Genomic DNA, 144,179 nt, shown 5'->3' with positions numbered 1-144,179 from the left:
GAAACCGATACAACTTTGCTAAATAACAAAATTACGGCCACCTGCTACAGTGCTGCCTCGCATCCGCAATACACAGCAAAATCAAAACTCCGCCATAATCACAATTATAAACATAACACCTCCATAAAACAAGCACACAGACACACAAATCCACGTGCACACACAAATGAAAATGGGCCTATAATATGACTGGAGTAAAATGGCCTTGAGCCTCAAGCCCTTTGCTCAGAACCCAAAAAGGCCTTGAATAGACAAGCCTCAAATCACATTGTCGAACAAATCTGGTATTAAGAAGAGGAAGAGAAGACTTTGCCCCAATTTACCGTCTCTGAAGACTTTAGTTAAGCTAGTTACTCTGGAGCTTAGGTGCAGATGAGGGGGCTACGTTAGTGTGTGTGTGTGTATGTGTGTATAAATCCCTCTTCGTATTTCAGGGACTGGAAAAAGGGGCCACTGGTCGCCAGACGCCCAGAGTCTGACACTCCTTCAACTTGAACCCCCCTCTTGCCAAGTCGGTGTTTACCCACACCAAACAATAGGCCTGCTATTGGCAATTAAATGGCATTTGGAGATCCCTGGTGCAAGTTAATGGTATTACTGTTGTGATTCTTTCTCTGAATGGTGTGAGGGATTTCTTTCTGCACCAATAAAACACAGCTCACCGTCTTACCAGCATTACATAGCTTACCTAAGGCTTATGATTCACGGCTGCGTGATTACCGTTTGACTTTCTTTAAACGGCATAGTCACAGCTATGGCTGCCGGGCCAGTCTGCTGGATTGCCTCATATAGACTCATTACCCATTTAATTTGTCTCGACATGTTGCCTGTTGGTCGCGAGTTGCTGTTAATCTCCAAATTGAAATACATCAAATGCGGTCCTATGTGGCAGTGCGTTATTCGCCCTCATACTTGTTTAACTTTGACATTTTGTAACACCACTGTTCTTGCCCTTTTGCATGTTTCAGCTTTCAAAATCATAAATATGTAATATTTGTGGTACAAATACTTTTTAGTTTTTTTTGGATGTGCACACACCACCTTATTTTTTCTCTAGATTTCTCTAGTCCCAAAAGAATACTTACTGTACAGGGGAAGATAGCTCATATAATTCAATGAAACATATAGCAGCCCCCAAAAAGTATTTGAACACTTAAAAATAAACTTAAAAATGTATGAATGCCTTTTGCCTAATTATTAAAAAAAGTTTAAATGTATTATCTGCTGTGGTTTTTAAGAGCTTTATGTGAAATTCATTACAAAATTAATTAGTAAAAAATATAAAGTATACTTTTAGAGCAAAACATTTATTTCAGTTTTTTTCCCACAAATCTGTAATGTTAGTGGGTCATAGTTCATAGTTAATGTGATGAACTGCATGTAGCTACTAGAACACCTCTGTGAATTTGTAAAAATTAAAATTATTAATTAAAAAATGGCCAAAAGATGTATTGTCTCATAATTTGTTTACTAATATGTATATATATACATTCATATTATATTGCCAAAAGTATTGGGTCACCCCCTTCTAATGAACATGTTTGACTACTTTAGTCATTTCTATGAGTACAAATCTTAATGTTTAAGCATATAATTATATTCTAGGGAATTGTGTGCTTCTAATTTTATAGCAACAGTTTGGACAGGACCCTTTTCTATTCTAACATGACACTGCCTCTGTGTATAAGGCACGGTTCAAAAAGACATGATTGATTGAGTCAGTGTGGAAGAACTTGACTGGTCTGCAGAAAGCCAAGTCCTGATCCCAGCTGAACTCCTCTGGTGTGACTTTAAATGCAGACCTTGAGCCAAAAACTCATCACCAGACACCAATGACTTGTACATAAGGGTACTGTCATTTTAGACACGTCCAAAACTGTTGCAACAGAGATGGAAATATAATTTTTAAATACATGAATTATGTTTCCATCTTTGTTGCCACAGTTTTGTTAGTGCCTTTTTCTGTTCTAAAGAAGGGGGTGTCCCAACACTTTTGTCCTTATAGTGTCTATACAAGTCATTGGTGTTTGGTGATGAGTTTTTGGCTCGAGGTCTACATTTAAAGTCACACCAGAGGTGTTCAACTGGGATCAGGACTTGGCTTTCTGCAGACCAGTCAAGTTATATTATATATATATATATATATATATAATATAATTTATTTATTTTTTATTATTATTGAGGAGTCTCAGAATGGTTTTGAGACTCCAGCTTAATAATTTTTCACTGGTAAGTCGTTGCTCATCCCAAAAAAGAGCAGTTATTTCTTCACTTTTTTACTTCTTCGTCTAAGAATCCTTTCACAATGTCTACTATAGCTCCCACCCTCCACACTCGCCCTCTCTGTCCCGCGTCACTTGTTTGCCCGGAGATCCTGTTTAGTGTGTCTTTTTCTCCCAGACAAGGGGCTTTGAGAGGAATATGAAAAGACAGATTTAAAGGTGAGAGGTGCTGGGGGGGAGGGAGCGGGGGGCTGTACTATAATAGCTCTTCTGCTACATTCAGATACTTCGCTTTTTATCAACTGGAAGAGGAGGGGTTCACAATATTTAAAAAAAATCCAAAGGTCAAGTTTCTGAGGAGAGAAGAATTGAGCGGGGAAGAAAAATTCTGACTGTGTTTAACTGGCTAAATGATTGTTACCCAAAAGATGACACAGCGCTGACCCTCAAAGTAATAGATATCTTCTTTATTAACTGAGAGAGGGTTTAATATTCCGGTCACTATGCAAGAGCACTGTATGCATTCCTATTTCTAAATGCATAACGTCTAATATTCTGACTTCAGAAAGAGATTTTTAGGGTGTTGTATTATTATATTTACTCATTATAATTTATAAGAATTACTATAATTTTGCGTAATTGTTTTTGGCTAGCTATTTTATGGCCTTATTTGGTCTTTTTGGTTGAATTTTATTTTATTTTAGTAGTTGTTTTGATTTTGATTTTGTATGTTCATTTTTCCCACAATTCTACAGCGGATAAGCAGTTTGGAGGGTGGTTGGATGTTTTTGTGTAGTTGTTTTATTTTCAACCTTTTTGATATTCTCTATTAAGAATAATAAGATGGCAGTAAAGAAACTTGGATAAAATAAGACAACAGTAAACAATGGGGAGAAACAAGATCAAGGACTGTCGCGAGTCAGATTCAAACTCATTTCTCCAGACTAAGCACCATAACTCAATGTGTCAGTGCATGCTAGTTTCAACTTCTCCATTTGTGTTGTAAAATCACTTATTAACAGTTATTCTGCTTTTCCAGTTTTCTTTTCCTTTTTTATTTTTAAACCAGCAATTTCTTACATCTGTCAAAGGTGTTCCCTAAAACATGGCACTTAAATGTAACATCCAAGGCATAAAACTGTGGGGTTAGAAGCCTGTCTAAAATGCCAGAGGGGATATAACAATCAAAATTGTACACGTGTCTAGTTAAAGGAACCAATTAAGTAATGACATAGCGGGGGAGTCAGGATCAACACTGCCTGAGGAAAACCCATCTGAGAAACACACACACACACACACACTTACACACACACACACACACACACACACACTTACACAGGGCTGTCAGAGCCGCGGGCTCTTTCACCTCTCACACACTCAGTATGTCAATAGCAGCTTAGTTGCATAAATCGTATTCTGTGTGGCATTATAGGGAATATTATTAATAACATTATCACTTTTTACCTGGTGAATGTGTCATTGCAAATGCGTAATGTGCTTCTGGATGCCACAAAATGCTATAATGAAGTGTAAATGGGCAAAAATGTTTTTTTGCCTTGAATTATATAGAACCACTCATTTGTCTTACATACTACCATATAGTAAGATTATAAATAAGAATAATAATACTTTTTTTCTCATCAAGAATGCATTAAATTGATCAAAAGTGACAGTAATTTTACTAAATATTATATTTATATTAAGTTCTGTTGGTGTGAACTTTCTATTAAATAATTTTTCTGTCTGCACAAAAAATGTTAAGCAGCACAACTGTTTTTAACATTATTAATAATAGTAATAATAATTCTAAATGTTTCTTGAGCAACAAATCAGCATATTAGAATGATTTCTGAAGGATCATGTGACACTGAAGTCCGGAGTAATGATGCTGAAAATGCAGCTTTGCATCAAAAGAATAAATTGCATTGGAAAAAAAATTCTTCAAATAGAACATTTTTTTAATTATATGTCACAATGTTGCTGTTTTTACTGTGTTTTTATTAAAGAAATTTGAAAAACCAAGCCCAAATTTTGAAAGATAGTATAAATGTTGGACATTTGTGCGTTATATGAACAGTATTTAGGGAGAGAGCAGAGGCAGAACAGGGAATTTTTGTGGAATAATTAGGACACTTTTAGACTGGATTTAAAATTGAACTTAAAATTAAGTCGCGCTCATGAGCATCAATATGCAGTATGTTGGGCCTGAAACATGCTTTATGCAAGTTAATGAATGCAAGTACTTGATTTTTATGAACTGACAAGAAATTGTTGAATAAAGTTGTTATTTTTGTTTTCTTTGCGCACAAAAATTATTATGGTAGCTTCATAAAATTATGGATTTTTAACGATGTCCTTACTACCTTTCTGGGTCTTGAATGTGTTAGTTCTGTTGCTGTCTATGCAGGGTCAGAAAGTTCTCAGACTTCATCAAAAATATCTTAATTTGTGTTCTGAAGATAAGTAAGACTTCAAAAACGAACAATTCAGCAAGTGCATGTTCAATTCTCAGCATGGCCACAAGGGGCACTGTAGAAGACATTAGTGTTAAAGTTCTTCTTCAGTGGTCTTTTTTTCTGTCAGGTCAACAAATATTGTTATGGAAGAGCAACAATCTGCAAGATTTATAGAAAATCTTGCAGAGCAAGTAAAAGTTAGTTAAACTGTCAACATGTTTACAGACATTTGAAGGTAACTCTATTACCCTTTTAAGCACTAAGGTTCATTACGGCCACAGTAACACCAAAACACCTTGCATATGTTCAAACAATACTGTCTGTGTTAGTGTAATTGGTGTAACTCCTCGTCAGAGTAGTTTTGCAATTTGTCAGTTGTGAGGATTTTTATTGCTGTAATTACTATAGGGGGAATTTCATCAAATTAACTGAAACTGTCATTTCATAAGTCCATTTCTGTGCATCAAAGAGATGTTGACTCTCACCTTTCCCTCTGATTTGGTGTCGTTTTGTGGTTTTCCTATCTACACACACCGCCTGCAAGGCTTTAACCCTGTCCATCACTCAGCCTCGATAGCAAGTATTAACTATATCAATGAAAAACAGATGAAGAAACCTGACGTAATCCAACCAACGCCTCTTTATTGAGTGTATGACGGCAAGATAACGAAACGATGGAGTAATACATCCTCTCGACCCGCTGACTCCCAGTCAGAACCTAATCCCTGACCCAGGCCCGTATCTCGGACTATATGGGAAAAGAATATTCCCAGTCTCGCTTGATCCTCTCTCCCATCTCTTTCCCCAGGGACTCATCTCCTGCAGCGCTGCAATTTAGAGCATTTCAGCCCTAGCTATGATCTTAATTAGCTACACCTCCATCCGATTTCTCTCTCGCATGTACTCCTTGGGTTCCTCCCTCCCTCCCTTTCTCTGTCTCTTGCTCCCTCTCTCTCTAATTAAGCTCGGAGTGATCCTTGGCCGAGGGCCTCCGTGCGGGCGAACAGAGACAGAGAGAATCTGTTGGCCAGGGATTACAACCTTAAGCTAGGGCCACATCACAGGCAATCATCTCCCCCCACCATCACCCCCCTCCAACGTCCCCAAGTACCAGTGCAGCATCAGCCTATGTTGTCCATTAATTTGCCTATGTTGTCCTTGTATATTAAGCAGCCCCTTAACTTGAGTCAAAGAGGATTTCCCACTCTCAGGCAGACGCTGTAATGAGACATGTCAGAGAGAAGTGATTGGTTTTAGTGTCCGACACAAGCGAAGAGCCCTGCGTTTAGCGTGGCCTTCCACTTCCACTCGTGTCCTCGGGTTAACAGATGTTTTGGGATGCATTTCGACTCGAGAGGCAATTGAATTTATAGAGGCCCAAGTTATCGGTGCAAAATATTTTAAGATAAAACTAATAAAGCAGAATTCTGAAATCACTCAATCCAGTGTAAATGAGGAGTAACTAGCTGCTCGTTAATTCATGCAAATGACTAACTTAACTAATGATATTTCATATGTAATCAAATTAAAATATTATCAAGTTAACATGTACAGTTGTATTCTTTGAAGTAGCTTGGGGCATGTAAATATATGAATTTTGTAACTATCCAACAAAGTATAAGTACCAAGAATTATTTGGACACTGATGGACATTTAAAAATGAATTAGAAAAAAATAGCTTTTGCAAACAAATAATGCTAAAATATAAAATTTTCTGAGCAGTTACTTTTTAACCAGCAGGTATAAAGGAGATATTTATTCTCTGTATGAAATCACTTCTCAAGTTCATCACATTCACTATGAGGACAGTTCCCTAAGTGTCACCAGTCAGAAGGTGTACAAATACTTCTTTAATTTTGAACAGTGTCCTGTTTTTGTTTCATCTAAACTTTTTTTTTAATGTTTTGCTTGCAATATGTGCATTTTCGGTTTTTATTTATTTTGTTCAGTACATTCTTATATTACAAAGTCTTGCTATTTTAAGTGTTGCAAATACATTTTGGGGCAACCTTGTTTTGTAATGTGCAAGACTTATTAAAAAAAATTTTTAAACTGTTTTCTGTTTTAATATTTTCAAATGTAATTTATTCCTTTGCTAGCCATTACTCTATATTCAGGATCATATTATTCTTCAGAAATCATTCTAATATGCTGATTTGGCGCTTTTGTGTGTATGAATCACACACAAAAAGATATAGATATACATATAGGCTGCTGTTCAAAGGTTTGGAACCTGGAATGTTTTTTAAGAAGTTTCTTATGCTCATCAAGACTGCAAAAATACAGAAAATAAGTTATATTGTGAAATATTATTTTAATTTAAAATAATGGTTTACTATTTTGATATATTTTAAATTCAATTTATTCCTGTGATGCAATGCTGAATTGTCGGTATCATTACTCCAGTCTTCAGTGACACACGATCTTTCCAAAATCTTATTAATAATTAATAATATGCTGATGTTGTTGTTTTTTTTAATAAATGGTGTTCTTTTTAACTTTCTATTCATCAAAGAATACTGAAAAAGAGGTTCCTAAAAAAAATAAGCAGCACAATTGTTTCCAACATTAATAAATCAGAATGATTTCAGAAGGATCGTGTGACACTGAAAACTGGAATAATGGCCTATTGAAAATTCAGCTTGCATCACAGGAATAAATTATATTTTAAAGTATATTAAAATAAAAAACTTTAATTTGAAATTGTAATAATTTTACGATATTTCTGTTTCTTCTGTATTTTTGATCAAATAAATGCAGCCTTGATGAGCATAAGAAACTATATCTATAGATAGATATAGATATAGAATGTATGTATGCATAAATAAACATACACACACACACACATATGTCTGTAAGAATTTTTTTTCGATTCACCTGCTACTTGAATGTGTGGCCAAAAGTTAATTATGGACCCTGGTACACAGTAAATGTTTTTTGTAAAGACTGCTCTCTCTCCCTCTTGTTTCGATTCCCTTTCTTCCTTACTTACTCACTCTCTCGCTCTTACGATGAAAGTGCACTAGCCGCTGGTTCCACTCTTACCGAGAGGCAGGCCAGTGATTAGTGGGGCGGAAGGCCAGCGCAGCCCCTTTCATTTGGGCCCGGGTGGGGGGGACCGGCGAGGGGAGGGCCACGGTGGTGTATCTGTGGCTGACAATGGCGATTACCTTCCCCTTTATCTGGCCAAAAGAAGGGGCTTTGAGAGAGCAATCTGAGGAGTGGAGGAAATGGCACGACACGGGATTAGCCACACATCAGGATGGTAAATTAAATGTTGGAGATGAAAGAATAAGCTCTGACATGCATCAATAGAGAGCATTGGCTGCATTCTAATAATGCAGAGGAGAGAAATACCTGCAGAGATTAGTAAAGGGGGAAAGGGAGAGGGTGAGAGAAAGAGCGACACAGAGAGAGGATATGAAATCAAATGAATGGCCAACCATAGCCGTGAGGTTAACTGTGTGCACATGTGTGCGTGCGTTTACATTAGTGTCCCTGTGATCAGAAATCATGCACAAACATACTGTTATATCATGCAAAAGGTTTCTGAATGAAGTATACGGTGAGATTTTAAGGATTGTACATAAGCTTGTCTGAGTGAACTTCATTCAGCCATCATCTCTCTACAGCCAGTGCACAGCCAACACACACTTTCCTATGAAGAGGGTGTCACTGATGGTGCCTGAGACCAATCTGGAACCAACCCCAATGTCTCTACCTATAAGATGAGGAACAATTTACTCACTGATCGACCAGTACTGTTATGGAATATTGTCCTTTTCTCACCAAGTACATTTAAAAAATGACAATTACAAAATTTGAAGCAAATTTAAATGATACAAAACTAAAACAAATCAAAATTCAGATGGCAGATATACTATTCCTATATTTGATATATCATCTGAAATAAAATCATTAGTAGTAGTATTAGTGGTAGTAGAATTTTTATCATGAATTATTAATTCACAAATGTGACCCTGGACCACAAAACCAGCCATAAGGGTCCATTTTTCAAAACTGAGATTTATACATCATCTGGAAGCTGAATTAAATATGCTTTCCATTGATGTAACAATTTGAATATCTGGAATCTGAGGGTGCAAAAAAATCTAAATACTGAGAAAATTGCCTTTAAAGTTGTCCAAATGAAGTCCTTAGCAATGCATAGGACTAATCAAAAATTAAGTTTTAATATATTTACGGTAGGAAATTTACAAAATATCTTCATGGAACATGATCTTTACTTAATGTCCTAATGATTTTTTGGCATAAAAGAGAAATAGATAATTTTGACCCATACAATGTATTTTTGGCTATTGTTACAAATATACTCCAGCGACTCAAACTTTGTGCTCCAGGGTCACAAATATTAGGGTTTTCAGGGAGTTGCAAAACATGTCATTTTACAACTTCAACTGACGTTGCCTTGTCATAAAAAGGTCAATTTACAAGACTTACTGACCTTGACAGTAACAAATGATTTGAATGTTTTGCATGAATTTGGTGCTCCACACAAATGATTTGACTGACAAATGTTTTTCAAATATTAATAAGCAGTGACGTGGTTTTGCTTTTTTTTCCCCCTAAGAAAAAACAGTAAAAGATTATGGCAAGCTATCAAAAAGTGTACTTCACTTTTTTTTCCCCTTCATCTTTCATCAGGAAAGTTGTACCACCCTGACTTTTCATAGTAGATATATTCATGTCAGAAAAAGTCACTGACTGAAATATATGTCTGTATTGATTACCATGAATTTTATTCATCACAGGTCTCATTGGAAAAAACCATGCCTCGCATTATCTATCTACATTGTTAATACTACATGGCCTAAAGCACTTTTACCACAGTGCATAACTTCGACATAACTCACTGGACATTTCACTTTGAGAGTGTCACAAATCGTGCAAGAAGCAACGTAATATCATATCGCCACAAGAGCGTTTTTCCAATAAAGCCATGGGTTGATTTAATTTAACTTCTGACCATTGGACCAAAAGCAGCCCATGATCAAATAAAGATTCAGATTTAAATTATTAAAAAACTACATTATCAAAATGATGTTTGTTTGTCCGCAGGTTATGTAATAACTTCTCAAGTCAGTTGCAACAAGACAAGACAATGTAGGGCAGAGACTTGGTTCAGTGCATTGGTTGTTGATTGGATATTGAGATGTGAGCATTGCACTCAAAAATAGAGGCTGATGAATGCAAGCTTGCAGGGGTTGGATGTTCGTGGACTAAATTAGAGATGCCCTGCATATGTCACCAGAAGTTTCAGTTGTGACACTTTAATTAAAAAAAAGCAAAGAAACATATGCACAGATCATTTGTTCAAAATAAGATCTACAACATGCATTTAGAAAATAGATAGGATGCATTTCCATTTTATGCCGACTTAAAAATGTAAAAGATATTTTGACTTTAAAATCATTAAAACTGTTTTTGTAAGAACAACAAATCTGTTTTCCGTGATGCTCAACTGTCCCCTTTGCAAATGACACTGTCTTCTCCCAAGAGCATTATAAACCCTTATTTTCCTAGCACGTGTTTCACAAACAAGAACAAGCACACATGAAGCATCCCAATCCAGGGTTTGATGCAGCTGCCGTTGGAAAAAACATCTTGTAAAAAACCACCACATAAACACTCTCATTAGGTTCCTCTCTCTTGACTGACAGGTATTAGCTGTGGAGAAAGAACGTGAGGAAAACAGAGGAAGAGGCGAGAGGATGAATACGGTAAGAGATGACTGTATTCATGACAGATACACAGAGAGACCGAGATATGACAGACAGGCGAGTGAATGTGCAGGAAAAGAGAGATGATTCTATCAAAGTGATGCTTTATCAGTGTTATTAACCCAGCCAGTCAGGAAGATGAAGAGGGTTTGAGCTTAAGCCCTGCAACAATAGTGCGGAACAAAGGCACTCTTATGGGCCCTATCGGAGCCAAATATCAAATCAGCTCTCTCAGAATGATCCTGCCCAGCAGAAGCGGAGGTTTGCTGAACCTGTGGCCCCAGTCTCACACACCTCCATGCAGTACATACAGGCTGATAAGGAAGCACTTACACACACATCCAAATACATGCTGATAAGGGAACGTTTCTTTCTCTCCAAACAGTCTCTCTTTTCATTCCACTTCATATTGCAGTGCAGTGCGTCTCTGTCTTTTAGCACAATGCAGTGAATATGAAAGGAATTCTACAAAGCTGATATGGAATGCTAGAAAATGAGATGTCAGGAAACTCAATGAGACCGAACAGTCCCGTCTGAATAAGCGGGTGACTTTGAAATATTTCATATATGTATGTTATGGAGACGCTGTGTAATTATGCATAGAAATGGCATTATGAAACCGATAGTTTTGTCTATGATTGGATGGGCCCCATTTGAAATGGTAAAACTTTAAAAAGTGATTAAATAGGCAGTATATACACTAGTGAGGCACATCAACTGAATTATACATTAAAGTCTAAATTTCATCTACTGTCACTATATTGAAGGAAACGTTTTTTATAGTAACTATTAACCTTTAGAAATGTTGAACATGAACATTAACCAAAGGAACATTTATTTAGTTTTACTAGAATATTGCAAGGCAATAAGGCAATTTTTAAATGTATTTTTCTTTAATGTATCTTTCTTTTTCATTTTTTTTTTTTTGCTAAACATTTAACTGAATTTACTTTTACCCACAACATGAATATTTGTGTATTTTGTCATAATGCTACTGCCACCGTTTTATAAAAGGATTAAGTGTCTTAAATTTGTGTTACAGTGATTTAACAAATTTGTAATTTTACTCAGCAAAGATGCATTGAATTAATCAAAAACGACAGTAAAGGCTTACATTGTTACAAAACAAAAATGTATAAATTGTTACTTTGAACTTTTATCAAAGAATCCTGAAAAAAAGACTGAAAAATATATTTTTTTCAACACTAATAGTAGTAATAAGTTTTACATTTAAAAAAATGCTCATTATTTTGAAATTTTGCCAAAGATTGCCTTAATCTACAATCTGTTTTCAGAGCAATGGCTTGCAATCCTTGACTGCAGTATTCTGGCAAAACCAATCTGTCTAAATTGAATAAATGTTCTTGATGAATTTCCTTTTTTTCCACAAGCTAAAAAAAATATATATATCGTTCTGCTAATGTACAGTATTTGATACCGACAGTTTGTTTCCTAGTGCGCGTTACTGTTTTTGTCAGAGGACAATTCAGTCAACGCATACGCCAACACGCAGCCGCTCAAAACTATTTTATTCATCTGAGAAGACTCTCTCACTGCTCCTGAGAGCCACGCCACACATGGTCACCTTTGAACTCTCAGAGACAAAACCTCACGCTCCCTCTCCTCACCATATGGCTGAGGACTCCGAGTAAAACGTCCTTGTGCCGAATGGCACTTGGCAGAGGGAGAAAGACACCAGCAATTTCATTATCCCACAATGACAGGCTAATTATTGTGTTTGTTTGCCACAAATCACTGTACAACAGACAGCATGTCCGTGTCCTGTTTTCAGCATCTTAATTACTTCCTCTCGTCCATCCCTCCTTCGCTCTGTTGCCTTGCCGCTGCTGTTTGTTTGCATATAAAAGGCAGTAGCTAATTGTCTGGTCTATAAATATTCAGTGTGCAATTAGCAGGCTGGCCTGCCTCTGCTGAGTGTTATCACCCCAGCGTTTGGAGCACTGAGAGAGCCATGCGCTCAATTCCCCGTATCTAATGGCAGTTTGATAGCGGCAAAAGGCCCTTTTGTTTTCCGGAACAAACAACAGCCTGATGTTGCCCTTTCTGAAGTCTTCTAGTTCATGCTGTTTACTCTGCAAAACGCATGTAGACACATTTGCAGTGGGAAATTGCATTTGACTGAGAGCGGCTTGTTCAACACAGGTAGCTGAGCTTCAAGGTGAAAGGTCCACAAAGCTTGTACAGAGACTAGCAAAGTCGTTCTAAGGTATAGCTTGTGTTTTTCATTCATGTGTGCGCTTTGATTTGCCTTTGTACTGTCATTTCATAAGGCTTGTTTCTCAACATTTTTGAATCTAGAGAGATAGATTAAAAGATAAATGCGATTCCAGTTGGCATTTCCATTTAGGCAGCCTGGCATGGTTTATTTACAAACTGCTTCAGTGGATTTCTCAGCTTGATATTCTTGTGGAAACCAATATTTATTTTAATGAAAAGTTCAAACGAACAGCATTTATTGGTAACACTATACTAAAGGGACCAATTCTCACTATTAACTAGTTGCTTATTAGCATGCCTATTATTAACAAATTGGCTGTTGTACTTATAAAGCACATAGTCTGCATATTCTACATCCCTAATCCTACCCAATACGTAACTTAAAAACTACCTTACTAACTATTAATAAGCAGCAAATTAGGTGTTGATTAAGGCCAAAGTCATGGTTAATGGTTAGTAAGAACTGGACCTTAAAATAAAGTGTGACCCAATTATTTAGAACAGAAATCTTTTGTAACATTCTAAATCTCTTTACTGTCATTTTTGATCAATTCATCAATCCTTGCCGATTAAAAAAAACATACCGACCCCAAACTTTTGAACATCATTAAAACTCATATATGTCAATTCACATAATATTATGTCAATAATTGTCCTTTGTAGCTAGTTGGAACTTTTGTGATGTAATCATTCTCCATAACACGGTCACTCCAGTCCAGTGTTTACCCTACAAAATCATGCCGTCACCTACTATTGCATCACTGAGGTTAACGTATTCTAATCCTGATTTCGTAGCACCACAGTGGAAAAACAAACCGCAAACATAACTGGCCTGGAACAGCAACGGCCTGGTTTCCGTTCAACATGATGGTGGAAAAGAGTCAATTATGGTTGTGCTTTAATACAATAACACACAATCCAACAAACACACACTCTGTGAAAGGTGAATATGGGCCGTTGTGACCTAAAATAAATGTTTTGAGTACTATCAGCGTTTGTGGCATGAATGACCATTACCACAAAAAAATTATATTCATGGTAACCCTTATAAATAAAGCAGCGTAGCATTCAAGAGAGTTTAAAAAGCAGATGTGCAGGCATTTTTTATTTTAAGTATAATAATATTTTTAGTAAATATGAGTGTTATTTGAACTCTAACTTTATAGCTCAAACAAAAAAATTATATTTAATTAAGTCTTTTTTGTCTTTTCTATATGAATCATTTCTAGTTATGCATTAATGATAAACCCCACTCACTTTAATATATGGAGAGTAGCACTTTTTACATCTAACGCTTATCATCTGGGAGAGAAGGATTAAATAAAAAAGAGAAAAACAGTAAGAGATGGGCGAGTGAGAGTATAACTTAAAGGGCAGTTTAGTGCAAGAGAACGAGGGTCTCTTCACGGATGATTGCTGCTCAGCTTGACCTGCTAAACTGAAGACATGAAGTCTAACCTAAGCATGACTCTTCACAGAGCAAATGAACCTGTCCACGCACACATACTCTCCACATGAAGTGTGAAGAAATCACACAGCCTGGGAAAATCTGGTTCATCTTAGACAAACAGCAGCTCCAAATTTGTTTGATGATTTCTTTGACTTCAAGAGGAAGATAAAAGAGACTGGAGGTCGTTGAGAAACCTACATTGAAACTCTAGCTTGCCAGGCTTGAGGGTTTTTGACTGAATGAACAGCTCAAGCACATCTCACAGAATACATGTCAAAAACATTTAATTATAATTCAATTAAATATTAAATACTCAAATCAGTGACTCTCTATATATGTATATATACAGTGCCATTTAAAAGTTTGGGAGCAGTAAAATTAGTTTTTAAAGAAGTTTCTTATGCTCAGCAAGGCTGCATTTAGTTGATCAAAAATACAGAAATATTACTGCAATTTAAAATAACAGCTTTCTATTTTAATATACTTTAAAATATACTTTATTCCCGTGAAGCTGAATTTTCAGCATCATTACTCCAGTCTTTGGTGTCACATGATCCTTCAGAAATCATTCTAATATGCTGATTTTATAATCATTGTTGGAAACAGTTCTGCTGCTTAATATTTTTGGGAGCCGTGATAATATCTTCAGGATGCTTTAATAAAAAAAAGTTAAAAAGAACAGTTTTTATTCAAAATAGAAATTTTGTGTTACACTATACAAAAAAAATCTTTATTCAGTGTTAAATGGATAAAAAGTCAAAAGATTTCTATTTTGAATAAGTGCTATTCTTTTAATCATTTTAGTAATCCAAGAAAAAAGTATCACGGTTCCAAAAAAAAAAGATTTCTGAAGGATCATGTGACACTGAAGACTGGAGTAATGGCTGATGAAAATTCAGCACTGTGTCAAAGAAATAAATTATATTTCAATGTATAGTAAAATAGGAATCCAATATTAGAAATTGCAATAATATTTCACAATATGACAGTTTTTTCTGTATTTTTGATCAAATAAATTCAGCATCGATGAGCATAAGAGACTCCATTAAAAAAGCATTAAAAATCTTACTGATTCCACACTTTTGAACAGCAGTAATACATGAAATGTGCAAATAAACTGATTAAAAAGATTAAAAATATTAATCAGAGAGAACATTCAAAGAGAGCAGTTTGATTATTGCATGAGCTGTAAGGCTGCAGCATGGCATTAAAACAGTGCTGTATCATTCTGCTACACCCTATGTATTGGAAAAAGTAGCTCTTTACTGGAAAAACTACTCTATTTTGAAAACAGCTGAGCTACTGTCACACTACTGTGTTAGTAGCATCGCTACTTTTCGTCAGTTACTCCCCCAACACTTGTGATATTCACTGCTGAAACAAACATAAGAGAGAAGGACAGTGAGGGAAAAAAAAACACAGATAGCAATGTCAAACTTGAGGTAAAGATACGAAGGCTTCTGGTTCCAAAGACTTGTGGGAGAGGGGCGGCTGAAGAAGAGAACTATGGGTAAAGGGCAGCGGATGAGCGAGTTTGTTAATTAGGCTGGCTGTGATCCTCTGGTCTGGGGGAAAGACAGAGGAAGAGCTAGTTGTTCGGACTTCTAAAGTCACATGAAAGGTCCGGTAAAGGATGACTGTACTCTAATAAGATTATAAAGTAGCTTAATTTACGAGTGGTGGCACATATCAGTGGCCACTCGGGCTCCATATTACAGCCTGGTGGAGAGATTAGCCTCAGTCATCAGTAACCAAAACATGATTACCCAGCAGAACAGAAGTCTGCCTGCCTCACAGGGTCCTGACAGAGTCCTGCTGCACACAAGACACTTGGATTAAGAAAACGAGATGTGTATATACGCTAGTCATCAGTGACACTGCACAGATACCAAAAGTTGAGCATCGGATGCTGTTCGAATGCGGGTCACTTCTCCAAACAAAATCTAGAGGGACAGCTGCATAACAAAAAGAAAACACAAATTAATGTATAATTACTCAATAATAACTATGTAGTTATTATGTAATTACTGTGCTATTAATGTATGTTGTTTTAATGTATTTTTTTTTTCTGGTGTCAAACAAAAATTTAGGAAAGTAACATTTATATCAATATACTTCAGTGTTGCAAATGCATCTGAAAATTAAATGCAGAACACAGTGTGCTGTTTTGCAAAAAGCCATACCAAACCATAATTTTCGTTTACCGTTACACCTCTAATGATGACACTTCAAAAAAGCCAAATCATAAAATGTCATAACACTTTACACTTTGTTCCATTTTTCCATTTTGTTAACATTATTTTGCTAAAATTAGTTAATTTGAACTAATAATGAACAATATTTCTAAAGCATGTTCTAATGTTAGCTAAAGGTCATTTCAAAATTTCTTAATACATTATTATTATCAAAAGTTGCATCTTTTAATTTAATATATTACACCTAAAAACGAACAACAAACAGTTGCATTTTTTATTAAATAACATTTATAACTGTAACAATTACAGTGTAATTATACATTTACTGTAAGTACTGAGTAATATTAATTAACTACATGTACTTACTTTATGGTTAGGGTTTGGCTTAGGGTTACAAGGACACCTTAAAATAAAGCGTTACCAAAAATGCAATGCTAATTGTTAATGCTAGTGCATTAACTAAGGTTACCTAATGGGACCTTAATTGCAAAGTTTTACCAAGGTGTCTTCTATCAAGAGAAGTCAAAATATGTCTAGTCTATCCAAAGGTCGCTGGCCTCTCTTGTCCTAGTCTTGAACGATATCTTCAATAACATGGGCGTCTTGTTCTTTGACTGATGTTTATAAATCGCTCAGCTGTCTCAACCTAACCAGAAGGCAAAAGGCCTGTTTACCCTTGAAAGCCAGTAACTTTTACATTTCCTGTTGGCATGCCACCGCTGCAGGCCCATTATCCAACATGACTATGCAGACACATGGACCAGTAATGAGATGCGTTGAGTCAACATGTCCTACCGTCCAAACACCGCTGGCTGGTTCAACCCAACACTCAAATTCTTCTGTCCCCTGTAGGGACACCCCATATATGCATACCTCTCTCTCCGTAATAGAGACAGAACCAGATTTATAAAACATATATGTTTTTGTATACCGTATATATCCCTCTGTTATCCTGAGAAGCAGCTTTGGACACAGCAGTAGCTTTAATAATTGCAGAGGCAGGCTTAGATTTATAGTGCACTTTCTGCATTAACAACACTATTGTAAAAAAATATGTATAATTTGAACAGAAATGAATGTAATTCTTTCTAGGTTAACTGTGAAATAATTAGCCCTTTATAGTAACACATACATTCACCGGCCACTTTATAATGTATGCCTTGCTAGTACTTGGTTGGAAACCTTCATAACTGTTTTAATTTTTCATGGCATAGATTCAACAAGGTGCTGAAACAATTCTTAGTGATTTTGGTCCATATTTATATGATAGTATAGTGAACTCATTGTCATGTTCAAGAGTGGTTATTTGAGTTTCTGTTGCCTTTCTGTCAGCTCGAACCAGTCTGGCCATTCTCCTCTGACCTCTGGCATCGACAAGGCATTTTCGCCCTCAGAATTGCCACTTACTGGATATTTCTCTTTTTCAGACCATTCTCTGTAAACCCTAGAATGAAAATTCCAGTAGATCAGCAGCTTCTGAAATACTGTCTGGCATTAACAACCATGTCATGTTCACCTTTCTTCCCCATTCTGATGTTTAAACTTTACCAGATTGTCTTGATGATGTCTACATGCCAAGATACATTGAGGTGCTGCCATGTGATTGGCTGATTAGATATTTGCATTAATGAGTAGTTGAAAAGGTGTACCTTATTTATGGAACTAAATTAAATGTGTAACAAAAAAATATGTGAATTGGTCCCTATAATAAAGTGTTACCAAATTATGATAAAACGCATAAACAAAAATTAGATGACCAGGACACTGTTAATAACTTTCTCTTTTACATCAGAGATCTGCCTCAGTTTTTACAGTCTTACTGCATGTCATTAAAAAAAGAGAAAGATTTGGTGCTTTGACACTTACTATATGTATTCTCAGATCCTTGATTCTAAGTCAAATACTGTCAGCAAATAAATGAAAAACCTCTCTGAGAGTTTCCATTTATCAGAGACAAGCACATACTATCTAAATTCTCCAGCTTATTAGAGGACTTATGAAACTTCCTGCAAAAGTTAATACCATGCAGTGTTTTAATTTTATGACTATGACCATTTATTTCTGAATTAGGGTAACTGTGAAGATATTACAAAGTAATACAATAACTTGGGAATAACACTTTCTGGTTGTCAAATGTGAGTGGAATATATCCATAGTTCATGTGATTTATTATAAAACAACTTTTTGAAATGACTTCATACATCCACTTAAAATAACCTTTGGGAAGATAGTCAAAATAACAGTGCTACAGCTCAGTAAAGTCTGAGAGAAGGTTTGTTTGTCAGTGCTACTTAAAATTAAAATGCGCTAAAGTAAAATTACTGTCTCATCTATTTATTTATTTTTTAGAATTTATTATTATTTATTTAATGAGTTCGCCTGCCCATTCAGTCCTGCCAAATAATGGTAAAGAACTTGGCTTGCTGTCCGCAAAGGACGCTCGAACCCGAGGCTTGGCAGTAAGAATCCCCTATAATGGTACAGTGTGAAGGAAAAAGAGAAGGAATTAGAGGAGGAGGTGGAGGGATGCCGAAAGAATTGTCGCTGGAATGGACCAATGACTGCTACTTATGTACGGTCGTAGCGATGACTGACAGGACTGGAAGATTAGGATCCTCCCCAACCTGCGTTGTGAACTTCATTTATTTTTGACTCTTTACTAAAAACTAAAGCTTTAATTGACCTATCGGTAAGCCCCTCCCCTCGAACACAGATGAGCCAATGGCAGTCACAATGGCAGTCAAGAGTCAGTTGCACGGGTACTGAAACTCAGGCATCTTTAGGTTTCAGTGCCATAGAGAAACATTGGAAGATCCGAAGCTCTCGTCGGTTTGATGGTGTTTATACAAATGTAATAAAACAATGTTCCTGGGGTATTTGTAATACTGAGTCCAGGTATCCTGAGAGGATAGGCAATGTAATTTGGAATTCATTTTATTATTCAGCATTCATTTTCTGGTTGTCATACTCTCATTAAGTGACAATTTTCATCTGCTCAAGCAGAACGTTTTTTAAATTTGAATAAAATGAAAACATCTGGGCATCGACTTTATGAGTTTCTGGAGTTTTGGTGTTGGAATTTGGTCCAATTTTTGTTTGATATAGGTTTCTAGCTTCTGAAGAGTTTGTGGTCGTCTTTGATATATTTTTCATTTAATGATGCGCCAAATGTCCTCTATAGGTGAAAGATCTGGACTGCAAGCAGGCCAATTCAGCACCCGGACTCTTCTTCTACGAAGCCATGATGTTGTAATACGTGCAGTACTGTATATGGTTCTGCATTGTCCTGCTGAAATACACGTTGTCTGGAGGGGAGCATATGTTGCTCTAAAACCTTTATATACCTTTCAGCATTCATGGTGCCTTCCAAAACATGCAAGCTGCCCATACCATTTGCACTTATGCACCCCTATACCATCAGAGATGCTGGCTTTTGAACTGAATGCTGATGACACGCTGGAAAGTCTCCCTCCTCTTTAGCCCGGAGGACATGGCGTCCGTGATTTCCAACAAGAATGTCAAATTTGGACTTGTCTGACCATAGAACACTTTTCACATTTGAAACGGTCCATTTTAAATGAGCCTTGGCCCACATGACACGACGGCGCTTCTGGACCATGTTCACATATGGCTTCCTTTTTGCATGATAGAGCTTTAGTTAGCATCTGCAGATGGCACGGCGGATTGTGTTTACCGACAGTGGTTTCTGGAAATATTCCTGGGCCCATTTAGTAATGTCAATGACAGAATCATGCCGATGAGTGATGCAGTGTCGTCTGAGGTGCCCGAAGACCATGGGCATCCAACAAAGGTCTTCGCCTTGTCCCTTATGCACAGAGATTTCTTCAGTTTCTCTGAATCTTTTGACGATGCTATGCACTGTAAATTATTAGATTTGCAAATCCTTTGCAATTTGACGTTGAGGAACGTTGTTTTTAAAGTATTCCAAAATCTTTTTACGCACTCTTTCACAGATTGGAGAGCCTCTGCCCATCTTTACTTCTGAGAGACTCTGCCTTTCTAAAACATCCCTTTTATAGCTAATCATGTTACATGTCAATTAACTTAATTAGTTGCTAGATGTTCTCCCAGCTGAATCTTTTCAAAATGTCTTGCTTTTTCACCCCTTTGTTGCCCCCGTGCCAACTTTTTTAAGACCTGTAGCAGGCATCAAATTTGAAATGAGCTCATTTAGCGGATAAAATTTTAACATTTCTCAGTTTAAACTTTTATTATGTTCTCTATGTTCTATCGTGAATAAAATATTGGCTCATGTGATTTGAAAGTCTATTAGTTTTCATTTTATTTAAATTTAAAAAACATCCCAACATTTCTGGAATTCATATTGTAAACTGGTTAAATGTAAATTAATTAATCTAACACTGCGGTACACGAACAGTGTTGATCCTGGATGTTGTCATCTGCGATCGTGATGACCGTAACATGGCTTCACCCGTTTGCATTGTGATCTGTAAACCCTCGCTTCCAAACTAATCATGTGACCCACCATATTTATTTTAAAATCATTTACATATCCCTTCATGGCATATTTATACTACCTACATGGGAAGCTACCTTCTAAGGCAGAGATGGAACCTCACAAGTGACTGATTTTGAATGTTTTACATAAGCAGCATCTCTGCGTAAAAGCACTCAGCACGAGACACTTAACTCACAACTGATTCCAGTAGTGTGCTCTTAGCATGTTGCTAAGCTAACAATCAAAACTGAGCACCTTCCTAGAATTATAAAAAAAAATAAAAAAAACAACACTGATGAAGGATTCTAGTTCTTGATACTGTACATGTTTTGTAGCCTCTCTGTTACTGCCTCACTGTCTCTGCAGACAGTCTGCCCGTCTGCCCACCCGTGCCTGCCTGGTAATTAAACATCCATGCCATCAGGCACGCAGCTGGCAGCCCTCCCTCGAGAATGCCAATTAAGTTTGTAAAATATTTAGGCTACAAAACTGTATAAGGGGAGCAATCGTGGTGCGCAATCATTCACAGAATTCTGCAGAGGCCCATGGACTGACTTCCCCTGTGGCCCCCCATCTGTGTGATACATCGAGAAATATCACCTATACACACTGCACACTCCCCTGAGGCAGAGACTTACGATCAGAGTACATTAATATTAGATCAAAGTAATAATTATGTAATGGCAAGGCTTAATATACACAAATATTAGCAGTGTGTGCAGCATTACTCATTGCAGCAGGGTTGCATTTAGTCTAATTTGTTTCAGTTGTAAACTAATCATAGATAATACACAGAAGCATGCAGTGTAAATAGCCATGTTTATTTCAAAAATATTTTTTTTTGTATATGTATTAAATATTAAATATATTAAATATGCTAAAAAAAACACATTGTTTATAAAATATTTATTTACTTTTGTAAAAACATTACTCATTCTTCAACCTAGATATTCCTACCAAAAATGGAATTGATATTTTAGTTTCAATATAATATGGCAATAAAATATGCGATTATATTTTAATGCAAAATTGCATAGGGTATTGGGATCACATGCATCTTCAAAAATAAACCAATAGAAAATATCTATATAAACATAACATTGAGCATAAATCAACTAAACTACTAAAATATTGAACAAAAGCATGTTTCTCTATGTAATAGGGTCGTTATCTTTCATGAACACTTTTTTATTCTTGCACATTATGGCTATATCTGATGACCTTACCACCCTGGTGTCAGGACAAATGAGAGACAGACTGCTTTGAGAACAGCGTGAATATCTTTTCCATTTTACGCTCTTTAAAATGATCACTTCAGCCAGTGTAATTGGCCAATCCAAAGTACAGAGCCATGAAGAAAGGTCAGCTAATTTAATGGACCAAGAGTAGGCCGGCAGAAATGGAAGAAATCATACTGACCTAAAGATACAGAAAATGTTCTTCAACACAAGCTAATGGGAAACCTAAACTAGGATACTAATTGAAAATCAGTCTATACGAATTAAAACTGCATGTACATTAAAATATTTACCCTCTCTAGTTTGTTGGTTAACACTGTGAAAGAGCTTTCTGCAAATATCGAGATGTACACCATGTAAAAGAATGCAATGTTATGACATGGAATTATGCATTGTTATACAATTGCATGTGTAAATGTATAATTTAGCATAACCTTATCTTTGTTTTGCGAAACTATCTGCACTGACAGACTTTCATATCAACTAATGTCATTCACAAACAACAAAATGCAAATGTGCATCCGCACACATAAACACATATGTATATGTAATGATGAGTTTTATGAATATCCACCAACTGCATCTTGACTGAAAATCACACAGACTAATGAGATCCTCTATGTACAATGAAGAACTTTAATATATATGTAAATTAGCAGAGGAACAGGCTCTCATTGCTATAGCGCTTTCTCTTTCTCTCTCTCGCTCCATCTACTGTCTAACTCTCAGTCGTACTTCCACCTTCGGAATTGGTGTGTTTATACTGAAACTGTCTTGGGAGAAAAAGTTATAAAAAAAAGTTATAAAGACTCAAACAAAGCAAAATTGATACTAAATGTTTTTTTTTATTATTATTTTGCACATGGGCCCTGCGACATGATTATTGAGAGAATATGTTTGTTTATGCCAAGAATTTTCCCTCTGGACCACACCATAAAAGAAAGTGGTTTTCAGTAGAACTCTTACTGTTTAAACAGAATCGAGCCGTCTGTGTTTGACCTCAGAAGATGACCTGGATTCAGAATACACCCCTCTAATCCCTGTATGTGACACCAGTGCTGCTGTTCCCAGATCAGTTGCTGTGTGAAGGCTAGGTACCAGAGAGGAGGGACCAGCTGTGAGGCGGGGGTTTGCGTTTAAGGGCCGCATGTCGGTTGTTCAAAGCAAACTCTGTGCATTGTTGGGTGGTGGAGGATTAGATCTCTCCAACCCAGCAGAATTTGCCTTCTAATTAAAAGGGATAAAGAGGTAGGAAAATAGAGGGGCACTGATGGGTGGAAACTAAAAGAAGGGGGTGAAAGGTTGGTTGAAAATACACTGATTGTAAGAGTATTTACCAGCTCAGCAGTATATGGTATAGGCGGATTCTGTGTCTTGTAGCCAGTATTAGGCCATCATCATTGTACTAGCTCACCCTCTTCCACTAAAAAGAGCAGCGGGGGTCAATACAGTTTCAACCCGAGGCATATATTTAAAACACAACACTTCAGGACAAAACTGATGACGTGTGCAACTATTAGTTGTTGACATACTTTAGTCCTGGATGACAAAATTCTAAATTCTTTCACTGTAATAGACATATCTGATATATTGGAATAGAGAGAAAACCTTATGTTTTAATGCTTTAACTCTTTGATACACGTTGCTCACTGCAACAGACAGAACGTTAGACATTTTTAATCATTAAGCATGTGATGTTACATCCAGACCACCAAGGTACTCCTTTAACCATTCTTCTATATCACTGCCCTCTTTGTATTTCACTATTTATTTATATTGTTTAACTTTTAAATATCACATAACAAAAGGCTGACGAAATTAGAGTGCCTCTGGAATATTTGCTTCTAACTTTTCCTGCAGTGCACTACTTTTTCTGCAGTTTCATGCACTATACGATGTTTTGAAGCGAATAAAAAAAATGGTTTTCTTTCTACGTTATTGCATAAAAATATATTCTTTTGTTGGCGAAAGAGTTTTGGCAGATCTTGAGATGTTATGCCATGCAATGTTATACAATTTCATGCATAAAAGCACACTTCTGTTCAAAAGTTTGGGTCAGTACTATTTTTTTTTTTTTAGAAATTAATTATTTTTATTTTTTCAGCAAGGACACATTACAGTGACAAAAAGTGACAATACAATTTTTCAAAAAATTCTAGAATCCTGAAAAATAAATGTATCATACTTTCCACAAAATTTTTATGAATGTTTTCCACATTGATAATAATAATAAATGTTTCTTGAGCATCAAATTAACATATTAGAATATTTCTGAAAGAGCAAGTAACACTGAATCTGCTTAAAAATTAGACTTTGCCATGACAGAAATAAATTACAAATATTTTAAATGTATACTGAAATAGAAAATTTTATTAAAATATAATAAAATTTTAACTGTTAAAATAGTTATTTTAAATGGCATAATAATAGTTAATATTAAAATAATATTATTGTATTTTTTATCAAATAAGTGCAGCCTTTGTGAGTATAAAATAATTCTTTCAAAAAGAATTTTAAAAATGGTATAATATATAATTAGCAAAATAACTGTAAAATAACTTTTGCAGTACATTGGTATCTTGTTCTTATAATATTATAATATGATATTAATATATAATATCCTTGAAAGATTCTAATATTTTTTCTTGAGATTTAAAAATTCCTGGTTCAGAGGATTAATATGTTTGAATGGATTTAGTGTTGGTTAAGAGTTGCGTAATGCACCTCTTTCAGTAGAAAACAATAGTGCTCTATTAATTTTGTAGATGTTGGGTTATTGTTGTGCAAGTTATTTACTGTTATACAGACTTTATCTCCAAGTCTGAATTTAGATGACCAGTTTAGTCCAACTCTTGGTCAAGTCACATTAAATGTATTAGATTACCAAAGTAATTCAACTCTTTGTGCAAAGACTGGTCAATACATACATCTATGATAGCCCAGCCACTGAACATGAAGTACCAGTAATAAAAAACACTTGTTTTAGCACCTCCAGATCACTCTTTTGGGGACAAAGTTGTAGGCCTCGGCCCAAAGGGGACCCCCGACCCTCGGGGTGTTTTTGTTTAAGTCTCCCCCCTCCTCCTCCCTCTTCTCATACAGTCCCTCCCCTCTCGTCAACCCACTGCTGTTTTGGAAGCCCATTTTCAGGCATGGGGTCTGCCTCCCCCCGGGGGTCCCACAAACAAATGCTCTATGCTCTAAGCTCCCACAGCAGCTCCGATTCTCCCCACAGACCCGGGAGGTTAACGACGTGCCAGTGGAAAACATGACCACCTCCCCACCCCCTTATTCTCTCTCTACCTACCTCTCAATCTTTATTTATCCCAGTCAGTCCTCATGCTTGGCAACCAGTGAACCAAGTGTGTGACTTTTGACTAATTTTGAAGTCTTTAAGTGATCAGATTTTTTTAGATCAGCACTTCCATGTTGTGCCAAATTGTATTTTGCTTTCTTGGACATCCTTTAGTTATGAAACTGAAGCAGGGTTAGTGTTGTTTTTGTTGAACTAATTGTAAATAATGTACATTGTGAAGTATTAAGTGATACAACTATTTAAAAAACAAATATAAAATATGGAAATTCAGTTATTACTTACTCATCCTCATATTGTTCCAAGCCTGTATGACTTCATTGATTATGATTCAACAATTTCGACTGTTTTTGTTCTATATTGAAAGTCAGTGGAGCCCAAAACAACATTGTATGGATTAAAAAAAAACATTTTCAGTTAAACAGCATGAGGATGAGTAATTTATGACTGAATTTTCATTTTTACGTGTTTTTTTAAGTAATTGAATTACTCACTCAATATTTTACAATGTACATTATTAGCATTTTACAATTAGTTGAATGAAGAAAAAAAAACCCTGCTTCAGTTTATAATTAAAGGATGTCCAAAAAACCAAAATGCAGTCTGACACAATATGGAAGTGCTGATCTAAAAACAGGGTAAAGCCTGTTTATATCTAATTACTCAAGATAAATATTAAAGCATCCACACACTAAAGATTAAAGTGTGTCGCCATTTTGGAGCTTGCATTTACAATTAACCTTTCTCGTTTGGTGATTTGTAACACAAGCAAATCCTGTTATCAGCAAATATAGCATATGGCTCACACACACTCAACCCCAAACCCAAACATCGGCGTAAGTGGTGTTTATGGTCTGTAACGAGAACAGCAAAATAAACACTGGGTAGTTTGCACCGGTACACACAGCCAAGCTGAGTGAGAGAGAGAGAGATAGAGAGGGAAATTTCACAGCAACTGGATAAAGCTTGTTTTTTTTTTTCCAATCTTAATAGTACCACAGTATTTAATTAAAGACATTGACAGTGGTTGTTAACAGAGTATCATTGTGATCTAATGCACTGAAAGTCAGTCCTCATGTGACCCATGTGCTTCCACTGGGGCTGAACCTGTTATCCACAATGCCTACATCACACCCAAATTCCCAGTCTTTGGCAAGATTCCCACTCACATTGTGCCGAATCATGTGGGCCTGCTGCTGTTGCCATGGGGACATGGTAACCTTGCCTCAGACCTGGGGGTGGTGGAGAGATTGAGGTTGTCATCCCTGACAGTATGCAGAGCAGAAAATAATGGCGAGATGACGCATCAGATGATATCTCGGAAAGAAACAATAGAGGAATGCACTGAACAATTACTGGCAGACGAGTTTGGGAAAGACATTGTGGACTTGGCAAGGCAAAACCACAAACTGACAAACATACAATGGCGCTGACAAGCACAAACAGTCAATAATAGAAAGACAAAGATGCAGAAAACAGATGAAGCTTAAGTTTGAGAGTCAAACTTGAATTGCACTGAAGTTGTTGACTTGACACTTGACTTGATGCCTGTGAACAGCAAAAGTCTACAGGGAGATGTATTTTTGCGGAGACTGGTGGCACTTTTTGCATTAATGCATTAATGTCTGAAATTAGAATTTATTTTTATTTTGCACAGAAACTCTAAATTCTCTACTTTAATCTGCTACAAATTAAACATTTGTTTCAAAATCTACAGTGTAACCTTAAGCTGTGTAAATTGACATCAAGTACAAAGAGTGCATTTAGTACAACCTACCATGCTATCAAAGTGAACAGTAAATCTATTAGGGCCAGATTAACTAAACAGGGCATATCAGCACTAGAGCGCAATTCCATAAAAGCACTGATGGAGGGAAAACTTCTGCAGGTGATTTACTGACAAGGTGCACATTAAAGAACATCTCATTTCCATAATGACCAGCGCAATCTACCAAGACAAATTACAGCCTGCTTTAAGACATGCTTTTTTGGGTGTTAAATAATGGCGTAAATACCAGTGCATTGATGAGCGCAAATCTTAGTAAATCGCATTGTGTGATTCATTTAAATACTCTCCTCCCATAAATTTACAGATCGAAAGGGAAACTCCTACAAATGTTTATCTGTTTCCCACATAAAGAATGGAGTTCTATCTATAATGATGTTAGTTCAACCATGAATTAAAATTTTACCATCACTAACTCTTATGTAATTCCAAACCTGTGTGGCTTTCTATCTTTCTTGGAAGAAAAGATACTTTGGAAATGCAGGTTCAGTGTTGTTTCATTGTAGGACAAAAACAGTTCAAATATTTTTAAGAATATTTTCTTTTGTGTTCTACTGCAAAAAGGAAGGCCTGCAGTTTTAAAATAGCCTTAGAGCAAGTAAATAGTGACAGAATTCATTTCACAGTCAACTTTTCACTTAAATGTGAATTAGTTTTAGCATGAGAGTAAACAAAAATATTTTAGGGAACAGTTTATTGAACCTTTAAAAAAAATTTTAAAAGTCTCTAAAATCTCTAAAATTGCACATCAGGCTTTTATGGCTTACATGGTGTGATATACGAGAATATACATTTCAAACTCAAGGAGGAAAAACATTTTATTCGGAGGCCCAATATGAGCAGAAATATGTGATTTGGTGCAGTTTCTTAAAATTCTGGTAGCTTGTAATGTGAACGAGTGAGATTTACAGTGAAGTACAGTGCAGCAGGCTACTTGCATAAAATTCATATAAATATTAGTTGTCACTATATCTTCCAATAATATGTTTTAATAAGATGCTTTGATAAATGCTAAATCACCAAAAGCTCTGTAGTTTTTATTGTTGGGGGCAAAACATAAGTCAGTGCAATACAATGATGATTGAAAGACATACAAGTTAACGTTATGCAATAGCCTGTTGCATCGTATTTGTAACTCACATGACTTATCTAAATGATGTATGAAAAATCAAGTAAACCTTACTTGCTTCACTCCAATAAGTGTTCATATTGAAATATTATAACAATAGTACTTTTTGGTCATTTTGAAAACGTAGAGGCCTTCGCATATCAAATATCCCACATCAGGCTTAAGACTTCATTTGGACTTGTCAATTCGTGTGTCAAAAAGATCTAAAGGTTTAGTTAGTAGGTAGTAACAAGTTCCACTAAAACTGAACGGTGTAGTATTCTGACAGACATCCTGTCACATGCACCACGCTAAATGCGTCAGGCACAATGTGCTGAGCTTATGGAGTGATCAGTCAGTCCCTTACACTACAGAGGTTGCTCTGATGGGGCGAATCAGTTTGGGCTTGAGCCATACAGTCGGGTGGGGGTTTGGAAGTAGGGGGGTTTGTTGGCAGTTGAGGTTGCGAGGCTCCAGTTGGTCCACTGGAGGCTGGCTGACTGATGGGCAGAGGGGGGGGCATAGCCAGTCTGGCCTGGGCAAGGAGGAGAGGCTGGTGGGAATGGCGGAGGGGTGCTGGACCCTGGCCCAGAGTGGTGACTGCCTGTCTGTCCAGGCGCTGGGCCACTCCAGCCTGCTCCCCCAGGCTCCTACCCCTGAGTGGGCATTTCAAAGGGATATGCCTGCCCTCTCTCTTTCAATCACACTTTTGCCCTTACTCTCTCTCCCTCCTTTCCCTTGCTCCTTCTCCGTCTTTATCTGTGACTTGTTTGCTCTTCCTTCCACTCGAGTATCTGGCCTCTCTATCAGTCAATTAAAATGTCATTCATTTCCATGTAATTGATTTGCCAATCACAAATGGCACATGCGGTATTAATATGTCCTACTGCACTTTGTTGGTCTTTTCCTGTGCAGTAACCTTGCCGGTCTGTTTGATTTTGATCCATTCATCAGACTCTGACCAATCGCACTGTGGGGCAGAAAGCTAGAAAGAGAGAATTATAGACGGGAGAGGAGGAGGGATGGAGTTGTACCGCTACACTGGACCCATCTGCCCGATGTCTTCCCCTGCTGCGGAGCATGATGTTGCTCCATGACTCGATGGCTCCACCATGGTGCTGACCATTATGCTGCTGCTTTATTGAACTGTGCCCCAGAAGCTCCACAGCAGAGACCACATTGATTTCAGAGCAACTGAGCTGTTCTTCCCCTCGCCGCATTTGTAGATGTCATTTTATATGTTTATGACTCCATATGGATCGCATTAGGTTTTGAGAATCATGGTAAAATGATACCATATCATAGACACCCACAAGGTCTGTCCCAAATATGTTTTTTACACAAAATCCAGTATAGTTTAATGATAAAAAATAAATGTTTTTTTTTTTTTAAAGAAGATCAGACTATTTTATATTTTGATTGCATTATATTTAAAATAAGCACTTTTTCTTTTGCTCTTTAAAATAAATAAAATATAAATATACACTTACACAAAAAATTTTAAATGCAATTTACTGTCTTGGTTGCAATCATTTCAGCATAATAATATTATTTAATTAAATGTACTCATTAGGTTACTTTATTTTAAGGTCCAAATAAGTTTAGGTATTGTGTAGAATTAAGGAATCTAAAATATGGTCATTCAGAATATGTGCTTTATATGTACTAATAAACAAGCAATATTCAAGTAATATCCATGCTAGTTAATTGTGAGAATTGGTCCTTAAAATAAAGTGCTACTGTTCATTATTTCACTATAAAGATTTTTTACGACGATTTTTACATTTTAATGGAATTTTACATTATCATTTCGAGAAGTTTGATAGACTTGTAATGATGTTTCTTATTTGTCTGTAAGTCTAAACAAATACTAAAAGCATTGCAAATTCAAAGCATCACTTAGTCTAAGCCAAAAATGTGCAATTCCAAAGAAATAATTTACCTTAAAATGATTAGTTTGCATTCTAGCTTTCAAGAGAAATGCTCATTCTGACATTAAAGCGACAGTAAATACATCAGGCTGCAATTGATTTGACCGCTCTATTTTTCTATTGAGCTTCTGTCAGTTCCTGAGCTACCTATCCACCACCTCCCCTGCCAGCAATTAATGTGACTCCTCCACACCCTCTGTCCGCTCCTCGTTTCCCACCTGGCATTTTCCGGGCAGTAGGTCTAGTGAAATTCCTGCATCCCTATTGCCAGCCGCAAGGCAGTAACCACTGGGGTTTCTGAGAGTGTTCCCACCCCCAGCACACACACACACACACACACACATAGCCTGTCCTGTCCCAGTCTGCAACTCTGGCAGACTCTACATTCTTTTCAGCAGTATTGGTTCCCTATGGTAACCAGGAGAGCGGCGAATGGTGACCTGTCATGTTAATGTTGAAAATAAACACTTTTTTTCAAATGAAATGCATCCAGTTCCATGTTTCAAGATACACAACGCATCAAATACTTCCACAGAAAAATCTGTCAGTATAAATGTCTGCAATATAAATGACTCTACAGTATATCAGTGCAGTCAAATAAATTAAATATAAATACCTTTCTTTTCAAAATTACAGTTAAAGTCATAATGTGTTCTTTTCAGTATTTTACCATATATTTAAGTCAAAATAAACCAGTTAAGATGCAGTCTATATAATAAAAAAATTTAAAAGAAGGGTAAAATATGTAACTGCAAATATTTATCCTGCATCACTTGCAGTTTGGAGAACCTAAGCATTGTTTCATCCCTGGAAGGAGAGTTTTAGGGGACAGTTTGTGAACTTATAAGCACGTACACAAGCACACACACACATACACACAGACGGGTCTTGTGTTTACACTCCTAATTGGAGGGGAGGGTTCCAGTTGACAGACAAGCCCTTAGAGATACACAATTGCAAAAAAAAAAAAAAAACCAGCTGCCAGCCTGTGGCTGGAAGGGTAGCTGACTACAGGCTGGAGCCGGGACAAGAACATGGCAGGAACGTGATGAGAACGTAATGGAAACATCCAACTGACAGAATTATGAGAGTCCCAACAGACAGCCTCCACTTTTCCAAAAGAGATATAAACAGTTAAGAGACACAGGCACTATAAAAGAAAAGAATAGAGAAAAGAAAAGTGTAAGATTTCCAGAGGAAGATTAAAATATATATTTGCATAAAATGTAAGAAAGCATTAAAAATAGAAAAGGGGAGAGAGATGCGTGTGAACTGGCAGTGTATAAGACAGCAAGACGGTACAATTTGGAGTCTGAGTATTGGTGTATGAACAAGAGTGCCAGAATGTCACTCAAAACAAAGTGGGGTTTGGACGGGGCACAAGCAAGGAATGCTCACCCCGTATGGGGGCTCGTCCTCGACTCACATGCCTTTCAAACTGGGTGCAGGGTTAATTATATCACATAATTAAAGACTCAATAATGTTAACGTGCGTATTTGAGGATGGGTGCTCACAATTTGGCTTGGGGACAAAATAACACAAATAATTGTTATATCGCTTCTTAAAGGGATAGATCACCCAAGAGTGAAAATTCTGTCTTTTACTTACCCTTGTGTCATTCCAAACCTGAATGATTTTCTTTCTTTTGCAGATATTTTGAAAAATGTTTCCACTGTTTGTGCCATACAGAGAAAATCTGGGGGGTTGGAAACCATGTTAGAAATATTTTCCAAAATATCTTCCATCCAAGTCATATCATGAGGGTGAGTAAATGATGACAATTTTCCTTTTTGAGCGTTAACTATCCCTTTATTTTTAGACGTTACTTCTGTATCACAAACCCATAATAAGCCAACGTTTGTATTGAAAGGTTTCAATAAGAGATTATTTTAATGTATATTTTATAATCATTGATCCTTTCAAGTCCATGTTACTAGAGTCTAAAAGTGATGCATAAACAGACACACCTTTACCTGGAAGGCAAGATAGAAAGGAAAAAATGGCCACGATCATAAATAGCCATTGCTTGTGCCTGTTTGGTGAATTTATTATGGGGATTTCACAGCCGACCTCACAATAGAACATTTCCTAAATGTGATCTTAGGGCCTTGCAGACTACAAGAAAGACATCCAAGCATTTACCGCATAAAGCCTGAATAAATCCGACCCTCTCTGTTCCTGTGCCTTTGAACTCTGAGAGAGGCGAGAAGTGAAGCCCACACTGCAGGGCAGGTTCCACCGTACACCTCATGCCATTTTTGCTTTTCTCAACTGTAAAAAAGATATTGAGTTTTATCATTATTCGTTTGGAAAAGTGAATTTGACACAATTGCATCGCAAGTTCTTTGAAGATCTGAGTTCGTAGATCTTTCACCAAGTTCACCTTGAGGGCCTTTGTATTGTATGTGTGTGTGTGTGTGTGTGTGTGTGTGTGAGAGAGAAAGTGAGAGAGTAGTGTAGAGAGAAAAGCATGTTTATGCATGACTGAAAGAACGTTTAGTGTCCCCTTGTGTGTACTTGTTTGTCCTTGTCAGTATGGTGGAGGGCTTACTTTGCCTTATATTGATGACTTGAAGGGAAGAATCAGTTTTAATTGAATCCATTTGTTTGCTGCTTGGCCCCTGTGTAAACAGCAGACAACCAATTACAGTAGTGATTAATAACCGTTAAATATTTTCTGAAGATAATAAATGCATCATGCATGCACAGAATTCTGTCTTGGTTTTGTGCCTTTTTCTGCTCTAGGTGGAGGTTTTAAAGTGCGTTTATGTTCAACAAACTTGTTTAAAAACTTTTATTCAAAATTAATTAGTATGCAATTTCTTTTGTGTGTAAACACAATTATACATAGAGTTACTGAAAAATGTGGTGCTGTACAATATTGTTGCAGTGAGTAACTGTACTAAGGAATTTTAATGTTTTCTCTCTCTCTCCTCGTCTCTTTTATTTTATCCCCAGTCTGTTTCTATATGTAGATTGCCGAAACCTTAGTGATCTCTTGAAATGTACTGTGCAATCATCCTCTGTTTCTCCCCACCCTTCCAATTTGACATCCTTATTTTCTCGGACTGTGACGCATAACATTTAACCCCATTTAAGTTTGCTGTACCTTACAGGAAGATGTGGCACATGGGAAATTATGAATGTCAATAAAGATCAAACGAGCTCTTTTATTCATAGTAATTACTTTGTGCAAATATACCTTCACGTTCAAGTGTTCCTCTCATCATGACTGTTATCGCATTTAAACACTGTCACAATTATGTCAAATCAGAGAAACATTTGGGAGAATATTAAGGCAAGTTCATTTGTAATGTATCATGCTAAATTATGTCCATTCAGCCATATCTAGGGTTCTAATCTTATCTCTAAACTCAGAACCTTATACAAATCAATATACTTAACACTGGAAGATACAGTTAAATGAATCAACAAAGTCCTTTTTTTTATCAATCCAACAATTTCAGAGTAAGTGCAACATGGTGTCATAATTGAAAAGCCACTAAAGATGTTCAAATCTTCAGTTGTTAACAAAACAGTGAAGAAACTGATCCTTTCCTACTGTGCTCCTCCAAACATTCACATAAGATAACATCAGATGATGTCCACTTTGCATTTGCCCACCAGTGCTTCCAAAACATTTGGACCTGCAGGGGAGACAGAGAGAGAGAGATTAGTACTTCAATGATTTTTGAAATTATTTTTTTAGTAGCAGTAGTAGTAGGCCTAATGGATATTGTTATAAATAATAAAATAGCATAGCTATTATATATGTCATTTAAATATTATTATAGACTATATTTGTAGACTATTATTGTTTGACTATATATTAGATAGTAGGTAATTGTAAATGTCAGTTATCATGCCATAAGGAACAATATAAAAAGTCATTTTTACCAACAGCCATTAAGTTATATAATCAATGCCATATTAGATGACTGATGTATTTTAAAGTGTACTTGTGTGTAGAGTTTACTGTGATGCTTGAAACAAGGGGGGCTGTATGAAATACCGTATCTTTTTCTCTTTTATATATTTATTGAGGTGAGCTGCTGTGACATGTGAATTTCCCTTTGGGATTAATAAAGTTAATCAATCAATCAATAATATTCAGTCATTTAAAAAAAAAAAACAGAACGTCTTAATAATACACTAGATACCGTCACATGCTCAGCATTAGATCCCAAATAAACGTTTAATATTGCAACTCGCCATTCAACCAAAGTGGAGATTAAAGGGAAGGGTGTCATTTGCTGGGATTGCGCTGCGAACACGCATTGCTCTTTTTCACTTTGACAAGCCACGATTCCTTTAAAGATGAGAGGTCCCTCCGGACGCGGGGCGTTTAGAATTTGATCAATAATTTAGCAGTTTAAACAGCGAGAGGCAAAGCTGGGCGAGATCCCAGCGATAAAGGCACGCGGGATGATGATGGTGGATGAAACATCGTTTATTTATCATAGCTGTGACTTAATTACACAGCGCGTTAATATCATGCGAAACACACGCTCCCGTATTCTACCGTCTAAAAATCTGCAGATATGAGCTTTTCAAGTGTTTTAGTTCCCGATCAGTTTTAAATCTTGAACCGCAGAACTTATTATTTTTTATTTTTATGTCGTTTATTTAGATGTTTTCGCAGTCCTGTAAGCACAGTTATCATTTCTGTTCATCCGTTCCATGTAGCGACCCGCAGTTTATTTTTTATTTTTTCTTCAAAATTTCATACTTGAGCTCAGGTGAATGGGTTTCAGCAATTTGCGTTGAAAGATTCATTTTTCATTCACTTTCGAACACAAAGAACTCTTGACATGAAAGACATTGTTTATGGATTTTCAAAACAGTACGTGGCAGGTGGATGTGGGGAAATATTAACAGGTAAATCACCAGGATAATGGTGGCTGTCATCGTCTCCAGGGCATTCCACAATAGCAGGTGCACAACTGAAGCTTTCCTCCTGTCTTGAAGTGTAAAAGTTATTTGTGCATCTGGAACCCAAAGAAAGATCACACTCGATTAATGCGACGCCATTCCTAGATCTATATATATATATATATATATATATATATATATATATATATATATATATATATATATAAATAACCTATTATAGGCCTGTAGTCTACTTTTTTTAGATAGATCAGATTCTAACTGGAATTACACAATAGGAACTTTTTATTAATCATGTTTTTAAATTGTCTTTGCGTTTATGTTCTCAAAACGGCATCATCCAATGCAAGTAAAATAAAAGGATGAATAAACTCAAATCTCATTGATAAAATCCAGCCATCATGACATATCAAATTATTCTTATTATTATTAATATTATTATTAGCTGCTGTTGTTTGTGTAATTTATTAGTAGGGTAGTAAACAGGAAAATACCCTAATCTTAAAAAAATAATAATGTACCAACATTTGCTATAGTTTATGCTTCAATAATATCAAACAAAAAAAAAATGTTGTGTTTAAACAGAAAAAGAATTAGAACTTACTGATCCTTATGACTGATCCTATGAATTGGAAATTATAGTTTGCCATAATAAGAATTATATCTGATGGTAATGACAAGCAGCAACCATATTAGTAATAGTAGCAGTGATAATAATAATAGTACTTCTAATAAAAGGTAGAATATATTCATAAATTATTTTGTTTAGAAAAAGTTGCGTTTCATTTAAACACATCTGAGCTGGATTCAATTAAAGAAAAAGAAACATGCGTTAAATAGCAATGATCTTTGTTAATATGTTGCTCACCGTTGTTCATTTGTCCGTGCATCTCGAGTCACCCGGGCGCTTGTCAGGTTCTCCTCTTCTCAGGATATCTTCAAATGTATAGACTGTTATGATAGAGTCGGCTTTCTCCCACACAGAAGAATCCCGGTAGACATGTCTCGAAGTGGATATTGGCAACATGTTGTTTTTATCATTTTTAAAGCTACCTAATTCACCTCCTCGTTGCGCTACTCCACACTGGTTTCACGTGTATTCTGCATGTCTTATAAAAGGCCCTAATCTAGCCCCATGGCAATGCGATGCACTCATCTCTTGATGCATTTGGGTATATCAGCTTGAGCACTTGCAGTTTGAGCGTCATGTGGACGAGAGGACAGTTTTAAAGAATTAAGTCCCCGTAAATCCCTCCAGCTACGCAACAGAAATGCAAGAGCTCTGCGTGGATTCAACATTTGTTTTCTCCGCTTTAACTGTTATAATATAGTCTGCTGTTTTCACTCGTTATTACTAATCATGCTCGAGATTATATCAATTATACTATAGTTTCCTTTGCAACTTTTTAAGTGCTAAGAATACAAACTGGCGCACGCTCACTAAGGGCCACCGCAGAACAAAAAAAGTCATTTAAAACAGATCAATCATGCAAATATATAAGAGAATTGTTTTATTTTTTTAAGATAGGAGTGTGAAAACTAAAAAAAAAAAAGCATTTCTTTCCACTTTCTTCATAACACTATGAGTTAACGTTACAAGATAAAATGACATTCCTTTGATTCTCAGAGATGAGAATGTGCTCCGCTGGGGCCTCGCTCTCATTGGCTGGAGAGTTTGCATCAAAAAGTAGCTGCAGACATTTGTTTCCCTGCAAAGGGCCCTGCGAGAGAAACAGATCCAGTCCTGAGCTCTTCATTGGCCAGCGTGCTGTACAAATCAGACTCCAGCAACTTCAACCCAGAAGAGCAGCGAATCATAACCGTATGTGCTTTAATCTCTCTAAACCATTTTATCCATTCTTCGTGTTTAGCTGTAGAGGCTTCATCATAACTCATTTGCTTCACGGTTTGATGAAAAGGATTTTATCTTGATGTCTTCAATAGGCTATTTTTGTAACCATTTAGATGTATATTCGCTATTGGACATAAAACTTTACCGGACTTCGAATTGAATCCAGTTATTCAGTAAGTAGCCCGCCTTAGTAGTCTTGTACAATATATTTTTCTATATTAAGATTTTGCGAACATTGTTATTATTTTTATTAGTAGTAATTATAACCTATTATTATTGTGAAATGTAAGCTAAATTAATATTTTGTTTATCTTTTTATATCTCAAACGTTCTTTTCGTTGTATGCTTGCTTGTATTTTGAGAAAGCCAAACAATTAACCTATATGCTTCTTAAAAATAACAAATAATTATCGATATTTAATTGTACACATCTTGACTTGATGTAGTACACTGCTTCCCATTTTTTATTTTTTTTACATTTAATTTAAATCAGCGTTTACTAACCGATTGGTTTTCTAGCTCATTTAAACCGTTTCGGTGCAACCCGATAATAAATGAACGAACAACGAGCGACATAATTTGGCACACTGCTCTTATTTCTGATGAGAATATGAATACAAATAAACAAGGAGTAAATAACATGCATTTTATATTGCGTCGTTGCATACCGCTTGATATATTTTCCTCTTTCTTGAACAAGTGAACATCTGATGATTATAGTCTCAGTACTTATTTATTTTTTCAATAGTTTGTTCTGTATCATGTCAGAGACACCGTTGCATTGAAAAGCGCGCACGCGGGTGATTTTTATTGTAGTCATGCACAGAATCAATGAGGCCAAACGTTCATCTGAAGAGGTAGCGTCCAGTAATTAGGGGAGAGCGTGCCACACGGATTATCTCGTTAATTTATCAACAACAACATTTATCATAATTAATTATTGGATGAGGTAATTACTATCGAGCGGCTGCGCAACTGGTAGACTAGGACTGTTTTAAGTGACAGATTGAGGGGAGAACAAGTTGGATTAAAAAAACAACAACTCTTTTTGCATAATAAGGCTGAAGTTTTTGTTTAATAATTTCATCATGCATTCAAACAGGATTGTGATTTGGATGATGCTGAACCTCGGTTAATTTGGAGTTTTGCTTGTTGACACAATAGCCTATTATAAGAAACTTTTTTGTTTCATTTGGGCCCCAAAAATGATTGGCTGATAGCCTAATCTGTTCGTTTGAGTCAAATTATTTTTAAATTCTAATAAATTAATATCTAAACTAATAATATGAACTAATAACTGCGTCAACAATCTATAGCAACAAAAAAAAAATGTAATGGAACATCAAAAAGATTAAAGTTGATGTATTGTTATACTCCTTTTCAACGTAGAATTAACAGATGTAATTTCTGAAAAATACTAAAGCACGTAATTTTAAGTTTATAGCCTACTCTTTTGACTGATATAAATGGGGAAATAAGTTGGTTACTTTTGTCCCTCGCCAATGGAGCTTTTGTTATCAGCATTAGTTATCAGGCTAACAGTGGCCTTTGTTTCCACCAATAGCTCCCAATCAATGATCTGCCTGAGACAATTAGCCGGGTTGTTTTCGGGCTTGTGTGCACATTTGAACGACTTGAGTTTTGCCTTTGTGAAGACTTGTTGCAATTAATAGATGTTACTTTTTGGAGTTGGTGGGGAGAGGGGAGGAAGGGGAGGGACGGGGGGCGTTTGTCAAGATGAGCTTCGTTCATCTCATGAGGACAGCTGGAGGTCTGGAGCGGCTTTAAGAGCACGTTGCGGTGTGGACGTGGTTTATTCGCCAATAAGTCATCGCAGCTAGAGGAACCCTGTTTCCATCTAATGACAGACGTTGAAACATCAACCTCCGTCGTCGCAATTAAGTAAACGTCTCTGTTTATCTTTGTCCCCTTGTTTTTTGAAAACAGGGTTATTGGTTTCACCTCCACCGCTGAAGACGTTAACAAGCTAGCAGCAGAAATAAGTCTAAGAAAAGGAGACTAAAGGGTCCGGTGTTCAGCCTTCCAAATTTTCTCCAACTTCAACCCCCCCACAACCATCTTTAGCATGATGTCGTATCTCAAGCAACCACCTTACACGGTCAACGGGCTAAGTTTAACTACCTCCGGTATGGACCTTCTGCACCCTTCCGTTGGATACCCAGGTGAGAGACAGGCTTCCGAATTATTAAGATGCTTGTAAAAGATGCTTGGAATGTATGCACACAACGATATTGATATGTCATTTATGGATTGAAGATTATGTAGTTACACTTTTGCCCCTACGTGCTTAAATGTAAATAGTAGGCCTGGCTATTTGATTTATAAGCTTTCTATTCTCATAATTACACTTCCACTCGAGATTTCTTGAGATGCAGATTATTATTCAGCGGGTTAAGTGTAGCTGATGTCTAATTAAATTGTAGAGTTATGAATTTTGAAGAAGTTCACAACCTTTTTGAAATCCACAATCTCAAACAATACAATTTATATGCCTTGTAAATCGTAAGAATTAAAAAACATACGCCAGTTGGTGAATTATAATAAAAATGCATCTATTATTCTGACATATTTAGTAGGCCTGTGTTGTTTTTATTGCACCAATGATGACATATCAAACGAGGAAAAGTTTAAAATGTTTTACTAAATAATCAAACAAATTACGTCAAACGTTTTAGATATATTGATATTTTATAGGCCTAGTAATATTTTGGTATCATACATTAATGTTTATAACCCGCTTTTTAAATAAATCTATGGATGAAAGCTTTTCGGATGGACAACCTTGCATTTGTTTATTTAAAACAGCGACTCCTCGAAAGCAGAGGCGGGAAAGGACAACATTTACTAGAGCGCAACTAGATGTGCTGGAGGCTTTATTCGCGAAAACGCGCTACCCGGATATTTTCATGCGAGAGGAGGTAGCCTTGAAAATCAACTTACCGGAGTCCCGTGTACAGGTACGTATCATTCAAGTCATGCAAGAGTGTCTAATTTAAAAATTAAACCATCTAATATCCGTAGACATCTTTATGAACCGAGAGGCGCACTATAATAGTAAAATATCTATAATGATGTCTGTAGTTTCTCATTTTGCGCAAAGGCAGAGCAAAGATAATTGTACAGCGCTACTCCGCAACTTAAGTTGGTTCACACCGTAAATATGAATAAACCATGTTTTGTATTTTTTTATCATGTCAGGTTTGGTTCAAAAACCGAAGGGCAAAGTGTCGCCAGCAGCAGCAACAACAACAAAACGGAGGCCAGAACAAGGTGCGACCTGCCAAAAAGAAGAGCTCTCCAGCGCGGGAGGCCAGTTCAGAGAGCGGGGCGAGTGGCCAGTTCACCCCGCCCTCCAGCACTTCAGTGCCGGCCATCTCCACCACAACCGCGCCGGTGTCCATTTGGAGCCCGGCCTCCATCTCCCCGCTGTCAGACCCACTCTCTACCTCCTCCTCCTGCATGCAGCGATCCTACCCCATGACCTATACTCAAGCGTCTGGATACAGCCAGGGCTACGCTGGTTCCACATCCTACTTTGGGGGCATGGACTGCGGCTCTTACTTGACGCCCATGCACCATCAGCTGACCGGGCCAGGATCCACTTTGAGCCCCATGAGCACCAACGCTGTCACCAGTCACCTGAACCAGTCTCCCGCGTCCCTCCCCACGCAAGGTTACGGTGCCTCGGGGCTCGGCTTCAACTCCACCGCGGATTGCTTGGATTATAAAGACCAAGCGTCCTCGTGGAAACTGAACTTCAATGCTGACTGCTTGGATTACAAAGATCAGACTTCCTCCTGGAAATTCCAGGTGTTGTGAAACTAACGAAACGTCTGCCATTCTGTTCAATCAACACACTAAAAAAGACCATATAATAAACCTTGTAGACCTGCCATCCTTCCAAAAACAGAAGTGTTCCGTGACACGCGAACTCTCCGAGATGGATGGGTTGCACTGTGCCCGACAGCGCTTTTGAAGTTCGTCTTTGACATGAAATATCTATTTGAGCTACATGCACCCCTCGTGGCCTGCAAAGCAGTATTTGAAGGGTCGTGAATGCGTATTTGAAATTATAGGCCATTTGACCACAACCTGTTGTTTAAGGTACAGGGAATCAAAGTGAATTTGTAATAAGTTAGGTCAAAGCCACGGAACAAACCCTTACACAAGAAAAGAGGAGAAAAAACTACACGGCAAAAGGAGCCAATCTTTTGGTTAAGTGCTTGGAATGGGCAGGCTTTCTCTAAGCCTCTTACAGCACGCCGACCTATTTCAATGTTGGCAAGACGAGAGACACTTCCATCAGGAGGATGATAGAGAGGATGTGTGCGAGTGCGCGTGTGTGTGTGTGTGTGTGTGCGTGCGCTGAACGCCCCCATGGCGACCTGGATGCACTACTTTATTTAACAAAAGGTGTTTATAAGGAATCAATATGTAGTTTTTAAAAGACAATCAATGTGTGTCTTATATAAATGGTACATTTGTGTGTTTTTTTTATCTGTGCTAGCCTTCGAAACTGTGATCTGTTGTAACTGTATGCAATTTGTGAGCTCCGTCGCATCTGCGAAGACTCGGCTGTGATTTTAATAGATTTTTTTTTCTTTAAGGAAACACGACGGTAAATAATACCAGTCACATGATTACTATTGGATTAATTTCAAGAGACAAACAATCTCGAAAATACAGGGACTCGAGAGAATGTGTAAGAAAGGAACTGTCTGTCCCCGTTCATTGATCTCCATTGGTCATAACTCATATACCACCCACGTGGATCTTAAACTTGTCTGGAGTGGTAATGTGGTCCCGCCACAGAAACATTAATAAACAATTTCAAATCTGACACCATATTTAAAGTTATTACGTCTGGACGAGTTATTAAAATGTATGATGAATTGTATGTGTGTGCTTGTGTTTTAATAGGTTAGCTACAATAGCTTGAAATGCAAATGTTAATACAAAGGTCGGGGAGGCCCGATTTATGAGAAGAAAGAAAAAAGACGGCTAACCGAACCACCAAATTGTTATCGATTTTCTTGTGCGACAATGATGATGTATCAAGAAACAGATGGCAAATGGCGTGTACGTTAAACTAATTTATCTGTTTATTTATCAGGTGGACGTTTTATTTTATTTATTAACTTCATCCCAATTGTTTTTTTTTTTAAACGAAATGTTGTCCATTTCCTTTGGAGCAAATATTAATAGAGTGCTCTCTTAGTTGGCTGATTTACAAGAAATTGCCCACCTCAACTCAATATTGTATTCCAATCAATTTTCAATAAAATGTGCGTCAACAAGTGGTTTATAAAGGGGTAGGCTTTGATAAGGTACAGGCCCACTCAGAAACTTCAATTAAAGGTTAAATTTGAAAAGCACTGGCTTGTATGCGTCTTGTAATTTGGCAATTAAACATCGGGACACTTAAAGTAAATGTATCTTTGGAACTGCAAGGCGTGAGCAAATTTTAATTATTTCTCATTTTCCCCGCCGGGTTTCCGGCCCTTTCGTTTTAAGAGACATGGCACCAGGAATGTGCGGCTTGGGAAAGTCGCGCTAATCCGCGCCTCAAAGACCAGTTAATCCCAATATTTCACTGGCGGGGTTTCTTTAGGGCAGGGGGCAATTCAAACGTAACTCAAAGCTTTCTTTAAAAACCGCCTTTTCTGAATACAGAACAGCACCATTTTGGTCTGTATTGCAACAACGGATGGCATTTCACAATAGAAAAGTGTGTGTGTGTGTGTGTGTGTGTGTGTGTGTGTGTGTGTGTGTGTGTGTGTGTGTGTATATATATATATATATATATATATATATATATATATATAATTTGCATGCCATGTCAATTCTACAGACGTTAAAACAATACTGTTGTGCTAAATTTTCATGACGCGAATTCAGGGAAAAAACAGTTGCATTAAAAATCAACATGCATACAATAAATAAACAAAATCTATTAAATTAAAGAGGCAAACAATAAAGTATAAATTCAATACTTGAATTCCAAATTTGAATTATACAGTTGAGGACAAAGCTAGCACCCCGGAGTCCTCTGTGACTGAATGGAAAACTTTCACAAAGAGTCCCCTCAGTAGAGGAGGAGTAGAGGACTTTACCGTCGGGTCCTGGAATAATTCTATTGTAAGGGCCCGACTTGAGTGACATCTCATAATTACACTATTTCACTTGCAGGCAAGGAGTCAGAATCGAATCTTTGAATTCTTCCATCATAATTGCGAGCAGTGGAACATTCAATTATCGTCCTTGACATTGCCAAATAATCTTTTCATTCACATCCTCACTATTAAAACCATTTCAAGAATGGTGCGAAATGATCAGAACATTTGTAAGAAACCCAAACCGTTTCCAAATGAATTTGGAACGAAATTAAGCTTACTATAATTATACTGTATGTTAGAAATTTGCTCAATTGTTTATTTTAATTTTTCATTTATTTTTATTTTATTTTACTTTTTTTTACTCAGGCTGTCAAAAAGCGAGATGAACGGAAAAACCGAAAAAATGTATGCAGTTGAGGCGTTATACACAACACTGTATAAAGCTGTGACAAATAAAATACAGCGATGAAATGAAGAAAACAAGTACAACCAACTTCAAGTTCAGGAACACTATTTAAAACACTCCGCGTAAAAATGGCTACATGAAATAATGTCTCCTGAAATGAGTCTGAATGACTAGATCTGACCCACCTTAGACTCTTCATTAGGAAAAGTTTGTATTTTATTTTACAAATTTTGAAAGGATTTTAAAAGAATGTTATTTATTCAATCATTCATTATTCAAATATTAATTGAGGCTATAATCTATTTTTGTAGAAAATGTATTTTAAGCAGCTCCATTTTCATGAAACCTCAGTTAAGAGAAACTGACTGTTTATTTACATTAATGTTCCTCGTCTTTAATGATTAGAGAACGTTATTTTTCTCTCTGGACCACCAAGGACTACGCTGTCCAGGTGTTTTTCTTTCTTTTTTTTTATTAAACAACTGAAGATTTTGACTTCTAAAATTACATTGGCCGGACCTAGAATCCAGTATAGCCTATTTTGCTTGTCGCTTGTTAAGTGTTGTTTGAAATGTAGGCCTATAATGCACCGTCCAAGCCGGTCCAAGAACACAGGATGTTCTCAAAACACCTTAGAATATATCTGAAGCATCTTCTGTCTCTAGAGCTAGGCCTATTGCCTAAAATAAAACCTCCTTGAAGTTAGGAGATTAAGATGTTTATGGTCAAGTAAACTGACACCGACACACAGAGCACAAATAAAATTATATAAATAATATACGAAATAATATTTCAACGAGATATTTAAAAAATAAAGCACAATATCAATCACGTAAAACGTGCAATGTAAAAATGGCAAAAACAGCTTGGGAAAAAGACTGAAAACAGAGAAATATATTTTAGGCATATTGATAAAGTAATCACTTATGTTGCTTGATAATAATGTTTTGAATGACTTAATTTATTAACTATATAAAAAATGAGAAAAATGGGCGAAATCTAAATAAAAATAAATTAAATAAGTACATTTACATCGCTACAGATATATATATATATATTGTTCTAAAATGCTTGAACTCACATAAATCATTGTTTGTGGATCCCTATCATAATATCACATAAAACGATATGGACTTGGTTTATCGTAATAAAACGCATCCTAATTCTTTCATCCAACCGTCATGTCTGTAAGCCTGAAGTGAGAAAATACTTGAGCTAAGTAGGTCAATTATGACAGTTACTGCCATTGTGGCGGACAGACGTGCCAGTTGCAACGACAGTTAATTGAATTTTGAGCTACAGTTACGCGAAACTTAACGCCATTGCCACCCACCCACCCCAACACTCAGGGGGTCGGCACACTACAGAAATAACTTATATAACAGGTAAAAGATGCATTGCTCTTTATATCTGATATATCACTGTCAATAACTCGTCATCTTAGTTCTTGCTCTATAAATAGTCTTCATCATGTATGCTGTCATATTTCAGTGTGGCACACGGCTTTCAACTGTACAAAGCAGCCTTTAAGAATAGGAAGTCCTTTAGCCTCTAGAGATGTACATAAATTAAAATAATTATATTATAATAATATATTATAAGATTATATTATTTGGACTAAGTATTATCGACATTAATGTAATGTAACCTATAGAAAGTGAAATATGAACATAGGTTTCAGTATTAAATCGGTCATTTATATTTTGGGGTTTTCTTAGCGTTGCATTTCACCAGGTGATGATTTAAGGCAGAGACTCTTGCTATGTTTAAGAGTTTGTCTCCCAACAAGAAAACAGCGTGAAAATGCTGCCAAACATGGAAATGCACTTCAGTTTGTCGGGAAGCTGGAAGTTATTGAACATTTCTGAATTTAATTAAAGAAATGATTATGGCTTTGGTAAGCCAGGGGTTCGGAAATATTGATGCTCAACTTCACAGAGATTAATGAAAGTGATGAAAGATAAATACATTTAATGGGATTTCCTGTGATGCTGATCATTTTAAGGGGCTTTGCAGCTATTATTTAGCCTACAGTTGCGCTCCTTTCAAACTTAACAGATGCACGCAGAACAGCATTACAACCACGGACATCAGCGGTGTAAGTGAATATATATAGGCTATCATTTATATATAGGCTCGCTCTCGCTCTCTCTCTCTATATATCGATAGAGACATTCGCACTTTCATAGCTAGATCATTTAAATTTGCCAGTTGAGGATGAACGGAGCAATGAGAAGGAAGAGATTACCATAGTTAATTTCATTTATTGAGACATAAATAGGCTAAATAAGTAAATGAATAAATAAACATGGTCGCTTGTTTTCTTGCAAAATCGTTATTGAGAATGTTGAGAATATGTCTTCTATTCATTGCAATTAACTTATGCTTTAAAAAAAGGGCTAGGCAGGCTGTTTTCTGTTATGTCAAATTACGCGTATCACGTGCAGCGCAGAGTGTGGGTTGTTTTAAATGCGATTTTTACCTATTTTTTTTTTATTCTTCGACACTGTACAGTGGCTTTGCAACCATAACAACTACAGCCTATTATTTATTAAATTACACTTATTTTTCTATGATAAACGATAAACTGTAACAAAAAATATATAGCTAGCTATATGTAGGCTATATATATATATATATATATATATATATATATATAAGAAAGATTCGTCAGTGTACACGTAAAGGAGGCTTTGGTTAATTTACACACGTGTTTAGATAACGCGATATCTTTGGGAAACATGTCGTAGAACCAAGCGTGACAATTCTACTGAGCGCTTTGGAAACTTAGCCTATGTTTGAATGTGGACTAGGCCTATATAGCCTATTTAAAATGTCTGTGCTGAAATATTTATTCGGTCTCTGAAAGAAGTCCGAATAAATAGCCTATTAGGAGCTAAAGTTGTTTACAACCTGGCTACAGTATGGTTATAAACCAGTTTCGTCCGTGATGTTTGGAGCGACTCACTGTTTATTTACCGATAAACAGGGCGTGAAGGAAGCCCACAACTCTTTAACCATTCACGAGCCAGAGGCTTCTTATGCGCACAGGTTGCCTTGGCGCTTGGGATAGCACGAGACAGTCATGGTACTGGTCTCTCGACCCTTCCAAACTTCCAAACCTGTGAGTCATTGGACAAACAACGCACGACAGCTTACCAGGCCAAATAACTAGTTGCTTTACCACATCAAACAGCACTAATAATAACTACGGACATTATTAAATATTATTATTATGCATTGCATAAAATCTTGTTAATTAGCCAATACAGTTAATTATTTGCTGTATTAACCATAGATTTAAGAAACAAAGCTTTCCCCAGATTTACCTTTCAGTTAAAGGCTATTTTAGACCGTTAAGATCTACCCTTAAATCACTTACTTTGATAAATAATAATGATGACGATAATCAAGCCATCAAGGCTAATCAATGGCACAGCGGGTTATCTATTCTGTCCTGCTCATCCAGTCTAAGCTCACTCTGTGCTTTTTACATTATTTATTTAAGTTTGTGACATCATCAGTGAATCTTATAATCTTGTCAAAGATTAAATTAAAAGGGTTTTGTGCCAGTAATAACAGATTTAGATGTTTTAAAAATGAAGTCTAAAGGGATTGGGTTAAGAGCACCAAAAAGCATGTGATTTTAATTTCTCTGACTGCTAGCATAAATCTGTGGATTTGTGGAGATCTGAAACTGATAATAGTACTAACAGCCTGACAAGTCTGGATGTCTGGTAATATACAGACCACATGCGCGCTCACAGAACAGAACGGTTTTTTTGGATTCCTTCCTTTTCCCTCTAAATTCCTCATTGGAATCATTGATTCAAAATAATCATTTCTGATTTTCTGCTCAGAAGAAAAATGCAAAGGTTGAAAACGGCATACAGAAAGTGTGTTGAACTACACTCTGAGCTCAGTGGCTAGAACCTCAGACATTGTCATTCTAAGCCTCGGCCTCCTGTATGGTCTTTGATCCTGGTATTAACTAGCACCACAGCGCAAGTGAACAAGCGAGATTAAACAGAGCAATATTTGGTCATTTGGAATGGCGGAAGAGAAAGAACTAAAACTAAAACGTATAAGCTGATTATGAAGTCTCAACATATGCTGTGCTGAAACTCTGTGTCATAGCAGCGTCTACTGGTCAAGTTAATACCTATTTAGCTAATGCACACCCAATGTCTGCATTCAGAGTCCATTTAGGCCCCCATGAGACTAAAGTTGTGGATTATGGCACAGCTACCCAACATCTAGCCTATTTCCTCTGTTAGGCCTGTAGCCCATTAATGAAAAATCTCCTTAAAGGGACAAATGGAAATACTTCCACAGCGGATTATTCAGACTCTAATGGCAATGTTTTTAAATGTCCTACATGAACAGACAGCGTACGAGCAAACTGATAATCCCAAACACGAACAGTCATTCCCAGAACTTCGTCAACAGGAATTATGATTCATCTAAACTGGCGCAAGTGACATTCATAAATGTCTATATATTTTATTTTATGCAGTGCATGTGGTTTACTACTGCCAACCTGTTGTGCATTTGTCCTTTTTGTATAGTCTTTGTGCTTTACCTTGGCCAGAACTCGTCCTGGTGAGACAGATCTCTCCACCGCAAACCCTCTGGGGTCCATCATTAGTCCAATTAAGCAGGTGCACAGAGGAGGTCTTACCAATCAATGAGCTCTCGCTTGCTCTTAATCGCTCACAAATAAGGTGCACTTGTTAGAAAGAGTATTGGAGACCACTAATTAATTAGATGAAAACCATGAGATTATTGCTTTGAGACTCTCCTGGATGGACTGTGCTTGACGTTGATGCTGAGCCTGCATATTAGTGGAAAAAGACAGGAGAAGGTAGTTAGGATTTGTTAGGATCAGTCCCTACAGGTCCATTCAGACAGCCTAAATTGTTTTTTATTCATTCAGCATTAGCTAATAAACTATATTCCAGCAAAGCATACTTATTCTTAATAATCACTGGTAACCTAACCATGCTTAGGATCTGAAATAGGCCCTGTTCACACCGCAGCAGAACACAGCCCTGCATTTGAGTGCTTAAAGCGATAGTTCACCCTAAAATAAAATTGACCTCATGATTCACTCACCCTCAAGCCAGGTGTAGCCTATATGATGACTTTCTTTTTTGAGATGAATAAATCGGAGTTACATTAAAAAATGTCCTGGCTCTTCCAGGCTTTATAATGGCAGTGAATGGGGTTTAAGATTTTGAACTCCAATAAAAGTGCATAAATCCATCATAAAAATGCTCCACATGGCTCTAGTGGGCTAATATAGGCCTTCTGAAGCAAATTGATGCATTTTTGTGACAAAATATCCATTATTTAAAACTTTATAAACCATAATCTCTAGCTTCCGCTAACTGTCGTACACACGTTCACAAGAGAGTGGCGTTCCAGCAGATGACATAAAACATAGGAAAACATGGTGATGAATGCGGAAGCGCAGTGGACAGAGCAAAACAAAACACCAGTCACGAATTAAGCCACATCAAGGCGATACCAACAAACTAGTCGCGATGAAAGCAGGCTTTGCTCGGCTCACGTCAGCCAATCAGAATGATCAGATGGCCCGACTGACTGACGAGCTCCGATGCCGATTCGACAAACAAAGCAGACGAGGACCAACTTCAGCCGACGGTGCAGAACACACTGAGAAAACTTAGTCGGCCGACGAACAAAAACATCCCAATGGCCTACCGTGGGCTTGGTGTGTTCCGGGCTTTAGAAGTACAAAATGAGGATTTGTAAAGACAAATGTTAGTGGATTTCGATATAAGCCAAGAGGAGACTGGTTTTCCTTTGCTGTGAACAAAATTTACAAAATACATTGGCGATGACCTACAGCTAATGAGAGATCAAGATACAGGGCAGCGGGAAGTTCAGGGAGTTGTCAGACAGAGTTGTCGGTGATTCTTCCTTTTGTAAAATCATGCAGTGTGAAGCCTCTTGTCGGCAATCTATCATGCAATGTGAACACAGCAGCAGCTGAATACTACCCCAGATAGTCATTCAGTGTGAAATCAACAGTGTTCAGACGACTTTGAAAATCATGCAATGTGAGCTCAGCATAACTGCGTTCCTTAGCAAAAGCATCATTAAATGGGTTAATAACTGTGCGTTAACTTGGATGAATACATCCTATGATGTGTTAGTGGGTGGCAAGTAAGTGGTGTTTCACTGTTTCAGGATGCATTCAAAACTGATAGTATTTCCACTAGAAATGCAATGTAGTTACATGAGTTTATGCCTTCGTCTATAGGTGATTTCAGGGATCCAATCACAAAACTTTGAAAAAACTCTTTTCTGTATTTAGCACTGGCCACATGATCCATAGGGCCAATGACATACAAGGTGGAAAGAGTCCAGTAGTGACTTGAATATAGACTGTGAAGGCCATGATGCACCATGTCGTCAAAGAACTATAGGCAATAGAAGCGGACTGTGTTGTCGACTCAGATCGCCTGTGTTCACCAAAAACACAGTGCAGAAACTTCTAGTTCTAGAAGGTGGCAGTAGTCTGTATTCATCATTCAAAAACTGGAATTGCAGATATAAATCCAGTCATTCCAACAGGAATCCAGGCAACTGGGAATTTCGTGTGAGGGCGAAAAACATCCTTTTCTGCACATCCTAAATTCAATTTTACGATCATTTCTAAGATATGCGTACGCGTCTCTTTCAGATGAGAAATCTATGAATTGCAAATGATCCTGAGCTTGTGCGCAATTGACTGGTTTCAGCTCTCTCCCTTGTAAACGACTACTAATTAATATCATTAACATATAAAAGATCACCAGTCATCATAGTTTAGAACAGCGAGCTGCAAGAACAGCTTATATGTAAAAAAACCTGCAATACTCCGGCATTAAAAAGCGCACACTATACGATCAAATCTGAGCCTACTCACACTTCATAAATGAGGCCCAAGGACTACTTTTTAACTGTTGCCACGGGTTAAAGTTTCGACATATTGCGTAAATGGTATTTGACTGATATGCATGTATTTGCATGTAAATATTTTCCCATTTTACATTCTACCAATGATAAAACTGTGCTAGATGAGTTTTGTGAGGGAAGGGCACTGAGAGGGAGGATTTGAACTCCTGTGAACCCCTTTATAAAAAACAGTCTTTAGGATTACTACTCTATAGTGATTTTCAAGTTGAAAATTGTTGAGTATAACACACAACAGTGACTGTAAAATATGTATGTATCAATTATATTTTTAGCTTTGATATTTGGTATATTGGTGACATTGGGCTAAATTTGTTACACAGACCTGGCAAGCCTGCTGACTATTTCTATAGTTTCTTTTCTTCTTCTTCCATCATCTTCCAGGTCCCTTTCCTAAGCAGGGTAATTAGTCCTCCAAGGGCTCCTAATTGTTTGAGGATAAAGAGGTGATTTGCGCTTGGGAATACTTCATTATCCTAATCAAAGGCTAGAGAAATCGGAGCACTTGATCGTGCTTGTGAGAGCTCAGTCACTGCTCTTTGTGAGCGGCTGCACTATTGACCTTAGTGCCACTCAGCTTTGCTTCAGGTACTACTACCCATTGTTTCCATTAGTGAATCAATAATTCAGATTCATTAGTTTATATAACAAGAAAAATGATTCAGTTGAGTTAACTGTGTATATCATTCACCCAAATAAAGCAGTAGTACACCCAAAAATGATCAATTCTCTCATTATTTACTCTTCTTCTGTTGAACACAAAAGAAGATATTTAGAAGAGTTTTGGGAAGAAAAATAAAATAAATATAAAAATGGTTGCTGGTAGCCATTGACTTCCATTGTATTGATTTCTCTACTGAATGGCTACTGGCAACTCTTTGGTTACCAACAATCATCAAAATATCCTCTTTTGTGTTGAACAGAAGAAAGAAACTCGTACAGGTTTGGAACAAGTGGAAAAAGTAATGAGGGTGAGTAAATGATGGCAGCATTTTCATTTTTAGGTGAACTATCCCTTCTTCTCCTTTAATTTGTAATATTGCGTCTCTAAAAGCCAGAAATAAAATAAAATCTTTTGTAAATGATTTTGATCTAAAAATATCCTTTTTGGATCAAATATGTTGCCAACAATAAATGGAGAAACAAAGACATGTGGATTTATTTGTAACAGTTCATGAGCTGGTTTTCTTAATGAATGAAACTTGAAAAGAATGTAAATACTAACATTTCTAATAAATGGCTTCAGCTCCTCTTTATTGTGATCTTTGTGACACCACAGTGGTTATGTATTATGTACTTGCGGTATGTAGGTACAAATCCCAGTGAGACCATCAGGTGTTTTTTGAAAGTTCGAATGAGTCAATCATGAATAACCTGCTCTTGGTTACCTCAGCAGTTCCCATAGCAATAAGCTACCCGTGGGTTCTGGGTGAATCTGAAAGAAACAGCATGGTAAAGATACAGTACATCTGATGATCTGATTGGGCCTCTTAGGCTGATGCTGGAATTATGTCATCAAAGATTTGCTAACCAGGGTGATTGACAGCTTTAACTTCTCTCAGTTTTTTGTCCATTTTTACATTTTTCCTCTACTTTGCGGTGTCTGTGCCCACCTGTTCAGTGCGCAGAGCGGCACAAAGCAAAGCACGTGCCTCACCAGACACTCAGCCACTATTTTTTTTTGTCCCAGTCAGACAAAAGGGCTATTTAGGCTGGGACACAAAACCAAGGGCAGAATGTAGAACTTGAGGGGTGGGGGTAAGGGCATTATGGAGCAAATCTGCTGGGGTTTAGAGTCCCTGGCCAGGCCTCTTGGTGAGCTGTGTGTATTAGGAGCAGCTGTTTGTGCTTGTTTATATGTGGGTAATAAGTCTATGTTTTCTAAGGTTTCTAAGCTACATCGTACACCGAATGTTGGAATTAAACCTTTAAATACCCATTTTCCATATACATGTTCAGATTAGGACATTAGTTGTTTTTGTGAACACTTTTATTAGAGTCAAGATCTCAACCCATCTGCCCTCTAAGACATTATTGCATAAGCATTTGCTAAAATAGGCTGTAGTTTCTTTGTTACAAGCTTAGAAAATGCACTGATGAGAAAAAAACAGCAGGTAAAAAGCAAAGTCTAGTGTAAATATACACAGATTTGGTTGATTGTCCACTTGACTACACTACTGTACTCAGTAGCGTTTTTATTGACTTCTCACTCCCATGGGACGGGCAGCCAAGGATCATGGGGGTCAAACTGGAGTCCCGAAGGAGGGCAGTGCTTTTAACCTCTTACAACACTTTATGGCACCTCACGTCGTAGGCTGGGGTTATGTATGATGTCTATATAAAACCGATACTTGATCGATACTGATTTTTTTTTTCATCATCCTGAGAGAACTTTTAAAAATGTATCTTATAGAATTATAGATGGTTGCTGAATTAAATAAATAATCAGAAACAAATAAATCTGGTTTGCTTGAAAACATAAACAGTATTTATCATATTTAATTCTATTAATACAAATGTTACATTTTATCCAAATTCTGTGGTATAATTGATTTCTAATTTAATGACGAGAACAGAGATGTAAAAAAGACATTCTGAGCTCATATTATGACGCATTGTCTAGACTTTACTACATCACGACTTTCTGCATTAGTGAGAGTTGTTGTTGTTTATTGTTTCCTTTGTCGTGGCTTCCGCGTCGAGACTGTGACCCTTCTGTTTGCCAGCAGTCGTTTGGCCTAGATTCTAACAAACAACACATCTATTTATTCTCTTAGCTGTCATTTTCATGTTAATAAAGAAGCATATATAGAACAGTAATAAGACTATTGGTGGAAAACACAAACACTTCATTATTCAATGGAAAATATATACTAATTCCCAGCTTTAAAAAGTCAGTCACAAAAGTTGTTTGCTCTATTAATATGTGCTAAAAATATGTGTTAAAGGGATATCTCATCTAAAATCGTTTTTTGACAACATATATCAGAGTCAGCTTGCGTGAACTGTTGAGCTGTTAGGACAGTGAAGCCTCCATAGTTTCATTATGAGCCTCTAATTAGACGGTGGGGTGGGTGTTTGTTTTGGAGACAGCTATAGAGCTTTAAAGAAGCTTAGTTTCTCAAAGTCTCTAGTGAGAAAGGAAAGAAACTGTTATTCGCAAAAAGCTAATTATTTGGAATCCATATTATAATTAAATGGTGAAAGAATGGATTCATTTTATATGTTCCAAGTCCATTTTCTTCTTACATAAATGCTGAAGGAACCACTATATTAATTCTCATCGTGTCCACTACACTGGCATATCCGTATAAAATATTTTATTTTACATTCAGGGTGTGATGTTATAACCAAAGCACCACGAGAGACTATCTTATAATTCAGTCCACTTTTATTTATCTATTTATTTATGAATGACAACATACGATCTCTAATAATCTCAGGTCACTTTGGATAAAAGTGTTTTGTACATTAATACAATTTAAATGTAGGACTGCACAACTATACATAGCTCAACAGATGTGCTGCTTATATGTCCAAAAGTTGTATTATAAAATACAAAACTAATATGATAAAATATTATTACAATTTAAAATAACTGTAATACACACACACACACACATATATATATATATGTATTTTATTCCTGTGATGTCAAAGCTGAATTTTGATACTTTTTTATTCTTTTATATATAAAAAACATTTGTAACAATCTTGACTGACACTTTTGATTGCATCCTTGCTGAATAAAAGTATTCATTAAAAGTCTTACTGATCCAAAACTATTTCATGAATATTTAACTATATCACTCCCTATGTTGTCTGTTTTTTTTCCATCTGTGAAAATGTCATTGGGTTCCTCTGAATTTCCAAGTATAGGCTTTTTTTTTTTTTAAAGAGCATTTGCTCTTGTTTTATGGAACATGGGAGTATTAATTATTCCGTAATGCTCAGCAGGTGTTTATGTGTACAGGCACACTTCCCGCACATGACCAGCATTATAAGAGCGTGTGCATGTGTGTTTGGAGAGGTTATGCAGGGCGTTGGACCCCAGATGGGTTAATGGGAAGCTTAGCATCAAGATTACAATGCAACAGTGTCAGCTTCAGATCTGCCAATGATTGCCCCCAAGCCCACGCGCTGGACCACACGTTCAATACGACCTGCCGGGGGACTGAGGGAGGGGTCAGAGGACAAGAGCAAAAGCATAATATTAAAGACTACATGTTGTTCTTCAAATATACTACAACAGGTTGACTGCCCCAAACTGTCACTGGCATTTGCTGCATCTTTTTCCCATTCAGTTGGTTATTATATCATCCAGCTGGTAAATAAATAATACATACATATTATAAACTCATCTGCTGTCCTTTTTAGTTTACATTTACACACACATACGCATACGCGCACCCCCCACTCCCCCCCCCTCCTTCCCCCCCCAAACACAGGGTCTGTCCATCACAGGCCAAGCTGTTTCTGGAGGAGATTGGATGGTTAAGGGCAGAGACAACAGCCCCACTAATTAAATTCTGCCAGGTTAATCCCTCTGTGTCCCCGCTACTCACTCTCCATCCCAAACCAGGGGGAGGAGAGAGACGGATGACAAACAATCAACATTCATCATTAACAATGGCAACAAAAAAAACAGTAAAACATAAGAAAACAAAGAGAAAGACAGTGGGTGAAATTAAGTAAACAATGAGCCATTGGGTTGAGATACCATTGTTATGAAAACGGAACACAAAAAACAAACTCGAGACAGATGATAAAAAAACAACAACAACATACACCTGCTGCTCTAAACATGTCTACTATTGTTTTAAGCATTAACAGTGGAGACATACGCAGACGGCAGTTTTTCCTTTTTAGTATGAATGGCCTCATGATGACCTGAATTTGGTATTGAAGTTTATATCTATTCCTTTTTAAATTATTATTGTTCTTTTTAATGAAATGCTTTTATGAAATTTGATTAAATGCTGATAATTACATGTCATTTTTTAAACATCACAGTCCTGACACACCATGAAAGGCACTAAAGACCTCCAAATAATCAAAAACACTAACATTTCACCTCCAGCACAGCCGGTGGTCTGAGACCCTCCACCTGGCCCAGAGAGAGCGAGGCTGTCAGTCTGTCATTCTCTCAGCATGCACTGCTAATGAACTCAGAGGTTCATTGCCCTCCATGCCCTCAGGACTGCCCAGACAGTGAGGAATGGTGTTTTGATGACCTCTTTGACCTTCTACACAATATCTACATGACCTCCTGTCTTTATTACATGGCCTACAGCAAAACTTATCAGTCCACTGGAGTGGGACGTTTTAACAGCGCCTAAAATGGGTAAAATGATGGTAGTATTTGTGAAGCTTAACTGGCACTAACAGCACCAAAGCTCTGGGTTTGATGGAACATGTTGATAAAACGAATAGCTTGAAAGCACAGCGAGCCACTTAATAAAATGCCAAAAAGAAAAAAATTTAAAAAACTGGTTAGGGCTCCAAACTATTTTATGTGTAAATGTAATTTTTTATTATTTATATAAGATTGACCTATTTTCACACTTTCAAATTTTTTGATTCATCTGAATCAAGTGTAATAAAAATGCAAAACTGTAAAATAAATAAAAATAATTAATAGGAGAGCAATGCTACAGTGGACCAATTAACTAATAACTATGACTTTTGCCTCAGTAAACTCCTAATTTGCTGCTTATTAACAATTAGTAAGGTAGTTGTGGTATGGGGTATGATTAAGGGATCTAAAATATGGTCAGGCATAATAAGGCATTCATTTGTGCTTTATAAATATTAATAAACAGGCAATATGCTAGTAACATGCATGCTAATAAGCAACGTGAGAATTGGTCCCTAAACTAAAGTGTTCCCAAATCTTTTATTTATGTTTTATACAGGGCCTCAGAGTTTGATTGGTTAGCTTAAGCAGTTCGCCTCTGTGGGCAGATGCTATAAATGCACCATTATATGTCCAGAAAGCATCTGTCTCCATTAACGGACTTTCAAAAGCTGTCTAGTGTGATTGTCAAGACATTATTTTCCAGCAGCTTTAGTGTAAACAGTTGCATGGCATTGATGGCTCAGGTGATTGGCTTTAAAAATGTTTCTGGAACTGTCTATGTGCAAGGTCAGCAAGTAGGTCACACAGGTGTCAGCGGAGCAACTGCCACTGAGACGAATGGAATGATAATGTTTAACTTTCTCCACGGATATTATAGCCCTCATTGGCTTGATACTTAGGGTCTCTGAGAAGCTAAAAACAGCAGTAATATATTAGTCATGGAGGACCTTTGAAGCATGTTATTAAGTTGATAACAATGTTTCAGCTCTTATAAAATCCAAAAATTAAAATTGTCATTATTTACTTACCCTCATGTCATTACAAACCTGTATGATTTTCTTTCTTCTGTGGAATACAAAAGAACATGCCTCAGTAAAGACATGGAAAGATGTTAAAGTCAGTGGTGCCCGATGTTGTTTTGCATTATATGAACAAAAACACTATGTTTTAAAGGGATAGTTCACCCTAAAATGAAAATTATCCCATGATTTACTTACCTTCAAGCCATCCTGTGTATATGGCTTTCTTCTTTCAGACAAATATAATCAGAGTATAATCAAAATTGGTTTGGCTCTTCCAAGCTTTATATGGCATTGAATGGGGGTTGAGATTTTGAAGTCAAAAAAGTGTTTCCATCCATCATAAAAATCAATCCATACAGCTCTGAGTGTTTAATAAAGGTCTTCTGAAGTGAGGCAATGCATTTGTGTGAGAGAAATATACATTTTTACAACTTTATAAACCGGTGAGAAGGGGTAAATGCAGAAGCACAGAGGAGAGAGCAAAACAAAACAAGTCATGAATTAGAAGCATAAAACAGAGAATTTTAAAGAAAAATATAGGAGTATTTCGATATAAGCCAAGAGGAGACTGGTTTCCTTTGCTGTAAACAAAACTTGGATCTTATGAGACCAGCGTATTCTCATAGGAGCTTACGCCTACATCCTACATCATCCGCTGGAACACCACTCTCTCGTGAACACGCTTATGACAGTTAGCAGAAGCTATAGATTATGGTTTGTAAAGTTTTAAATATGGATTTATAAACCTTTATGAACCCCGGAGCCATGTGGAGTGCTTTTTATGATGGATCATGGATGCACTTATTTGGCCTTCAAAATCTTGACCCCCACTCTGACTGTATTCATCTGAAAGAAGAAATACACCTAGGATGGCTTGAGGGTGAGTAAATCTCTCTGTGAGAGAACTATCCATGTAAGCATGTTTCTTGAGCTATTAAAGCGATACATCACCTAAAAATGAAATTCTTCCATCATATAGACTGTTGTCCCAGATGTATATGACTTTTTCTCTTCTGTGGAACACAAAAGTATATGGACTCACACAAATTGTGAGCCCATATAATGCTTTTGAAGTTGTCATTTCAAAAACCACGTAAAACAAACAAGAAGGCAAACCGCAGTTGATAAATCAATGTCTTCTGAACAAAATGATAGGTGCATGTTAGAAAAACGCATTTAAAAGTATAAGATACTTTAAATAATTTAAATTTACAGACTTTTACGTCAAGTGGAAATTTATATGACCAGTTGGCCAGAAGTGATAGTTTTCAATTTAAAAAGTTTAAAATATTAGTATCTGGGGTCATAAGTCAAGTCACCTTTATTTATATAGCATTTTTAACAATACAGATTGTGTCAAAGCACTTAACAGTATCAAATTGGAGGATAGAGTGTCAGTAATGTATAATAATAAGATTAAACACTCAATTTTCAGTATATAAAATTGTTGAATTCAGAGATGTCATTGTCTTGCTCAGTTTAGTTTAAATAGTATCTGTGAAATCAAATTGACGATAATCGCTAGAAATTAAGTGTCCCCAACTGAGCAAGCCAGAGGCGACAGCGGCAAGGAACCAAAACTCCCTCTGTGACAGAATGGAGAAGAAAAAAAACCTTGGGAGAAACCAGGCTCAGTCGGGGGGCCAGTTCTCCTCTGGCCAGGATATTATTGTTTATTTATTGCATACTTATTGTTTTATTTAAAATTTTAAATGTATAAATGTATTATATTTCTATTTTTATACTGTTGCAATTTCGAACAATAATAGTATTATGTAGTTAGGTATTTTATTATATTTTTAGTTATTTTCTTTTATTTTTAGTTTTATTGTATTTTTAGTCGAGGTCTTCACTGGGGGTCATCCAGGTGTCCGGCCTCCGCCGAAGATCAGGGCCGCAGACATCATCTCCCGGCGCCGATCCATCATCTGATCCAGACACGGACTGAGAAACAGAATAAGAAAGAAACAGACAAATATTAGCGTAGATGCCATTCTTCTTACGATGTAATGAGTACATTGTGTGTTATGAGAAGTGTTCCCGGTTCCGGTTGATCTAATTAATGCAGCCTAGCAATCCTTTAATGGATTTGAATAATAGAAGTGTATTAGTGTGCTATGTGTAAGCCAGGTTAAAGAAATGTGTCTTTAATCTAGATTTAAACTGACAGAGTGTTTCTGCCTCCCAAACAGTGTTAGGTAGATTGTTCCAGAGTTTGGGTGCTCAATAGGAAAAGGATCTGCCGCCCGCAGTTGATTTTGATATTCTAGGTATTATCAAATGGCCAGAGTTTTGAGAACACAGCAGACGTGGAGGACTATAATGTGATAAGAGCTCGCTCAAGTACTGCGCAACTAAGCCATTCAGGGCTTTATAAGTGATTAACAAGATTTTAAAATCTATACGATGTTTGATGGGGAGCCAATGCAGTGTTGACAGAACCGGGCTAATATGGTCGTACTTCCTGGTTCTAGTAAGAGCTCTAGCTGCTGCATTTTGGACCAGCTGTAGTTTGTTGATCAAGCGTGCAGAACAACCACCCAGTAAAGCATTACAATAGTCTAACCTTGAGGTCATAAACGTATGAATTAGCATTTCTGCATTTGACGTTGAGAGCATAGGTCGCAATTTAGATATGTTTTTGAGATGGAAAAACGCAGTTTTACAGATGCTAGAAACATGGCTTTCAAATTAAAGATTGCTATCAAACAGCACACCTAGTTTCCTAACTGATGAAGAAGAATTGACAGAGCAGCCGTCAAGTGTTAGATAGTGTTAAGTATAACCTTCATTTTCTTTTCTTTTCTTCATTTATGTGTTTAAGTGCAAATTTTGAAGAAAGAAAGATAGTTCTATAAATCTGACATGGCATCAGAGTGAATAAAAGATAATAAATAAAGGATTGAACAAATGAGAGAATTTTCATGCAGCATTAGTTGAACAACTTGTTGACACTTGAATAAAACTGAGTATTATAATAAGTTTTCAAAGTTAGTCTTCTACAACACTGCATGTTCATCACAATCTTCAGGGGCTCTTTTTCTAGTGGACTATATACAGAACCCAAAATGCTTCTGGAAATACGATGACATTCGCCGAAATAACACAAAATCGAATTCTTGCCTTTGGTTGATTGTTGTTGCCTTCATCACGAGTTCATTCTGAGAGGCCTGTTACAGCATCACTGCTTTGTTCTGCGCATAAACTCTTGGCGTTCGCGCAGTCTGGTGGGCGTCACTAACACCACAGACGGGTGGGATGCTGGGAAAGCGAGTGAGCGGTTGGCATGCCTCTGTCGCGGGCATGCTCAGAGGTGTAATGTCTGATTAGGGGATTACAGGAGAAGTGCTTCTTCGCAGTTCTCTGAGAAACAATTATTAACATGTTGGTGTCTCTAATCCTGGATAAATACAGCTTTTCAAGAACAACAGAGAGACTCTCGCTCTTTCTTCACTCTCTCCTCTTCTCCTTTTAAATCCATCTCTAAACCCCCTTAGTCACTTGAACCCCAAAGCCTAACTAATACCGGTTGAGCAGATAGGGCATTGGTGTGAAACAGTGTCATTAGGAGAATACCTTTTCCAGCATGTGTCGTGGCAGAAATTATCCCTTTGCCACAACAGACCAACAGGCAGCGCAGCGGAGGGAGGGGGACGAGATTTGCTGTGGGGACGAGATGGAATAAGACTGCATTGTATTTCAGCAGCCTGGTTAAAGGGCATTGGGCTGAGGATGTCTACAGTCTGTAATCTTTTGTTGGTCTGTACACTTCTGCCATGTAATCTGCTTTCTGGTATTTGGGAGGAGATTGTGTGGAGGGTTGGGAATGCTTGTCCCAGGTGGGACAGAAGCCTGTTGCATTCACTTACTGTAGAACTGCACAATTAACAGTTCTGGTCGTGACAAACATCACAATAGTTCCTATACCCTAAGTAGGCTGCTGAACTTCATTGAGCAAGTCCTTCACATTTGTGGTAAAGACAAGAATGAGCAAGGAGATGTATGGCGTTGTATGTGCAAGTTTGTATATTTGCAATATGTACAAGTTTGCAATAAAACTTGTACATTTTGCCAGATGAATGATCCAAAAAATACTGAAGAAAAGATTTATGTTGAGATCAGAATATATAGAGACTGGGGGTGCATCTGAAATCAGATACCTGAATAGATACACTTAAACGTGAACTTACTTCACGACCATTAAAAAAGGATGTTTTTGTCACCTACTAGCCTCAGTTGTGTCGCTTCACTGCCATTAATAAATCCTCAACTGTGGCCTCATGGGATAGTAAAGTGACCACTGAATGTACACTTCAGAACCCATGCAGATATAGCAGGTGATACAGGTATTTTACAGTTTTTCAAATCCTATGAATGAACAACTTTATTCAACAATTATTCTCTTCCATGTCAATCTTCATATTCTCGTACCGTCATGAGCGTGCGTCGACGTCTGATATGAAAGACAAGAAATGATTGACTGTGGTAGTACCCTTGCTGTCTATGGAGGGTCAGAAAGCTCTTGGACTTCATCCAAATTATCTTAATTTGCGTTTCGAAGATGAACGAAGGCCTTATGGGTTTGGGACGACATGAGGGCGAGTAATTAATGACAGAATTTTCATTTTTGGGTGAACTATCCCTTTAATCAATATCTTCATTTAAACCTTGAACCACTGCCTCGAGTCAATGAAGAACTGATGTATAAAACAAGGAACTGCCCTACTTTTTTTTTTCTTCTAAATAAAAATCTTAAATTTTCAAACACCAGGTATCGTACATGTGCCGACTTGGTAAATAATTACAGAGGAAAAACTGGTCATCATAAATGTGACCCTGGAGCACAAAACCAGTCTTAAGTCGCAGGTCTATATTTGTAACAATAGCCAAAAATACATTGTTTTGGGTCAAAATAATCAATTTTTCTTTTATGCCAAAAATCATTAGGACATTAAGTAAAGATCATGTTCCATGAAGATATTTTGTAAATTTGCTACCGTAAATATATCAAAACTTAATTTTTGATTAGTAATATGCATTGCTAAGAACTTCATTTGGACAACTTTAAAGGCAATTTTCTAAATATTTAGATTTTTTTGCACCTTCACATTCCAGATTTTCAAATAGTTGTATATATATTTTCCTAACAAACCACACATCAATGGAAAGCTTATTTATTCAGCTTTCAGATAATGTATAAATCTCAATTTCGAAAAATTGAAACTTATGACTGGTTTTGTGGTCCAGGGTCACAAATGACTGAGGATCACATACTTCCAGACTTTCAAGTCATTTTGAACACAACAAGCACAGGCAGAAACATGTCATTTGTTGCTAGGAGACACGTGACAAATAAAAACAATGTGTTCTAAAATCTGCTCAAAATATCAAGCATGTTTGTTATCATCTGATTGAAGGAAATCATAATCTGAAGCAAAAAAAAGTCTTTGATCATACACTACGCAATTTCTATGAAATCTGTCAACTCAAATCTGAGGACTTGCTCTGACCTTCAGCAACTTGCATCATCTTCTTCTGACTGTAGTGTATTCTGTATTCTTTTAAGTCACTTTCTAACTTAACCAATGGCATTGTGCTTATTATAGCATTGCCCATTTATATATGAACAAATGAAAATGGAAAACTGTTTGAAACAGTAATTTTAGTGCCACTAGTGGTGGAGAAATTACACACTGTTAAATAGTTTAAGCTTTTAAAATTATATGCAGTTCTGTAAGTGTAGATATATAGTAATCAGGTGGTCACCCACACATCTGATTTAAAATGTGTCTGCCAGACCAATGTTCCACACGCTTGCTAACACACACACACACACACGCAACACACACACACACACACACACACACACACACACACACACACACACACACACACACACACACACACTCCATCTCCTATACCCTGCAGCTTTGAAATCAGACACAGACAGGTGATCAAAACAACCCATTAGTGGCCATTGACACACTCTCACCTTCAGACACACTTATACCTGCTGACTGGGCACACACACATCGAGCATGAGACACTTTGAAGACTTGCACCAAGGCTCTGCAGTGACTCTAGATGCCAGTGTCTCTTCTGTTGAATTCAATAATAGTGTTTTTACTGAACTATTTATTATTTCATAATTTGCCAATAAGTGGGAGGATGACATGAACGGTTTTAGAAATGGCACAACTAAAATTATTCAAAGTAAACATTTTAATATATTATGCATACAAATTAACCTCACATTAAGAGAATATATACTTTTAAAATTACTTTTAGTTTAAAATAAGCCATTGAGTATTATTAAAAATGATGAAAATAATGAATGTTGACAAACCTAAGTATTGATGTTAGCATTATTATATAACAATAACTAAATAGTCCATTAATATGTTATGCATCATCCACCATGATAAATGATAAAACAAAATTGTTAGTATACAATATATAAGCTAATATATGTTTAAATTTGTATAGACTATATATTTGTTGCAGTGAAATCATTGGGTTCAGGCTGATGTCACATAGAAATTAAAAAGAAACAATTACGAAAACAGAATGCATTATACAAACACTTTGCAGTACCCAAAGCAATCAACCCAGCATACACACCTAACCATTGTTAATCCTCTAGACACTAGAAAGCACACACATGCACAAACACACACGCACACAGACACACACACTCAGCATCACTGTGTTTATCACTCCAACCCAGGCCACCAACACCCGTCAGTCTAATTCCGTTTGTCTGTTTAGATTCGTTTTGCTTTAATCTCTTCTTGTTTGTGCACATCTGCGAGAGCGACTGCACGAGAGAAGGGGGAGGGGCCGTCGTTGGTGAAAACGAGAGACAACAAGGGGTAGAAAGGAAACAGGTATTAGAAGAGAGGGCACACTATTTGGGCATGGTACCATAGTAATATCATGTTTTGTGGACATGTACAACAGGTAATACCATTATTTGAGATACCAGTACCATGGTACAGTATTATAATAATCATTCAGTTAATAGCAGTTAACCCTCTGATGCAAGAGGTCTATTACAGTGTATAAGTCTTAAAAAGCTACATTCAAACCACCGTGAATGATTACCTTTGACCTTTTCCCATAATTCTATATGATTGTCCTGTTTACTTAATGTTTTTTGACAACACGAATAGCTGACGAAACTTGGATAAACCAAATAACTCTGGAATAATGTTATCATTTTTGAAATGTTTGAACATTCCATTTTTAATGGTTTAGCAAACATAATAGGAACGTTACTTCTCGGAACATTCTGAAACAAGTAGTTCAATTCTAAAAAAGAAATGTTAGATGAACATCCAATTAAAATGTTTCAGATGAAAAAAAATTAGTGTCAACATTTTGAGAACTTCATTAAGACCAGATAACTTTGAACGAACATTTTGTTTGAACGATAGAATATTTGTATAATTATAACTTTTTAGAGAACCTTGCCAGAATTTTCCAAACGTTCCCTGTTAGGTAGGATCATCTTTTGCAGTAAAAACTCTCAAAATCTGCTATTTTATTCAAAAACATATTTTTAAGTATCCTTCAAGTAGACACAAAAAGCATCAAAGGGATATAAAAGTACCATGCTATTACCATCTAATTCCATCAAGCAAATGCAAGCGGAGCAACAGCGAGAGCAAGACAGAAAATGTATAGAACAGACTCATTCAGCTCATTTTCTGTTCGAACCCACGTCTGAAACTGAAAAACAGATGGAGAACAGTAGGAACGGATGGGGCAAGAGATCAGAGGAGAGTCCATTCTGCACCACTTCAGCATGCCGAATTCCCTCCTCCTCCAGAAGGGCGAGAAAGACAGATCTTACCAGGAAGAGGTCTCTTGAGGCAGGCGCTGAGAGCCGCAGCCAGGCCTTCAGGCTCTGGAAGTCTCTCCAGTCAGTCACACAACTCATAGCACAGGCTTCACCACCAACACAACATTACAGGCCTCTTACACAGCATTACAGCACATCATATTATCCCGCTCAACTCTCTTCATTAGCCCAATTGGATCCTGGGATTTCCATTTGTAAATGGGGAGCTTTTTAGATTAGCTGGTGTCTGCCCATTATGAAACATTTTCCCAATGTTCCCCCAATACTGCGATTAGCTCCTGTCTGTCAGGGTGGAAATATAAACTTTTCAAAACGTGATTCATCCGTTTAAGCCCTTCACAAATATTTTCCATAAGAAATCACGAAAAAGTGTCAACCGAGCAATCCCTGATTAAATGTTTGTTGCCATATGAATTGTAAACCAATGAAACTACAGTACGCAGTAACCTTCCAAGTTAATCCATTGATTGACCATCAACGAGGCTGTAATGAACAAGCTGGTATTTTATTAAAAACATGCTCTTTGGATCCATACACAATTTGATATTCTGAGAGGTTATAGGAATAATTCATCCCAAAATTAAAATTCTTCTGAAACTGGCCATTTTCCCACTCCACTATAATATTCAAACAGCCACTTGTTATTCACAGAAATTGCAGTCTGGTCTTCACGAAAAGTTATCATATGGCTTGAGACTTATAGCGCTCATTTGCACTGTTTTTAGAAGTAAGCAAACACCAAATCCATAGTTTCTCTTTGAATATGTTGTCGTATTGCTCTTTTGGGAATTTTGTGTGAACTAACCCTTCAAGATCCAAAACATTTGGTAAGAGTTAGAAAGGTGCTGCTACATGACTTATGAATAGAAACAATTTAAATGCATTATAGACCAGTAAATTAAAGAAAACATACTTGATATTGCAGCTACATGTGAATATTTTTTCTTTCTCAGTGGATGGTGGCTGTGCCTCTTCCCCAGGCATGCATTCACAGCCACAGATGCAAGGGGACGCAAGCACATTGAGGCAGCAAATTATGGAAATGTGGCTCTGTGTCCTCAATGGCGTCACACTCCTTTAATGTGGCACAAAATTAGAACCGGAGGGAGAAGGAAGACAGGTCCGTTTAATTGGAAACACTGCTCTGGGCACATACACAAACACACATACATCCACTCACTTAGAGCAACTCATCACATGAAAGGTAAGATATCATCTCACCCTTTCTGAGGGTTTCTTCTGTACAATGAGACATCCTTTTTCAGAGCCTATGGGCATTCATAAAGGTGTTTAATTTGTGAGTTTACCTCACCATTATTTAAATAGATCTACACAAGTATCAGAAAATGAGGCTATTCTATGTTGGTAAGCTGCAAAGCTAAAGGATCTTTTATGAAACGGCTGTTGGTCATAGTGTCTTTAGTCTCTTTTGATATTCTGAAAGGATCACAATGGTCTAATCACAGTGAGGTCTGTTGCACAGTTGAACAAATGACTGAGTGTAGACAGATGTTACATATAGGCAGTACTTCAACAGTATTTGTGATATTTGATATAAGTTCCAAAATACAAGTTCCTAAATCGTTCTACGCATGTATGCAATACATCAATCCCAAGATGTCCATGGTAGCCATGTTTTGGCAGATCTAGTCTTGTTCCTAGGAGGTCCAAAGAAGGTCCTCTATGTTCAACCCTACTCCTTTGAGAGCCACTGTCCTGCAGACTTTAACTCCTAATCAAACACATCTGATCAATGTCTTCAGGATTATTATAAAACAAGGGTGTCCAAACCTGTTCCTGTGTTTAGATCCAGTGCCACTTACACACACCTGAACCAGCTAATCAAGGTTACTATAAACTTCCAGGTGAATCTGTGGCCGTTTCTCAATATGCGTACTTGTCTGTACTTGTGTTCTTGTGGACTTGTGAAACGTCATCAATCGCTGCCCAAGTACTGTTCCAATTCAAAGTTCACATCTAGCCAAGTCCAGTTCAAATCCCCGGATGTGTTCTTGATCCGCCCCTTTTACCGAGGATGCATCGAGAGGTGACTTGTGCGGACTTGATACGGGCCATAACCCAGAATTCAGTTCGTCCTCCCGTCCTCGAGAGTTCGTTCTTCTGAGTCGAACTTGGCAAGTCCAAACTCGAAAGGACGGAAGTCCAGACTCTGCGAACTTGGTATTGAGAACGGCCTATGTGTATGCATATTTTATAAACGAGCTCTCAGGTGTTTAAAAACTATTCTGGTCTATTCTTTGCGCAACAGGGAGAGGGACCGACCTTTAGTATAGTATACAATTATTGTCCTAGTACCTGTAAACTTAAGTTATAGGCCTTCTCTAAACCTTCAGTGCTGGTGAGAGCAACTAGTGGTGGAGAGACAAAGTATCAAAATTGATGAATGAGTCAACACAAGACATACCTTGGTTTGGATCTCCATACACTATGCAGAATTGATGAAAATTCAGGAGTCTTTTGGGAGTTAAATTGGCTGAATTGAAGTGATCAAACTCTACATGTTCAGAACTGAATTAAGTGTTCAGGTGGCCTCAAAGATTCAACCACACACATCACCCACATTCAAAGGGTTAGTTCACCCAAAAATAAAAACTAGTCCATGTCTTACTCACCCTCAAAGCATCCTAGGTGTATATGACTTTCTTCTTTCAGAGGAATCCAATCAGAGTTATATTAAAAATTTTCCTTGCTCTTCCAATCTTTATAATGGCATGGGTGGGTGTTTTTTTCCGACAGTCCAAAAGTAGCCAAATAATGTGAATCCATCCATATTAAAACGTGCCTAACATGGCTCCGGGGGGTGAATAAAGGCCTCCTGTAGCAAATCAATGTGTTTTTGTAAGAAATATATCCATATTTAAAATGTTATAAACACCTTTCTTTCACTTCTGTTAACTCTCATACGTGGGAGGCGTTCCGACGGATGATGTAGGACGTATGCGTAAGCGGTGGTGATTAGTGACGAACATGGAAGCGTGACAGAGAGAGAACAAAACGCCAGTCACAAATTAGAAGTAAAAAACAAGGATTTGTAAAGAAAAATGTCAGAGGATTTTGATATAAGCCAAGAGGAGACTGGTTTTCCTTTGGTAAAGTAACAAAACTTTGCTTCCTTTGCTCCTGTAAACAAACGTTTGTTTTTGCAAAACTTGCATGCGCATGCACTGTGCCTACGTCTGGGGGTATCTGCCAGAAAGGCAGTCTCTCGTACGACAGTTGGCGGAAGTTACACAAAACTGTATATCACTGTATAAACTGTATAATTTTAAATATGGATTTTTTTTTCTTTCAAAAACGCATTGATTTGCTCCAGGAGGCCTTTATTTACCTCATGAAGCATTGTGAGGTATGTTTTATTATGGATGGATGGATGCACTTTATTTGACTACTTTGGGACTGTCGAACAAAAACACCCGCCCATGGCCATTATAAAGCTTGGAAGAGCAAGGGCAATTTTTAATATAACTCCGATTGGATTCGTCAGAACAAAGAAAGTCATATACACCTAGGATGTCTTGAGGGTGAGTAAAACATGGGCTAATTTTCATTTTTGGATGAACTAACCCTTTAAATCATCAAAAGGACCCAACCTTCTGTCTAGAAGCACTCCACCCAGTGGATTCCATCCATCTATTCCCTCAATAGCTCCATGGCCTCCTTCTTATCAGGGCTTCCCAAAGACACTAGGACCACCACAGACATGAGCCGCTCAGTGTTACCCCCAGTACAGCAGCCAGAGTTTTCATCTCTTCACCCCTCAACCAGCTTCCAACAACCCACCTGAGACAGTCAACCACAGCTATGTGGGTCCATGGCCAGGAATTAAACAAAGGTTCAAGAATCAATCCAGTGAAATGGAGACAATCCCTGCCTGTGCCTAATCCCTCTCATATCTCCTTCCATTGTTCAGAGGTTTATTAAAAAGAGGGATGAGGAGATGGAGAAGGCAGACTTTAGGAAGAGGGATGACGGTGAGATGGCGTGGCAGATGACATGTCTTGGTGGTTTTAAGGGCTTGTTTGTGGATCAAAAACTGAAGGGTTACATGGAGAAGATTAGGGCCAGGCTGGATTTCTAACAGTGGTTTTCTTCTGACACAAATAGTTTCAGTACCGTTTCTAAGACCTTTTGTGAGTTACCTTAGGACAGGGATGCCCCATCCTGCTCCAGAAGGGCCACTTCCTCCAACCCTAATCAAACACATCTAAACTAGCCAGTTAAGGTATTTTTAAGGTTTTAATGATGTCCAGAAACTTCCAGTGTTAGAGCACGTTTGAGCTAAACCCTGCAGGAAGGTGGCCCTCCAGGAGCAAAATTGGACAGCCCTAATACTCCTCATAACGTTATAAAAACGGTGTCTGTCAAGTCACAGAAAAGCATGCTCTTCTGTCTAAAGAGAGCGATCTTCCACACTGGACAATTTCATTTTCTCCAGTCTGTAATGTGGCATGCACATTATAGCCAATTTCGCATATTGTGTATCCATCCCTTCCACCCTCCTCCGCGGTCCTGCATCCCTTCCTCCACTCCCTCAGCAGGAGGAAGTAGAGGAGATTGGCCCCGCAGCTAAAGCCCCCTTTTCAGGCCTGCCGCTGGCGAGGTCTATCGGCAAAGCACAGGGAGCGGAGGTGTCGCTTCTGCTATGGCATTTCGGACAGTATCTACTTCTCTCCGGGTGCGGAGGAGAAAGGAGAAACAGAGGGGGTATTATCAGAGAGGGATGAGAGCAGCGAAGGCATTTTTGTCTTTTTATTCCCCTCCTAAGCCTTGGGCTTTGCTCCCAATCCGATTGGTCGATACAGCCAGGGATGTAAATGAAATGCAAAGAGGAATAAGGCTGGCTTCCCATGTTATGAGTGTGTGTGTGCAACAGCACTGCTCTCTTTGGCTCTTTCTCAAAGTTTACCATTCATGGGCCTCTCTCTCTCACCTTCCCTCTTTTGTCTCCAAGTCCCTGTGCTGCGATTTCATTTCTGTCTTGTCAGTGTCCATTCGCCTCTTTTAAGCACTTCCTGTCTAACTCTGTCCTATCGTGCCATATACACCATCCTATGTACTTATTACTTCTCGCTTGCTTGTCTTTGCTCCCTCTGCCTGGCTGGGTTCTCAGCTCTTATCTGTTCAGGCACCCCACATTCCAGTGTTGCTGTGGCTCCCTGCCTGCATCCACGGTCACGGCGATTCCATGGGTTCACACAATCCCTCAGATGAGAGAGAGGCAAAAACAGGGACAGGGAGGGATGGAGAGAAAGCAGCTCAGTGGAAGAAGAGATGAATGTACAAGAGAATGCTGTGATAAGGTGTAGCTGACATCCTGAACTCAGGATGAAACCATTCTTCAACCATCTGATTGCCACTGCTCTTAGGACCCACATTTTACATTGATCATCCAGTGACCATAAAACACAAAATGTTTATATTAACAAAAATTCTATCAGAATATATCATTTTATAATTGTTTAAAATCAAACTGGCGGGCTCCCTAGGGGCCATGTCTCTTCTGTTGAAGACTCAAAGCTGTTTTGAGAGATAGACCAAGCAGAAAAAAAAGAGGCAGGGAAAAGGATGCAGTATTTTCAAATCTGTCCCAGATTAATGGGTCATTCTTAATCTCTCATGGTTTTGCCCAAATTTACCCCCCACCCCCCTCAATCTCAATCTGAGACCTTTGTGATCCAAAAGTGAGAGAGAGAGAGAGAGAGAGAGAGAGAGAGAGAGAGAGATGACAGTGGGGGGCAAATTATAATTATTCAAAAAAGAGAAATGGGGAGAGGTGGAATGAGTGATTCAGGACACCTTTGATCATCAACTCAACACATATTAACATATTGAAAGTGTGAAAATTTTATTACAAAAGAAACATACACAAGTTCAGAAAATTGGGTCCCTTTACCTTCACTGTGGAAATTCTCTTGAATCTTGGAGTCGTAGATGTTTGAATTTAGCATGTTGAGGAAATATAAATTAATCCCTGATTTTTATAACCGACCAATTTGTCAATAAAATAATGTCTGTCAACTAAATGAACACCTAACTCTGATGTTACAGTGATGTGGTTATGGATCAGTAGCTCATATCCTACAATATAAAAGATCTCTGTATAAAACCATTTTAGCATTTTGAGTCCAATTTACTTTGAGATTAATCTCTGTGTTGGTAAAATACACATTAAACATCAGTTACAGTCTTTAGTCACACCTGCACTGTCTTTAAATTTTGTCTTTACAGCTTTCTTAATATTTACGACCCTCTCTCTTACCTTATCGTGCTATCTGATCTCATAGGTGATTTCAGTGTTTTGAAGGCTCTCTGTGTTGTTTCAGACAATTTATGTCACTTCCTGTCTCAAGCCTTCTGTCTGTCTCTGAGTTTCTCGCGCTCTTTCTTGAGATGTGTGATGATGGAGCGGATGGCTTTGCTCTGGGGATCGGTGGGTTCTCTCTGAAGGTAGCGGCTGAAGTGGAGGATGCTGCGACTCAGGAGGGAATCTAGACCATGACCTCTGCCCCCTGATCGCAGCAGACGTTCTGCGGCAAGAGCCAGGTTCTTATCCCAGTTTGCTGGGTAGTCTACCTGGGCATCCGCTATCTGACAATACAGCTGTCAATAAAAAAAGACCACACAGCTTTAACTATTTGTGTAATAAAAGACAAAGGCATATACTTGAACAGACAATATTAATATTAAATTTTTTTTAAAGGTTATAAAAGGTTTTTAAAACACAACATAAATGATAGAAGACATCAGCTGTGATGTTTTAAGGAACTGTATTCAGTCTACAAATAATTTCACATGACACATCATGCTGACAAACTATATTTGCATTTCCTTAAGAAAATAGCAGAGCTCGCAAGGTGGGAAAAGAAAGCGTTAAAGGTTTTAGGTAAGCTTTGGTTTTAGGCTTTGATTCTGTGTATAATGTTGCATTAGAGCCGCTTTGCCGCTTTCAGGATGCTCACTGTGCGTCTTGTTTTTTTCTTGTTAAAAACATTAAATAATTCACCATGCAAATTGCTGTCAGAAGTGAACATTCTGTAATAGTATGTCAATAAGATATTTTAGATTTTGAAACTTAAATTTCTTAAATAAAATGGGAGAGCTTACAGTATCTAAACAAAGAGTATGTTTAAACAATGAATTATAAAAAAAAACTGTTAATAATAAAGTAAATGTATTTGTCTTTGAATCATTCATGCTGCATTTCAAGCACAGTAATTACAAAGAAGGCTAATATATGTAATTTCCTACTTACATTGTAAGAGAGCTCATAGAGACGGGCCTGCTGTTCCTTCTCCATGTTCTCAGCCAGGTCAAACAGGAAAAAAGCTGTCTTCATCCTAAAAAGTGATGAAATAAAAGCACCCAAGTATACATTTGTCACTATATACTGAGGTTTGGTGTAGATACAGTGATGAGATCCATAACCCGTGTATTATTACCTGGCCTGCCACATCTCCTCATTAGCAACTCTCTCCCAGGAGCCAGGGTGGAAGCTGACAGGGTGGAATAAACAAACGTTATAATGTCATTTAATTAGCTATGTGTAGTTAATCTTACTTTCATAACTGTGTACTTTCAAAAAATAACCAAGTTGATATGCAAAGAAAAAAATATTCTTTTATATGTACATTCAGATGGCATCAAAGCAGTCTTGTTGAGTACGGACTTGAAATACAAATTTAAAACCAGCCAGTAATCCAGCGAATCATATTCTGCATATCTTCAAACCATACAACAGATGATCTTCAACCTCGCCTGTCTTTGGAAGCTCTCTCTGTGGTGAACGACCCATATATTTCTGCATTTCTTCCTTTCCTCTACATCGCTCATAAACGTGCGGCCTCTCCTTCAAAGGAATATTTTAGCGTGTGACTTCCCCGCTAATATTTGGCTGGCAGGCAGGGATGGACACGCTTGTAGTGGGTGAGAGGAGAGTAATGTCACACCATTCAACCCCGATTAACTTGCTGAATACCAGCCGGCTGCAGAGAGCCTCAGTGCTGGAGACTAGAACTAATTTCACTTTATACACAGATATTGACACGCCACAGTTTAGAAAGTCATTAGGGTGGGGTCAGCGGACTAATAATGACTTTGAAGATGGAAACGGAGACTGTCTGCACAGCATGAAGTCAGAGCAGTGTTTAAGTGCACTTTAGTATCAGCGAGGACCAAAACACTTCAATGGGTTGCACAAGGTGTAAAATGGTGCTGGAGTGCACCTGGTAAGGATGCTCAGACCAGTAATGAACCTAAAGGTACATTGACTAACAGAATCTTAAACATATATTTACACATACATTTATTTCATTTGGCACACCAATGGAGTTTGAGTTCCTTGTCACTGACCCCTCTTGACTTGCTTAGTTGGGGACTTGGCAATATTGTCGACTTGATTGCACAGACACTACTGGAAGAGAACTGAACTGAGCTGGACATTGAAGTCACTGAATCAATGATGAACTGACTTTAAATGGAAAATTGACTGTTTACCATTGTCCTCTTTTTAGAGAACTGAATTTCGTTTGAAAAACAACACTTTGGCAGAGTCTGTGGATAAAGTGTGACTTGGCTTGACATTGGAGTTGAGAAAAACTGATTCAAAGTGTTGAAAATAGTTTCTGATCAATTTCCTTTTTTCACAAAATCTAAGCATAGCGGAACCAAACTTGCCAGTTAGACAAAATATGTTTAACGGACCATTTTGCATTTGTAGGGTCCTAATCATCTTTGATTGCAATCTTTAATGACAGTTTAATCATAATTTTATTCTTTCTTTAATAACATAACATTTCTACTCAGATTAAATGGGTGGAGCACATACTTTATTGACTAACATAAGCACTTACAAACACCATAGAATTACACAGGTTTTATTTATTTATTTTGGAAATGGCAACGTGGTACCAAGGATTTCAGACAGGTACCATGGAAAGTACCATGAAATTCTTTGAGAACCATGGACCATCATGTGAATGCTGTAGAAAATGAATATAGTACTCTGCTTAGATATCTACAAAACCTGGAATGCATTGATCCAGGTACATTTTGCTGCACTTTTAGGTGACACATCCACTATAAATGATATAATTTTGTTCTCAATGTCTTGTGGGTTTATTAAACTGCCTAGTGTCATGAAAAAAACATGCCTGTGGGTACATGTTTGCAAAATGTTACTGCACTGCTTGAAGCACGTTTCACTGCACTTTCAAAGTAAAATGTCCAGTGACTGGTGTAAAATAGCATGTTCAATTTTCACAGAAACTAAGCGTTCAGTCAGTGGTGCTAAAAGGTTAACACTCAATCGCATTTAAAAGAACATACCCCCAATACTAAACCCTATCTAATAGGGGTGGCACGGTACACAGATGTCACAGTTCGGTACGTACCTCGGTTCGGGGGTCACGGTTCGGTTTCTTTTCATTTATTTTGAACAGACAGTAGTAGTGCATATTACAATATTTTCCATCTAGATGTGAAAATACTAAATATTATTACATGTTACACTGCCCTCCAAAAGTTTGGAAACACCCCTGGCAAAGTGTGGTTTTGGACGATATCAGCATAAATCCTTATCATTTTTTGGTGCAAATACATTAAAGTAACTTGACATTATCATTGAAGACCAGCAATAAAACATGATAATTGCAATATATACATGTCAAAGTCAGACATGCCCCTTTACCAGCTGTGATGCCTGGTTACTGATTTAAACTTGACCCAGGTTTTTAAAAGATTTTTGGGTCAGCACACCTTAATACTGTAGCTTCAACAATTGATTGCCAATTCAAAGTCAACGTTTGAATAAACTGACAGCTCGGATGCCCAGATTATGCAGAGCCAGGGTCGGATTTACCTGTTATTGTGACATAGGCAAAATAATTTTTTGGGCCCCCCTTCCTTATTAATAGGCCTATATAATATTACCACCCCAGCAAACAAAAATATTTCGTAACTAGTGCCGTTACAGTGTTTTCTATCGCAATGGTCATTCTACAGAAATGCCCACTTTTGATATGGCAAACTGTCTTAAAATGTATTTCTTTTTTAAACATTTAAACTTAGACCACATTATTAGATAGATTAGCTTTCGACTTTATGAATAATTTTTTTTTTTTTTGTGCAATTATTTCAAGACCACATGAATCATTTTTTGTCACTGGTGTTACCTACTTTAGCAATATTAAACGTTTTTATAAAATATTATTTCTCGATTTTTTTCAGCACACGTAGTCAGTGTAACAGAAAAATAATGAAAATGCAAGAAATAAGTAGATTGTGTTTAATTGATTTAATGTGGCAGACAAAAACAGCACAGTAACACCAGTGACGCAATGAATCACCAGTGACACACATAAGACCTGGTGTACTGATCTTCACTGGTGTTATCCATAAGGAAGACAACACCAGTGACAATTTTCATGAAAAATGCATTTTACAAAATATCTGCTGCAAGGTATCAAACCACATGTTGTCAATCATGGTATCACTAAATTAAGTAGTTTAAACCATTTGTATTAGGCCTATAGTTTTTTTTACAATTCCCTAACAATAAATAGGTCATACCAGTGACGTCGATTAAAAGCTTCATATGAAATCATGAGGTAAAAGAGAAAAATTTTGATAACTGAAAAGAAACAGTGGACTAAACATGGGCCTTTTTTCACAGATCTTTAGAAAATAGTTAGTCAAGTGATGTCATCAGTGTAATTTTTTATTCCAAAATAAAAGACGTTTGTTAAGCAGTAACACCAGTGACACAACTCCAGGGGACCACTGTTTTCATTATATATTTTATAATATTTATTTGGCATTTTGTTTTTTTATGCCATTTAATCATATATTTGATAGTTATGAATAGACTTTTGTATTTTAAATGGTAGAAAATCCTGTTTTTGACCTCAAAATAAAACACATTCCCACTGTACATGGTGGAGGGGACAAGTAGTTTTGTGGTACTTGGAATTCTATATAATTAATAAAAAAAAAAATAATTCCACATTGATGGCTCAGGACGGTGTAATTGTTCAAATAACATATTGTTTCATTTTAAAATCTAAAAAAATTGTAACCCTAATGTGTATTTCAATTGTAATATTTCTGTAAAGTCTAGGGACAGAAAAGTGGACGTTTCTGTAGAATGACCCGCTTGTGTTCGGTCAATAAAAATCGAATGACCGTTCCATTGATAGGCAGCGTCGTGGCCATACCACTTCAGGAATGCATTATTTCTCTAATAATTTTAACGGCCTGGAGTCACATCCACACCTCAAGACATTGTTCAGATTAATTATTTTAAGCCATTTGTCATGTTTCTGTCCTGAAATCTCGTGTGTGAAAATTAAATTTTTTTCTATGTATAAACTGTTTATGTAATAAAATATGTTTTCGTAGTTGGTGTTGTCCCTTATCAGTGCAAAATTATCACAAATTAAAAAGGATTTGTGCCAATATTGTCCAAAACCCCACTTTTCTAGGGCGTTTCCAAACTTTTGGAGGGCAGTGTATATATATAAAATCTGTTTTGTTTTCATTGTGAGTGTACACAAATAAAAGCAGACCTTTATACAGTGATAATTAATAAGACAATAAGTGTTTAAAGTTGATTCTGCTGGTATAAGGAAACAGCTGAAGTGATCGTGCCAGAGCGTGCGCGCGCACACAAAAAACCATACATCAGTTCCAGCATTGCTAACTTGACAGCGCAGTTGGTACTTTATCAAAATAAAATACAGTGAGCCAAACATCAGCACGCTCTGTCACCGTTCGAACGGGACTGAAGTTCAAAGGCCATCATTTACATAAATAATAGTTTAGCATTCAGATACGTTACATCGCAAATATGGAAATATTATGGAATATTTGGATTTGTGCCGAATGCACGAGCACAAAACCCAACAGTTTTGCAAACAATTGAGTGCGCAAGCCTTTGAAGTATACTCCTTTGACAGTCTACGTGAGAGATGCATTCAGAATCAGCACACTGTCTAGTGGGCTTTGTTTTCAAGTGCGCAACTCGGCATTCGCTGTTCTTCTGCTGGCGGTTATCAAACAGCGTTGCATTACTGTGGGCGCCCCCTTCTGGATTTGGGGTGAATTGCCTGTATTTGTCGTAAGGCCTCATGCACCGAACCGAGATGTCTGTACCGTGACGGTTCGGTACAAATACATGTACCGTGCCACCCTTACTATCTAGTGCTCTTTTGTGGAGTGTCGTGACTCAGAACAATGCTGCACCAGGTGAGCTATCAAGCAAGTTTACTGCATCAGAAATGCTATACATATGGAGCTTTTTATGTGATGCAAACATCAAAATGTCTTTGTTTACAAATCAAGCACTATTGTAAAAGTGTTTTATGGTCATAACAGTATTGTGCAAGAAACAAGTCTTTATTTAACAATACTTTGCCCCTCTAATCATAATTTGTGTGAAAATAACAAATCTGTTCGCCTAATGTTCATTTCAGCTTGAAACATTGAAACATATTAACAAAAAGTTTTCAGGCAATATGTCACTCCCTAAGTAAACTACAAACATAAGTTATCGTGCTACCTGTCATGTGACTGGCTCCAGTTGTAAAGGTCAAGTGTTTTTTGGGCCCATTTTTCAGGGTCAAATGGGGTTTTGGCAGGTACCAACTGCTCACAGACACCCCAGGGCCAACGAGAGAAACTCCTCTCCCAGCTGGGGTCACCCTCAGTTAGGCCAATACATGAAAACACTGGCCTGCTGTAGACAAACCCAGAGCAAAAACTGAGCATCAATGTACAATGTATAAAAATTTATGTGTAAATATTCATCATAATGTCATTATGTTTTACATTCAAATAGAAAACTAAGTTATGATTCCTATATATTTATTATTAAAAGGCACATAAACCTTGTGTTATAAAATATAACATTGCTTGTTGTTATGTTATAATATTACTAATGAACATTATATATATTATAAAGTGCTGCTTTAGATAGTTTTGCTTCTCTTCGTTACTGAACAACATGTTTAGTAAAACTCCCCAAGGAAACCAAATAAAATTATTACATTTATACTTTCATTCTATGCATAATCCAGCAAGAAGAAGCAACAAAATCTTTAAAGTAGAGTATTTTAGAGTAGAACTGAGTAAAAGCTTTTAAGCCTGTCTGTTATGTTAGAGCCATTATAGATCTTGAATCACAGGATACACATGGCAGGAATTTAGAAACTGGCTCTCTTAACAAAACAAGCAGGTTGCTGATTGTTTTTTCTCAAGTATTTATTTCTTATTCTCTCTGTTCTGCTTCCCAGGGAGATGACTGTAGTGCTTATTGCCCCTCTCTCAGAGGCTGGGGGCTTTACCAAGGAAATACTGCCGTCTGGTGGAGGGAGGCAGTATAGATGGTTAATCTCCTTTGCTCTTACAGTGTGGTATAAGGGGTAACAGATGACATGTAATGGTTTGCTATATCTAGTGCATTCAGCAAATTGTTCTATGAAAAATATGCACAAATTATAATTTAAATGTCACTTGTAGCATATATACAGAGGCCATAGGAATATGAACACAGACCTCTCTGTGTGTGTGTGTGTGTGTATATCTTACTGCATATTGTGCTTGAGAAACTGCTCAATGTTGAATGTTTTCTTTTCCATGGTGTTGATTGGATCCCACAAGCGCCCAGGAAACTTGACTCCAGGTAAATGCTTCTGGAGTTTTGCCACATACCAGCTATACGTCATCATCTGCATCATAAAACACCAGTTTTTAAAAAACATTCAAAACAGTGACAGGGTAGCGTTTTTATGGCTGAAATAAATTAGACATGTGTCAGGCTGGATTACGGACCTCCTGGTCAACAAGGCTGAGGTCTGGCCGGAGACCCTGGCAGTAGTGCACGTAGCGCAGTGTGTTTCCTGGGAGATCACCCCGAGTCAGAACCAACGAGCTCGCCGGCAATGACAACACAACCTCACGGCCAAACCTGTCCAGCACGTCATTACCGCTCTGATCACACTCTCTGTCGACACACAGACAAAACACTGAAAACACCTACTATAAAGCACAGTATGAAAATAGTATGTGCAATGTTTCTTGAGTTGCAGAGTAGGGGTTAAATAGGGCCACAATGTTTTGTATATTTATATACAGCATGGGTTTTACATTTTTTTGATGCTATGCACCTCATTAAGTGTTATTATCATTAAACTAAAACTAAAATTATTAAAACATTTTTAGTAATTTAAATGAAGGTTAAATCAATTGAAATATATATATATATATATATTACATAAACTAAAAGTAAATAAAAATTTGAAATAAAATTAGGCTAAAATACTAAAATAACTGGAACCTAAATTATATATATATATATATATATATATATATATATATATATATATATATATATATATATATATATATATATATATATATAAAAATGAAAAACACATAAAATTATTAAACAAAATACTATGAAAACTTAAAATCTAAAAGCTAATTCAAATATTAATAAAAACTTTAATAGTATACAATTTTTTTAAAATAACTGCTGCAAATACGATGCTAATTTTTAGAGGAACAATATAAAGCTACAAATTTTCATGTGTAGAAACTATGCTAAAATGTATTCATACTGTGTGAGAAAAAAATAACTTATTTGTAATATTATATTCAAATATGAATTACTTCAAAATATTGCATATTTTATATTGTCATTGTACTAAAGCAAACTGTTTAAGTGTTAAAATATGATCTTGAACTATTATCTTAAACATTATGTCTTAGGTGAACATGTCAACTATAAGGTTTAAATATAAGGTTTCAACACAAGTAACTAGTTTTTGCATGATAATCACCACCAGATTTCAGTAATTATTGCACCTCCAAAATCCCAAAGATCAATAAAGGTCAATAATGCCTGTGTGTAAAAGTCTGTTGTAACATCTTTACAAAGACAGCATGTGATACTGAGAGTTTGCGAGCTGAAAGAGATCTGAAAGTGATCTAAACGTTTGTGAGCTGTGTGTGTGAATGTACCTACACATTCATTCACAAATACTTAAACCACATCAGCAGTGATGTTTACTTTGAAGAGTTTGCACAAAAGTGTAAGGATCCGTGACATTATCGTTCTTTCAGCTATTCTGCAGTCAGTAGCTCTGTTTCTCTGTGAGCACTGAGGTGAGCAGTGATGAGGTGGAACATCTCTCGGCTGTAATCATCCTCGGACAGGTGTGATGAGCGCTGACAAGAGTGTCAGTCTCACCATTGATCAAAGCGCCACAGTTTGTGGCAGCGATGTACCAAACCTCAGCCGTCTAATCTACATGACTGCCGTGGCTAGGATGTCTAATCAAGCACAGAACTCGGCTGCTTTAATCTGCATGACTAGCGTGGCCAGGACGGCTAATCAAGCATAGAGTCAAAGCTGCAGAAGAGTGCAAGAGAGCTTTTGCTTTGATGTGTGCTGAAGCATGGAGGAAATGTGGAATTCAGGGAGTGACTGCCATGGTTTGGATAATCAACCACAAATATATACCAAAAAAAAAAACTCTGATGGTTCATTGTTAATGCAGTAATGCACACTGATAGGCTCACTGCAAAATAATTAGTATTTAGACAGGACATAATACCAATCTGCATTTGTTTGACTACTGTAGTCCGCTGATTATAAAAATTAATATTGTTTTTTTTTTATATTTTCAGTACACATGTTAGGGGGAAATGTATTGAATTTAATGGAATGGGTTTCAAAATTGAAATATCTATAGTAATATCAAGTAAGAGATAATGTCAGCTGGTCGTTATCACAAAAACAAAAGGTGCAATACATGAAATTGCACAAAATTATGGTTGTAAGTTATACAAATATACAAACAGTAGCCTTTTGATCATATTCAATATTCTGAGTAGAAATTAATAAATATGATTGATTGATTGACTGAGGAACCATCATTTGGGCCAAACATTAAAAATGTTTAATGCCAGAAGTGATGTACAGTAAAAAGCTCGGGAATGTTTTACCGTTAATTACTTCCTAAAAGAACAGTATTTAACCATATTTACTTATGGGCTGCATTTATTGAACCAAAAATATAGTAAACACAGTACTATAGTGAAATATTATTAGAATTTAAAATAAGCATTTTCTATTTGAATGTATTTTAAATGACATTTTGTCCTGTGATGTTAAAGTAATTTCAGCAGTCATTACTCCAGTCGTCAGTGTCACGTTATCCTTCATAAATCATCTGTAAAGTTTTCTTACATTTTATCAATGTTGACAAAAGCGTTGCTTAATATTTTGGGGAAAACATGATCAAGTTTTACAGGATTCTTTGATGAATCCTTGCTCAACAAAATTATTAATTTCTTTAAAGAAAAAAAAAACTACTGATCACACTTTTGAGCGGTAGTGTACATTTTACATACACATACACACATCATTCATGTAAAAGGCCACCTGGGGACATATTTAATTGAGCAAATTAGTAGAAACCTCCTTAACCCTTTCATATATGAAATCTAATGTTGGTGTTCAACATTTGGGGTTAGGTTATCATATAAATCAGTATGAAAACATAAATATATGACTATTGCTATCTTGCCAGCATGCATGAAGCTGCTTTAATAAAAGTGTCTGCTGCCTTTCTAACAGCAACATTTAAGACATTTTTCAAAGGTTTTTCAAGACTTTTGTGACCTTACATTTTGAAATGTGAATTGTTTGAAAAGTTTAATATCATCCACTGGCACCCAGTCTATGTGACTGTGTGTGAATGGTTTACTTGTGGTTTAAGCTGATCATGTGTGAGATGAGGCCTGCGGTGAGTATCCAGGCCCCTGTGTTCCACAGCGTCCCCCAGCCCAGACGCCCATTCAGCCAACACACGGCCCAGCTCAGACCCAGACCAGCCAGAACACACACCCCAGCATCAGCCTGCAGCCAGAAGCGCTCCACCTACATACACACATGTGGGATATTCACCAAAGTCCATTTTAAATATATTATATTATATAAAAATCATATCTGTTAGAACTGTATCACTCACCACTCCCAGCAGAAGAGGCTTCTCAATATTCAGGTTTGCTCTCCAGGCAAAGAACACAGAGTAGATGCTCACCATAGTGACAATCAAGCAGATAAAAACACAGCGCAGTCTGGGGGTCAAATATATGCCATTAATTAAAAAAGTTGTACGATGATATTGCCTTTGAATACATTGAAACTACATTTGAAATACAATATGATGGCAAAACTATGGTGGTATGCATAGGAGAGAGCTGTAGTAATATTTGTACTGAATATTAGCATGGCTGTGTCTGCCTGTAATATAGATATTGCTTTTATACAGTTCTATAAACAAGTTAATATCTAGTAATGAACATTTCAAACACAATATTGTGGCTTTTTGCTCTGCCGATAATGTTTTCTGCAAGAACTAAAATGAGTCAAAATAGTTTCCACAAAATTAGTTAATGGAAGAATAACGTAATTTATATGTAAAAAATATAATATTACATGATATCAGCAATATTTCAATATTTCAGCTTTCAATGCCACCTCTCGAATCAGATTTAGTGGTCCAGAAATGTTTATTTTATTTATTTATTTATTTTATTTTTTTGAAAGAAATTAAAACTTTTGAATTAGCATTAGCTTTTTTTTATTTTTAAGAATTAAAATGAGTTACAATCAGTTAATGGAAGAATAACATGTTATACATGTAATAATATAATAGTATATTATATCAGCAATATTTCAAGCTTCAAGATTTCAACACCACCTCTACAATCAGATTTAGTGGTCCAGAAATATCTTTATTTTATTTTATTTTTTGAATGAAATTAAAACATTTAAATTAGCATTAACTAGCATACAAACATGGTGCAATGGCTTTTTTGTTGTTGTTGTTGAAAGAATGAAAACTTTCACACTTTTAAATTGACCACAAGTGACAGTAAAGACATTTATAAATGTTAATAAAAGTATTCAAAAAATATTGAAACATTACAACAACAAAAAAATCTAAATGTTATAAATTCAAATATATATAATTTCGAATTCTGTTCTTTTGAATGCCCAACTGTTTTCAACGTTGATAATGATAAAAAAAAAGTTATTTTAAACTTCTGTAATATTTCGCAATAGTACTGTTTTTGCTATATTTTTGATGAAATAAATGATAGTGAGAATAAGAGACTTGTTTCAAAAACATTTTAAAAATCGTACCAACGGCAAACTTTTGAATGGTAGTCTAAATAAAGTTGAAGTGTTCAATATCTGTGCCACTAGCAGCACCAAATAAAATTGAAACTGCAAAATGGAAGTGAATGTAAATGGCAAGAATTTTGATTATTCCCAAAAGGTTTCAGAAAAACAGGTAATTAAGTAGTCGTGACGTATTGTCAAGTATGGTGACCCATACTCGAAATTGGTGCTCTGCGTTTAACCCATCCAAGTGCACACACACAGCAGAGAGTAGTGAACAAATGCACACACACACACCGTGAACACACACCAGTTAAGCCAGAAATTTACATATTTGACAGCTCAAAAAAAAACAAAGAGCGACACAACCAGTGTTTACATTTACAGTACCGCTTTACATTAAATTGTGATGGATGAAAAACTTTTAGATTGTGTGCTTTTCCTTTACTTCAGTGTATCTCATGCAGCCATGTCTTACCTGTTCCACAAAGACAGTAAAATGCCTAGAAGTGCCAGCACTAGTACTGGAGTAGACAGATCATTCACACAGTGATTCCACTGAGCCCTGAAACAAACAAAAGACACACTTATCAATACATCCACTAGGTGCATTTGTGTGTGTGTGTGTGTGTGTGTGTGTGTGTGTGTGTGTGTGCATGTCTGTGTGATGGACAAAACGAGACTCAAACTGAAAGTGCTGTGAGTGTCTGAATGTTTTTCTTTCAACATTAAGTGGAGTCTTGTGACAGCCTTCTCTCTATCTGTCTCCCAAACCCAGTCAATGGCCAATTTCCCTGCCTGTGCCTTAATACCCATCTCACTCTGACAGCTTATTTAAGTGTGTGTGAGAGAGAGCGTTTGAGCTCCTTATGGCAGGTTTATGCTGTGACATGCTTGTTGTGTTCCCCTCTCTGGCTCTCACCTGTCCATCACACTATGTGGCAGCTGTAGGGGGTGATGGGAAGCGGCTGATTGGTGCTAGCGGGACATAAAATAAGCTCTCTCTCTGCTCTGGGGACACCCAAACGTTTGATGAGGGTGGGCTGAGGAGACGACCTGAGTCTCACATGATGTGTTACACCAGTGTCATCAGAGACACTGTGAACGTCACTGATCGTTTCTAAGCCAGTGCAACACAACAGATTTGTTATTCCTAGGCAGGTTCAGCTTTGCAGTTTTGGAGGGAAGGGGGATCTATGGTACAAGAATTAACTATGGATGAGGTATTAACAGAGTCATTAGTCTTTATTAAAGCTGTCACTTAATATAAGTGGAAGAACACTTGGACAAAAACTAGACAAAGAAACATATTTGCTATTTAATTTACAGTATGTGTACTTACGGTGTACTTAAAAATCACTGGTAATAGAAGGTAACTACATTAGTTAAGGTTAGGTACAGGGTTAGTACCTAGTTATTACCCAATTATTACAAGTACTATAATACAAACATAGTCTGTACATGCAGAACATGACTGTAAAACAAAGTGCTACAGAATATGGTGTGCGGTTGTCTTACACAAAATTATTTTAAAATAAAACTATTATTTTAGTATTAAAAATAAGGTCTTACAGGTTTGGAACGACATGAGGGTGAGTAATTAATGACAGAATTTTCATTTTTGGGTGAACTATCCCTTTAATTTGTTTTGCAATTTTCTTACACTCACCGTAACATTTTTAATAAGTTCAAGTTTTCATCTGTCTTTGCCTGAAACCATAGAATTCCATACGCAGTGCATTAGATTCATAAAATAAATGTAGCATGGAAATAACTTCACATTTGAGTACATACATTTCATTTTTAAAAACACGTTTTTTAAATGATAAAACATTATTGAATCTGTTGGTACCAGGCTGAAGGTGCCGTATTCAGCTCGGAGCAGGTGTGTAAGGAGGCCGTGGAGAGATGTCTGGTCTCCCCAGCTCCAGCGAGCTCTGTTGATGTAGGAGGAAATGGGCAAGTAGATGTAGGGCACAATGCCAGCCAGGAAGCACGTCCCCAAAGACACCAGACCAAAGAAGGACAAACCCTGTGGGCAATGCATGTCACTAGTAATTGATAGATCCTCCCATTGCCAAGTGTTCAAATTTACATACCAAAACAACAGTATAGACATAACACTTGGACAAAACCACAGTTATATGGGAGCGATTGCCTCTACTGCTTTGTACTGTTTTCAGTTGCAAGTACCAGTGCCTGAAGACTGGGGTATGAATACCAATCTCTATAATTCTGCATATTTATTACATGATGTGGCTGTATATGAGTTCATAATATCACAGAATATGCTCTTTGAAAGGTATTATTGACATCACTGCGAAATGTTGACAAATTGTGTTGAAACCTGAGTGGTTATAAATGCTTACATTATGAGTATAGAGGTGCAGGAGGGCCCAGGGAATTATGATGACAACATACAAAACCAGTGTGTGCTGATTACACAGGCTCAGCCCACAGAAGAGCGCCCCCCATAGAGCAAACTGAGAAAAGACAAAAATACATGCATCTTACCACAAAGATGTATCGGTTTTAAACCAACAATGACTGGTGTCATCCATAAATACCAAATGGTTTGGACTATAGTACCTTCTTCTTGTGATGAGCACTCTCTGCACAGTGGAAGCAGGCCGAGAGTGAGAAAAGGATGCCCACAAACAAGTTGTTAAGAGAAAAGACTTCAGCTACGACTGACCACTGCCATACCAGCCTGGACACTGCAAAAACTCCACCTGCCAGGACGGCCCCTGGACCGGGACCAGCCATCCTGGGTACAGAGGAGACAAAAGTGATGGACTACATATACAGCTTTTCAGTGTTTTCTGACATAACGTAAACTCTAGTGTGTAAGCACTCTTATGCTGCAACATCTGATATGTAAAAGAAAATCTATATGAAGCAGCAAATCAACAATTGACCAATTGTAACCATTCAAAAATGCTTGAAAGACCAAAATAATAAATCAATAATTAACAGTGATGATGTTATGTTGTGAGTTCTGGCATCATGAGTTTAATTACATATAAAATAAACAAAACAAAAAAATTAAAAGGTACACAAGAATCATTGCGCTATTCAATTTAAGGTGCCCTAATTTTATCACTGCAAAATAATGATGAATACATCCACACCAATAGGTGTCAGTACAGAGTCCGAAACCACTTGTACTATTCCGACGATTAGGGACCAGATAAAGCTTTTCATATAAAGTTGGGTATACAAGTATGTCCAACTTTATTCATGTTCATAAAGTACAATCCCTTAAGGCGATATAGCATATCTCAACTGTCTGATTGCATGATGTATCATTGCAAAATGTAAACTATATTATTGCCCAGCTCTAATCTGCTAAAAGCGACTACAAGGCATTAAGATATTAAGATTTTGTACACATTAACTTCATGATTTTCTGTAGCACTGCTTTAAAACACTGTGTGAACCAATTGTGAATTTGACTTGACTTGACAAACAAATACTGAGTAATGTTAATTAATAACATTACTTACTATAAGGTTAGGTTAGCGTTAGTTTCTTGTAATTATGAATAATTTACTGTTATTGCATAGTAAGTATATGTAACAAAGGCACTGCAAAATAAAGTTTTATCTGTTATTTTTATAAAAAAAAAAAAATACAAGGCTCCAATATTTCTTATATGTAGACATTTCACCACATAAAGCATAAATGAAAAATGCAACTGCATACTTCAAATGGTAAACAGGCTCAGAAATCATAGCTGGATGTAAAACAAATCCTGTTTAACTCATGAATTCATAATTGGGGGGAATCTCTGAATATAAATATCCACCTGCAATGCATATATAATTTAAGACTTGACTTTGACTTTTGACAAAAGACTCAAGACTTGACTTAGACTTGGGCTCCAGCTGGGAAGAATAAGATAGGACACATGGCCGGGGCGAGGTAAAAGGAAACGCTGGACAAAAGGATGAACGAGCGAGGTCAGCTTTGTCTGTTGGAGACCCGAGAAGACAGAAATGAAGGAAAGCAAGGAGAATAAAAAAAGTTGGGAAGACGCAAAAGAGAGAGAGCTGCAGAGGAAAAAAAAACTCAGTCGGTCTCCAGCACACTGGCTTGGAAAAATTTTAGCGGGCTTGACAATTAAAGGGGGGTGGTAGAGGGGGGAAGCGAGGCAGTATGGCCCTCTCCTCATTGTGCCGAGTGGCTTAGAGTCCTCATCAGCCTATCAGCTAAGTGACAGGCGGAGAGCTGCTCTATTCAGCGGCACAGATACACGCCGCGGGCCAAGCGGCTGCCAGCTCCCTCCTGACCCCGCAATCCCTCGCCGCTGACAGCTTCAAGCTCCATGGCAAATTAGGCGCTCTCACATTACAATCGCACAAGACAGATTCCATTAACGGTATCTGAAATTGAGTAGAGAGCAGGGCCCTCGCCTTATCAGACCTGACTCATAAGCAGCGGCGGCACCGCCGAAGCTCGCGCGCTTAATCACGAGCCATGATACCATTTAGACGTTTCCAGCGCGCCTCTGCCTGCCGCTGTGATAGTCGGCCACAAAAGAGGCTGATGAGACTTAGGGGAAGGGGAACAATGGAGCTTTCGCAGGGAAAGCAAAGTAAGTCAGGAAAAAGGGGAGCGGAGAGAAGGATACGGATGGAAGAAAGGAGGAAGGATGGTGTGTGCAGAACTCGCGCTTGCTGACTACTTCTCTTTTCTCTTCTCCTGTTTTTTTGCACACTACTTGTCTTTCCTCTCTTTTCTTCTCCCGTCTCGTCTGAGACGAGGCCGCGCATGTGCACGCAGTCGGACTAATAGCTTGTCAAAAGCAGGCGGGGGGGATTCTTGGTGATACCGGCTTCTCTCTAGTCCTCTTTACTACTCGAGGATGGGGCTGAGGAAGATGAGGCTCGGTGAAGGTGCGGACCCCCCGCATCCTCGATTCTGTTCCCGCTGCGTCCCAATTAACCCCCAGCACACGTCAGCAGGTGGGGGGGCTATGGCTGGGTTAGAGCAGGGGTGCTATCCGGAGGTAGGCTAAATATCACATCCTCCCCCTGTCATCACTTCAATGGGGTGGCCTGACAGTCGCTCGCTGTCCTCCTCCTTTATTCCTCTGAGAGGGCTTGACACGGACCTCTTTAGGAGTGTCTGTCTGCTTGAAGGAAGGCATGTGACACGTCCTGCATTCCAGAACATGTAGGACCACCTGGGTCTCCTTCTCTCTCTCTCTCTCTTCAGTGATAAGGTGAGAGAGTGACACTTGTGTGTACATTACTCTCACTGTTATTTAGTGTTAATTTAGTACAGTTAACATTTAACCCTATGAGGAATATATAAATTCTCTAATAAGAAATTTTCAGTAACATTTTATTTTAGTGTCCTTGTTATACATGTTGCACATACTTACTTCTTACTGCAATAAAAGTAAATGATGAATAATTAAAAATAACTAATCTTATACCTAACTCTACAGTAAATACATGTTGTTACTTAATTTTACTCAGTTATTTTGTGTAATTACACTGTAATAATAACCTTAAAATAAAGTGTGACTGCATTTAGGCATGAATGCACCTTATTAAAACATGTACAATAGTATTTTCTTTTGGGTGGGGGGGGTGTACACACCATAAAAAGTTACTTGCTGTCAAAGAAAGTCTTTAAAATATCTTCATTAACAATTGATGTACTGATACAGTGGCATGCGAAAGTTTGTGAACCCCTTGCAGAATCTGTGAAAATGTGGATAATTTTACCAAAATAAGAGAGATCATACAAAATGCATGTTATTTTTTATTTAGTACTGTCCTGAGGAAGATATTTTCCATAAAAGATGTTTACATATAGTCCACAAGACAAAAAAATTAGCTGAAATTATTAAAATAACCACATTCAAAAGTTTGGGAACCCTTGGTTCTTAATACTGTGTGTGGTTACCTGGATGATCTACGACTGTTTTTTTCAAACACAACAATTAAATACAACAATTAAAAAAGGTTCAAACATTCACTGATGCTCCTGAAGGAAACACGATGCGTTAAGGGCCGGGGGGTGAAAACTTTTGAACAGGATGAAGATGTCCAAATTTTTCTTATTTTGTAGAAATATCATATTTTTCCATTTAGTACTGCCCTTCTGACGCGACAGAAGATACTTGCATGTTTCCTGGAAGACAAATGAAGTACAATTTACATTGATCTTCAAATTCAAAAAGTTTTCACCCCCGGCTCTTAATGCATCGTGTTTCCTTCAGGAACATCAGTGAATGTTTGAACCTTTTTTAATTGTTGTGTTTGAGTCCCTCAATCATCCTCAGTGTGAAAAGGTGGATCTCAAAATCATACAGTTACTGCTGGAAAGGGTTCAAATATGCAAAAGATGCTGGAAAACTGAAGATTCTGCAGGACCTGGAGGATTTTTCTGAAGAACAGTGCTCAGTTTAACTGTTCAGAACAAACAAGGGACTCATGAACAACCATCACAAAACAAAAAAACAGTCGTAGATCATCCAGGTAACCACACACAGTATTAAGAACCAAGGGTTCCCAAACTTTTGAATGTGGTTATTTTAATAATTTCAGCTATTTTTTTGTCTTGTGGACTATATGTAAACATCTTTTATGGAAAATATCTTCCTCAGGACAGTACTAAATAAAAAATAACATGCATTTTGTATGATCTCTCTTATTTTGGTAAAATTATCCACATTTTCACAGATTCTGCAAGGGGTTCCCAAACTTTCGATCCCCACTGTATGTGCTATGGTAACTGTGATAAATTTGATTAGCAGAAAATAATTTCATTAAAATTTCATGAAAGTATTAAAAAGTTTATTATCAGAAATTTGCATAATTAGAATGATAGCATTAGAATCATTAGAAATTAGAATTATCCAAATTGCCTAAAGTATTAGGAATGAATGAAGTATCCATGAGTCGGGTTCCAGAAGTAAAATTCTCGTTCCCATTCTCCATTCAAGAACTGATTTTTAACGATATCTTATTAAACTAAAAGAGAGACCTGGCAGCTACAATTTTGTTAAATATGCTTTTTTAAATACTTGATATAACAGTGGAAATTCTGGTTAAAAACTACATCTGGTGAAAATTGATTCTATGATTCTGCAGCGAAATCTCCAACAATCAGAGAATGGAGATAATCAAATCACACCACAAAGAACGCCCACCCGCTCCTATAAAGTACTGCAATGATGCAATCAAATCAGTTTCCTACACTGTCATACATTTGCATATATATATTTTAAAATAAATGAAAAACATATTGTTTTTATATATACAATCAACATATTTAAATCAATAGTTTTACATTTCTCTAGCTTTTTTATTTGATTATGTCATTCACAGTGCTTCATGGGACTGTAGTTCTTTCTCTCAGTATAGTCAAAGTACAAAGTCTTGAACCTTTGTCTTTCTGGCAGATTTTCAAATATTTTAGTGCTTCAAATCAAAGTTGTAATGTAATGTTGTGATTCACCTCATAGCTGATTAATTGGACTTACACCTCTTTAACTTTTTTTTTTTTAATCCCTATGGGGGGAGGAAATTAATGGGAAAAAATAGGCATTGTTGCAGTCTGAATCAAAACAACAATGGAATCAGATAACTTCATGGTTGATTTGTCCCCCCCATTCAAACGGTGTATTACTATTCCCGGTTACAAACGTACACAACTGTTGTTCCATCTTTTCTATCATACAAACTCACGCCATTGGTTGAGTCAAGGTTGCATCTTAAGCCTTTTAGTTTGCATTTTATGTCAGTTATCTCACATGACAGAAGCCCCAAAGAACAATTAAAAAAATGTAAACCTTAAGTATGGCCCAGTTGATCTGCTTATCTAGGTGGCCTTATGTTTATGATAATGTGAGGTCTTGTTTTGATGGAGACATGCAGTGAGGATACTGTGTATGGTGTGGGATTCTTGCTACATAGAGTATAAGGTATAATATTTGTTGATGGTGCAATTATGGAGTGACTATAAATTTAATTCTACTGGAAGCTGTGCAAAGTATTACTGTCAAACAATCTCTGGTAGATTTACTGTGTGCATGTTGTACCTATGGACAGCATTCTGCTGGGTTGAGACGTCCCTCCCCACAGGACAGTGCATGTTAAAAACTAATAACTCCAATCCACCTCAAACAATACAGCCAATGGCACAACAATTTCACCCAATTTCATCTTAATCCCCAACATGTGGACATAATAGACAAAAAGAAATTGTGTATATCATTCAGCAAATATGCATTTTATTTTCTACTAGTGTATTATTATTTTAATCAAGTCATTAATCAACTGTAGTATTATGTGGCCCTATGGAACACATGCATTCTGGAAAAGGCTGATCCTCTCCTTGCATGACTCCCATTAAAAACCGCCTGTGGAGACAGTTTGGGAAATATAATATTATAGCAATATTGACTTCTGATGCAACAGACACAATCTTGGGCCTCCAGGCAGGGGAAAATTAAAGTGATGGCATAGCACAGTGAGATGGCCCTATTTCCCCTATTCTGAATGGGGTAATGAGGGTTTAGACGTCTTCATTAAACATCTGTTAAGGAAATATTACTGCACATCTTTAAATGGTGCCATTGGTCATGCTGAGTTGTAGAATATGAGGCCTGTAGTGCATGGAGATGTTTAAAGGAAACTTACAGGTTAAATACAGCTCTATGAAAACCATCTTTTATAGAAAAACGTGTTTGTAGTAATGCAAATGATGCAAAAGTTTACACTGTTTGGTTTAAAAGCAGTACACTTTCATTTTTTTTTTTTTTTCAGTAGTTATTTTCAAATAAAAACATTATTTGACATGTAAAGTTGTCTAACACTAATAATGTTTAAATGATATGGCAATCATTTCAAAACAGTGTAAATACATTTACATTTAAATATATTCATTTGGCAGACGCTTTTATTCAAAGCGACTTACAGTTGAGGAATACAAGGAGCCATTCAACATAGGATGACAATAAACACAAGAAGTGCCAGTTACACAAGGTTTCCATCACTGTTCAAAATCATAAAAGCTAGGACAAGAAAGGAATCAGGCATAATGAGAGCGTTTTTTGTTTTAATTTATGAGGTAATAAGGTCATAGAGAATAAAGCATTAATATGTGCTTTATAAGTATAATCAACTGCCGATATACTAGTAATATGCATGCTAATAAGCATCTAGTTAATAGTGAATAGTGTTCCCTAATCTGAAGTATTATCATTATTTTCAGTGTTTATTCTGGTACTGCTCCATTGACTTCTATTGCAAGTGCATTATTGTTTGATATTTCAAACTAACATATGACTCCATATTATTGTCGGTGGTAATCAGCAGCAGCTGCCAATAGGGTTTAAATTGCATTTAATCTAGAATATTCTCTTTTTTTTGAGATACAAAGGTTCTTGGCATGAAAAACAAAGGGTGGGTGTCATAGCTAAAGAGAAGATATATTTACCAAAAACGAATGGCTGCAAACCAGAGCGTTTTAGAGATTAGACTGGCTAATAAAGCATATGCTTAAGCTGCCAGGAGCTGTTGTTTCTGGGTCGGTGATTTACCTGACAACAGAGGTATGCGGGAGGGGGCAGCCAAGGGACGTGGGAAACGACAGCGTTTTTTTCTTAGTCTTAATCAGAAACAAATACACAGACAAATATACTGAGCTTCAGTTCTGAAATCCACATTGTAGAGAAGTCAACATGGCACAGAACAAAATGGCTTGAATAAAACATTTTTGAAAACAGTCTAGTTCACTCAAAAATGAAAATTCCTGTTTGACTTTTTTTCTGTGGAGCATTAAGGAAAATATTCTGAGAAAGCGTTTTTGATCCATACAATAGAAGTGATGGTCACCAAAACTGTTCAGTAACCAAAAATCCTCAAAATATGTGCAAAACAAAGTCACACAGGTTTGGAATGACATGAGGGTGAGTAAATGATAACAGAATGTTCATTTCTGGTTGAACTGTCCCTTTAAATGCTCATATTTGCATAGGCTATCACATTCTAACACGGGTACTGCTCTCATGAAGCAACCGTCTCGTTAATAAACACAGCTCAGCATAGAGAACCACGGGGTGACTAAGCGAGTAGAGGGTCCAGTAACGAAAGCGCAGTTATGACCATATGGTAAAGTGCCTTATATGGACACAAAAGCACCAGGACAGGTGGGCACCGGAGCCCGGTCAGCTGTGATATGAGCTGGTGCATGCAGAACTGGACCCGTCTGCTCTTGGCTGGTGTGCACCCTCACAGGTGCGGTGGACCCAGGACTAAGGAGGATTGAGGAGTCACCTTCGCCGACCCCACGGTCACATCTATTACGTAATCGACATCAAGAACTTACAGAAAATGCTAAGTAATCATTGTGTTAAGTGGTCCGAATGTGTTATTACTAGGCAGTATTTTAGGACATGTACAACATATTTGGACTGTACAACAAAATAAAACAAAATGCTCCAATCGGAATTCAAATAAAAATAAACTATCCACTTGTTCCTTATACTGGGAACCTTCTGATATCTGTACAAAGATGCAAACAAGCTGTTTAAACCAAATGCGTCAAAGCAAACATTCTTTCACTCCATTTGTCCTATTGACGACAGACTCAAGCGCGTGGACAGGCGGAAAGCAAACGTGCAGCTGTATACTGTATCCAGTGTGGACAAGATAGCGGCAGTGATTGTAAACTCTATTTCCTTTTGATGCAACGCAACACTCGCATTCAGTGTGATTAAGTGCCAGTGGGTGGGGCCTATGGTGAGAAGATGACTATTCGTCCATGTCTTGCTCTGGAGGCAGTGTTTATGCAAATGTTTGTGCCCCTGTGATGTCATATGCCACCTCAGATCCAAATGAGCCATTTTTGGAGCTTGATTAAATGTTTTAATGGTACAAAGACCTCTTTTATGCCAAAAGATCAAGGCAAATTTGATTTCTCATGTCATGATCCCTTTTAAGGACAATATCACAGTCAAAATCTAGTCTGTGATAATCTGTGATAGTCTACGCAATTCTTGTAGTCTAACTTGAAAGCACGTATACCAAACAAATAGTGTTTTGCCATTGACATCTAATACACGTTCCTATTATTGATGATCAACAGCTGTTGGTCATATTTTTTTGTTTTGTTTTAGGGTTCACAAAAACACCTGTATTGCTAAGAACCAATAGCTTGAGTTCAAAATAATATTTCCTAGCTAGTAATTCATCAACGATTATGATTATTATTGATGCCAGCTATCCTCAAAGGCTTACCCAGATGCAGAGTAGAAACATAAAGGCAAGTAATGTGGCAAACCATGACATTTAAAAAAATCCGTAATTGACAAATCAAAGGAAAATGGAGTGCTACGTCTGAGAAGTGAGACACATTGTATAACAATCTGTCTACCTAATTTAACTTGGAACATCAAAGAGATTTCACAATGAGAACGTCTAATGGACAGCACTGTACTGAATTCTCTAAATTTAACAAGTGTTTTAGAATTATCTTTTATCTATTCATTAGTCAATGATATTTTGTATAAGAGTGTCAACACTGAAGGAAAATCTAGTTTAAGACACATGCTTCTTTAAAATGTACTCTCCAAAAATGTATTCAATTAAAAAAATAATAATAAAAATTCTTCATAGAAGAAATGTATGTACTCCAGTCATTGTACATACACATATAAAAAAGTGTCATGTCACTGATCCACATATTGCACAAAAAAGACAGGAAAGAGTAATATATTTATCAAGCAAGGCATTCAATCCTTTACACACTGAAATTCCTTAAATCTAAAGACGGCAGAGAACGTATAGGGCAGAAAATGGTCAGTCTCAGAGTGGTGTTGGGTGCCAGGGTAGCAGCCTGGGGACAGGCCTGTCCGGTAGTGTTCCTACTGGGAGTGGCACGCCACCTCAGCATTACCACTGGGCACGGGCGAAGCACCTAAGGACCCCAATGCCAACCCAGAAGGGAGTCCCAGACTGTGCCGGAAGCTCTGAAACCCCTAAAACACTCCCTCCTCCCAGTCCTGGCATCTCAAGCCTGCCAGCTACTGCTCTGAGCCCAATACACATGCATGAGGCCAAACCCCAGCCTAAGCCCGGACAGATAAGCATCAAAACCTATTACGCTTATGTTTTCAATTGAAAACATAGATTATATACTGAAACTTAAGAGCTAAGAGGGTTTGTGTGTGTGTGTGTGTGTGTGTATGTGTGTGTATGTGTATGTGTATGTGTATGTGTATGTGTGTATGTGTGTGTGTGTGTGTGTGTGTGTGTGTGTGTGTGTGTATGTGTATGTGTGTGTGTGTGTGTGTGTGTGTGTGTGTGTGTGTGTGTGTGTGTGTGTGTGTGTGTATGTGTATGTGTATGTGTATGTGTATGTGTGTATGTGTGTGTGTGTGTGTGTGTGTGTGTGTGTGTATGTGTATGTGTATGTGTGTGTGTGTGTGTGTGTGTGTGTGTGTGTGTGTGTGTGTGTGTGTGTATGTGTATGTGTATGTGTATGTGTATGTGTGTGTGTGTGTGTGTGTGTGTGTGTGTGTGTGTGTGTGTGTGTGTGTGTGTATGTGTATGTGTATGTGTATGTGTGCGTATGCAACAAAATCCTCACTGCCATCAGCCACAGGAGGAGGATGGGTTGCGGGGGCCAAAGGAAATGACTTTTTTGGTTGCTGTAATCCAAAATTGGATCTAAATCCTTTGAGGCTTAAGAGCAGAGGTTGCATTGGACATGTAACTGCAGCCAAATCTCTGGTCAACTTGGCTCGCAAACCCAGCTGAGTGAGGGCATACATTGGTAAAAGTCACGTGTAGATATTAAAATACATTCAGCAGCTACTGCCTGTTTAGACCAATTTTCTGTAGACTGAACTCCATGTCTAGGATGGCAGTGAATGTAAGGACATCTTACTCTAATTACAAAATAAGGGAGTTAGTTCACTGGGTGAACCAAATTTCTATTTATCTGAATAGTGAATCTGAGTAGTAGTGAGTAGTTACTGAAAAAATTACATTACTGAAAAAATTCTAAATATATATATATATATATATGTATATATATATATATATATATATATATATATATATATATATATATATATATATATAGTTACTATTATTTATTTAGATACTCAGATACACACAAAAAAATTATATATATATATATGTATATGCATATGTATATATATATATATATATATATATATATATATATATATATATATATATATATATATATTCTGACCACGTGTGTGTGTGTGTGTGTGTGTGTATATATATATACACACACACACACACACACACATTTATTTTGCAATGTTTCACCCTATTAATATTAAAACTGATTAAAAGCATTTAAAAATCTCACTGACCACAAACTTTAACAGGTATGTGTATAAACACACATATATACATATACATATACATATACACGTACATATACATATTATATACACTGCCACTCAAACGTTTGGGATCAGTAAGATGTTTAACAATATGCTTAATATTGTTTTTTGGAACATGTGATACCTTTTTCTTTGATTCTTTGATGAAAGTTAAAAAGCAGCATTTCTTCAAAACAGAAAACTTTTCTAAAAATATAAGTCTTTACTATGACTTTTTATTCATTTCACACATCCCTCCTGAATAAAAGTATTAATTTCTTTAAAGAAAGAAAAAATGTACTGACCCCAAATAAATGCTGTTCTTTTTAACTTTTTAATAATCAGAGAATCCTAAAAAAAAAAATATCACAGATCCCAAAAAATATAAAGCAGCACAACGGTTTCCAACATTGATTATAAATCAGCATATTAGAATGATTTCTGAATCATGTGACACTGAAGACAGTAATGAGTAATGATGCTGAAAATTCAGCTTTGATCACAGAAATAAATTATATTTTAAAGTATATTAAAATAGAAAACTGTTCTTTTAAATTGCAATAATATTTCACAAAATAACATATTTTTCTGTATTTTTGATAAAATAGATACAGCCTTGATGAGCAGAAGAATCTTCTTTAAAAAACATAAAAAATCTTACTGATCCCAAACTTTTGAGAGGCAGTGTATATGTGGGTGTGTGTATACTAGGGCTGCCTTTGACTAAAGATTTTTCTGGTCGACTAGTAGTTGTTCATTTTAAGCATTAGTCGACTAATCACACATTTATTACTAAACTATTTAAATCATAATACTGAGCCTTTAATTGCCTGCATAGCCTATCAGCGTTCAAGCACACACATAAAGCTTGCCACAGCACACCGGCAGAAGTAATGATTATGAACGTGTCAGGGTAAAACAGTATGGAGGCTGCATTAACATTTTAATAATTTATTGATAAACTAGTGCTTACTTTTTTTTCGGCTCAAGAGATAAAGTTGGCAAATCTAACTTGTCATCTCTGCAGTAGTGGATGTGCCTGTAAGTATGTATGTGCATTACATAATCTGAGAATATTTGTTTTTCCTTTGAATTGGTTCATTTGAAAGTAGACATTTCACTCCTATAGAAAGCCTATATATTCTATATATATTTTATAGTTTCGTGCTGAAATTCACAGACCGAGACGGCAGAAAGCGCATCCTGATTGCTTTCATTATTTTATAAAAATGCAATGTTTTGTTGTTATTGTGAGTGCACACCAATAAACGTAGAGTCTTTACATATTTGAAAGATGTAGTACTCTTATATATATATATGGGCGAACATTACGGAGTATTTTAAGAGCAAGTGACTGCACCTGCACCTCCATCTGTCCTGCATTGAGCGCACTACTGGTCAGCTTCCACACACTTGAATAGCGCACATTTTTCTAGGTTAACATTAGATTGAGCTGCCAGATAATAAGCTATATTTGAGGTCACTGAACGAGCATTTGGATGTCCTGCCCGATCTACTGAATTACCATAGACCAGCCGTTAACAATCTGTCCGTCATGCACAGCGTGACTTCGCCTGTGGAATTTGTTTTTCTGCGACTAAGCGACTGATAAAATTCTGGTCGACCAAGCCTCTTATGGTCAACTAACAGTTAGTCAATATAAAATAACATTCAACATATTAGATGAAAAAGCTAAATAAAGTAAATAAAATAAAGTAAACCTGGAATGCGTTACCATTTACAATGAACATTATAAATTTGGTCTAATAGTCTGAGAGTGGCCTACCTGCAGACAGTGAAGCAGAGGGCTCCACTGGCCCCGGCCCCAAAGACAGCGCACAGGACATTGATACTGTGTGCCGGAGAGCTGAGAGGCAGCAGCAAGAGTATCAGAGAGGACAACATGGTGAAGAGCGGGTATCCTGGAGGATGGGCCACCTGGGGGAAAACACAGCTGTAAACTCACTCACAGAACACTCTGATAACAGCAACAGAATCTAGTAACCCCCCTTCTCCCACCACCCATCAGCATACAGTTCAGCTTTCAAAGGCAGACCTTACTTTTGCGGGTTACAGCATCACACTGTCCTCCCCCTCCCATAAAGCCTGATCTCCTGTCTCCTTGCCTTCCCAGCAATTAGGCACTAAGTCCCCTAAGGAGCGATAAGGACTAGAGCTATTAAAGGCTGTCTCACTCCTACTGGCCTGATAACACACACAGGCACAGCAGGCTGAGAAATGCTGCACACTAGAGCGAAGAGCAAGGAAACGTTTCTGAGAAGAGGTTGTTTGAGGGATGGATTGGAAACTCGGTGGACAAGTGGATGTCTAAAAGCTAGTGTGAGCTCAAGATCAGAGCAAGAGTGAGGGTCCCAGTCAACTGATCCCTCTAAACAATTTAAGGCTCTTCTAAAAGGTTCTTCTATGGCATCGTGAAGCACCTTTAGTTTTAAGAGTGTAACTAGCAAAAAGTTACTTAAAATGATATATTATTGACAAATAAAAACATAAATCCAGGAGTTCAAGGGTTTACAAATTAGGGTTCGTGGCCCCTTTAGGGGACTGCAAGGGGCTCTAGTAGGAAAAAAAAAAGTTTTAGGAAATAAAATATAATTGCAAAATAAATTTGCATATAGCTTTATGGGGGAAAATGATTTCATTGCAGTGTTGTACAGCTATTTAAAATTATTTTAAAATGTGCTTTTCTCAACATCTCACAAAAGTATGAACTGTGTGTTTATATCTCGCAATTCTGACCATTTTTTTCCCAGAATTCTGAGTTTACATTTCACAAATCTGGAATATTAGAGTTTATATCTCTTTTAAGGGGTGCTTAGTGTGAAATAATATCAAGTAATAATAAATAATAAATAAATGAAAATGAGCAGGGCGGCAGGCCAAATCAGTTGCTTAGCCACCAGAGTTCTCCTGATGCTCCTGATGGCCAATCTGGGCTTTGTGACCTGCCTATTTTGTGGACAAAAGGGTTTGTCTGGATCATAAAGCATATTTCCATATTTTCAAACATATTTTCTTCATACATTTAGTATGAATAGGAAATTGAATGAACAAAAACATGTTTTAGACAAAGCGCATTTTGTAATTTCCCCCATGAAAGAGATATAAACTTAAAAGGAAAAAAGACAGATTTGCAAGATATTAACTCATAATTTCTGAGAAAAAAGTCTGAATTACAAGACATAAACTCAAAATTATTGCAGTCTGAGAAAAATAGTTGAGAATTGCAAGTTGTTAACTCAAAATTACAAGATATATACTTGAAACTGCAAGAAAGAAAGTACATTTTAGAAGAGACTGTTATATTCGGGGGTCCTTAAAGTTACATATGGATCCCCTGGGAATTTGATGACATTAGTATTGGTAGCCACTTAGCTTAACAATTTTTTTCAAAAGGGCAGCTTGACTGAGTGATTTTAAATTCTGAGTACAATCAGCTGCAAAGCAGCTTCCCCAAACACTGCTAAATGTCTTTAATACAGAACGAACAGACAGCTTGAAGTCAAGAAAGAGAGGTCAAGGCAGAGAGGAACAGAGAGGCTTAGGAAGGGGAACAGACAAAGGACAAAAAAAAGAGAGAGACAGTATGGCAAGCAGATGGCAGGGGCACGAAGGGCACACTTGGAAGTGCCAGCAAGGTGCAAGTGACGTATGTGGCTGAAATGCCTGCTCCGGTGAAATGCCTGTAAGGCCGACGGCGTGGAAAGACATGCAGAGGCGTCGCCGGGTCTGGAAGTACGTGTGGCATGCCGGAAAAAGGCGGAACGCGTGGTAGGGGGCAGTCCTGCGACGAGGAGTTTAAAGGAGAAAAGATCCATGGCTCAAGGGAGCAGGAAGGGAGGGCCGGCGGCCTGCAGCCCAGAGAGAGCCCTCCGACCCTGGGGAGAGCCGCAGACAGGCAGGCCACACGGACAGAGGGAGGGATTACTGGCATAGTGACACCGCCACAGCCTCCCTAAAAGGATCGCGGCAGCGTAATAAACTTTATTAAATAATAAAACTTATTATAACTGTTAACCCGATTTAGTTCATTCTATGCAGCTTACACACACACACACACGCATGCACAAAAAGGAGAGGGGTTGAGTATAATAAGCCTTATACCGTACATAAGGCAAAGCTTACAAAAGCCATCGCCTAACCATTCAGTCTAATTGGATTTGAAGAACAGGGTTGCGAATTATAGCATTCTCTAGTCCTAAGTTAGTCAAAAAAGAAGTGCACAGAAAATAAGAGAGGATAAAAAAAACCTGTGGCCTGAAAAGTAAATTAATCATCTTTCTTCTCCCCCCATACTTAATTAAACTTCCTTAATGCTTATAAGAGTTAATGAGTGGATTGATTAAACAATGCAGCTAATGCTTACCCCCAGCTCACAAGCAGCAGTGATCAGCTCTCCTGTGGTAGAAAAACAGAGAGGGAAATTAATGTAAACCCAATAATTATTATTAAGAGACAAATCCGCTCCTGAAAGTTTTCCCAAATCAAATACTTGCACTGGGTTTTGCATTAATTTGCTCGGATCAAAACCTGCAAAATCTTCCCAGTGTGACATTTCCTAAGTGACACGCTCATTCTCTTCCATCGCACACGGCTCCCCTGATCCCCGAGCAGACAGACGCACACATACACAGGCAAATCTATTCACTCTTCCCATACTCGAGGTGCACGCGCAGAGCCCCATCCGTCACTGTGTGCTGTATACAGGCATAAATGCCTGTGAGTCCCTCTACGCCGAGCCACACGCATGCAAAAAGCTCCCTCTAAAACTCTACCAGTGACTGTGATCTTTTTAAGAACCTTCTCATGACATTATTCATACATACAGTATCTAGCAGAGCCGATTCTCCCTATACGCAGAATACACAAGCTGCGTAGGGCCTCCGAAACACCAGGGGGCCTCCTTACTCTCAAAGATGCTTTAATTTAAAATTTTAGTTTCGTTTTTGAATTTGGCCAGCGGTTATGAAAACATGAATGGTCATTTATTTTAATGTCACCCTCTCTACGTAAAAATCAGCCAAATCATGTAACGTGAATGTCGTACAGTCTCTTGCTTGAGACTAAAAAAACTAATTGAAAGCTTACCGAGTCACGGAAGAGATACTGTTTCTCGAGCGCTTTCCGCGAGCTTGATTCGAGACAAATGCGTTACATCCATTCTTTCATCACAAAGTTTTGCGTAGGGCCCCCAGAAGTCTAGGATCGGCACTGGTATCTAGGCCTGTATTTCTGTTTGTGTGTTACCTGAATTAATCGTTTTACATATTATACTTATTAAATGTCTCCTTTAAGACCATTATCACATGGTTTCTGAGTAAAGTTTACTCTATACAAGCAAGTTGATGAAATATGGCCAGATATTGTCTCGTCTGGTTTGGTTTAAGTACCCAGAATTCACATCAAGTGGCGACCCAATAAAATTCAAATTTAATATCTATACAAGTAAGCAATTAAATGTGTTTAATCTATTAAATGGTAATTTATTAACATTATCAAATTAGACAACTGTCTAATTTGGGCATGGCTTCAACTAAGTCCCATATGTATTGGTGCCAAAACACCAATTGGATGATGAATTTTTGGTTTATGACCCACCAATTGAAAATCTAATTTTTAAAGCCAATTTAAATGTATGTATATGGGTAGCTGACAAATACAAATTGGACTGTGTCCTATGGTGTGACAGCAAAAAGTAGAAAAAAAACTTAACATACATAATAACATGAGAAAAATGTATCTTTCATTCTTAGTGTTACAAATAGCATGATAGAGGGGGTTTTTTTTAACATTTTTCCGTCACACCACAAGACACATTGATATGTCAACTACCCATATATATTTTAAATATATAATTAAATAATTTATTATATTTAGATAAATGTAATGAATAAATTAATAAACTTTTATTCAGCAACAATGCATTAAATTGATCAAAGTGACAAAAAAGGCATTTATAAAGTTACAAAAGTTTTCTATCTCAAGTAAATACTGTTCTTTTGAACTTTCTAATAAATAAATAAGCAAACAAACAAACAAATGTAAAAACCTGAAATATACAAAAGTAATAAGCAGCACAACTACAACTGTTTTCAACATTGATAATAATAAGAAATGTTTCTTGAGCACCAAATCAGCATATTAGATTAAAATATAATAATAATAACATAAATTCATTATTATTATTAATAATTATTATTTTAAATTGTAATACTGTTTCATAATATTACTGTATTTTGGATCAAGTAAATGCAGCCATGGTGAGCATAAGAGAAAACAAACAACAACAAAAAACGTATCATCTACTTTTAAATGATTGCTGACTTCAAATTTTATTCATTTCCATTCCTTTTCAAGGCCTAGAAATGTTGTGACTGCGGTAATCCAGGACATACATAAAAATAAGTGAGTTTTGGGAGAAAAAAAAAAGTGCTTTAAGGGTGGCAAAAAATTTAGGACTGTACAAAATCTAGAAATCTACGAACAAATTTTTTTTTAATTTAATCTGCAGTTCAGAGATTAATGGGCAAAAAGTCTTTTCGCCTACTAATCCCAAATGTTTTTGCCCTGTTGTATAAATCTAAGCAATGCTGCCTGATGCAATGCTTGCCTAAACACTGTAAAATCCTATAATCTGTGCTCTGTGATGCAATATGAAATGTTCAGTGCATCACAAAATTTTGAAATTGTTAGCTGGCACTTCCTGCGTATCACTAGCGGTCGTCTGTTTTCGTTGTCATGTTGGAAGTCCTCTATCTGTAGGTGCAGACCCCTCACACTTCAGCGGCTGAATTTTCTCTGCTTTCACAGTCTCATTTAGAATAGACATAGATACACACGCGGTGAGGCCAGGTCTACCGCATTTCAAAGCATGTGGATCTCCCTGTAATCAAAATTTCTCATGTTATACATCACAATTTCATTCATACACTGCAGTGCTGTCTCTAGACCTCAATACAGAGCCCGGTCCCAAAGAGCGGGGGCTAAACGGGGAAAGGGGTGCAAACGCTGTTGAGCGCAGGACAGTGAAGTGTCTCTGTGATAGCACAGCATCGGGCACCCACAGCAGCCTTTTTCCCCCCATAATCCCCATCATTTCCACACTCGCATTCCTAGACAACAGCGGTCCCGCGGGGCGCCCGCTCAGCCTCTCCGGGGCGCAGCACACCTAAAGGGATTAGGACTGCGAGACGGAGACCTGGAGAATTTCTGCCGAGCATTCAGCTGGCGCTATCACGCCGGCATCCTGCAATGTCCCTAAACGCCACGCTTAAGGGGTTGGCTGATTTTTTTTTCTCTCTCCGTAAGCCCCAAACAGCTTCTTGCAGCCCCCCCCCCCCCCCCCCCCCCCCCCATCCCCCTAAAAGCCTCCAAAAGCCACCCTGGCCATGCACATGCTGTAAAGCTCACAGAACAGCAGCTTGTTGTTTGCACAGAAGAAAACATTTATTTTTGTTTCCCCATTATTGAATATGGCTGTTTATGGGGACCTTTTTAAAAGCATTGTGCAGCAATGCGTCTATGGGTCAATAAGAAGAGTACATGATAAAGAAAAGCAAAAGTCTTATATAAATCTAGTTTAAAACACATATGCCGAGTTCTTACAAATGCACTTTGCATGCATGTTGGGTTCATGTGGTTTTTAAATCAAATAATAATCTTAAATATCAAGTAAAAAGTAGTCATATTTTCCTTACAGTGTGAATACATACAATATTAAACATTTGTAAACAATATTGTATGTTTATAAATTTCAAGGAAAAAAGGATTTTTAATAAGTATAATGAATTATTAACTTTATAAAGTTAATAATTAACTTATTAATGAATTATTAAGATTTCAGGGAGCCACAGGACATTTTACAACCTGAACCATGCCTTGAAATCATTAAAATATCAAATTATGATATTTTGATATGACATTTTAAGAGATTTCTTGACCTTATTACACAAACATGAGGGTCTGCAGGCTTTTTATGCTATAATTTACAGCCTTTTTTTTTTTTGCATGTTTCTGCAATTTGGTTGCACCACATGATTTCGGAAGATATTAATGCAGTCAGTCAAGCATTTTATTAAGAAATAATAGTAAAATATGAAACCATGTAATGTTAAAAAACTTTGAAAAACCTTCTTTTAAAAAATTACACATGTAATCAAGTATTTTCTTCATTATGATATTAGCACAGTTGTATTCCCATTATTATTATTATTATTATTTTCACTAAATTAATGGGGTGAGGGGGTAGTAGTAGTGCTATGCCTGCAAGAGTAACTTTACCTTTGCATTAATGGCATTGCTAATAACAAATCAAAAGAATTAAGTAACTGTTCCTTCTGGAAATTACATGGGAGGATTGGAAGACTAACATAACAGAAGAAGAAAAATTAAATCTTAGTATAATATAATCACAAACTGTTAAATGATAAAAAGCTGCCTAAACAGTTAAATTCTTTCTTTATAGGCTATATGATTCATTACATCTGACATGAACGCAGACCGCTTCATGCTTTCTCCAATTCTGCAGTGCATTAATATCATCATGTACAGTATTTCTCTCTCCTGATGAATGCTCTGACGTCATTCCCGAGAGATTATATTTCTGTTCTCTTGACAGCTTTGAGAGGGACAGGCACTATTTTCGTCTGAACTAGCAGGCAATAACCTTCCCATAGAACATGTTTATGCAATGTCTGCAGTGGATAATTCCAAAATATAATAAAAAAAACTTTTATGAGCCATTTTTGTAACTGCATTTCACAACCAGAAAATGTTAAAATATTTATTGTATAACAAAAAGTTTAGCTTACTCCATCCTACTTTAAAATAAACATCACTTGGTCTATTATGCTGTTATATGATGTTATTATATTCATGTTTCAGGTGCGACAAATTATTTTTGGGTCCCTCTGTCGGTGCTGGATTTAGACAGGTGTTTAGAAAGATTAATAATAATCTCAACAGGTCTCATGCAGTTCGTATTTGCAAAAGCTTCATGTCATGCGGTGTGTGTGATATTACAATATGCTGTTCTGTGATAGGCTGCATGTGATACAAACACAAACACATGTGACTGACCGCAGTCCTACCTGAGTCTCCTCCGGACACAGCGCGCGGAGCAGAGGCGACATACACCGCCAAAACACACGTCACCGTCGCTCCCGTCAGTGTCCAAGTCAACTTGTCCGACGACATTTCAGACGTCTTCATAGTTAGTTATTTGAAATTTCATGCATGTTACACGTTTATTCAACGCGTCTCGAGAGCTACTATTCTTTTCGCGCGCCTAGTTTCCAAACGGCGCGTCCTCAAAATATTCCGGTAAATACGTTTATTCTCGGATGTACACCAATAAACAGAAGCTGTATTATCAAGCCAAGGGTTTAAAATAACAACGATGTCGTTTAAGTAACCCGCTATCCCTGTGGCAGCAATTATATCGATAGCATTGCAAATGTTGCTCGGCGTTTGCGCCAATATAAATATTATAATTATAAATATCGCGCCAGTACGCGTTTTAGTCTTCGCAGCAACACATTGATCTCACTGACTGCGTTTAGGCTACATCTGCACTGTTGTTGTTTTGACTTTTTCCGCCTGGACTCGAGGATAGTTCTGGATTTCACTTCCGGGTTGGGCGGGATTTGTTGTAGTCCTTGTAAAAAATTACCATAGTAACCGTAGTTTCCGCCAAATTACCATAGTTACTGCAGTTCTTTTGTATGACTGCTAATAAATAAATATGGGATCTCTATTAAACACTGTTTAAGCTTTCAAATAGTTTTTCATTTTGTTTAATCTCTTCTTTCTTACTTTCCGAGGACAAACGCTACTAAGTTCCCAGAGTTTCACTCGTAACTAACGGTAGGGTAGTTAATATGATTATCATGTTTTGATTCTGTTTTTCGGTTTTTTTTTATCTTAACCATATTTCTTGGGGTTGTAGATGTGAGGCAGTTGTTTTAGGCTTTAATCCCATTATAATATAAAACTCAGTGCCTGCTATTATGATTAATGATTGCTTTACTATAAACACACCCTTACAAAAAGTGTTACTTACCATTATCAAATGGCATATAATCACACATATTCTTGTATAGTTCAGTAATAACAGTAACTGCAGTTGGTAACTTGATGTGGATCATTAAACATATGTGACCATAAACTTCAATCTGTTATTTTAATTAGTGTCAAATGAAATAAGACATCTGCCCTGACTGCATGCTTACACACTTTTAATTAGCTACCTTTAATTATTATTTTCTCTTTATTTTCCTGAGCATTCAATCAGGCTTCAGAGCTGAAATTATTTGTCTTATAATTTGTACAATTAGTTGCAGTAAAATTCCTTTGGTGGCAGCTGGAGATGTGGATGTAGCACGAGACCCTTCAGTGCCTGACGAGTGGAAAGGTTACCCTCATAATAATGTCATGCTAGACTGATCATTAATCCTCCACTATCTAAAGTGAGTCTGATCCTTGACTAAATTGAGAGCTCTGAGAGGCAGAGATGTGTCAGCACCTCCTAGTTCATAATCCTCCTTACTACCGTCCCTACTGTCTAATCACTGATTCAACCACCTACCTGACACACACACACACACACAAGCCTGTTTCCTCAAAGCAAAATATATAAATTGCTCTTCAGAAACATTTGAAATTGCTTCTAGGACGATATGTGTTATGAATGTGAAATCATAACTTACAGAAATGTTCCTAAATAATACACACCCCTGTCATCTTAAACCAATATACGACAGCAGACTTTAATGTGTAGTTTTCTCTCTAAGCCACAAAGAGTGAAATAACATGCATTGCACTTAATACAATTTACATTCCTTTTTTTTTTGCAATACGGCTCCAAATAAAAGGGACGAACACTGATGCCAGTTACATAAGTAAAAATACTATACCAGCCATTTGCAGTGCTAAACGTATGCTTCATTTAAAAGCATAAAGTCATATGTCATATGTAAATATGTCAAGGATAAAAACTCTAAAGTCAATTAGAGTGCAGTATTCATACAATTCAAATGCAAAGGATGTGAGAATTATTCATTTGGGTTGAAATGTTAAAGGAGAAGGCTTAGTTTTTTTCTTTGACAGGTTAATCTGGGTAATTCTTGGTGCGTCTTAATTCTGCATCAATCTGTAACGGGTAAATCTGCAGTTCTGGAAGTTCAGGGGTTTGTTTTATCATTCAAATGCAAGTATGAGTAAGTAAGTATTTACTTGTTGGAATGTTGGATTGTTTTTGAACCTTTACCATATTAACAGGATAAAAATACAGAACAATACCCCCAAAAAATTGCACAAAAAGAAAGAAAGATCACAGAGTGAACTGTGAATAAAAGTGGTTGAGTGCATCAGCCATAACTCAACCACTTTTATTCAAGGATTGAAATGCAGAATCACACACCTGCACAAAAACTGCCCACACCTCCCAACGACCTGACAACATACCTGGCCGTGTTCTGAGAGACTGTGCTGTACAGCTGACAGATGTCCTAACAGATATCTTCAACACCTCGCTGAGCCAGGCAGTCGTCCCCACATGTCTCAAATCCACAACAATCATACCGGTACCAAAGAAATCACCTGTGTCCTGTCTCAATGACTACCGTCCCATAGCACTGACTCCAATCATGATGAAGTGCTTTGAGAGGCTAGTCATGCACAACATCAAAACCAGCCTCCCCAACACACTCGACCTGCTCCAGTTTGCATACCGTCCAAACCGCTCTATGGACGATGCAATTTCCTCCACCCTCCACCTGGCTCTTACCAACCTAGAAAATAAAGACTCCTATGTTAGAATGCTGTTCATTGACTTCAGCTCGGCATTCAACACAATAATCCCACAACAGCTCATAAATAAACTAAACCTGCTGGGCCTTAACAATTCCCTCTGTAATTGGATCCTGGACTTTCTAACCAGAAGACCTCAGTCAGTCCGTGTCGGCCACAACACCTCGAGCACTACAACACTGAGCACAGGTGCCCCACAAGGCTGTGTGCTCAGCCCGCTGCTCTTCACACTGCTGACCCACGACTGCACTGCCAAGTTCAGCTCCAACCACATCATCAAGTTTGCTGATGACACAACAGTGGTAGGTCTCATCAGCAACAATGATGAAACGCACTACAGAGAGGAAGTGGCACAGCTGGCTGATTGGTGTGGCACAAACAATCTGTCCCTCAATGTGGAGAAGACAACGGAGGTTGTGATGGACTTCAGAAGAAACTCCGTTGACCATGCCACACTTACCATCGACAGCTCGACTGTGGAGAGAGTCAGCAGCACTAAATTCCTGGGGGTGCACATCACAGAGGATCTCACCTGGACCACCAACACCATGTCACTCTCCAAAAAGGCACAACAGCGCCTACACTTTCTCCGCCGGCTGAAAAGAGCACGTCTCCCTCCACCCATCCTCACCACATTCTACAGAGGCACCATTGAGAGTGTGCTGACCAGCTGCATCACTGTCTGGTACGGGAACTGCTGTGCTGCTGACCGCAAGACCCTCCAGCGGACAGTGAACACAGCTGCAAAGATCATCGGTGCCCCTCTCCCCTCCATCCTGGACATTTTCCTTACACGATGCTCCAGCAAAATCAACAGCATCGTGAAGGACTCCACCCATCCCTCCCACAGTCTCTTCCAGCTCCCATCAGGAAGACGGTACCGGAGCATCAGAACCCGCTCTGCCAGACTGCTCAACAGCTTTTTCCCCCAGGCTGTGAGAGCCCTGAACTCAAACCACCCCGCCCCCCTCTGAAACCCCATGCAAACCCCTACCTCCTGAAACATGGACCACCCTCCAACTGACTTACGCCTCTAAAATGTGTGTGTTTGTTTTATTACTTTATTATATCATTAATATTGAAATATAAATTAAGTATTCACCTTTTTGTTGTCAACCTCAAAATACTTTGGTTGCACTTTATTTTACAGTACATAAACTTACATGTACTTACAGTGTTCCTACCTAAGAAAGTACTGGTAAAATAAGGTAACTACATGGGGTAAGTTTAGGTTTAGAGGTAGGTTCAGGGTTAGTATCTAGTTATTAACTAGTTATTGTAATTACTATAACAAGTACATACATGAGTAACATGACTATAAAATAAAGTGCTACCAATACTTTTTACAAATACCTGGTATTACACTGTACTCTTTTTTTTTTTGGGAAATGCCTGCTGACTACAGTCAGTGCAGAGAAGACACCATGCAGAAAACCACAGCATTTTAAGAGCAAAGCCATCATGCTAAATGGTAACACATCACATATTGACATCTGCACATAAATTCAATCACTCATCAGTGCATCAGTGAAAACAGGATTAGGTTTTCCTAAATCACAGATAAATCCGCCACTCATTGCAATATGTTTCAGCTCCAGCCTGTTGCTTACTATCTGCTTACTTACTGTACACTGACAGTCTGTTTTAATCTAAACCCAAGAGCCTATAGCAAACAAGTGGATTTTCAATAAAGCCCTTTAAAATCTGTAGAAAAATCCCATGATCCTCTGTGTTAGCTACACAAATATGCACAGCAATGAAAGGATTCGGTCTGAAACAGATTAATTGCAGTGGTAAATGCAATACGTCTCTCATGTAGTGTGTATTGCTGCACCCTATTTTATTAACATACAGCTCTATCAGACAAGCTTTTTACAATCTCTGAGACAAGCATGTAATGATATACAGGTCATTGGGATCTCGGTTTCTTGAAAGCCAACACGAAACAAAAAGGCGATCCTTGCGCACATCAACCGACTATTCAAGGTGCATTTAGACCACCTTTGTCTTCTGTTTACCTCCTTGTGGGTCACAAAACACTCCAATTAAAATCCCAGAGATTAGGACAATTGTGATTAATATTCGTTGGTGGGGCCTGGAGTGTGAAACACAACAAAAGCAAGGGCTGCTTGGAATTGCCTTGAGCGGAACACCTAATGGCGGCCAATTAAAATAAGAGGATTCAATTTGGCCAAAGCAACAGGAACCTAAAGATAATGCATGTATCTAAAATTGCAGTAGATGCCACACTCTTGATTCTGCTTCTATCATGTTTGTTATGGCATTTTCACAAATGACCTGCAGCCGATTGCAACAAACCCTTTAATAAACCCTATAGGGGGAAAACTTAAAAAAGGGTTTCTTAAATTAATTGAGAAAGTTTTTTTTTTTTAATTGTTAATGCTTTTACATAATACTTTTACAGAATCTAGGTTAATGCTAATTATTTAATCTACTACTGCATTTCAACATTGTTGCTTGAATTGAAATAATAAAATAAATGTACTATAAACAGTTTGGGGTCAGAACATTTTTGAGCATAAAAGACTTCTTTCAAAAACATGGAAAACGATTCTCAAACTTTTGAACAGTCGTGTATATTGAACAATCGCATATTTATGACTTAACATTCATCTGTATGCTGTAAAAAATGTTAGTTTTTAGTGTATGATTCCTAATATATTATTAACTGAGTTATAACAAATTCTGACATAATGCAACCCAAGCAAAAGGATGGAGCTAAATGAAGTGGTTGACTTCAAGAAAAGAATGAAACACTAAAAAGGTTTGAGCTGTGTTACAGAGATGCGTAGCGGGGAGACTGCCAGGTTGGAGGAGTGTGTGTGTGAGACTGAAGATGTGCACGAGAGAGAGTGAGACAGCACATCACAGCATGGACACGATGTGGGAGCAATCCAGTTACTTAAACTGATCAAGATTTAATTAACACAACGCTTGGCAATTACTCTGTAATTAAAGTCATTTGTCCTCTTGTGGAGCTGAGAGTGCCACTGCTGCCATAGAGCTGCAAATTAGAGAGGGGAAGCGAGGAGGGGGATGACGAGGGACTCAGTGCTGCTGATGTGTTTGTATTTTAGCCCTGGCCCTATAAATACACTGCCATTCTGACTTACTGCTTGTTTTATCATTGGACAAGAAAGGAAGAAACTGTATAAATAGATGTAAATTCAAAATATGGGTTTGCAGAAGCAATTCACCCAAATTTGAATTGGTTGTTGAGATCAAATTTAAAACTTGGTCAGTATATTATTAAGGATATCAGGTACTGTTCCTGCATATAAAATATTGGTAACACTTTAGTTTAGGGACCAATTCTCACTATTAACTAGTTGCTTATTAGCATGCATATTACTAGCATATTGGCTGTTTATTAGTACTTATGCACATATTATAACCTTATTCTTAACAACTAACTATTAATAAGCAACAAATTAGGAGCTTACTGAAGTCATAGTTAATAGTGAGTATTGGTCCCTAAACTAAAGTGTGACCAAAATTCTAATTGAGCAATTAATTAAGTGTGCCCTATTTGAATTATATTTAATAAATGTAAAGAGAACGGGGCTTGTCACATTATTTACTTTTCTGAAAGTAAAGACTGTAGGTATATTTAAAGTGTTTTCTTATTTTTTTTTTCTTTTCACGAAAATTTCAATGGACTCTTGCACTTCGTAACTGTTGTACATTTTGGCGAATTGGTGATCAATTCATACAGTCTCATTTATACCTGGACCTTTGTGCTTTTTTCCATGAATCACATCATACAAATCCATAAGAAAAAAACAACAACTTTACATAAAAACATAAATTTTCTCATGAGATTTCTATTGTTTTTGCCTAAAAGATACAGTTTAACAAGTTATAGTGTGCTGGCATGATGGCAAGCTCTGTGGGGTAAGTTGTCACAAAGGGAGCTTTTTTTTTTTTTAATTGACAGTGATTTGAAATATTTTAATACATATATTTGGATAAAGTGTCTGCTAAATGTAAATACTAAATCATTATTTATATTAATGACTAAAAAGCAAAGAAAGAAAGATAAAAGTAAAAAGCCATTGTCCACAATAAAATAGTTTTTAAAATGCCAGTTATGTAGTTTATTGTCTTTTCATACAAATTTAATCTGTAAAGCAATTATAAAACACAAAAAAAACTATTCACCAAAGGAAAAAGAGAATATTTTTTGCCTATAGACAACTTTACCTAAACATATTTTGGCTAAATCTAGTGGTGGCCAAAATGATAAGAACACTAGTATTTTCAGCAGCTAAAAATGGTTTTAAGTCAGTTATTTCTATCTTTTGCTGTAGTGTGTCAGTAGGAAATACCAGTTTACATTTCCAAACATTCATTTTGCCATTAATTGTAATAATCCAGTGAGCTTTTTGTGCTCCACACAGAGATCTGATCTGATCATCATCCAGTCTGTCTGGGATTACCTGAAGAAACAGATCAAACTGAGACAGACTCAATCCAGAAGAACCGTGTCTCCAAGATGCTTCAAGAAACATTCCTGAAAAACTATGAGCAAGGGCAAAAGCTGCTTTAAACGCAAAGGATTCTCACACCAAGTGTTGATTTAATTTAGTTAATAGATAAAGAAAATCTATTTATGGACTCACTCACAGCTCATGTGACAACAAGCCCCAGCCTCACCTTCAGTGAAGATTCATGTTTTTCAGATAACCTGGAACAGCTCCTGTGACAGATGAAGACACTGTTATTGTGTATAGGCCTACTATAAAAGGTTTTTACTGAAACATCTGCGCCTTCGGCTCCTGAACTATCCATGATGACAACAGAAGACAAACTGAGAAGCCTCATGCCGTTCTTCACACTGAGGCAAAGATTACGCGTTAAAACGCAATTAAAGAGACATTTCAAAAGCGTCAAGCGTTCTGAGGTGAGGGCACTGAAAGCGGACCAAACCCTTCAGACAGTAGCCACGAGCGCAACTCCGCTTACAGGCCGTAGATAATTAATGGGACATTTTCAGCGGCAAACAGTGACTAATTGCGCTTGACAGAAATAGCGAGGAATTAATAACATGCATCCAACACTTGCCACGATCCCCTACCGCTTCAGTTTGCCGGGAGATTAAAAACGACTGCCAAGTTTACTAAATTAAGAGCGCGGGGGAAACAAACGCGCGCCTTGTTGTGTACTATCTCTTATTTACAGGCGATGATCTGCATTTCATCTCTCGGGGTCTCATGCTGGGGGAAAGAGGTAAATATCAAGTACACCAACCCCGCCGAATGTAGGAGTCCTATTGATAATTTGGCGTCCATCCTCCAGCCACCTGTGGCACATATCGCCTTGCCAGTTCACCGGTCGCTGGACAGGGAGAACGGAGAGACAAAGCATGGTTAGACCTGTTTCCCCTGCAGGAGTAATAGAGTTTAGCAGTCAACACCTTCCTTACCGGGATACCCGCCACTAGCCCTTAAAAACCCCTGAAGGAATGCTATTGACATCTGTCATCATTCAGAAGCTAATGGAATCAAATACTGCATACAGTGACATTCTGGAATAATAAATGGAAAACTAGGATTTTCAATTTATCCAGTAGGATCATATTTGATTCTGAGAGGATTCTTGTTTTATCCCGTTTAGGATTGGTTCCAAATTATGATAGGAATCCATTAGCATATTTTGCTGCTCCACAAAAGACCTCATGCGACCAGAACTGATCATGCAGTGTTTCCAAAAGGACATCAATGAGTTTCCATGATAAAGAACTATGTGTACTTTTTTATACATCGTTTTGGTTTTAGGTTTTAGCAAGCTTTTATTTGTGACCTTGGACCACAAAACCAGTCATAAGGGTCGATTTTTTGGAATTTATATAATCTGAAAGCTGAATAAATAAGCTTTCCATTGATGTGCGGTTTGTTAGGACAATATTTGACGGAGATACAACTATTTGAAAATCTGGAATCTGAGGGTGCAAAAAAAATCTAAATATTGAGAAAATCTCCTTTAAAGTTGTCCAAATGAAGTTCTTAGCAATGCATATTACTAATCAACAATACATTTTTTATATATTTACGGTAGGAAATGTACAAAATATCTTGATGGAACATGATCTTTACTTAATATCCTAATGATTTTTGGCATAAAAGAAAAATCTATAATTTTGACCCATACAATGTATTTTTGGCTATTGCTACAAATATACCCCAGCGATTTAAGACTGGTTTCGTGCTCCAGGGCCACATACAGTTTTCAAAAGCTAAATTTAATGAAATGTCATGTGGTGTGACCCATAAATTAAAAATAATATTTACACTTTTAATACATTGGAGTTCACACACCTCAAAAAGATTTTTAAATATATTTTTTTCAAGGTATTTTTTAATAATGAATTAACAAATAAGGTTTTTTAAAATGTCGCACCACATCAAATTTTATAACTTTACCTAATCTGGACTTATCATAAAAAGATCAATTGTCTGATATTTCTGACACTTGCAGGATCTATATAATTTCCTCTATAAATATTGGTTGGACCACACGATTTGCTGGTCATACCACACAGAAGATTAGAAGACCTATAATATATTATAAACTTTTTATATATTTTAATATCTTTATAATGTTATATTATTGTATTTTTTTCTTTTCAAGAATTTTATTCCTGTATTATGGCTTTTTATGATATCAGACATTTTTTTTTTTTTTTATTAATTAATAGAGGGGACAAAAAAAGCTTCACATTCTCAATTAGATCTCTCAAAATAATAAAGGTGCATTAGTCCAACATTACAACATCCATGTTGCATACAGTAAACATATCATTAGAAATGAACCCATTTGAACAAGATCACTTCACTGCACAGTAATTATCATGTTTTTAGATGAAGTACAAAGAAACCTATCCCCTTTCTAAAGGACTCAGCACTCTATATTTTGGTTTGATGTCACAATCTTGACACTGCTGATCGAGGCAACATGTCCTGATTTTCTGCCGCTTTGATCCTTCAACAGTTGACTGTCTGAGCTGGCAGGCATCCTGAAGGAGACAGCTAGCAGGCAGCAAATAAAAAGACATTCTCTCTCTGAGCACGATCATGAAATATGCCCTAGCTAAGCCTTCCACATCACATCTCGAGCAGTTTTGGTGGATGCACAGATCTCATAGGAGAAACTGTTACTGAGCTGCATTTCAGAATCACTGCAAAGACAGGAAAGGGAACAGCTGCAATTAAAAGGCTTAATCTTATTCTCATGATTCAAATAAGCAGAGTACAGGTGCACATACTTACGCCGTTTGTGACAGGCATCCTCTGTGTAGTGAGGTGGCCTTTTCAGGCATATAATATTACATCACACTTGAGAATACAAAATAACGCTCTACAGGAACCACAAAAGACAAGCCGTAAGCTTCAGCACAAATGCAGACGTTATGTCATTTTTAATAAACCCTCTTAAATGGGGACAAGCCAAGCAGAGATTTCCCAACGAGCTTTCTGTCACCTTTACTACGATGACTGTCATTTGGAAAGGCAGCGTAGAGTGGGACCGAGACACATCCCATCTCCCCAGCATCTACAGGAGGAAATGTTAATTAGCAGTCATGGCATCCCACTGATCTTCCCTTTCAAAGCAGCTAAATGGCATGCTCAAAATCGAAATCCTTTTATATGCCCTTATTTGCAGAGAGAGCGTGTATGAAAGGGACGAATATGTCATCACTGTTTGATGGATAATGTGGTTTCACTGTGATTTTAGTGTCATTTTTCAGATTCACAGTGAGTTTTAACCAGGAAGCATGCACAGCTGCAGATGCTTTTAAAAATTAACAGCTAAAAAATATTTGGTTAAATTGGGTACTTATAGTGTTAAATGTATGTTATGCATTTTAAATTAGTACTTGATTTATTTTTAGGTTAGTATGTTTTAAAACAGATTCAGGTTATTATAAACAGAATGGCTTAACTTCATGAAAAGTGCATTGCTCCTTTCATAAATGAAATGTATTATTCAAAAAAATTGACAAATATAACTCGCAATAAAAATGTGAAAATTGTACTAAAATAATACGTTCCATTAATGTATTTATTCTTAAATGCAGTCATCGTTAAAGATGCAGTTCATGAAAAGATGGTTTGTCAAGATTTCAAGTTCAGAAAATATGATTACAGCACCCTCTTGCGGCTGTGAATAATTACTACATACAGTAACAAAAAAAAAGGGGAATGAGTGGATGATCTTAGCATTTCTAATCACCTTTAATAATCTCAACTTTAATAATCTTTACCAAATTTTTATTTTCATCTCTCACAACATCAGATCTCTAATGATGATTTTTTTTTTTTTAATCTTCAAAAAGTTCATAATTTTGTTGAGAACTGAATTTTGAACTTTCAACTTTATAATGGGTTTGATGATGTAATGCAAGAGCAACTGAAGAAAGAGGAGGAAGCACACAGACACTCTTTATAGGCCTGAAATTAACATAAGCCGGTACCGCGGTAGCCACTCAGTAGTTCTACATGTTTTTGTTTTTTTTTTACAAAATTGCAGATAAGTGATGTTTTGCACACAAGAAAAAAGAAACATTTCATTCAAAAATGAAAATCGCTCACCTTCATGTTGCTCCAAACCCACAATTTTTTTTTTTTAGTGGAAGAAAAAGGAGTTTATTCATGTTTGAAACATGAAAAACGATTCTGTTTTGAATGGACATTAAGAGAAAATGTAACCGACATTAAAAAAAAAAAAAAAGAGTAACGTGCATTATCCAATACACACGTGTCTAAAAGACATCACTAAACGAAATCTTTTGAGTGGAATGTGAGTCAAATATCCTTTATTTAGACGTTTTTTTTTTTTCCCAAGCATACCATGGAGCACAAAATGGGCATTTTTGTCAATTTTATGGCCCAAAATTTTTTTTTAAATGCTTATAGGTTGATAGCATTACTTCATTGTGGTTTCTTTCTTGTGGAGGTTGAACTTAAACTATCTACTTGTGGTGAAAAGCTCTTCTTTTTTTTTTGACACTGTTGTCTTGGTGTTCCAAAGCTGCAATTAAAACACAAATGCTCTGTAGTGTAATGTTTATTGTGCCTAATTTTGCACAACTGAAATATACAATAGTTTACACATGAATTGTGCTCCCTGGAATTCACAAAATCCTTTTTGGAGTTAAAAGAAAAAAGGTTTGGCCTCATTTTAGTTAACGCCACATGGAAGCGCATCACATCAGCATCATTGTTAATGAACAGTAGCTTTGCTTAAGTAAATATACTCCCCATCCAGAGTTCATTTTGCTTTTGGTGTGAACATTTCACAATGATAGGTTTCAAGAAAACACTACAGAACATCCCACTAAATGTATGTATAATCATACAAGGTGTTTACACCACAGGGTACTGTTTGTATATCTAAAAAAAAACTAAATGTAATCAAATAAATAAAATCCAAATGTTTTTTCATTTTAGTGTTCCTTTAACATTTCATATTAGGTCTGAATTTAACATGGAGTGTGGGAGGAACATTGGGTTATTCTGCAAACACAAGCATAACCAGATAAAGGATCAAAGGCTTGAGCATCAGTAAAAGAAATATGACTACTGACTGTTCACAGGTTAAGTATCCATGCACTTATAAATGAGTGATGACCAGATGTTGCTGTTCAGGCGGATACATTCATACAGACACCTACCACACAGTAAAGTACATATTTGAATAAATATATTAGTATCTGTTTTAAAACAAACTGTACATGGGCTATTGTGTAGTAAAATACTTTACAGTGAGTAAAAAGCCTCTGTAAATGCAAGCGTTTAAAAAAAATACCCCTTCAGCATGCCTAAAATATCATCTTCACATCCCCGTAAAAACGTCTTTAGGCATAAGAAACCATCTCTGTATAAATTTTAGGAAAATAATGGAAAAGTCATTTTAATCTCATAAGCTTATAAAACTTAGTGAAATAGGAAGAATTTTGACCAATGAGAAATGGTTACGCCATAAACCTCCACCATCATTGTTTTCAATCTCACTTTCCACATTTAGGAAAATCTAGATGCCACCTGCAGAATAGTCGACTATTTTCACATCTACTTTGACTGTACCAATATTAACGTGGAAAATGAATAAGTGGCAAGCAATAAGCAGTACCAAAATATTTGGGACACAGTTTTCAAGAAGTGGAAAAATTAAGTTACTAACTCTATAGCCAGTTCCAGAAATATTTGGCAACATCCGTTGTTAATCTTGTTACCGGTTACCCAGGTATGAATGAATAATACCTTTACGTCAAAGCTTCAAATCCTTAACCTTTGAGACAGAAAGAAAAATAAAATGTGTTAGTTTCCAAATACTTGAGATCATTGAAGTAGGTGAACAGAGGACTAGGCTAAAATCACTAATTCCATAATGCACGATCCAAAATGAAGCTTCTACTGTGGCGGATTAGTATTCCTTTAGGAGTGTTATGTTGGTAGCACTTCATGTAAAATAGAAACAGAATCACAATTTTTCTTCATCTTTGGAAACAACCATTTTAGTATTGCAGTTCCCAATTCACTGCTTCAACAAGTGGATCCTTGTAGAAGCCTTCAGTGGAGTTTGGGATGTGGGATCCTGAGCTTTGGGAGTTCCCACACATTGAACCACTTAAAATAATGGATGTTCAGTCTGGGTGCTGGGGCTCTGACCATCCTGCACAGTTTAGTTCCAAATCTAAAGTTCAGTAAAGTTCTTTGGAAAGCACCGGAAGGATTATTAAAGCAAAACTCCACAGGAAGGTTGATCACCAAGAAAGAACCAAACAAAGCACCTCGGGTCTAAAGCCAGGTATAGAAATTAATTAAATCTCCTGAGTGTTGTGGTAATGCTGGTGTGAATTGACATCTTGTAGGCCAGTAGACAAAATAACTAAAAAAGGAAATCATGATGGACACTTGTCATTCACCAACTATTACCACCACGTTTATGAGCAAGAACCTGCTCTCCAGCATAAGTATTTCAAGGGCAGTTTCACAGCTTGCGGTCACACCTTCCACGAATCGTCCTTCAGCATACTGGATTCCACTTAAATTACGCAATAACCCACTGTCTGCCTCCTCTACACTCTCAGTCTACAGGACCCTGAAAGATGAGCTTCGCCCACTTTTGCGCCAGATTGAGTTGGGTAGCGCAGAAGGGGCAGGCAGCATGGAAAGCATGGGTGCCGTGTGGTAAAGGAATCTCCGCCCAATAGCGGGCTGACTTTTCAGAGCACACGTGGCCGCAAGGTACGAAGGCGTGCGTTGGTGCACCAGTATCTACGTAAAAGGCTGGTTCGCATCCGAGCCAGAGTGGCACGTAGGGGCCCACGGTTCTGCACATGGGACACTCTCTTTGAGCATTGGGGTCTCGTTCAGAACGGTGGCCCCAGTCGTGGTAGCCGTGAACGTGGCCACAAGCAAGGTAGACCCAGGGCTGCTTGTCCTCCTGGGTGGGGACACTGGACAGGGCACGGCTGCAGCGTTGCATGCTGGGAAAGGCCAAGGTGTTGAGGCCCACAGGGCACTGAGGCCGGGCTGCGTTCAGCTCCTGCCGCAAAGCCTCCAGGTGCTTCTGAGTGGGGGTGTGGAAAAGGCCATCGGCTGTGCGCCAGAGTAGAGTGGCTCCGCATAAGTCAACCAGAGAGCCATCCTGGAGTACATTACTCTCACTCTCCACCTGAACATAAAAACAAAATATGCAATGCATTTATTACGGGTGTTCCGTACATTTATTTTCCAAAACATATGTCCCATGTTGGGTTGGGGGAAAACTGGAGGCCTTAGGCGGGGAAACACCTTGGACAAATGGCCAGTCCATCATAGGGCTCACACTCACACCTACAGACAATTCACAGTGTTCAATTCATCTGTCCTGCTCGTCTTTGAATTGAGGAGGAAACTGGGGCACCCAGGGGAAACTCACGCCAACCCGGGGAGAAAAAGCCAAAAAAGGCCTTCTGTCTTAGCCTGAGGATTACAGGTGTTCATTAAAGGGATCGTTTGCCCAAAGCCATCCTATATGTACATGGCTTTCTTCTTTCAGACGAATGCAATCTGAGTTAAAATATATATAAAAAAAATTGTATTTATTTTTTCTCCCTGGCTTTTCCAAGCTTTATAATGCGAGTGAATGGTTGTCAAGATTTTGAAACCCAAAAAAAGTGCATCTGTCCATCATAAAAGGTGATCCACACGGCTCCGGGGGGGGGGGGGGGGGGGGGGGGGGGGGTTAATAAAGACCTTCTAAAGCGAACCGATGCATTTGTAGAAGATAAATATCCATATTTGATAACTTTATAAAATGATAATGGTAATCTCTAGCTTCTGCTAACTGTTGTACACACGCTCACGAGAGAGTGGCGTTCCAGCGGATGACGTAGGCATAGCGTCAGCTCTGGTGAGAAGTGACACACGCAGAAATGCATGAGGAGAAAGCAAAACAAAACACCAGTCATGAATTAGAAGTACAAAATGAGGATTTGTAAAGGAAACTGTCAGAGGATTTCGATATAAACCAAGAGGAAAATCTAGACAAATGTTTGTTGAAATCCAGAGATTATGGTTTAGAACGTTTTAAATATGGATATTCTTCTAACAAACGCATCGATTCACGTCAGAAGGCCTTTATTAACCCTTAATTAATGAGTAAATCATGGGGTCATTTTTATTATTGGGAGAACTATCCCTTTAAATTCAATGGCTTTTCAGTAAAGTCTAACTGGTTAACTGCTCCCATTACAGGCCTGATAAAGTCTTGGTCTCACATCTGTCCTGACCTTTGAACCCAGTTTGCCTTACAACAACAATACCTGAAGGGCAGAAAGATATTAAGATTAATTTTCCACTGAGCTGGCCAGGAAGTCTTATTTACAGTTTATAGATTAGCCTATGGGTTGTAATAGTCTGTATTAATTGTTAGCAGCATGTAGCCAATAGCATCTGAATAACTAGACACTGACGAATTACATTGATATGGTTTACAACAATCAGAACTGTACACTGATAAAGTGTAGATAAATGCATCTGTGCAGGTCACTGTTTGGGTGTGTTTTTTGTACTTCAATGCAAGTGAAAGTAGTTCTACTATTGTTATGATGCACGGTAGGTAACACTATCGCCTCACAGAAAGAAGATCCCCAGTTTGAGTCCTGCCAGAGCCAGGAGGCCTCTCATGCAGCACTTAGATTTTGCTTTTCACAGTACTGGGAGTGATTCTAGTATATTGGCAGTTGTCTTATAAACTGCCAGTAGTCTTCTGTTTTTGCTGGAAAGATATTGGAACTGAACGTGCAAGAGTGAATCAGCAGTTTGTCTCTCTCTCGTGCACAGTTTTATACACTTAGACAAGCAGAGCAATTTAGTGCTCTTATGTGGTTACATTTCTCAATGAGCCTGCCATAGATAGTGTCAGCACTTCTCCACCAACAAGCTGAATCGATCTTCCCTGCCCCCTTTCATGCAGCAAAAATGCACAGAATGACTTGAGAATCAGGACCAGAACCCGAACCCCCTGTCTGTACTTACATCTGTGATTGCATGTTCTCCCTGTGTCTGCGTGGGTTTCCTCTGGGTCCAGTTTACCACCACAATCCTCATGACATGCACAGGTGAACTGGTGACACTAAATTGCCCATAGCACCATCTCAGCAATCATACAGAGGACAAGCAGTTTTATGAATGGATGGATATTGTTTGTCAGTTTCTGATACTGTAAACTTTTGTCTAAATGAGAAATACATTAAACCTCATGGATATTGGTTAAATATGTTAATATTTACTTTTAGCAGTGTGTTCATTAGCAAAACAGTTGTTATGGTATTGAAATTGATGGTATGGTAACTGTGTGCAGAACCACATTTGTCCTCCAGGAGGAGCTGGAGGTTCAAAGACTCAAACATACTGTGGGGCTTATATATCACAGCTCTGAATAGCCAAACTAAGTAACTGCTTTGCTTTGTGTTATAATTATTCATGAGATTATACAAAGCATAATAAGGTGCATAATGCATTAAAACTACTATTATAATACATGAAGGATTTAAGTAAAGTGTTACCAAAATTAAATATGGACCATTTTCACTGACTGTGATGGCACGTTGAATGATCAGTGTCGCAAATCCTGCACATTTGCAACACTTTACTACATTGTATTATCAAGTTACAAAAAACAACAGTTTACGCTGCTGTGAGGGTGTTTCTAATACAAGGTCTATGGGAGTTAAGGTAAATCTGACTTCGTCAAAATCAGGAAGTCATGAAAACACTAATTATATAATGTTAACAATATAATTGTTATTTTGCTATTTGAGCAAATGGGAACACAAAATATATTTGATGTAGTCTCCTATTCACCGCTATAGAAGTTTATCCAACTATGACGACTTCCGCTACGAAGAAACCCAGAAATGTGAAAAAGGTCCATAGAAGGCAAATGGAACTATGAATTTGCAAACTGAAAATTCAAACACAGAAACTTACTTAACTTTTGTCATTTAGCAGACGCTTTTGTCCAAAGCGACTTACAAATAATAAAAACTAAAACTAAAAGTTACAACTCTATAAATACTATATACCTACATATTTAAGAAAATAAAGAAATTAAATAAAATTGGCACATGCATATAACAACATTTCAATAATAAACAAATAAATGGAAAAACTAAAATAAAAAGCGATACTTCTATCCCTTGTCGGTGTCCCTGCAAACATGATCTGATTAAGACATAATATGCATTGGTACTTAAAAGTAAACAACTTGATCTAGAGTACATCAGTGAGAGTAGAGTGTAGAGTGTCCTAGTCAGGGCATGATGGGGTCCTCTTTAATCTTCAGTTCAAGGGTCATCCTTACCATGATTTGAACCAGTAGACCTTGCTATCCCAGAATCTTCACTGCTACACTAGCAACAGTCCATCTATACAGTCTGGAACCTCAACCAGATTCAAGAAACTCCCTGACCCTGGACCCCTAATTTTAATCTGCAGTTCAGATAATTAAGTCTAGATGGTTTCTGCAACTTGAGCTTGATTGTATATCATAGCTTGTAAAAGGAATTGTGAGTGAATTGATGATTGGCAACACCGTGAACTAAACTGAGCAGATGCAGCTGACGTACTAACCAGTTTGCCTCTAGTTTGAGCGGACCGTGTTTCTCTCAGCGTGTAAACATCTCCACACACCGATATCTCCCTCCACACACCAGGCTTGGACTCCTCTGTGAACCCGCCCCGCGGGTGCATGACTAGCACACCATTGGTTGTCAGCCCGTCCATGTGACCATCTGGATTCTTCCATTTGGCTGCTTTCTCCTACAGAGAGAGACTTAATTACTATACATAAACAAAAATGAATGCGCTGCACTCTCTTTTAAGTTTCACATGGGTGACTCATTCCAGTTAGTCAGACACACCTATATTTACCAGGTAAGTTTAGATCAGTTCCACTGGATCAGCAGAAGTGGATACTTCCCCAGACACCACATACACAAGTATATATATAAATGAAAGCTTAATAAAGTTTCTTGTAGCTCTGATGAGAAATGCATCCCACAGACAATTCCATTTCAAGACCAGGCAAGAAAACACACTTACTCCAAGAAATATATTCTTGGAAGAATCAAAGCCTGCAGCGTAGATACGTGCTGTGTAGGGCGGGTTACGTTCACACACCACCCGGCAGGCAAAGCGGGAGATGGTGCTTTGAGTGATGGGTGTCTCTTCACTCTCCCCTCCGCCTGAAACGGTGTCAGTCACCACAAAGTCAATAGGGCCCTCCGTCGATCGTCCAATCTAATGTACAAAAGAAAAAAAATTAAGTTTCTCAGCCATCTCTTACAACTAACTAATAAGTTACATTTCAGGTCATTACAGAAAGAACAATGTTAGGAGAAAACAAATATTGTTGCAGAAAGATTTATATTATATTAATATAAAGTTACAGTGGTGGCCAAAAAGATTAGAACACTAGTATTTTCAGCAGCTAAAAATGGTTAAATCAGTTATTTCTATCTTTTGCTGTAGTGTGTCAGTAGGAAATACCAGTTTACATTTCCAAACATTGTGCATACAACAACGTTGCCAGTTCTTCTGGATTTAGTCTGTCTCTGTTTGTTCTGTTTCTTTATGTCATTCCAGAAAGACTGGATGATGATGAGATCAGATCTCTGTGTGGAGCACTGGCTGTTGTCAAGCGAAGTTCAGCCAAGTGATCACTACTGTTCCTACACTACTTTGTGTCAATAGTAAACAGGATTAAAACAGTCATGCATGTGCCGGGACTTGTTTGAAGAGCCTAATTTAGTTTTAAAAGTGGGGTGGAAATCCCCAAGAATAGAGAGGTGCTCACTGCACAAAATCCTGTTTATAAATACTAGTACTGAAATAAAGATGCAACGGTCTCCACTTTATTTCCTTTTTATAGAGACTGTTTCGGTTTTGTCTCTGTCTGTTGCTGCTGGTTCCTGTTTTTGCTTTTCTTCCCATTTGCTTCAATCCGTGTGACTCTTTCCCTCATGCGTAGTCCCCCACCATCCCCCGAAAAAAGAAACACATACGCAACACTGTATCTGAGCATATGACTGGGGAGTTAATAAAACTGTCCAATATCACAGATCTTGATTAGCTCTGGTGGAAATCAGACCTCAGAGTATAGAGAAAGGCAACAGGCAGAAACTGAATTCATGTTCAACAATGGACAACAGAGGAGAAGAGATTTCAACGTGTTGTGTTTATGCGAAACAGTACCTGGAACATGTCTGTGTCTTTGTCATGGCTGTACTCCACCACCACCGTCTGGTTTCTGGACAGTGTGTAGGAGATGCTGTGCTGGCCCTTACAGTTCACCGCCTGTCACAACACAACAGAAGCATCTGTCAGAGAGGCTTTCCTGCTACAGTGGCACACAGAGAAGGGTTTTTTTTTTTTATTTTAATAGATACATTACTAGATTTTTACACTTTCTGAAAACTTTAACGCCACCACAATTCCAGGGCATTGACATGTAGTTCATAAAGCTTTTAGTGTGATTTTTATGCTGTTGCAGGGTTGCTATATCTAGGCTATAAGATTTGGTTTCACCTTTCATTTTGTCTGGTAAAAGAATAATTCTCAGAAATAATAAAACATGCATTATTTTAGGCTCACACCCAAAGTAAACAGACCCTTGACTTATTAGCCATCAAGTGGCTTGCTCAATTAATAATTAAAAGACTTAATATTGCATGAGAAATACTAATTTTGACAACCGTTAAACAGTCTTGACAAGAACTCGCTGTGTTGTTTTACAACCTTAAAATTGGGTCTTATATACAGCTGCTGAGGAAGTGACTGCAAGGGTCATGAGGAAAAACAAGCAACCACGAATTACAGGTGTGTACGTGCAGTATGTACCGTCTCAGGTTCAACTTTTGAACTTCTAAAAAAAGGCATAATGTCTTCTATTTGGAAATTCATGAAAACTTACAATATGGGAAGGCAACAATAACTTTTGCTATGGCCTCACATGATACTTCTATATGCCCTTTACTCTGCTAACCCCTGTAAGTTTGAAAAGGTTAGAAGTAGCACTACTAATAACTCTGACCTTTGTATATGTATATATAAAGTTTGTCCAAAACTAAAATGCCACTGTAACAAACGTGCAATGAGCATTTTACTGTCTGTCTATGTGAAACACACCCCATCAAACATTCATTACTCCGACAGCTGTCATATGCAGCTTGTTATAAATAAATCATACATGATTCAAGTCAAGAGTGTAAGAAGAGGCAACATCACATGACTAACAAAAACTTTTTTTTTTAAAGTATAGTTTGAGAACTACTCTATATAGTTTCTGCTTAATGAAGTAATTAAATTAGCCGTCACATATGCATACATGATCTGAATTGCAATGCAAATTGAGTTCACTACAAAAGAACGCTGTGTGAACACGATTCTGGTGACTTGAGACAAACCACAACACTGCAGAGTTTAAACAGTCAATTTCCCAGTGTGCTTATTTCTTGCTTCCCAATTCACCCTTTCTCTCCTCTAATCTGGGATTTCCAAATTACCCACATCTCGTCACGTATGCTCAAGAGGGAGTGGAAACTGGGTCATAGTTACTACACTAGTGTGCAACAATGGAAAAAACACAGCCAAGAGAGGAAGGTGGTTTGTATCTGTAAAACACAGCCCAATGCATTATGGTGTTTAAAACTATTCATATACCGAGCACAGGACTGTGTGAATGCTCATGCACATAACACTTTTCTAAATAACACCGGAGGTCACAAACAGTTCACATATGCAAACGGAAAGCCAAAATTTCACGCCCCACATATGTCCTGTAATAACCCAGACTAAACAGTCATGCTGGGTGAGTCTGTTATAGAACTAGCCAATATGAAGTACTCAAAATCCAAATTAATTTTTGTACATAAACATGAATATTGAAATCATTTAAAAATGCGTTTTATTTTGTGCTTTATTAGTATGATCATTTCCACAAATTGAGAGTTCTTCCTAACCATCTGTTTTAATGGATGAATAGGTGAAATAGAACAAATTTCAACAATTTAAGTCAGTTTGGAAGTCCCAGGGTAACCTTTTACAAGCTTCAAAATGTTTAAATTTCATATTTATATATTAAAACAAACAAATGAAGACCTGAGTTGCCCCCAGCATGGAAGTGCTTTTAAATGCTTCAAAGAGGCTCAAAGTAGCTGACAGATTGCTTCCACCATTTAATGCTCTTGAGAGATGCTTTCTTCAGTGCATAACATTTTAAAGTTACATTCTATATTCTGTACATTTTATAAACTGCAAGTCATGTGCACATTTTCATTTCACAAGCAGTTTGTTGCAAGTCACCATTAAACTTCAAAAATCCATATTTTAAATATTGTGCACTTTTCTCTATCACATTCTGTCTTGTTGATGCACACTTGCTCCGGTCACATTTTATGAATCGGTCAAAAACTGGTTTAAAACTAAATTTTATTGTCATTTATTAGGCAAATAAACTGAAACTACTAGCCTAAATAGTCTTTATTCACACATAACCAATATTTTTATTTTGTATGGCCTCCTTTGGCCTTTATAACAGCTTGCATTCTTGCTGGCATTGTTTTTGTACTTTTCCACAGTCTCTGTTGTTACCGACTTTCAAATAGTTTCTAGTTGTTCCCAAAGACTTGCTTTTGATGAAACTTGTGATCCATCTTTGAATCCATTAAATCCCAACAATTATATTTTAGCGTTAGAAACACTACTGTGACTAAAGAGCTTACACATACTAGTCTGGATGAACCATTACAAAAGCAAATTATTTTGATAATATCCAATACAAGATTACATATAGATCACTTTTTACAGCATATCACTGTACTGCATCATTTTTATCTATCCCACCCAGATATAGTCCAAAGCTATATTGATTATGTTGTAACGAGACTCGTAGTTTGCGTATGACCAGCTTCCAGTTTAAAATTTGGGACGTTATTGTTGGTGGCAAATTTGTGTCCTTAGTAAAGTGGAACAAAGAGGCTTGAGGGTGAAACACCGGGCAGCTCTCCGCCAGATCACAACAGGGGGTCCATCTATCCATCCCCCACATCACACCCGTTTTACAGTGGGCCACAAAAGCTACAGAAAAGCCCCCAAACAATAGACCTAGTGGAGCCGCACCCGTTGAGCAACATGGTGTATGAAGCAGCTCCATCTGTGAGACGCCGGAGCAGCTTGGGCCTCGCATTTGTTGTAAACACACGATGAGATGAGATGCTGCGCCCACCAACCTCAAGCCGCAGGATCCAATTCAACTGTACCCTCCATCAGCACTGGACAGCCTTCAATGCAAGTGGCAACAACTCTAACCTCTGCAAAAACCTCTAAGACATCCATGAACAATCACATATTGTTCTTGGAATAGTTTAGTGACATTTTGTGACCCATTATCTGAAAGGAGTTTGCGGACGCACAGAGTAACCACAGAGCCTGTTCTTTGTTCAACTTTAATATATTACAATGATGCAGCTGCACATGTGTCACTGCTGGAGAACTGGTCGTTTTTTAGTTAACCCTTTCAGACCAATGCCTGGAGACATGGAAGGCCTTCCACCTCATAGCACTGTGACCCCAAAGAGCAGCGTGATTCACATATGACTGTGCGCTGGGCTATTTTCAGCTCTGACAAGGCACTGTGGATGGATAATAAGCAGCCAACAGTAACAAAACCTCCCCAAAAATACAGCATGCCAGCTAGTTTCATGGCAAGAAGAAAACATTCCTTGCATTCATGGGACTTTAATTATGGAGCCTGTGTTTTTGTGTAAAACAAACATCACAAATATATCACATTCGTTTTAAAATGACAAAACAAGCCTACTTTGAAATGGTCACACTATAGAGCTGTTATTTTTAAGTCACATTCACAACTAAAAATTACAGTGTGAGACTGTGAAAAGCATTTAGGCATACTGGTCTGAGGGACCCAATTAAAGCTCATGAATAGTTGTATAATAAAACAGAAGAAGAGAAAAAATAACTAAAAAAAACCAAATGCATAACAGTTAAGTTTCGAACGGTGGCTGTTTTTCAATGCCGTCAGTCAATTGAGAAAGAGCAAAAGTGTTACATGAAGGACCTTTCAAACAGAATGCGACAACGGCACCACTGCGCTATGAAACCCATTAATTTCAATCAATAGCTTGCATCGCTCGAGGATGGTTTGTTGCTGCGTCGACCAAATCGCACGCGCACCATTGGCGAGCTTGAACGAACGCTGCGGTCAAAGCTCAAAATAGTTCCAACTTTTCGCCTCCACCTAGCATCCAACCAACACTAATATCAGTTTGAACACTGATACCGGTGGTCTATTGAGGACTACACTTCAGACAACATCAGAGCGAAGAGTAGAGCCCTGCTGGAATCAGGCAGGTACAGATTGAGGAGTTAAGGATAATGGATGTAAGGTGGCACAATGCCATGGCTATTCTCAGCCTGTGACCAAACATAGCTGTAGGGTTCTGCTCTGTTGATCGGGGCCCAAACAAGTTCAATGAACAAGTGCCCACTTGTAGGTGACCTCCATCAAGTTGGCATAGTTATCCTCTGTAAACAGGTCACTCTAACTGGGAAAAACTACATTGCACTTAAAAAAAAATACAACTTTACTACAAATTATTAAAATAAAAATGTGGTTTCTGAAGTGACTAATTTAAAAATTCTAAGTTCAACACAAAACGAGAGAATAGACTAAGTCACAACTGATTTTAAAACAGTAATGAATTATACTCCAAGCATAATACGTCATTTGACCTTTTTTTTTTAGATTTAACTTTAATTGAAAGTATCTTTTAAAGATACTGAATGTAACAGTTAAATTAGGAATTTTTTCCACTGAGCTCATAAAAATTGGGATTGTTGTTTCTATCAAGGACACACGATATGCTGCCTTAGACTCTTCCCAAACAAACCGATTTATAGAAAAAAATAAATAAAAAAAGCCTCACGTCTATTATAACTGTATGCCTTAAAATGGAATGTTGTTAGGCAGCTCACTAGGTTTTTGAACAGAACTCGAGTCACACAGTACTGAAGAAGCTCTCATTGAAAAAGATCTCCTCAGACAATGCCAGCTGCTGGCAGTTTGCCTTCAGCTGACTAGAAGAGTGGTAAAATGAAGAGTCACAAAGAAGCCACCAACCACAATACATTTTTTTTTTTTTTTTCAAAGATCCAAATGGATAAAATCACGTTCTCAAAAAGTTAAGTCACTGGGATAGAAGTTATGATCAAAATACTACTATTGTGAATTGATACAATGTGGGCTGCACTTGAAAGTTGTGGCCTGGCTGCTCAAATGTGTTCAAACAGATCTCCAGCACCCATTAAACTTCTCAAGTATCAGAGGGAAAGACTTTTATTAACATCTGGAGGCTCAGAGTATCAGCACAGATTAGTTTATTGGCTGTGGCTGCTCTGAATGACAAACTTTTTACAACTCAACCCCACCCATTCTGTTTAGTACCACCCTGTAAATCTCTGAAGAATGTCCCAGTAGCAAGCAGACATTTGAAAGGTGGGGTTAGGTATGCTATCGCAGCCAGTGCCTTTGGAGTATATAAAAAGTCGCAATCTTTCTTAGCCAAACATTGCACCGCACTGTTTACAACTGGGCAAGAAACCAACATATTCTTCTACTACTCTCTGCTATGTTGAGTTGGAAATTCTGGTGAAAGAATTTTAAATTCCATGTATTGCTGTTGCAAAAAAAAAAAGTTTAAATAAATTCAAGTCATAATAGTAACAATCAAAACAATTATTCTCTGTAACAATTATTATTATGGTTTCTGATATGAGATTACCTTGCTGGCTTGTGGTGTGTTAAGGATGTGTACAGTGCTGGGTTTGACACCATTGGCTTTGGCTCTCTTGTAAAGGGCAAACCGGCTTTTCCTTCGCCCTCTGTCTCCATTGGGGAGTGAACCATTGTACCTGTTCAAGAAAAGAAATACCAAAGTCATATAACGTTAGATGAGGGAATCGTTTAAGAAGTCAAGAGCAAAATATGGTATTTCACAGCTCTACAGATCCCTGCCACATGAGCAGACCAACACAGAATCCAGAAAGCCACAGATTTCTGCAGTACTGGAATGCTCATCATTGAAAATGTGATGCACAATTATCAAACCGCATTGAAATATCTGTACAGACAGTACACACCATGTGCTTCAGAGAGTAGCGATGCATTCGGTCACAGAGATTTGATGATACGAGTATCGATACAGCAGTACAGGAGAGGGGGAGGGAGAGGGAGAGAGAGAGAGAGAATGCCATTTAACAGAGATGCCGCTTCAAGGTATAAAAATGTTATATACAATAGTATTATATATAAAAAAAATTACAATAATAAATGCTAACAAACCATTTAGCACAATACTCTCTACTGTCTGATTTCCACCAAAGTCAGCACAGAAAATACCAGAAGTCTATGGATTCTATGGGGTCCGTTCATTCTAATGAGATATTTTTCCATTATTTTCTATGTAAACATGCTGCATAGAATCTTTAAAGTATGTCCAAGAGTTTTACACACCGGTCTGATATTGTGACATTTCCACACCCCTAAACATGACGTGGCACAAAGCAAAACGTGATTGGTTGTTTTACCTTCTGCCGTCAGTATGATGGTCTGGCTACGTGAGACTAGACGTGCATGACCACTATGCTTGTATCTCGCATCTTCAGCAGCATCTCACATGACTGAGGCGTTTTTAAGAGGCCGTGTCAAATTAAAAGATTTTACAATTTACACGGAGCGCCACTCATTAATGTCAGTTATGAAAAATTGGACATTGCTAGCTTTTGTTTTGTTTTATGGTGATACAGCAGAGGAGGCATTCTACGCTGCACTTAAAACCATTCGTGAGTGCATCTAAAACGTGAGAGGCATCAAAGATGTTTCTTTTAATCAAGGTTTAGTATATCTAACAACATCCACCCACATTACTATAAGTTCATAATTAGATTTGGTGTGGTTGAATTTAAATACATTTATATAATTGCTGCATCACAGTGACGAGGAACATGATTCACATGTAAATGTTCTCTTGTATAACAGCATGCGTTGTTCTCAAAGTTACTTCCCTTGGGCAGGTTCCTTTTAATGTTGCATGCAAACCTAAACTGAAAATCTAATTCTATCACTGATTCATAGCAAAGAGAAATGTGCATCATTAAAGGACACTCATTTTAATTAAACCTATTACATTATTTAATCAAGCTACTTCTAGTTAAACACCATGGTGCTCAAGACACCTTAGACTAAATGATGTTAATACAGAGACGACTTCTCATTGACTCCAGCTCTTAATGTCATCCTGGTACAAGCAGTCAGCAGTTTTGTTCTGCTCCATCAGATTTTCCTGGTAGTGTCCTGGATCTTTTTTCATATAGCATTCATGAGAAAAAGGAATCAGAGTAAAATGCTAATCCACACTCAGCTCCCTACAGTGTGCATGATCTCAGCACTTATGAGACACCCCAACATCCTGTCTACTAGACATGTAACGATTAGGGAGAGTATCAAGGCAAGTCCGAACCATTAAATACGCAACATCCTGTCTACTGAGATGTCATTATCTGGTCAGATTTTGAAGAGATCCCTTCAGTCTTTAAGATCCCACGATTCTGTATAAGCAGTTCATAGAAAGAATGGCATCTGAAAGTTGATGTATGACTCCAAGAACAAGTCCTTAAATGCTTGCTAAAGCTCATTTGTGACTAAAGCTCATTTGAACTGTTCCTGATCATTAGACATGGTGCCTTGGAAGTCCACCGGAAACGTTTCCTTAGAAGGCGCCTTCATAGGCAGCTGCTCTTTAGCTTTCCGATTCAGCCAGCATGATGTCTTAGTGGTATGAAAAGTGACCAATTACAGTTTGACGTGCCATTTAAGGACACATTTCTCTGAAGTGGATGATACAACAATAACATGTCGGGTGGGAGAAATAAAAAAAAAAAATATTAAATCCATTTTAAATTAAGATTTTAGTTATATAAATCACAGTACATCCGAGATGCTCTAGGTTTATCGTCTCTTTGGTTCAGAGGTCAGAGTTTGAATGACACTGATTGTAAGGCCATCTCAGGGAGTTGGCAGAAACTTTAGAGTCAGCAAGATCCATCTCCCCACAGCTATCAGTCACAGGAGGAAAGACACCATTACAAAAGGTGCATTTTCGAGGGTTGTAGTGTCCCACAAAGCCTTATCAAAAAGCTCAGTCAGTCTAATGAGAACAATGAACAGAGAGAGGAGGACTGGAGGCTCAGATGTGCCTGTGCCCAGATCAATAATACCCTCTTTCAGCCTCTGCTCTCTGTGTGCCAGCAGCCAATGCCAGGCAACCCCACTGAATCAGGGCAGTGAAAAGTTGGTACCATGATTAATTATTTTTATTTATTTTTTTTTTTTAAACACATACAATGAATATGCTACAATAGGTCTGTTTGGCTCAAGCAGAGTTTCAAATTCCATAAATAATCCGATTAATTCTGCACTATGATGATAGGTGCATAATAAAAGTGTATTCACTTTACATATAAAAGACACAATCCACTCAACTATAAACTTCTACTAATAAACCTTTAAAGCTTAATCTGATGGTTTGGGTCATATGATGCATTAACTTTTGTGAGATTCTGAAATTATGTTTCCTTTTACGTGGGAAAATTTTACCCAGAGTCAGACATTTGTTATGATAATGTAATGCATTTAATTCGATACAATAATGCAGATGCAACCATAACAAAACAAAATAATTATATTGTGAATAATAAACTTAAACAAGTACATCTGAACTCAAAATTATGAAAATGATTAATTTAATCAGTCACATTTGTCCACATTTATCACCTGGGTTTAAATCGACACACCTCTTACAACATCATACTTGCAAACATTTACAGTTATATTCTGCATTAAAAAAAAGGAATAAGCATTTTCTTGAAAATTATTACTCCAAGAAACATTGTTTTGTTCAAAAAAAGTGTTACATGACTATGTATTTTAAATGTATTATGAACCTGCTGTGTTTTTAAAACACAAGTTACTAAACAAAGACCTACCACTATAAGGATGTGAAACCAGATGACACTTGTTACGAAACAAACATGACACACTCTTTGAGTCTTGTTAACCACAGACCCTTCTTAATTTATTCAAATCAAAAACCAATATTATGAAAAAAAAAAATGAAAAAAAAAATGAAAAAAAAAGGAAATTCCAGAGGGAACCCAGGCGCCTGCAGTCAGGTTGGGCTACAAATTGAAGTCAAATTGGAGACTGAAACCAAGCTTTCTGTGCTCTTAGATAAGCTGCTCCAACAAAAACATGCGTACCTCCAAACCCTTGAAATTCATCTCATGGCTGTTTTAGCCCTGTAAAGACTGACATATGGAATAATCAGAAATCTATTTTTTAAACTGAACATTTGGCTCATATACAGTTGAATGGTAATATGGAGCTCACATTTAAGGAGGAAGAAAACATGTAATGACTTTTCTAATATTATATACGAATCAAGTTGCTTCAGTCCAGTAAATGCTCATCTTGAATTACTACTAAAAATTAAAAAGTTAATGTTTACTAAGAAAGAAAGAAAGAAAGAAAGAAAGAAAGAAAGAAAGAAAGAAAGAAAGAAAGAACCACAACCTGAAGCTGGACTTTATAATTTATACTAATAAAAAGTATAAACTATCAATCACATGACAGAGGCATGTAGCAGATTGTATACAACACTTTCTAGCAAATTTGTGATCATGTTCATAATTTAAAAGCTTTACAAATGTATATATAAAACATGAAACAGTAGGCTTTAATAGGTTAAAAAAATATGAAGGTCTATAGCACATTTCAGATGCTTGAAGTTAAACATCTCTTGGGATGGGACGATATTGATTGTAATGCTATCAATAGGAGTTCAGGGTTCTGCAAATTTTGGATTGCCCTTATCTGACACATCCAAAGCATCTTTTAACTAACGATAATGAGGTAGACATGCAACATATGCAGTGCTCCGGGAATGGTTTGAAAAGCCCTGCTCGTTTAGATCACTGAACATTTGAGATTTACAACCCAGCAGAGCGAGGTAAAAAGGAGACAGCTTCTTTGCTCAGTCACAGAAAAGGAGGGGGAACAAATAACTTTAGTGGGCTGCTTCTGAATTCCTCCATCGCCCTTCATCTCGTTATGACTTCCCGTACAGATGATGAACGATCCCGATGAGACGGTCCCATCAAAACCCAAACGCGGGCCAAAATACGACCGTTGAGGATTAAACCAATTCACAGCCCAACGATCCACCCCCATGATGGAGCAAAATGCACATCACATTTAAAAACCGTGTTTCTAAAACATATGGAAGTCTCTTTAGTGGATGATTTTTCGTGCATAAAAATAACAAGTGCCTAAATGTAGTTATTTGACTGGCTCGTGCTAGCTTACAGACAGCGCTCGCGAAAGCGCACGTGTTTCATTTGTGCAGTAACGTGAGCGCGTGAATTTTAAGAGCTGGCACACCGATATCAAGTGTGTAAACAAACTATTTCCGTACTCTCCAAAAACGCAGTTATAAACTAAACAGCGGTTCAAATATATGCTAGAGAGTTTCTAAAGAACCCTATTGTGAGATTATGAAAGGAAACAGTAAATAATAGAACAAAAGTCGCGTGAACTCGTCAATATTGGACACACATGAGGAAAAATAACCGCGTATGGACTCACCCCAAAACCACCAGTTCGCCGTACTGTACTGGCTCTTTGGTGGGCGCACAGTGCTCCTCTTGACCCGATGAAAACATGAGGCTTTTCACACAACACCCTCTCGATTACACGATCAATCCAGCGACGAAAACACTTCAAAGGACGCTCCTAACTGCCATATTTCCCATTTACCTGCTCCCGATCTTGAGCTGTACTTTTCAGAAAATAAAAAAAGTCAGTGAAATCCTACATCCGAGAGAGTTTTAAGAAATAATGATGATAATAACAATAAAACCTTAAGTCTCGGGGATATTTCATTATAGGAACAGAGAGTAACTTATCGCTTCCATCCGCTGTAAGAAAAACAGTACTAGTAGGGGGCGGACCGTACCATTCACTTAGAACGACTTTACGCGGGGGAGCGTCCGAAGAAAATTACAAATATTATAGTGAATATTCTCATAGGTTTATCATTGGTTGGTGTATACTTGGAAACTTTTTCTATATTGTGTTGGCTCTGCACAATCTGTAATGGACAGTTTGATCCTGTGATATTTCACCTTTTAAGCTAAAAAATAATTCACCCCTCTAACGGCACAATCCAACACAACGGCGGCACCTTTAATTATGTAAACAAAAGCTGAAACTTAGATATATTTAAAGTAATACACTTGGTTTGATCGATTTGGGTACACTTTACGTAGATAATAATAATAATAGTTTGAAAAAAAAATATTTATTTGTAAGTGTCACTCATATAGTGCAATAATGTGTTTGCGTTTCCACTGATTTAAAACAACACACCGAAACCTCTACATTTATCAAACAGCCACGTTCACCCAAAATAAAAGGTCTGTCATCATTTATTCACCTTCACGTCAAAGTTAGGCTATATGATTTTCTTTTTTTCTGCAGAACTCAAAATAAGATATTTTGCAGAACATTGTGATCCAATCACTTTAATTGCTGCTATTAATAATAATATTCTGAATGGGATTTGCCTTTACAAATAAATTATTTTAACTTTCAAAAAGCCCATGTGCAGCCATAACATGTAATTGAGGTAATAGGGTCTGAGAATATAAACTGTTGACCTGCTCTGCTGTAAATCATGCCTTCAGGTCCATCACAGACATCATGCTGTTCAACAGCTCACACATGAATCAGCCATTTACTAGGAGTTTGCTTTTCATCCAGCCATGCCTTCACAGAAGCACTGAGATTCTGTTTTTAATTTGATGGCTTGATAATTAGGATTATAGGTTTATCACACCTGTATTTGAAACATTTTGAGACATTAAAAATGTGTATTTTTCTGCTGAAGGCAAGACAAAACAGGTGAATAGTAAATGTTTTAACTAGTAGATATTACCATACTTCCCCAGTTGATTAATCAAGGTACAAAAAAAACTGTTTTGTATTACAAGTTTTCTGAAATGTTATGTTTCAATATGCAAATGTGGCATTATGTAATTAAATATGTCTACGCTGATCTAAACACTTCATAATGACGGGTTCAATTTATTTATTTATTTAGACATATTGGAGTTAGAGGGGCTTATGGATATTCTTTTTTATCAGAAAGAGCAGATCTTTTTATCAGATCCATTTTTATTGGATATCTGCATAAACCTCAAAATACTGTCAACAGCCATAAAATATTCCAAATAGTTTAAGAATAAAATGGTATATAAATCAAGTAAATTATATACACTTGCAACCATTTTTGGGTTCTGCAAGGAACTATTCAGTGAACAGTTGTTATATTTTATATATATATATTTTTTTAATAATTTTAATCATCTAAAGAACCTTTTTCAACTAAAAGAACCTTTTTTTTAATAGAAATGTGTCATGAATGATGAAGCTTCGTGTTTATTTTTAATAGTGTATGAAAAAACCTTCATATAATATGGGAATAAAACTGTAAAGTTTGGTGTGTGTTTGGCTCCATAGCTTTGTTCGGTCATAATCACCTTAACCCACCATGCTTTGTCACAGCTGCAAATCCTTTATTTGTTCTGGAGTCATTATATTGGTACATTTTACAAAAATCTATCAAATAAGAAAAAAAAAATGAAAAAGGAAATGGAAAAATTTAGAAAGAAAATGAATTATATTTTGTTTAAAGAAAATGAAGCCTACATATTTTATTTAAACACACACACACTTTGACATTATTTGTTAATGCTGATAGGAATGTGACTGAATAATGGGAATTACAAATAGAATGTCCAGACGCATAACAGTAATGTGAAGTTGTGAATGGGGACAATGTGCTTAATTGTCATGAAATAATGTCACAAAAGCAAAACATAGGCTAGAAATAGGCTTCATTTTGATTTTACAATATATATCTTCTTTATTTATTTCGTTGCCTTGGAATTGTAAGGTTCTATCTGCATTCTGAGCAGTTTTGAAATACTGAGCGTCAAAATTTGTGCATTCCATAGACTTCTATAGATAGAACCTTTTTGTTTTCTAAGAAAAGGCCCAAAATGTACACAGCTTACAAAAGAAACATCACATAATGTAAATAAGTCATCACAGAATAACAATATGTGAAATTACACAACTCTGACAAAAATGTCAGATGGAACTTTATAATTCCACGGCGGTGATTGATTGATTCTGGATGTTTTGAAATGTAATTTGGACAGGAATTTCACCTCATACTGATTTTCTAAAATGCCACTGTCAAATTAATTTATATAGCAATATTTAAAACAACGTGAGTTGACTGAAGTACAACAATCAATAAAGAGCCATAAAATTGACAATAAAGTAAAATGAAAATAAAATAGAAGAAATAGTAAAAGATTTAAGAGTGTCACCATGACTTGGAGACTTTTGTAAGACTTTTTAATGTTCTTGAAAGACATTGCTTCTGCTCAATAAAGCCCAAATGTATTTGATCGTTTGAACAGTAGTGTATATTTTAAAATTCCCTCTATGAATTAAACTTCTGCTTACCTCCCACTAATAAACAACTAATAAACAAAATGTATGTCCATCTTTATACAGAGGCTCTTTTTAAAAATACATTCATTTTGAGAGAATTTTAATGAAATGTTTATAGAACATCCCAGATCTTGTAATTAATTACTGCAACACTAATCTCAAAGTATAAGCGTGTCCAAAAATCTGCTTCTATTGTTCTTACATTATGCCACTTCTGAGTAAGCAAACACAATAATAATATTTTTTTTTTTGCTTAGTATGTTGATGAATAACAATGCCGTATCAATGACTTAAATATTTCTCAATTTCACCAACATGCTGACAGCATCCTATGAGCACATGTGTTACGTATGGGCAGAGTTTTTTATGAATTAGTCAACCCCTCTCCCTCCACACATGAGCCTGCATGGATGAAGGATCAAAGACTCAGTCGCTCATTCCATCTTGATGGATAGCAGATGCAAAGAGCTGCTGCTCCTGAAAGGCATGTGTCTGGTTTAGAGAATATAGCTCCATGTACAAAAGAGATATTAGTAGGCATGACGCATGAGAGAATGATGTCTCAACTTAGTCAAAATCTGGACCGAATCATGAATTCGTTTTCTTTCATAATGCATAAACACTACTCAGGATGATCTGAAGAAAACATTGCAATGCTAGGGAGTTGTTATGCTTTCTTTTGGCTGGTTCTTGGTGGCCTAAGGCAAAGATCCCTAGCGCTGAAGAACTCATTGTCACTAGTTACATTTATGTAAGTTTCAATAGAATGTGTATGACTAATAGTTCTAACTCACAGTGACTTTCGACAGCAGAGTCAGTAAATTACGTTTTCATTACTCAATCTAAGTCTATCAGACCGTGAGAGCTTCAAGAAGATCTTTGAGGATGTTGACTCATGTAAGTTATTGCTTCAGGTCAGAGGAGTAATGTCACGCTCTGCGTTCATGTGATATTTTACACCACTTCCAAATTGGACACCTAAAGTAGGAAAACCCTGTTTAGCCTCCTCTGATGATCAATGGCTATGAAATGGAATATGTATACTATCCTTACTATATCTGCAGAATGTACCCTTGTGAAAAAGAAGTACACAGAAACTGAATGTAATGTTTTCGGACACTTATGCATGCTATTTACAATGAAATGAAACTGTATTATAGTTTGAATTTAAAATAAATGCAGTTAGCTCAACTTCAGAGTGATTTTTGACCCACTTATTTGACTTAAGTATAATTTATATGTAATTTCATAATCCAAATATATGGTAAAAGTGTATGTTTTGAATGTACTCACAAGCATTTAAACTCATTCATTTCTATCAAAATGTGTATGTCTGTATTTTGTAATTACACATGATGAAATTGCAATTTGGTGCATTTAAAACTAAAATTATAATGAAGTACTTTACGTGTGCTTTAACATTAGTCGACACATCAATATAAGTGTACCTCTTTAAAAACAACAAAAAACTTTAGAGTAAAACTTTTAATTTGACTATTACTTTTTAAAACATCTAAATGTGTTAAGAAACAGTCATGAAAGTGTACACTCTTAAGAAGAAAAGGTTCTATATAGAACCTTAGAAGGGTCTATCAAGCGCTACATATTTAGAACCCCTAAAAGGTTCTATATCGAACCCTTTTTAAGGGTTCAATCAAAAGAACCCTTTAGGGGCAATTCACACAGCAATTCATAGTGCAACAGTTACAGAGATTAACATGAATCTGTTTCTTTATTTATTCATACTTTTTAAAATTTCTGAAAATGGAGCTAAAAGACTAACTATAGTATTGTTTTAAAATTTATAAGCATTAAATATTAATTTTATATTCAGATAAGCATTTAAACAATAAAAACAAAGAACCCATGACAATTTCAGCACTGGGAAGAGCTAAATAGTGCTAATTGAAATTAACTGAGTGATGGCTTTTGGATGCTCCATACTGAACAAAAAGTAGACAGCAAACTTCTGGCACCTCTGTGTTATTGGTCAGTGACACATCCATTCTGATGCTAACTCTCCTTGCGATGATTAGGCTTGACATCCTAAAATGGGATACAAGTCAGAGAAACATTTATTAGACCTATGGAGAGTACAGTACAGCAGGAAAAAGAAAGGAATCTCTCACAATTAACTAAACTTACTTGAATTAGAGATGAGTGTGGTGTTTTCATCTGTATGTTGATGAACAAACAAGTAATGCTGCTCTCCAGAGTCCAGACCTGCAGTGACAGTACAATATATTTATGTATTTATCAATCAATCATAAGAACATGCATGATAAAAGGTGGAAAATAGAAGAAAACAAAAGTTATCAGTAACTTCAGATAAGCTGATTCATGAGTTTCAGTTGGTACTGTGAGGAAAAATAAATAATGTAGCTTTTGTGTTATTGTTTTGCAGCAGGTTGGTCATGTTTCCTCTGACTTCCACTTTTCAACACTCTGATAAGCTGGTGGTAAAACCTTTAAAAGTGCTCTCTGAGTTAAACAACAACCAAATACAGCGTGTTTAGAGTAATATACAATCACTTCAGCACAACAAATAATTATATTTGACTATACTATAACTGCAAACACCAAATACTCACAGTTATCCACAGAAAAAAGGAAACATCTCCATCAGCTGCTTCTCTGTTTGTTCTTCTTGGTGTTAATTCATGTTTATAACGTTACGCATAGGTCCAATACCATCTACAGGGCAAAAAATAAAAAACTGTTGTGAATTGATTAATAATGCTGGCGAGAGTTCATGATATAGTCTAACGTAATTTTTTATCAAGATACTTTAGGGATTCATGTTAAAAATGACAAACCTCCCGACGGAGAATTGCGCAGATAAACCACCTTTCTTCTTTTAGCTTCTTGAAACAAACGTGTAACATTAGGCTAACTAAAAATGACAAGGGTTTAGGTAAAAGTAATTAAAATACGCTCAAATTAGTTAATTTTCTCACTTACCGATGTAACCGTCGTTCTCCTGAGTCCTGAGCGCCGACGCCGAGTGAACCGTGAACCGTTGAAGTTTAAACAGCGGCGCTCGCGCGATTTTAAGTGGTCATGCTCTCGAGAGTCGCGCGACTGAAACGCGCCGCTGTGCACTGTGTGCACTGCAGACGGGACAAAACTGATCAGCGCATAGACACACGTTCAAGTTGTTTATGCCAAATATCATTGTATGCATCTGTTTGGAGGGATGAGTTACAAGGAAAGCCTTTTAGAATCTAAATGAAACACTGAAACTCATATGAGCATGTTGTATAAGAGCTGCACGGCATCTTACATGATAACCAGAACTTATTAAACAGAAGACTAGCGTGCACCTATTAATAAACACATCAAACTGTCCAGATTGCTATGCACTGCTAGAACACATGTATTTCTACCAGATCAGTTTGTTGGCATAATAATAGGTTGATTCAGTGCAGATGTAAATTTTAAATGTATTTTCTTTGGAATAAAGGCATGTCAAAGTAAAATTGAAATAAAAGCACAAATATAATGTAGTATAATAATTTTAAATAGCCTAATGTGTAAATATACATAAAGCATAGTTTAACTGAAAGAACCCTTTTGTGCCAAAAAGGGTTCTTTCTCCTTATATAGAACCTTTTTGGCCTAAAGGTTTCTTTGGAGTTGAGTATAGAACTATATAGAGCCCCAAATAACCTTTTTTTCTAAGAGTATACTCTCTTTAAGCATACTTAAGTGGCCTTTTATTTCAATAACATATAAATAACTCTTTTATATTTTCCATGTTATCACATTGGCTAGGCCTATATATCAGTTCCATTGTATTATTATGGTAAGCTATAAAAATAACTAGGATATTGTGCTTTCATGGTGGCGAAGCAAGCAGCCTAATGGCTATATTGAAGCAATGATTCATTCAGTACGTGAGTCACATGCTGATTCAGAAGCCACACAGGTTCAGTTTCATTCAGTGAAGAATTCATCAGACTGATTCGAGCCTTAAGCTGCGTCTGAAATTGCCCCATATACCCTTATATAGGCCTAGTGCATTCATTTATAGTAAAGCTATATTGTAGCTGTTACAGACAGTATGTCAAAACCCAGACGACTCATTTGCCATGGGTTCCAGAGTTTATGAGGTTTTATAATGGGGTTTTTCAATTCATGAATACTTTAAGATCTGTTGCAAACATACTTGGCGATACTTTGGCTTATTGTTGTACAACATAAACTGCACACACTCACACCCCAAATGTTCTTATCCACCTTTTTTAAACACAGAAGTTTTCTGTGAAGGTGCAAGACTTCCGGTTCATTAGCCGAGGTAGGGAAGTAATGAGAAGAAGAATGTGTAGTAAAAGGTAAAACTGTTTGCACTACAAACCAGTGTGTTCATAAATGAGATGTTAAGACACACCAATATCAAGCAGCAAACTCTAAAAAATAGCTGGAGGCTGATGACAGCAGAAGCCAGACACATTCAATTTCCCACGCTGACAGGACAAATAAATAAAACAAGTTTTTAAAAATAAACAATTAGCGTTTTAAGTATGTGCGTGTAATTTATATCCAAATGTAAAAAAAAAAGAATAAAATAATACAAATACATAAATAAAACCCATAACAACAGTAATGATGAAACAAAATAACATTGATAATTAATAAATTGCTTTTGCATTTTCAGGTAGGCCCACACAATATATATATATATATTTTTTGCATAACACCAAGAGCACCAGGAAACACTTCTTGTGGTGTGTCATGCCATAAATATGTAAGTATTATGCCCACCAACAAACTTAATTGAATTTATACTTAATTGCCACCACCATTCTTGTATTTGCAATGTGCAGCTATTTCCACTCTGTGACCACATTTTGAAAACCACTGCTCTGGAGTGTCATGGTGTAGCTGTAGCATGTCCACACAAAAATGACAGGAATAGCAGAAGGACACTAATAAGAATATGGTATATGGGGTTTATCTACACGGTCACTATTTAACCTCCATGCCAGTGTACGATGGTAAACTGTGAGTCACGGACAGAGGCAGGTCTGGGATCAGCTGACTGTAGTATGACACAAGGAGGGAACGGCTGGAATGTGTCTGCTGACCTTAGAGCCGCACAACCGTCTTCTTGTTGTCCTTTAATTTGTTCTTCACCCTTTACTAAAGTCTAAATTATTACAGCCTTGTGGAGAAAAACAAAAGTAAGTGAAAATATGTGATGTAGGCTACTTTGAATTTAAAGCATTGTGAGAACATTAAGCACATGTGATGCATTCGGTTACCAGGTTCTTAATTGTAAAGGAGCAGCTTGGACATTCTACTAAACTCCTTTTTATGTTCCACAGGGAGAAAAATTATAGGCCTACTTGGTTTGTCTTATATGAGGCTGATTAAGTAGAGGCTAATTATATAAAAAAACCTGATAATTTAAAAAGTTGATAGAGATGAGCTTCATCATGAGAAACAATGGGAATGTGTATTTTGCAATCACATATATTATGAATCAGCCTTAATGAGTTCTTTCCACCTAGATTCCCATCCAGATGACTGCTAGTAAGACATTAAATTATGACTGCCCCCTGCTGTAGTGTATGACTCATTACATACACACTTTCTGAAAACTAGAACCAGAAAATCAAATCTCATTTATACAAACCTCAAAATAAAACATACCATTCAAAGCTAAATGTTTAAAAATAAATATATAGTACACTTTAAAGTTTTTGGGTGGTCAGTAGGATTATTTGAAATAAATTACTTCATATTCAGTAAGGATGCATTAAGTGACAGAAGACACAGTTACAAAAACTTTTTTTTTTTTCAAATCAATGCTGTTCTTCTGAACTTTCTACTTATCAAAGAATCCTGATAA

General features: G+C 37.2%; 3 protein-coding genes across 6 annotated transcripts; 1 reads left to right on the top strand and 2 right to left on the bottom strand.

The window, feature by feature from the left end:
* Positions 1-36,758: 36,758 nt before the first annotated feature.
* On the top strand, positions 36,759-42,290 carry LOC306850864 (homeobox protein OTX2). Of its 2 annotated transcripts, none has more exons than XM_079386803.1 (4): positions 36,759-36,871; positions 38,849-39,084; positions 39,728-39,879; positions 40,121-42,290. In XM_079386803.1, exons 2-4 carry the CDS (start codon positions 38,988-38,990, stop codon positions 40,739-40,741), a joined length of 870 nt encoding a protein of 289 aa, XP_079242929.1. In that variant the 5' UTR covers positions 36,759-36,871; positions 38,849-38,987; the 3' UTR covers positions 40,742-42,290. The 2 variants fall into 2 exon arrangements, with proteins under 2 accessions (XP_079242929.1, XP_079242928.1); XM_079386802.1 differs by having other exon boundaries at positions 36,850-37,074.
* Positions 42,291-70,516: 28,226 nt separating this feature from the next.
* On the bottom strand, positions 70,517-105,941 carry LOC306850728 (protein O-mannosyl-transferase TMEM260-like). Of its 2 annotated transcripts, XR_013782436.1 has the most exons (17): positions 105,376-105,913; positions 100,653-100,684; positions 98,055-98,206; positions 85,474-85,651; positions 85,254-85,367; positions 84,737-84,916; positions 84,554-84,594; positions 83,363-83,449; positions 81,725-81,833; positions 81,461-81,633; positions 78,519-78,690; positions 78,276-78,415; positions 77,248-77,424; positions 72,134-72,187; positions 71,947-72,031; positions 70,954-71,294; positions 70,517-70,612 (listed from the first exon to the last, which is right to left on the bottom strand). XR_013782436.1 is itself a non-coding variant. In XM_079386557.1 (16 exons), exons 1-16 carry the CDS (start codon positions 105,494-105,496, stop codon positions 71,040-71,042), a joined length of 2,070 nt encoding a protein of 689 aa, XP_079242683.1. In that variant the 5' UTR covers positions 105,497-105,941; the 3' UTR covers positions 70,517-71,039. The 2 variants fall into 2 exon arrangements, 1 of the variants encoding a protein (XP_079242683.1); XM_079386557.1 differs by having other exon boundaries at positions 70,517-71,294; positions 105,376-105,941.
* A 10,801-nt stretch (positions 105,942-116,742) lies between these two features.
* LOC306850730 (E3 ubiquitin-protein ligase pellino homolog 2) lies at positions 116,743-135,739 on the bottom strand. 2 transcript variants are annotated; one of them, XM_079386560.1, is made up of 7 exons: positions 135,660-135,739; positions 135,386-135,573; positions 130,467-130,596; positions 124,861-124,962; positions 123,709-123,906; positions 123,238-123,426; positions 116,744-119,794 (listed from the first exon to the last, which is right to left on the bottom strand). In XM_079386560.1, exons 2-7 carry the CDS (start codon positions 135,460-135,462, stop codon positions 119,204-119,206), a joined length of 1,287 nt encoding a protein of 428 aa, XP_079242686.1. In that variant the 5' UTR covers positions 135,463-135,573; positions 135,660-135,739; the 3' UTR covers positions 116,744-119,203. The 2 variants fall into 2 exon arrangements, with proteins under 2 accessions (XP_079242685.1, XP_079242686.1); XM_079386559.1 differs by having other exon boundaries at positions 116,743-119,794; positions 135,386-135,739.
* Positions 135,740-144,179: the final 8,440 nt, after the last annotated feature.

This window comes from Barbus barbus (assembly GCF_936440315.1).
Source record: "Barbus barbus genome assembly, chromosome: 30".
Taxonomy (NCBI): Eukaryota; Metazoa; Chordata; class Actinopteri; order Cypriniformes; family Cyprinidae; genus Barbus; species Barbus barbus.
Note: the sequence above shows the minus strand (reverse complement) of the source record. Positions and strands in the feature narration are given on the sequence as shown.

What these genes read in the sequence shown, in the direction of transcription:
- LOC306850864 (XM_079386803.1), top strand. Translation starts at nt 38,988, where the DNA reads ATGATGTCGTATCTCAAGCAACCACCTTACACGGTCAACGGGCTAAGT. An exon ending in CCCTTCCGTTGGATACCCAG is followed by an intron (nt 39,085 to 39,727) that starts GTGAGAGACAGG and finishes TATTTAAAACAG; the next exon opens with CGACTCCTCGAAAGCAGAGG. An exon ending in TACCGGAGTCCCGTGTACAG is followed by an intron (nt 39,880 to 40,120) that starts GTACGTATCATT and finishes TTATCATGTCAG; the next exon opens with GTTTGGTTCAAAAACCGAAG.
- LOC306850730 (XM_079386559.1), bottom strand. Translation starts at nt 135,462, where the DNA reads ATGTTTTCATCGGGTCAAGAGGAGCACTGTGCGCCCACCAAAGAGCCA. An exon ending in AAGACACAGACATGTTCCAG is followed by an intron (nt 123,907 to 124,860) that starts GTACTGTTTCGC and finishes TTTGTACATTAG; the next exon opens with ATTGGACGATCGACGGAGGG. An exon ending in CTCAAACTAGAGGCAAACTG is followed by an intron (nt 119,795 to 123,237) that starts GTTAGTACGTCA and finishes TTTTATGTTCAG; the next exon opens with GTGGAGAGTGAGAGTAATGT.
- LOC306850728 (XM_079386557.1), bottom strand. Translation starts at nt 105,496, where the DNA reads ATGAAGACGTCTGAAATGTCGTCGGACAAGTTGACTTGGACACTGACG. An exon ending in CTCTGCTTCACTGTCTGCAG is followed by an intron (nt 85,652 to 98,054) that starts GTAGGCCACTCT and finishes CTCTGTACCCAG; the next exon opens with GATGGCTGGTCCCGGTCCAG. An exon ending in AACTTATTAAAAATGTTACG is followed by an intron (nt 83,450 to 84,553) that starts GTGAGTGTAAGA and finishes TGTTTGTTTCAG; the next exon opens with GGCTCAGTGGAATCACTGTG.